This window comes from Prionailurus bengalensis, chromosome B2, assembly GCF_016509475.1.
Source record: "Prionailurus bengalensis isolate Pbe53 chromosome B2, Fcat_Pben_1.1_paternal_pri, whole genome shotgun sequence".
In the NCBI taxonomy this organism is placed as follows: Eukaryota; Metazoa; Chordata; class Mammalia; order Carnivora; family Felidae; genus Prionailurus; species Prionailurus bengalensis.
In genome coordinates this window covers 35,070,137-35,210,166 of record NC_057349.1, presented here as the reverse complement: position 1 = coordinate 35,210,166, position 140,030 = coordinate 35,070,137, and the positions used below count along the sequence as shown (strand labels likewise).

At 51.4% G+C, this 140,030-nt stretch overlaps 2 protein-coding genes and 2 long non-coding RNA genes across 9 annotated transcripts; 3 read left to right on the top strand and 1 right to left on the bottom strand.

The window, feature by feature from the left end:
• Positions 1-23,046: 23,046 nt before the first annotated feature.
• LOC122490608 lies at positions 23,047-24,795 on the top strand. Its single transcript, XR_006299166.1, has 2 exons — positions 23,047-23,354; positions 24,293-24,795. It is a non-coding gene; the product is annotated as an uncharacterized LOC122490608 (long non-coding RNA).
• A 9,233-nt stretch (positions 24,796-34,028) lies between these two features.
• On the top strand, positions 34,029-35,963 carry LOC122490607. The gene is made up of 2 exons (XR_006299165.1): positions 34,029-34,254; positions 35,638-35,963. It is a non-coding gene; the product is annotated as an uncharacterized LOC122490607 (long non-coding RNA).
• A 38,475-nt stretch (positions 35,964-74,438) lies between these two features.
• Positions 74,439-104,712, bottom strand: FGD2 (FYVE, RhoGEF and PH domain containing 2). Of its 3 annotated transcripts, XM_043591276.1 has the most exons (17): positions 104,477-104,712; positions 101,007-101,238; positions 99,167-99,247; positions 97,870-98,018; positions 96,005-96,161; positions 95,651-95,789; positions 94,819-94,877; positions 94,408-94,554; positions 93,616-93,708; positions 87,061-87,140; positions 86,946-86,976; positions 86,405-86,497; positions 85,659-85,790; positions 82,549-82,695; positions 81,255-81,401; positions 76,851-76,933; positions 74,439-74,687 (listed from the first exon to the last, which is right to left on the bottom strand). In XM_043591276.1, exons 1-17 carry the CDS (start codon positions 104,542-104,544, stop codon positions 74,597-74,599), a joined length of 1,929 nt encoding a protein of 642 aa, XP_043447211.1. In that variant the 5' UTR covers positions 104,545-104,712; the 3' UTR covers positions 74,439-74,596. The 3 variants fall into 3 exon arrangements, with proteins under 3 accessions (XP_043447211.1, XP_043447209.1, XP_043447210.1); XM_043591274.1 differs by lacking the exons at positions 74,439-74,687; positions 76,851-76,933 and adding an exon at positions 80,437-80,912; XM_043591275.1 differs by lacking the exons at positions 74,439-74,687; positions 76,851-76,933 and adding an exon at positions 80,437-80,870.
• Positions 104,713-120,862: 16,150 nt separating this feature from the next.
• MTCH1 (mitochondrial carrier 1) lies at positions 120,863-139,668 on the top strand. 4 transcript variants are annotated; one of them, XM_043591273.1, is made up of 12 exons: positions 120,863-121,235; positions 125,052-125,136; positions 129,250-129,356; positions 129,899-129,976; positions 130,357-130,414; positions 130,762-130,813; positions 132,369-132,428; positions 134,920-135,013; positions 137,094-137,141; positions 137,342-137,409; positions 137,689-137,764; positions 138,828-139,668. In XM_043591273.1, exons 1-12 carry the CDS (start codon positions 120,915-120,917, stop codon positions 138,897-138,899), a joined length of 1,119 nt encoding a protein of 372 aa, XP_043447208.1. In that variant the 5' UTR covers positions 120,863-120,914; the 3' UTR covers positions 138,900-139,668. The 4 variants fall into 4 exon arrangements, with proteins under 4 accessions (XP_043447208.1, XP_043447207.1, XP_043447206.1 ...); XM_043591272.1 differs by having other exon boundaries at positions 134,920-135,064; XM_043591271.1 differs by lacking the exon at positions 137,689-137,764 and having other exon boundaries at positions 120,893-121,235.
• Positions 139,669-140,030: the final 362 nt, after the last annotated feature.

Sequence of the window (140,030 nt, the reverse complement as noted above, 5' to 3'; positions counted from 1 at the left end):
ACAAAGCCTGAGTGAGCACAGCCTGATCAGGGAACTTGGAGTCCAGAACGTTCCACAGAGAGCAGTCTTTTTTTTTTTTTTTTAATGCAAAGAAGAACTTTGGCAGGTGTCAGTCTATATCATCATCATCATCATCACCATCAGACCTAACATTTATAGAACTGTGCCAGGCAGTCTAAGTGTTCTACTCATATCTCGTGTTTTAAGTACAACAACCCTAAGAGGTAGGTCTTAACACCTTTTATAGGTGAGAAAACTGAGGCCTAGGGAGCCGAGAAGATACTACCCCAGGTTAAAGAGCACCTATGCTGTTCTTTCCCCAATTGCTTCTTTCTCCTTTTCTTTGCAGATTTTTGTTTTGGAGGCATGAGCCTTTTTCTCACGTGTGTGTTTATACGTTCGTGTTCAGGCCCCCTCCTGTCTGACGGGGCACTCTGGGAGGTCACCCGTTTGGCCTTGGCCTTTACCTCCCCGCAGCGTTCCAGCAAGTGATCGTGTGTGTGAATTGAACCAAGCCTGAAGTTCCGTTTATTGTTTTTTTTTTTTTTTCCATGAGAAAATTAACCCCAAAGAAGAACTGAAACATACCGAGAAGACTTTATCGAACACACTGTTGCTGCCCAAAGCATTTGCCCTGAGATCATGCTCACAAAGATGGGAATATTACTGGAAAGTGGTCCTTTAACTATGTGTGTGGTGGGGGTGTCATGGGGGGAGTGTGTGTGTTACAAATTGAAAGTTAAGTAGGCCCCGATTTTGGAGAGCTTTAGATGCCGTCTGGAGCTTAAACTTGATTTTAGGTGATACTCAAGAAAAAGAGAAGGGAGAGTGTCTTCTGCCGGGACTCTAGGCTAGTGCATACCTTTTCACGTTGCGCCTTGGTGGGGCACAGATCCATGCAGTTGAAGAGGAGTCTGTTGGATGCAGGATTGGTCGGAAGGGAAAGGGCTTGAGAAGTTTCCGGTTTACAAGTCATGAACAAGTCTAGGGGTGCAGGGTGGGGAGTTAGGGCCTGAATTCCGGGGACGCTTGATGATCGTGGAAAGGGGATGTTGTATAAAGGACGCTAACACATGGTAAATATATTTTTATATATAAAACCCTGGCTCATCAGTTTTCCAAATTGGATTTGGGGGGATTCGGTTTTTGTTTTTGTTTTTGTTTTTTTTTTTTTTTTTTACAGCGGACCCCACTTGTATCCTTATGATACATTCTTTTTTGCAGATCTTTCCTTTGAGTCCAGGCTGTCACTTGTTGCCTGTACCTGAATGAAACGCAAACACGGGTGTATAAAGGCTTGAATCTGCCTCTAAACTTAGCCCCCGCTGACTTGGAAAGAATCTAAACTTGGCAAAATGCCTTCCTCTCTCTTCAAGTAGCAGGTCTAAAAAGTAGCTCTCTAACCCCCCCCACCCCCCTAACTAATGAACTATATCTAATAGCCTCTCTTTACAGAGTCCTTTGAGAAAGAGATGGCGTTTGTTTTTGACCTCATTATCCATTTCAGCCTGTCCTTGATGAAAATAATCGCCCCTTAGGCAGGTACATTCCTCACATTCCTTTCTCCGCTAGCTGCTAAGACGTTGTTAACCCCAGCGACCATGGGAAAAGGCTGCCGTCTGCTTCAGAGAGTCTAAAGGGAGTGGGCACAAGATAACAAGAGGTGAAGAGGGCAGAGTGGAAGTCTCTTTCATCTTTTCAGGCTGTTTCCAACCCAGACAAAGGATTCTGTCCAGGGGTGCAAGGCCCACGCGGCTTTATTTTATGGTCTGGCCCTGAAAGGGGGTTGGGAGGGCCGTGGCGTATCTGGATATTGTTTTGGAGGCGAAGGCCTGGCTCCCGGGAAGTCCTCGACTCCTGGGGGAATGCTAAGTGGAAGGAAGAGCAAGCCGCCCCTGCTTCGGCGGAAGAGACCACCCAGCTACTCAAAGGGGAGTGTGAAGGGCTTGAATGGAATGAGCTGTCCTGCAGGATTTATCATTCAGACAGTGAGATTAAGGGTGTGAGGCTGTTTAGCGGCTTCAAGTCGGAGTAGCTCCAGGATTTGCAGAAGAGAAGGGGGAGGGGAGAATTGAGGAGGGGGGAGTGGGGAGGGGCGGCATGGAGATGAATGGAGAGGTGAGGACAGTTTGGAAACGGGGTTTACGGGGAGGGGAATCCAAAGGCCCAGCTCGCCGTGAACCTGCCTTATGACTTTGAACAAGTCATTTCTCCCTTTTGTACAATGAAGCGATTGGAAGGATACAAGGTGCCTCAAGAGGCTGCCTGCTGCGCTCACCCGCCCCCCCCCCCCATATGCTTTTCTTCAACTCGCTTCATTGATTGTGTTTTATTAGAAAAGTAGCGTGGCCACATTATCAATAATTGAAAGTCAACAACCCTCCATTTTACCAAAATCCCAGTCCAGTCCCTAGTGCCTTCATACAAGAACGACTGCCTTTTGGGTAGACTTCCCTTCGAGCTCTTTTCATATGTATGTATAGTCTTTAAAATTTTTTTTATTTTTATTTATGTATTTTTAAAGACATTTATTTATTTATTTAAGTTTATTCATTTCTGAGAGACAGAGACAGTATGAGCAGGGGAGGGGCAGAGAGAGAGAGAGGTAGACACAGAATCCAAAGCAGGCTCCAGGCTCCAAGCTGTCAGCACAGAGCCCGACGCGGGGCTCGAACTCACAAACCACGAGATCATGACCTGAGCTGAAGTCGGACGCTCAACCGACTGAGCCACCCAGGCGTCCCAAGACTTACTTATTTTTGAGAGAGAGAGCTCAAGCAGAGAAAGGGCAGAGAGAGAGGGACAGAGGATCTGAAGCAGGCTCTGTGCTGAGGGCAGCCAGCCCCACGCGGGACTCGATCTCACAAATTGTGAGATCGTGACCTGAGCTGAAGCTGGATGCTCAACTGACTGAGCCACCCACGTGCCCCCTTAAACATTTTTTCAGTGTTTATTTATTTATTTTGAGAAAGGGAGGGAGGGAGAGCAAGTGGGGGAGGGGCAGAGAAAGAATCTCAAGCGCGGATTGGAGCTTGGAGCTCAACACGGGGCTCGGGGCTCGGCTCGATCTCACCACGCCTGAGATCATGACCTGAGCTGAAATCAAGAGTCAGGTGCTTAACCAACTAAGTCCCCCAGGCGACCCTCGTCCGCATAGACAGTTTTAACATCTCTGTACTGTACCTACAATTCAGCCTTGTGGATTGTTTTCCCTCCCCGGTAAATTCATGGTGCGGGGTATCTTCTGTTTGCTCCTACAGGTTTTCTCACCAACTGCCCTCACCCTGCTCTGCACTCCCGCAGGCTGCCGTGTGCTCCTTTGCCTCCTTGGCTTCCGGTTGGGTTTGAGAGAGATTTCTACCCCACCTCCCTCCCTTCCAGGTCACTGCAGACTAGCTGAGTCCCTCCATGAAAGGCCGCAGGTCCTGGCTGGTGACCCTCTAGGCCTTCCTCCATGTAGTTCTCTCTCCATGTTCCGATAGGGCCCCACTTAGCCCTTCAGGCCCAGCCTGCAAGTGGAAACAGCCCTCCTCTCCGTTGCTTTTCCAAATGCTGCTCACACCGTTGCAAACAGTTCCTTTATTAAACTCTCTTCAAAGTTCCCAATTTTGATTGTGCCATCTGTTTCCTGCTGGGACCCTGATGGTCCCAGAATGTATATCATTAGTATTTTCCAGATTACTACGCACAATCTAAGCGCACGGTGGTTGCAAAGCACAGTGTCGAATACACGCATACAGTGTATACAAATGCCGTCCTGCGCCTAGCCATTCCCTAATCCGTCCACATGTACTCTGCTTCCTGTTTTTTGGTGTGTGTTTGTTTTTTGGTTTTTGGTTTTGGGTTTTTTTGGGTTTTTTGGGTTTTTGTTTTCTTCCCCCAGTATCAAAACCTCCGTGAAGTCCTCCCCCCGCCCCCCCCCCCCCCCCAAACAAGACATTGTGGTTTCATCGCAGGCACTTCCTTTCCTTTCTGGGCTAAAGCTTAAGGCACCCATGCTACTGATCCTTTCAAGTTTGTTTTCAATTGCGGCCTTTGGCTGCCCTCAGGGAACTTACCAGTTGGTAGTGCAAAATTGAGAAACGTGATGCTAGAGGAATAGCTGAGCCAAATGATGTGACACAGGTAGACGTTCTGGGGTTGAGGAGGGATGGAGATGAGAGTTCTTGGTAAAGGCCTCCTGGCTGGCTGGGCTGTTTCAGGGCAGGGCTTTCTGATTATGACCCAGGTTCCTTTATCCGAATCCAGAAGTGGGCCCTCATCTGACTTTTTGACCCGTGTATCAAGTAAAAATGCCAGGTGTTTACTTTCAACTAGAAAAATGTCTGTCGGGTGGACGTGAATCTTTGCGTCAATATGCCTGGTGCGTCATGTGCTATAAGCAGAAGCCAAGTGGTAACTGGAGTAGCGTTTGGGGAGTACGGGTTTATTGCAAGGAGGGGTCAGATGACTTGAAAGCTTAAGGGCATTAGGCCGGGTACCCAGGCTCACCCACCTCCACAGTAGGGATGACCTTGCCCGTGGGACCTTAATATTCCCAGTCTGTTGGCCAAGACCCCTTCTCTCTGCCCAGATAGTGTTCCGATATGCATGGTCAGCTTGAGCCTTTGTAGCTCTTCCTTTTCCTTGCCTTTGACCCTCCCTTTCACAGATGCTTTACAATTGCATTCTGCACAGGAATCACCTGGGAATCTTGTTCAATACAGATTGGGATTCAGTAGGTTTGGGGTGGGGCCTGAGAACTTGCAGTTTTAATGTATGCCGAAATTCCTTCAATCTAGTACGGACCTCGTCTCCTGGAGCCACTGAGCCCTTTAAGAGAATGCCTTTCTTGGGGGTCCTGGCTGAGTCAGTTGGTGCAGCGTGTGACTCTTGATCTCGGAATGGTGAGTTCGAGCCCCACGTTGGGTGTACAGATTACTTAAAAATAATCTCTTAAAACCAAATGGATGTCTTTCTTATCTCTGCTCTAGTTGTGATAATAGTCATTTCTAATTTAATATTCGGATGGGCAGTCCCAGTACCTGGTAGGGGGGTGGAACAGTGGTGGTGGCTTCCTAAAGCAGCAAGGGGAGATCTCTGAGGAGGTGGGACCTTCCTCACCTGGGGGCTGAAGGACTGGCTCAGATATTCTTTCCTGCTATTCTCTGTTGCCTGGGAGCTGTAGACCAACCACTCACCCATCCTTTACTTTACCTAAAGCCGGAAAACCTCATCACCTGAGGTCTTTGCTTCTTCTGTTTGTGAAGTGACTTAGCTTGAACCTTCAAAGACAGTCTCCTCATAATTTTAAATGAAGAATTGAACAGAATAGGATGGGGAGTTAATCATAAGCATGTTACTCACACCGCTTTACCTTCTAAACACACTTGACAGTTTACAGATCATTTAGATATCCACAATCTTTGGATCCTTACAATGCTGGCAGGTGGGGCAGGCATTATCCCTATTTACTAGATAAAAGGAGTCTCACAGAGGGCAAATGACATATCCAGTCTCAACCAGCTACTGGATGGTGGAACTTGGGTTCAACTTGTAAAGGCCTTCTTAGCTCCGGGGCACCTGGGTGGGTGGCTCAGTTGACTTTGGCTCAGGTCATTATCTCACGGTTCTTGAGTTTGAGGCACGCGTCAGGCTCTGTGCTGTCAGCACGGAGCCTGCTTGGGATTCTCTGTCTCCCTCTTGCCCCTTCACTGCCCTTTAAAAAAAAAACACAACATTTTATTTATTTATTTTTATATTTCTTAATGTTTATTTATTTTTGAGAGAGAGAGAGAGAGAGCAGGGGAGGGGCAGAGAGAGAGGGAGACACAGAATCCAAAGCAGGCTCCGGGCTCTGAGCTGTCAGCACAGAGCCTGATGCGAGGCTCGAACTCACAAAGTGCGATATCACGACCTGAGCTGAAGTCAGGTGCTTAACCGACTGAGCCACCCAGACGTCCCCTAATAAACATTTTTTTTAATATTAAAAAAAAAACACCCTCTTAGCCTGGATTGCACGTCTTCTTGATTTTCTATGTAAAAAGAATTGCAGTGCGCCTGGGTGGCTCAGTTGGTTAAGCATCTGACTTCAGCTCCGGTTGTGATCTCATAGTTCGTGGGTTCGAGCCCCACGTCAGGTTCTGTGCTGACAGCTCGGAGCCTGGAGCCTGCTTCGGATTCTGTGTCTCCCTTTCTCTGCCTCTCTCCTGCTTGTGCTAGCTCTCTCTCTCTCTCTCTCTCTCTCTCATAAATAAAATATTAAAAAATAAAATACAAAGAATTGTAACAATTGCTGCCTCTCCCCCAGCTTTCTATGATTTGACCCTGCCCATTCTCACTGTCACGGTCCCTACCCAGGCTGCCATCATCACACACTGGAATTATCACCAGAGCAGTCAGTCTAGGTTATTAAGACTAGAACAAATGCTCATGGAGCCCTACTATGTGCCAGGCCCTGTGCCAAGCTCTGAGGGTAGTGATGACTTTGTCCTGACCTTCCAGGAGACACAGAGACCTGAAACAGGTCACCGCAACAGGACAAGGAAAGAGCAGTGATGCAAGATGTACAGGCACCTGCGACAGGGCTAGGTGATGGAAGGCTGTTCCTTCCCATCGGTCTTCTGGATGTCAGGTTTTCTTCATCACAGGCACCGAGTGCTGTGTGTTCCCTGGTCAAGATCCTCTAGTGATGTCACAGTGCCAAGACTCCCAACATGTGCCACGTCCTCCATTATCTGCCCCTGAATCTTAACTTTCCTTACTACAGCCCTCTAAACTGGTCACAACTTTATTCCTGATTGGTCCAGACACGTATTCTTATGATTCTGGTCAAAGAGTCATAGTGATAACCTTAATACTACTAATTGCTTGTCTGTGTCTCTCTACTAAGCACTTTTTTATGTTATTTCATGCAATGCTCCCATCTCAATGGGGGTAGGTATCATCTTCCTCATGAAAGAACCTTGGTTCAGAGAGGTTAAGTAACTTGCCCAAGTCACACAGCTAGAACATAGCTGAGTAGAACTAACCACCTAGGTCAAACCCAAAGTCATCCCACACTTGCCATCCCACTCTGCTGAAATGAGGGCAGAGAATGCTGTGAATTAGGGATAGTGATTTTTTTTTTAATGTTTAATGTTTATTTTTGAGAGAGAGAGAGACAGAGTGAGGGTAGGGGAAAGGCAGAAAGAGGGAGACACAGAATCCAAAGCAGGCTCCAGGCTCTGAGCTGTCAGCACAGAGCCCCACACAGGACTCAAACTCACCAACTGTGAGATCATGACCTGAGCCGAAGTCTGATGCCTAACTGAAGGAGCCACCCAGGCACCTTGGAATGAGTAATTTTGTCTCCTTACTCCTGCTGCTACCCAACCTGAAATACGCACTTTCTGCTTCAGGGATCTCAATGTTGCACTTCTCAAAACACCCCAGAGACTTTCCTCACCTTGAATTCCCTGCATTGTTGCTTGCTGTCTTTATATGTATGTATGTATGTATGTATGTATGTATGATCTTGGATTACTTAAGCTTCCAATGCCCTGGAATTGTTCTCTAGTGATTTTGTGGAGGTACATTTGAGCCTGACTACAAACTGCTATTCAGACTGGCTAGAGGGCCAACATCCATAATAATAACTAACAAGTAATGTTGCTGAAAATGGAGACAAAGTATTCCGAACTTGCAAGGTGTCAAGAAAGCCTTGCAAAAAAAACAAAACCAAAAACACAAAAGGTGAGCAGTATAATTAGCACGGTCATATCTCTGGGCTACAGGTTTCTCATCTGTAAAGTGCATGGACTTGAACTAGATGGTCTCTAGTCAACAAATATTTATCGTGTTCCCCCCAGGCACCAGGCACCGTTCTAGGTACTGGGGATGAAATAGACAAAAATTCTTGCTGTTATTCTAGTAAAAGGAGACAATAGACAAAGTAAATACGTAAATACATGAAGTATATATATTATGTCAGATAGTGATAAGGGTGAAGGAGAAATATAAAGCAGGGAGGGGGAAAGGAAATGCCCAGAAGGGACATTATCTGACTTGTATTTAAAAAGGCTCACTAGGGACGCCTGGGTGGCGCAGTCGGTTGGGCGCCGACTTCAGCTCGGGGCACGGTCTCGCGGTCCGTGAGTTCGAGCCCCGCGTCGGGCTCTGGGCTGATGGCTCAGAGCCTGGAGCCTGCTTCCGATTCTGTGTCTCCCTCTCTCTCTGCCCCTCCCCCGTTCATGCTCTGTCTCTCTCTGTCTCAAAAATAAATAAACGTTTAAAAAAATAATAATAAAAAGGCTCACTAGCTGGGGTGGAGAATAGACAGTAAGCAGATAAGTAAGTAATCAGGGAGACTGGTTAGCAGATAGTTGCTAGCAGTCCAGTCCATGGCTGGTGGTGTGGCTTGGACAAGGAGCAGAGGTTAGAAGTGGTCAGAGTTTGGGGGCGCCCGGGTAGCTCGGTCGGTTAAACATCTGACTTTGGCTCAGGTCACGATCTCACAGTTCATGAGCTGGAGCCCCGCATCAGACTCTGTGCTGACGGCTCAGAGCCTGGAGTCTGCTTTGGATTCTGTTGTCTCCCTCTCTCTCTCTCTCTGCCCCTCCCCTGCTCATGCTCTCTCTGTGTCTCTCTCTCTCTCTCTCTCTGTCAGAAATAAGTAAACATTTAAATAAATAAATAAATAAATAAATAAATGAGAAGTGGTCAGATTTTGAATATATTTTGAACGTAAAGCCAGCATAATTTACTGATGGATTGTATGTAGTGCTGACTCAAGCATGTCTCCAAGGTCTGCCTTGGAAGGAAGGAACATCTGTGAAGATAAGAGTTGCCATCAATGAAGATGGTGGAGACTATAACTGGAGCAGGTTTTGAGGAGACAATCAAGTGCAAGTATGGACTAAGCAGTGGAGACATGAGTCTGGAGTTTAAGGGGGAGGTCCAGGCTAGAGAGATAAAGGTGAGGGCCGTCTAGGTATAGATGATGTATCAGACACTTCCTTAAATTCTCTTGGCCTTATCTTCTTCTCCCAGCTTGATGTCGTGCAGTTGGTATTGGCCAGATTTGCAATGGGTACAAACTGACCGTGCCTCACCCCTGCCTCTCTGTGTATTTCTTGCTTCCGGTACAAAGTTGGCTGTAGGACAATCATGGAAACTCACTCAGCACCGCCATATTATGTATAACCCAGAGAGTTGAGTTGATGGGGGAGTTGACACTCATGGGGCCGCCCTCAACCAATGTTGAAGAGAAGCTGGTGGATAAATGTGGATCCCTTTTTATCCCTTAACAGCCAGTTCTGAATCTCCTCAGAAGGTTGTGTGGAGAAAAGCGTCAGTATCCCATAGTGGTTGTCACTCATTAGTGCTCAATAATGCACTTGAATTGGTTTATCCTTTCTTCTCTGTTTCTGTCACCCTGTCCCTCATTTCTGCTCTCTGGAATTTCATTCCCATATAAACTACCTGCATGCAAACCTTTTATGAAGGTTCTGCTTCTAGAGGAACCTAGGCTAAGCCCCATGGCATTTAACACGAGACTGAATGAGATCACCAAATGGATTGGTGAAGATTGGGTACAGATACAAGGATTGAGCCCCAGGACCCTCCAACATGTAGAGGTGAGAGAGATGGAAAGAACCCGCCCTAAAGAATATTCAAGAAAATGCAGTGTCTCGGAAGCCGAGAGAAACAAGCGTTAAAGGGAGAAGAAGTGGTCAGCTGATCCTCGGTGGGTCAAGTAAGATGAAGACTAACGATGACCTTTAGGATTAACCACAAGGGCGGGGGTGGGGAGGATTGCTGACCTTAACAAAGAGCAGTTTGGGTAGAGGTGTGCAGTGATCGAAATGAGTTTGAGAGGGGTGCCTGGGTGGCTCGGTCGGTTAGCTGCCCACTCTTGGTTTTGGCTCAGGTCATGATCTCACCGTTTGGGAGTTCGAGTGCGGAGCCTGCTTGGGATTCTCTCTCTCTCTCTCTCTCTCTCTCTCTCTCTCTCTCTCTGCCCTTCCCTGCTCATGCTCTCTGTCTGTCAAAATAAATAAACTTAAGAAAAAAGAAAAAAAAATGAGTTTGAGAGAGATAAGCTAGAGGGGAAGTAGAGTCAGAAGAAACTCTTTTTTTTTTTTTAATGTGTATTTATTTTGAGAGAGAGTGTGCGTGTAGGGGAGAGCAGAGGAGGGGCAGAAAGGAGAGCGAGAATTCCAAGCAGGCTCTGCACTGTCAACGTGATGGTGCAGGGGCTCGAACCCATGACCCACGGCGGGTTTCTCCTGTGCTGAAATCAAGAGCTGGATGCTCAACCAACTGAATCACCCAGGCGTCCCGGGAGAGACTCTTTTCCAGATGGGTGGAATTGTAGCATGTTTAAACACATTTATATGCTGTGGTGAATGATTTAGCAAACAGGGAAATACAGATGATGCAGGAGAGAGGAGAGAGCTTTGCTGGAGGGAGGGGATGGGATCTAGAGGCCAGTGAAGGTGTCTGCCTTAGATAGGAGCCAGACAGTTTATCCCCCAACTGCTGGAGAAGCAGAGTATGCGGGTAAATTCTCACATTCCACGACTCACGGAGCGCTTGAGGCGCAAGATGTCAATCACTTGGGCCTGTGCCATCCACCACACTCCTTCATTTAAAGTGAGACCAGGGGCGCCTGGGTGGCGCAGTCGGTTAAGCATCTGACTTCAGCCAGGTCACGATCTCGCGGTCCGTGAGTTCGAGCCCCGCGTCGGGCTCTGGGCGGATGGCTCAGAGCCTGGAGCCCGTTTCCGATTCTGTGTCTCCCTCTCTCTCTGCCCCTCCCCCGTTCATGCTCTGTCTCTCTCTGTCCCCAAAATAAATAAACGTTGGAAAAAAATAAATAAATAAAGTGAGACCAGAGAGAAGTGACCTGCCCAAGGACACACCATGATGAGAAGCAGATCTGCAGTTAGAATCCAGGCTTCCCCTGCCCTGCCCAGCACCCGAGGGCTCTCCCTTGGGGACAATCCTGACCTTACTCAGCTATCCACCCCTCCTGTGCTCCTAGTCTAGCGGACTCCAGAAAGGACAGCAGAACAGGGAAATGGAGACATGGGCAAGCTTCAGAATAGAACCACCAGATCACCAGGCGAGTTAACTCGAAGGTCTGCTGGTGAGTTTTGGTGAGTTTCCTAAATACCTAGGGGTACTTAGGAGTCAACGTAATCACCGTAAGGAAAGCTGTAAACGGGCAAACTGGGTTGAGCAAAATGCAGAAGGAGGATATTATAAACCCAAGTGCAGACCGAAGGGCACAAATCCTTCTGGAACCTAAATTCCTGGCTTCAAATACTGTCAGGCCTGGTTTTCCTGATTTGAGGTTTGGAAACATGGTCCCTCTAAGCTTAGAGTTGAAGTGGGTGGGCAGTGAGTGTCTGGGGTGGGGGGAGGGGGGTGTCACAGAGAGGCACAAACCGTGGGGAAGAGCCACACACACACACAGCTTTGCCTTGACCTCCAGGAAGCTTGCAAAAACCCCTGCATTCTCTCTCAAACATTCTCCGTGGTTTTCTGTGACGTCCTGTGTCAGGTATGCACGGCAGGGGAGTGGAGGGATATACAGAACAGGTAAACCGAAAGAGGTCCTGTCCTCAAATTTTTACGGTCTTTTTTTTTTTTTTGTAAATATTTACTTTTGAGAGAGCTCGCGAGTGAGCGGGGGAGGGGCAGAGAGAGAGGGAGACAGAGGATCCAAAGCAGGCTCCAGGCTCTGAGCTGTCAGCACGGAGCCCGATGCGGGGCTCAAACTCACGAACCACGGGATCATGACCTGCGCCCGAAGTCAGACGCTTAACCGACTGAGCCACCCAGGCGCCCCCAAAGTTTTACAGTCTTACAAGAAGAAGCTATTTGCTCATTTGACTAATTTTGGTCTCTTGTTTCTCAGTTATTTCAGGCCTGGACAGAAGGAAGCATGCAGTTTATGGGGAGACTGTGTCTCTAGTCACTATAAAGGTAGTTCCCTAACTATGGATTCAAAAATATAAATTAGAAACTGCTCTTGGGTACGAATTCCTCCCATGTGAGCTTGTTGGGTGCGATCCACTTATCTCCAGGGCCGATGGCCAGTTAAATCCTGCCCAAGTAGCAGAAAGCCTGTTTGTTTTACGACAAACAGGAAAAGGGGGCCCTCGCTGAAATTCGGGCCTCGGCTAGAACCTGAAGCCAGTGCTGTGCTGATTGTTTGGGGAATACTTAAGCTGGGACAGTTTGTGACGCCTCTCTTCCCCCTTTCCACCAGAACGGCATTTGACGAGGTGCGCAGGCCCAGGATCTGACCCCCAGTCGGGTGCTGAGGGTGGGCCGGGGATTTGAAGAGCTGGAATGTCACCGTGTGATAACCCAGGAATGCGTCTCTGACAAAATCATCCTGATGTCTTCATTTCTGTCGCCCTTTGCAGCTGTTTCAAAACACTCGCGGTATCAGTGATTTCATGGAATCCTCACCTCCTTCTCGTGAGGTAGGCGGAGCAGGGTTTATTATCACCGTGGTACAGCTGGAGACACTGAGGGTCCGAGGGGCCCATGTGACTCAGCCCAGGTCACGGGACTAAGAAGCAGCTGAGCTGGAACTCAGGCTGGGTCTCCTGACGGTGAGTTGGATGCCCAGGTGACCGGGAGCCTCCACAGCCACTCGGTGCTCAGGTGAGGGTGTGGCCTTCCAGCCTGTGACTCCCAGGACCGCCTGGCTTTGGGTCCTGGCTCTGCCCATACCAGCTGTCTGGCCTCGGACAGGTTGGTTAAGGGTCTCTGTGCCTCTTTCCTCATCTGTAAAATGAGCGAAATAATAGTACCCGAATCCCCAGAAGGTGTTTTGAGGAGTAAATGAGATATCACAGAGAAGGCAAAACATATCTGTCCTGGTGCAAGACATCTATACATGTCACATCCCCTCCCCGCCTCAGAAAGCCTTTTCCTTAAGGCACAACCCAAAAGACTTGTTTAAGAATTCTGCAGGGGCACCTGGGTGGCTTAGTTACGCATCTGACTCTTGGTTACGGCTCAGGTCATGATCTCACAGTCCGTGAGTTTGAGCCCCGTGTCGGGCTCTGAGCTGACATTGCGGAGCCTGCTTGGGATTCTCTACCCCTCTCCTCCTCGCTCTCTATCCCTTTCTCTCTCAAAATAAATAAATAAACATTAAAAAAAAAAAAAAAAGAATCCTGCAGAAGCTTTCCTGCTTTCCTACCTTTCCTCACCCACCCTGCCCTCTCTCTGTGATAATGCTACCCTGTGTTACTGCTTTTTACTTTTCATAGTGCTTTCCTAGCCACACCTCTTGAGATTTTCCTGACAACCCCGTAAGGTCATAGAACCCAAAAGTCTTCTTCACTCTCTTCTTACAAATGAGGGAAAACCAAGGCAAGAGAGGCGACTGCCCTAAGGCAATGCCTCTGATGGCTGCAGAGCTGGGACTCCGGCCCCCTTGGAGTTTCAACTCTTGGTTACTGGAAATCGTTAATTGTCTGGGTTTCCTTTTTAGCCTTTGGAAGTGGCAGCTAAGGGACCTCACTGAATCTCTGCGAGCTCAGGATTACCTTTCAGACTGAAAACAACCCAGAGCAGAGCAATTGGCTTGCAGCTAACAGACGCCCTCCAGCCCACGCAACCTCCCTGCACATCCTTGGGCCTGGGGGGGTTGGAGAGGCAAACCCGGGTAAGGGATGAATTCCAGCAGACTCCCTACAAGTGGGTGACAGTTGAAAAGGTCAAAAGGGTGCTGCTCCCTCCTGATATTCCGTCATTAGCTCTGCTGCTTGATATCTGAGAACACCTTGGACAAATCAAGGTTCACCTCAATTTCCTCACCTAAAACGGGATGACTGGATTAGATAATGTCTCCGCTGCCTTCCTGATAACCCAAAAGGGACTTGCTTAAGGACAACAGTAAAACATTACAGGCAACTAAAAAAAAAAACAAAAAACAAAAAAAAACCAAACCACCTCTTTTGGGGCGCCTAGATGGCTCAGTTGGTTAAACGACTGACTTCTGCTCAGGTCATGATCTCCCGGTTTATGAGTTCAAGCCCTGCGTCAGGCTCTGTGCTGACAGCTCAGATCCTGGAGCCTGCTTCAGATTCTTTGTTTCCCTCTTTTTCTGCCTATCCCCTGCTCGTGTGCTCTCTCTATCAAAAATAAATAGTAAAATAAAATAAAATAAAATAAACCTTTTTTTTAAAAGATAATTTATTTATTTTTATTTAATTTTTTTTTTTAATTTTTTTTTTCAACGTTTATTTATTTTTGGGACAGAGAGAGACAGAGCATGAACGGGGGAGGGGCAGAGAGAGAGGGAGACACAGAATCAGAAACAGGTTCCAGGCTCTGAGCCATCAGCCCAGAGCCTGACGTGGGGCTCGAACTCCCGGACCGCGAGATCGTGACCTGGCTGAAGTCGGACGCTCAACCGACTGCGCCACCCAGGCGCCCCAATTTATTTATTTTTAAAAGAAAGAGAGCACGGGGGAGGTCAGAGAGAGGGAGAGAGAGAGAATCCGAAGCAGGCTCTGCAATGCCAGCACAAAGCCCAATGTGGGGCTTGAACCCACCAACCACGAGATCATGACGTGAGCCGAAATCCTACACTCAACTGATTGAGCCACCCAGACAGCCCCCCAAAAAACTTTTTTATTATGAAAAATTTCAAACCAAATTTAATGTCAACACAACTCCCACTTATGCTTTACCTATCATTTACATTCTTTCTTGTTTCTTCTGTACCTCCAGCCCCTACCACTTGGTTATTTTGTATAGTTGCATGGCTAGTTTGTATAGCTCTTGTTGTGAAATTTACAAACATTGAAACACAGAAATATTTTAAAAAATTAAAAAAAATTTTTTTTTTTTTTTTTAAAGAGAAAGAGAGACAGGGTGTGAGCGGGGGAGGAGCAGAGACAGAGGGAAACCCAGAACTAGAAGCAGGCTCCAGGCTCCGCGCTGTCAACACAGAGCCTGATGAGGTGCTCAAACCTACGAACTGTGAGATCATGACCTGAGCCCGAAGTTGGACACTTAACTTAGCCACCCCCTCGTTTTTTGTTTTTTTTTTAAAGCTTATTTATTTTTGAGAGAGAGAGAGAGAAAGAGAGTGCAAGTAGGGGAAGGGCAGAGAGAGAATCCCAACCAGGCTCCACACTATCAGTGCGGAGCCGGATTTGGGGCTCGATCTCACCAATTGTGAGATCATGACCTGAGCTGAAATAAAGAATCAGACGTTTAAACTACTGAGCCCCAAACGCAGAAATCTTAACCGTGTAATACTGACAAATAGATTTGCCCATGTAAACGATATCTCTTTCACAATATAGAATATTTACACCTTTCTAGAAAGTTCTCTCCTGTCCATCACGGTCAAATGGATAACTGAACTTACCAAACAATTAAATTAAACGTCAGTGTGAGCTTAGCACACTGAGGGGTTAGCACACGCTCTCTTCACGCTGGCTAGGTCAGAGTCAGGTCTGCTGTCTTAAGCTATTTTTCTCCTTCCAGCTTCTGTCCACTCCTGCCATCCTGTGGGTCCCTAGAGGTGATGGTCTTCTGCATGTTCTCTGTGTACACTTATTCTATTACCCTGGCTGCAAATTCTTCGAAGCTTTCTTTGGGGACACCTGGCTGGCTCGGCCGGTAGAGCTTGCGACTCTTGATCTCGGGGTCATGAGTTCGAGACCCATGTTGGGTGCAGAGATTACTAAAGATATAAACTTAAAAAAAAAAAAAAAAAAGCAGTTCTCTTTTGTTTTTTCCTAAACACTTATTCTCCATGTTTTTTCTTTGGTTTTCCTCTTTTTCTTTTCTTTTCTTTTTTTAGTATGTATTTATTTGGGGGAGAACACAAGAGGGGGAGGGGCAGAGAGCGGATCTGAAGCAGGCTCCGCACTGACAGGCTGACAGCAGAGATCCCGATGTGGGGCTCGAATATATGAACCGCGAGATCATGAACTGAACCAAGGTCGGACCCTTAACTGAGCCATCTAAGTGCCCCCTTCTGTTTTTCTTTCCTACGACTGTTTCTCATAATGCTGTTTCTCTCCTTTAGAGCGCTCTCACTCTTCTGAGTTCAGCCCATCTTCTCTGAGTTCACTGCCCTTTGTTTTGGACTGTTTATATCCTGGACATTAGGCACTGAGCTGTAACCCAAGGCCCCCTCCCCCACACTAAGGCCAGGCACTTAGTCCACATGAGGAAGAGAGGGAACGGATGCAAAGGACAAGCTCTAGAAACACCTGCCGTCCACTAAGGAACCCCAACCTGTCAGCTTTGTCATTTCTGGACCACATCTTTCTCTCTGCATTGAGCAAGAAGCTATTTATCTGCCCCTCTGGAAGCCCCAGCATTTCAAGGGAAGGAGGCTGATTTACTGGCAAAACGCGACCCAGAGGACCATTCTCCCCACCCCCACCCCCACCCTCCATCATTTAAAAAAAAAAAAAAAAAACCAGAGCAAGCTGGGCTATCAGGGATACTTCCTGTTTTCCTCTCTTGAAAGCATCCTGGATAGATGAAACAGGGATCCAAGGGACTGTCTGCCTCTGGGGCTTCGGGACTGGCAGAATGGCTTTTAACCCTCTGCTGTCTCCAGCGCCTGAGTGCCGTAGGTAGTTCATGTGTTCTATTTCCTGGGTAGATTTCACTTCTTGAGGGCAGGGGCCTTGCATTCATGCTTTCGTCAAACATTACTGTACTCTACTAAATGCCAGCCTTTGTTTGAGGATCTGGGGATACAGGGATGAATATATGACACAGTCCCTGGCCTCATTCATCAAACAGCAATGACTACAAGTGCTGACAAGATTAAGCACTTTCTCTGTGTCATGCATTCGCTACATGCTTTTCATGCATTCAGTCCTCACAACGAGCTTATGGGGCATTATTATGCCCATTTTACAGATAAGGAAAGCAAGACTTATGAAAGTTAGATATGCTGTCACAGGCACATGAGTAGCAGATGCCAAGGCTGGGGTTAGAGTCCAGCGGTCCGACAGCTCAGTCCACCTTCTTCGCTGCTATGCTAGCCTGCCCTCTGCAGAAACTACCTCCGTGTCTTAAACGTGGTAATGACTCACTGCAAGTAATTTTTACAAACGCGGTTTATTGCTTGGGCTTGGTCAGGGTATCTTCCGATGACCAGGTTTGTTTGCAATGCACTTACTGCACTGTATCAGACTAGATTGGACGTGAGGTGGTTTGCAGCCCCTGACGACTGGAAAGCAAGGCTGAGAAACTAAGAGGTCATGTTTGGCCCCCGTTTGGAAGATAAAAGACTGTTTCAGGCTCTTTCATTCCCCTGCCATTTCTGGAACAGTTCTGATTCCCCCTACCTTTTTCTTTTCTTTATTATTATTAAAAAAAAAATTTTTTTTGTGGGGTGGGGGGAAGAATATTTTGGAAAAAAACTTGGTGGGAAGTTGATACATTATAACAGCAACGAAGTGAACTGTGTATACCGAGGAATTACTCTACGCCTTTGCTTATATCATCGCTTACATCCTCGCAACAATAGTTGGTTTTGTTTTTCCATTTCTGGGGAGGACCCGAGGCGCGGACTGGTACAGTTAGCATACCCCAGATCACACAGCTAGACAGAACCAGGTTTTTGATCCTAGGTTTGCCTAACTCCAAAACCTACATTTTAATCATGCTGTCTCCCTGATGCTGGAACTTGGCAGAGGGAGGAAGGAACTCCCTTCCTGCTGACCTTCCTGACACAGTTAAGTGGCGGGTGAGGATACCCAGTAACCTTGAGATCTGTTGGTTAGGGATACTGGCACAAAAGGATCTTAAGGTGCTTCTGAGCTGCAATTTTATCTCTTTAAGACCCAGGGCTCCCATGCCAAGGCTGTTCCGTGATCCTCGGAGATTTCAGGGGTGGGGAAACTGGATGGAACGCGCTGACATACAACAAGCAAAAAAAGACCTCAGCATTTTTGCCTCGCCTCGGTGGCTCCTGCCTTTTTTTTTTTTTTTTCTCTCCCTCTCTCATTTATTTATTACTATGCTATTCCCTGGCCCTGCTGCTGTGTCAATACTGATAAAAGCAAATCTCCCCACAAACAGGTGCAGCCAGAGCTGCCCCTTGGACAGCTGCCAGGGAATGTGATCGCTCAGCTGAGGTGACCTGCCCCTGCCCAACCCCCTTCTCGGGTTCCAGCCCAGGGCATGTGTCCTTGGGCGGTTAATGTCCGCGTGTTCAGAGCCTGGTATCTCAGCTGGCATCACGGACTCAAGATGGCAGAGGTAGTTGCGGAGGGGTGGGCGTGTGCAGGACAGAGGGGGGCCTCCGGGAGTTACTTATTTTCCCTTTCGGTTTCTTCGGAAATTACATGGACAATACTATGTCACCAAGTCCCTCCTGCAAGCATTTGAAAATATTTCCTAAGAATATCACCCCTGATTTTTCTAGATAAATATTTTTTCCAGGCCCACCCGTTTCCAACTTCACATATACACTTGCAATTTAATGACCCAAAAGACATTATCTGAGCACCTCCTAGGGCTCAGTGGAGGGTTCACCTACAGAAACATTTTGTGAGGCAACCCTGTTACCCAGGATGCATTTTGATGCTGCCAAGCCCTGTGACTTTGACTCCGGTGTGTAAAAGATTATATTCCATCCCCCCGCCCCCGCCCCCGTGTCTGTGTTTTGTCCCCAAGCATCATTTCCCCACTTCCCTAGGGCACCAGCCTTTCCGGAAATGCCCCAGCTCAGCAAGCGGCCTCCACCTCCCCGGGAAGTGAGAGGGGGCCGTGTGGCGGTGACAGCAGAGGGCGGGCCTGGGGCCGGGCCGGGCCGGGCCGGGCCGGGCCGGGCCGGGCCGGGCCGAGGGCAGGGGCCGGGGTCGGAGCCGGAGCCGGAGCCGGAGCGGGAGCCTCCCGCCCCGCTGAGCGGCCGCAGAGCAGCGCGCGGCTCCGGGAGGGGAGGACGTTGCTATGCAAATGCGCCGCGGCCTGCGGGCCCCCTTTACCCAGGGGCCCTCCGGTTGCCAAAACAGACCATTCCCCAGAACAGTCGCCTAGAAACGGGCGCTGTCATAGCAGCCTCTCAGCAGCGGCGAGCCAGCCGCGCTGCCAGGAGGAGCTGGGTCAGGGTGTTCAGACCTCCTGAGCACCCCCTCCCCACCCCGTCTCCACCTCAGGGAGGGGAGTGGTGGCTTGGGCCCCTCCTTGGAGCAAGGGAGGGCACTAATTGGATTGGAACACTCCAGAAACACATCAGCTGCTCCTCCCTGGGGGAAAGGAGTGTGAGGGGGAGGCTTCAGACTGTCTTTGTGATGGGTCTCAGCCTCACCCTCCCTGCAGCCTCGCCCTGATTTGGTCCTCACCAGCCTCTGCCCACCCGGAACCTCCCTCAGGGCACCACAGCAGGCTCGGGGTGGAGGGGAGGGGGCAGACACCAACCAGATAACCCCGCAAAGAAATTCAGCCATAAAGAGGGGTACGCGATGCGACAGCAATTGAAGATACAGGGTCTGACCTGCTTTGAGGGGGTTAGGGAAGAATGCAGGTTTGCTGTGACTCCCAAGCCGGTGCCCTGGCCACTACCTCCCCCAGCCCTTCCCTTTCTCAGCAGGCTCCTCTCACTCAGCCTGTGGGGCCTGGCCATCCCCCCAGGCCCTGGGAGCAGGGACGTTTTCCTACCTTATTTGGCAGCAAGAGAGTCTGTCATTTAAGTGCATGTATCTTGCCTCTTAACAATTACAGTATAAACTTCTAAAAGGCAGGACCCATATAATTCTGTGATGGCACACCTTGACCACGAAGAACACGACTGATTTGAACAGATCCGCTTGAAAGTGGTGCCAGTGATGTTTATCACCCTGGGAGGCCTCTAATGTTGCCTTTGCAGCAACTGTTTTAGAGTGGCCCTCAGAGACTACTTAAAACCTCATGAAACTCTGGGATTGGGGACGGGAGAAGATTCAGTGTCAGCCCGAGTGACATTAAGCCAACAGGTGGGCTACAGAGAAAGTGACTCCTCAGGATACAGCATTCCCTGGGGTCTAGATGCTGCACGCCATGGCCAGAGCACGGGCCTGACGGCTGGGGGCAGCTTTGTACTAACGTGCTGGGCGAGAGACCTTCCTTCATAATCCACGGACGGCCTTGGGAGTTGTACGGATTCTATAAACATGAAGTCTTCGTTCAATCTTGTTTAGTGAGGCAGCATGTAAACGTGTAATCTCTCCCTTCTCTTTCTCCTTTCCTTCCTCCTGCATTGAGTGCCTGCTGTGTGCCAGGCACTGGAGATTCAGAGAATAATTAAATTGATATTTGTAAGGAGAAAAATAATGCATAGTGCAGGCGACACTTGCCCTGCATTAAGGTCACCAGTATGTGTCTTTTGATTAACTTTCTTGTGTTTGTGGGTTTTCCCTAGATCATAAATCTCACTTCTCTGAAGGCCAGAAATTTACTTTCCCAGACTCCTTTGCAACTAAGGTGTAGGCATGTGACCTAGGTTCCACCAATCAGATGCATGCACATGAGGGTTTTGATTTGGAAGAGGGCAACAGGAAGCAGGTGTCCTGGGGAAGGGGGTTAGAGGAGGCTTCTGGGCCTTCAGAGCAACAGGAGGGATGGTCTGAGATCCAATTCCCACCATTGTTGAAGGGGGTGAGTTCAGGCAAGTTGCAGAATTTATGCTGATAGCTGCCTTGGTGGTTTGGCTAGAAAAGCACCCTGAGGTGGTTTGGGCATCATCCCTGCATTCTGAGCCTCTGTGCCTGTCTTCCCTTTTGGATTCTGTGAGCTACTGAATGTTTTTTAATAAGTTCCTTTTCTGTTAGGGGCACCTGGGTGGCTCAGTCCGCTAAGCGTCCGACTCTCGATCTCAGCTCAGGTCATAATCTCACAGTCCTTGAGATCAAGCCCCACTGTCAGACTCTGTGTTGACAGGGCAAAGCCTGCTTGGGATTCTCTCTCTGCGTCTGACTCTGCCTCTCCCTCAACCCCCACGCCACTTATGCTTTCTTTCTTAAAATAAACTGAAAAAGGGGCTCCTGGGTGGCTCAGTCGGTTAAGCGGCCAACTTCAGCTCAGGTCATGATCTCGTGGTCTGTGAGTTGGAGTCCCGCGTCGGGCTCTGTGCTGACAGCTCAGAGCCTGGAGCCTGGAGCCTGCTTCTGATTCTGTGTCTCTGTCTCTCTCTGCCCTTCCCCTGCTTGCTCTCTGTCTCTCTCTCTCTCTCAAAAATAATCAGCATTAAAAAAGAAAAAAAAAAAACCATAAAAGCAGCACCTGGGTGGCTCATTCGGTTAAATGTCCGACTTCAACCCAGGCCATGATCTCAAGGTTTGTGAGTTCGAGCCCCACATCAGGCTCCGTGCTGACAGCTCAGAGCCTGGAGCCTGTTTCAGATTCTGTGTCTCCCTCTCTCTCTGCCCCTCCCCCGCTCACACTCTGTCTCTCTCTCTCTCTCTCTCTCTCTCTCACTCAAAAATACACATTAGAAAAAACAATTAAAAAAATAAAAATGAATAAACTGAAAAACCAAATCATCATAAAAAAAGAGATAAGTTCCTTTTCAGTTAGAGTGGATTCTGTCGTTTGCAACTAAGAACTCTGACACAGATGGATGGATGAATGAATAGGTGGATGGATGGGTAGGTTGAAGGGTGGGTGGAAGAGAGGATAAAGGGTCGGTGGGCAGGCACCAAAATATGGAGTGATTTGGGGCGGTGGGACTTTAGGTTACTTTTTCTCTTTTCTCTGGATTTTCTTTTCCTTCTCCCTCCTCCTCCTCTTGCTCCTCCTTATCTCTTCTATGAAAGCATGTTACTTGCATAGTAATAAAAAAAGTTATCAGAAACCAGCATCTAGAAGAGATCACACAACACAGGGAAGATTAAAAAAATGGAGGTTCTAAGCCAGGAGGAGCTCTGGAAGGGCTCTGGCTCTGGGCTTCGATCCCACTGTCTCACCACGTGTGCCCTGACCCCCAGCAAGCCTTGAATTTCTCTTCCTCCTCCACACCCAAGGCTGTGCCCACCAATCAGAGGCATGCACTGGCTCATCCTGCTTGGTGACATTTTCCTGTTGTTACCCAACAGTCCTGGTTTACCTTGAGCAAGGATGACACACACACTTGTGACTCACCCCATATTGTTCTGCCCTCTCCCGGCTCTGGCCCTCCAGTGGCACTGACTATCCCTTGGCTGGCAAGTACAACAACCTCGTTCTATGGCTATGTTTCGCTTGGCATGTCCCATCACCCGCCACAGATTGTCAGTTCCATGGAGGCTGGGATTGCAACTTACGTGATGTTTGCAAACTCCCAAAGCTTGGTGGGAAGTAGGGTTTTAAGATACGCCTACAGAAGATGAGGATTGTATGGTTTCTTCTCACTTTGGTGACTGCCACAGTAAACTTATTTTATTAAGCAAACTCTCTGCCCAGCATGGGGCTTAAACTCACGACCCCGAGATCAAGAGTCCCATCCATGCTCTGCAGACTGAGCCAGCCTCGTTCCATAATGAAATTTTAAAGGTTTTGCAGTCAGGGCCCTTCTGTCTCCTTCCCTCTCACCCACCCTTCCTTCCTTCCTTCCTTCCTTCCTTCCTTCCTTCCTTCCCTCCCTCCCTCTCTCCTTCACTTTCTTCCTTCCTTCTCTCCCTCCCTTTCTTCCTTCCCTCCTTCCCTTCCTTCCTTCCTTCCTCTTTCCCTCCTTCCCTTCCTTCCTTCCCTTCCTTCCTTCCTTCCTTCCTTCCTTCCTTTCTTCCTAAATGTCTCTGATGTGCCAGGTGTTTACTGTTTAATATCAAGAAGCAAATATAAATAGGCAAATAAGTGGGGGAAAAAAGTGGCAGAAGAACTTGGATGGCCAAGTGTGCAGGGGAGAGGAGTGATTAGTTGGGAATAGAAACCGCTTTTTTTAAGTGTTTTTTTTTTAATGTTTATTTATTTTGAGAGAGAGACAGAGAGCATGAGCAGGGGAGGGGCAGAGGGAGAGGGAGAGAGAATCCCAAGCAGGCTCCACACTGTCATTGCTAAGCCTGACACAGGGCTCAATCCCACGAACCGTGAGATCATGACCTGAGCCCAAATCAAGAGTCAGACACTCAACAAACTGAGCCACCCAGGGGCTCCGGAAAAGGCTTCTTCATAGGAATAATAGCAAGCGTTTATTCTAGGACGCCCTGTTCTCGGTATTTAACATATGCTCATGCGCCTCACCCTCGAAATAGCAACAGGGCAAGTACTATTGTTACTTCCGTCTTACGGGTGAGGAAACGGAAGCCTTGAGAAGTTTAATGTCGTCCGGGATTGCTGCAGAGCTGGGACTTGCACCCGGGCCTCTGGGTGCTTACGTCAATGAGCTTCACTGTGGCGTTATACTGCATGGAGAAGATCCTGGAAAGGTAAGGGATCATCAAGCATGGAGGCCGTCTACATAGTCGAGGGCACGGAGGGCCGCCTGTCTGTTCAGCTCGGATGTAGGTGCACAGGGGAGCGGGATGGTGCACGGCGGGGGCACACTCAGTAGCAAGTGAGAACCCACTACGACAGCCTTGGATGTTCTCTTTATTTCTCGAAAGGTAATTTCATTGCAAGTTCAAACCTCTTGCATGATCTCTCTTCTAGGCCATCCTCTCCATTTCTAGTCTGTTTCTTTAAAAAAAAAAATTTTTTTTTTAATGTTTATTTATTCTTGAGAGAGAGGCAGAGAGACAGAGCATGAGCAGGGGAGGGGCAGAGAGAGAGAGGGAGACACAGAATCGGAAGCAGGCTCCAGGCTCCAACCTGTCAGCATAGAGCCTGACGCGGGACTCGAACCCATCAATTTTTTTTTTTTTTTTTTTTTTTTAATGTTTCGTTTGCTTCTTTACCCCATCTGCTGTAGTGGCTCTTGGGCATCCAGAATCAACCTTTTCCTCCAAAAGAAATACACAAACACCCACGTGCCCTGTTGGCCTCTCCACTGACCTGTGGCCCTTATCACACCCCTTTGCTCCCAGCGCTCCCCCCCGACACCACTTTCCACCAATCCCATTGAATTTTGGTGCTTCCCCCGGCCCACCCCCGCCTCGCTCTGATCCAGAAAATGGACTTGGGAGACGTGTCCTCCTCTGAACTGCTCTGGCAGTGGGGTCTCAGCCAGTGGCTGCCTGCTCGTGGGCTGCAGGGTTATTGCAAGAAGTCTCTGTGTCTATTTGTACTCCAAATACTGTCTGCCGACTGTATAAGTAATGTCTGGGTAACTAACTGTGCTGCTGCTCTTTGGCGGTGCTGGTCGTTTTTCCACTGTGAATTTCCCTGGTTGACTAAAACCCTAAATAACAGCTCCATTCATCTGCAGGCTTGCAACAATTTCCAAAGCGGGGAAGGAATCCTCCTGTTAGAGCAGGTTGGAAACCACTGAGCCGGCCTGTGGAGGCAGCATGTTATACCCCCTCAGCAGAGACGGAGTCATGAGACCTGAGGTCAGGTTCCAGCCCCTCCCCTGGCTGGTTGGATGATCTTGGGGGCCATCCCATGTGACTTGGAGAGCTTTGGTTTCCTCACCCTGGAGCAGAGATCACGAAAATTATTTGGCCGGATTGTCAAGAAGATTAAATGAGATAGATAAAGGGCTTTGGAAGCCGTGAGGCTTTGCAGAAGTGGAAGGATTGTTGTGGTCATCTTCTTACTTGCATTATCAGCTTCTTAAGGGCAGGGACAGTTCCCTCAGTGACGCCCCTCACCCCCATCACCTCTTGCACTCACACGGGACTATGAGATGACCTCGTAAAAACACCACCAAGTGACTAGCACAGCGGCTCAGCACACAGCAGGTGCTTAATAAATGGTAGCTGCTACGGATGCATGGGCATCTGGTTGAAATCTTCTCTCTGCCACTGCTGAGTTAGGGAGCGGGGCCGTGGGCAAGGTTAGCACTGACATGCCCTAGTGTCCTCGTCTACCACATGGCTGAGAAGAGCAGCTCGTTCATGAAGTGGCTGTGACACAGGAGGAGTTGTGTGTATAACAGAGCCAGGCACAAATCAACCACTCTGTAGGCAGCAGCTGTTGTTATTATTCTTTTTCTGAATTTTTTAAACATTTATTAATTTTTGAGAGAGACGGAGCGTGAGTGGGGGGAGGGGGAGGGGCAGAGAGAGAGGGAGACACAGAATCTAAAGCAGGCTCCAGGCTCTGAGCTGTCCGCACAGAGCCCAATGCAGGGCTTGAACGCACGAGCTGTGAGATCACGACTTGAGCCGAAGCCGATTGCCTAACCAACTGAGCCACCCAGGCACCCCAGAGCGATTCTTTAAGAGGTGATGTGCAAAGGTCGCCAGACTGGAAAGGAGGCAGTGTAGCTCCTGGTCTTTGTTCAGAGTCATCAAGGCCTTCAAAGACAGCTAGATGCTCAGGCCAGCCTCTAAGGGTCAGCACAGATGACAGAGCCGTGAATATGCTCGTGTGCCATTTCTAGGTGTGGCCTAGATCCCCACAGCAGACATTGTTAGGTAAAGGGGTACACCTTTAACATGTGGGTTAATACCACGATTGTCCAACATGCACATATTCCTGTTTGCATTCTTTCCTATCCGAGCAAAAGGGTCTGTCTCCCCACACCCCCACCCACCCACATTTTCAAGTTTTAATTTTATTCATTTTTTTTGACTAGGTAATATTTGCAGTCGGCACATAATTTTAAAAGGTGCAAAGGGACGGGTTGCCTGGCTGGTTCAGTCAGTGGAGCGTGCATGCGACTCTTGATCTCGGGGTTGTGAGTTCAAGCCCCACGTTGTGGGTAGAGATTACTTAAAAAAAAAAAAAAAAAAAGGTACAAAGAGGCATGCAGTGAGAAGTCTCCTCACCCCATCCCAGCCAGCCGAGTTTCCTCCTCAGAAATACAAACTTTGATCTCAGCCTACCTGGCAAGTAGAAAATGCTATCTGACTAAATGAATCTCACCATTCCTTTACTTATTTTTAAAATGTTTATTTATCTTTGAGAGAGAGAGAGAGTGAATAGGGGAGGGGTAGGGAGAGGGAGACTAAGGATCTGAAGGGGACTCTGCCCTCAGAGCCCAAGGAAGGGCCTAAACTCAGGAATCATGACAGTATGATATGAGCGAAGTTGGTTGCTTAACTGACTGAGCCACCTAGGGCCCTTTAAATCTCAGTATTTATTTATTTGTTTGTTTGTTTGTTTGTCTTTAATGTTTATTTTTTTATTTTATTTTTTTATTAAAAAAAATTTTTTTTTTAATGTTTATTTATTTTTGAGACAGAGAGAGACAGAGCGTGAATGGGGGAGGGACAGAGAGAGGGAGACACAGAATCGGAAACAGGCTCCAGGCTCTGAGCCATCAGCCCAGAGCCCGACGCGGGGCTCGAACTCACGGACCGCGAGATCGTGACCTGGCTGAAGTCGGACGCTCAACCGACTGCGCCACCCAGGCGCCCGTTTAATGTTTATTTTTGAGAGAGAGAGAGAAAGAGGCAGAGACAGAATCAGAAGCAGGCTCCAGGCTCTAAGCTGTCAGGACAGAGCCCAATGCAGGGCTCGAACCCACGAACCATGAGACTATGACCTGAGCCAAAGTCGGACGCCCAACTGACTGAGCCACCTAGGCGTCCCTGAATCTCACCATTTAAAGAATATTTCGGGGCGCCCGGGTGGTTCAGTCGGTTAAAGCATCCGACTGTCATGCTTTCACAGTTGGTGGGTTCCAGTCCCACATCAGGCTCTGTGCTGACAATGCAGAGTCTGCTTCGGATCCTCTGTCCCCCTCTGTCTCTGCCCCTCCCCCGCTCATTCTTTTTCCTTCTCTCAAAAATAAATAAAACGTTAAAAAATAAGAAAGAATATTTTTGCGTTTAAAAATCTTTCTAATTTATTTTATAAGTGGAAGTTTGTACCTTTTAATCCCCTTCCCCTCTAACCTCTCCTCTGGCAACCACCGGTTTATTCTCTCTATTATTTTTATGTGAAAACAAACCAGAATATACTTTAGAGTAGAATGTTGCATCTGAATGAACTCTGAGATAAAACCAGAAACTTCAAAGAAGTTTTATGTTCAAGGGTGGGGTGGGGTGGAGACGTGCTTCTGGTTCCGCCTCCTACCCTCTCGTGGGGGGAAAAGGTTGACACAGCTCTGAATTAGTGTATAAAGCACAACCTTGACGATGCCTCTGCCCCTCTCGGTGATCCTGGGGTTTTTCCTCTTCCCCTGCCACCTGCATACAATCCTTCCCTTACGCCCCTTCCCTGCCATGGCTTGGCCACCACCTTGTTGCTTGACCTTCAGTGGGTCACCTCCACTCTGGGCTTTGGTTTCCCTCACTTGTAACAAGAGGGATTGGACCAGGCGCATTCCAGGTGAAACATTCCAGGACTAATCAACTAATTCACATTAAGGTGTAGATGACTGATAACAGCTGAATGTATTACCTGTCTGGTGGGTGGGAGTATTTTAAAAGATGCAGTTTCTCATCCTAAAAGCATGAACGTGCATGGTGCAACTTCAGGCAGGGTCACGGGTGGGTGGGGATGATATGGGGAGAGGGGGTGCCTCCCCTGACATTTCTCCAGTGATCACCGGGGTGAGGGGGGCACTGCTCCAGTCAGGGGTGGGGTCTGCCCCGCGGGAATGTGCCTGTTGGTTTCCCACCAGAACTTACACCATCCTCCTCCCTCTCTGGCAATGGCCAAGAGCAGGGTTGTGTCATACCGAAAACTGCCTCATCAGGGAAACCCACGTGTGTGGCCTAGGAAGCTACCCTGTCCCCTGGGGCAAGGGGTGCGGTGGGGGCGTTCAGCAGCCTGGCTTCCAGGTTCACGGGTCAGTTCTCATCCTGGGCAAGTGAAGAGGCCTCTGTTGGAGGGCGATCCGCTTTCTGCCAGAGCAGGTGGTCCCGCCACACCTGAATCCAAGACATCTGCGTTTCACCCAGGGAGAAAGCCTGTGCTGAATGCTGTCTGGTTTCATTTTCTGTAGGAGGTTTGATTTGGCTTCTGAATTTTCAGGGAGGGCATGAGAGAGGGTGTGGCCTGCAGCCACCATTAGTCCATCAGAAATAGGAATGTGACTCTTGATCTTGGGGTTTGTGAGTTCGAGCCCCATGTTGGAGGTAGAGTTTATGAAAGAAGGAAGGAAGGAAGGAAGGAAGGAAGGAAGGAAGGAAGGAGAGAAGGAGAAAGGCATTTATTTTTCTGGTTGGTGCATCTCTTATAGCTCCCTCTGAGGCACCTGCTATCTGGGCCTCCCTTCAATGGAGGCAGTATGGGAGTGCGTCTGTGTTCCAGGCAAGAGAGTGGTAGGTAGGAATGGAGACCCGGGGTGATGGTCAGTGGTCCCTACTCTGGCAGCAATGCTAACTAAGGGGCTCAGACCAGCCCGAGGATCGACATGCCTCTCTCTTCATGAGAATCGCCACCATCATATCCCTTCCTCTTCTCTAGAGCAGGACAGCTTCTCAAGACCTCTCAGTGCTTTGGCCATGAGCCTCAGCATGGAACACACAGAGCTCTAGACCCTCCCTGCTCAGAGTGTAGTCTGAGACCAGCAACATTAGCTCCACCCGGGAGCTGGTTAGAAATGCAGACTCTCGGAGGCGCCTGGGTGGCTCAGTCAGTTGGGCGTCCAACTTCAGCTTGGGTCATCAACTGACGGTCTGTGAGTTCAAGCCCCGCATCGGGCTCCGTGCTGACAGCTCAGAGCCTGGATGGAGCCTGCTTCAGATTCCGTGTCCCCCTCTCTCTCTGCCCCTCCCCCACTTATGCTCTGTCTCTCAAAAATAAAATAAAACATCTAAAAAAAAGAAAAAGAAAAAAAAGAAATGCAGACCTCAGTGCCCATCGTAGGCTACTGAATCAGAGTCTGAATTTTTACAAGATACCAAGCTGATTACATTAACAGACATTAATGTTTAAGAAAAATCGGTCTTGATGATGCATTCCTTGGGGAGAGAGGCAGAAAGAAATATAAGCTCCCCACGGCGGCCTCCTCGGAGAGGAAGACTTGCCCACAAGCCTCAATGGAGGGAAGTGAACGCAGAGGAAAAGGCTGAGGAAGGCACTCCAGGAAAACATGCTGAAATAGGCAGGTGCCTTTAACGTTTTTAGTTTAATTTTAATTTTATTTTTAATAGGCAATTCACTTACACCGTTAAGATTCTAAAGATGCAGAAAGGTATGTCAGACAGTTTCTTTCCCACACCTGTCTCCCAGCCACTTCCTGTCTCAAAAGCAACCTATGTTACTAGGCGAGAGGTATAAGATATTATGCAAATGAACCCTGTGTGTGTGTTCTTAACTCACCAAACCCCCTTTAAAAAATTCAGCTGCTAGTTTGCCATACACGGTGTCTAGACCTTGCTTTTTCCACTCAATAGCTCTTGGAGAGCATTCCCGTATCATATGGAAAGAATGCTCCAGATTGCATTTCAGCTGAATGTTATTCCAAAACGGGGTTCGAGATCATGACCCGAGCCGAAGTCAGATGCTTAACCGACTGAGCCACCCAGGCGGCCCCCTACTTAGGTATTCTCTCGGAGCCTCCGACAGGACTTCGGAGACCCAGGGTCACCCCCTCTGGGAGTTCCACCTCCTTCTCCCTCCTATCACACTTGCCCATAGCTTTGGCAGAACCCTAATCATATGATAGTATTTAGGCAAAGGCATGAGAACATCTGCTCTTGTGTCCTCTCGCCACGTCCCATCACAGTGCATAGTAGGTACTCAGCCGACGTGAACAGTATTGAATTGACCATCCCTGAGAGAGGAATTCTCAAAATACTGCTGCCTGATCCTTTTTTTTTTTTAATTTTTTTTTTCAACGTTTATTTATTTTTGGGACAGAGAGAGACAGAGCATGAACGGGGGAGGGGCAGAGAGAGAGGGAGACACAGAATCGGAAACAGGCTCCAGGCTCTGAGCCATCAGCCGAGAGCCTGACGTGGGGCTCGAACTCACGGACCGCGAGATCGTGACCTGGCTGAAGTCGGATGCTTAACCGACTGTGCCACCCAGGCGCCCCTCTGATCCTTCTAAGGGCAGAGACCCCACTTCCCCAAACGCTCATTCTGCCTTTGAGAGCCTGTATCAAAAGGTTCTCAGCTGAAGCAAGGTCTGTTTGCCGGTGACTTTTCCCTCGGGTTCTAGTGCATCTTCTAAAACAACATAGAAATTTAGTCCCTTTTACAGGTACTTAAGATACTCATCTGTCTCCAAACCAAATACTCCCAGCTCCCTGTGGGTCCTGGGTCCAGATCCTTCCCCTCCAACTTTTTCTTCCATATATTTTTTGGTTTGTAATATCGCCCCCCGCCCCTCTTTTTTTAAGTAAGCTCCACACCCACCTTGGGGCTCGAACTCACCACCCCAGGATCAAGTCTCATGCTCCACCGACGGAGCCAGCCAGGCGTCCCTGTAATATTACACTTTTAAAAAGTGATGTCTGGGGGCGCCTGGGTGGCTTGGTCCGTTAAGTGTCCGACTTCGGCTCAGGTCATGATCTCGAAGTTCACGAGTTCAAGCCCTGCATCGGGTGCTGTGCTGACAGCTCAGAGCCTGGAGCCTGCTTTGGAGTCTGTGTCTCCCTCTCTCTCTCTGCCCCTGCCCCACTCGAGCTCTGTCTGTCTGTCTCTCTCTCGAAAAATGAATAAACATAAAAAAAAAAATTAAAACAGAAAACCAAAAAACAAAGTGCACAAGGAAGCTCTGTGGGATGATGCTTGTACAGGTTTATACATATGTCAAGACTTATCAAGTTGTATACTTTATTTATTATTTTTATTTTTTAATTTTTTAAATTTATTTTGAGAGAGAGAGATGGGAGAGGGGCAGAGAGAGAGACAGGGAGAGAGGATCCCAAGCAGGCCCTGTGCTGTCAGCGCAGAGCCCGACATGGGGCTTGAACCCACGACCCGTGGGATCGTGACCCGAGCCGGCATCAAGAGTTGGTCGCTTAACCGACTGCGCCACCCAGGCGCCCCTATATTTATTTATCATTTAATTTTTTTTTTAATTTTTTTTTTCAACGTTTATTTATTTTTGGGACAGAGAGAGACAGAGCATGAACGGGGGAGGGGCAGAGAGAGAGGGAGACACAGAATCGGAAACAGGCTCCAGGCTCTGAGCCATCAGCCCAGAGCCCAACGCGGGGCTCGAACTCACGGACCGTGAGATCGTGACCTGGCTGAAATCGGACACTTAACCGACTGCGCCACCCAGGCGCCCCTTATTTATCATTTTAAAAGTAGGCTCCACACCCAATGTGGGGCTGGAACTCATGACCCTGAGATCAAGAGTCACACGCTCTACCAACCGAGCCAGCCAGGCGCCCCTCAAATTGTATACTTTAAACACACACGGTTTATTGTATGTCAACGATACCTCAAGAAAGCTGTTTAAAAAGCCTGCTATTTGGAACTGGTCCCACCTTCTCGATGTCACTGACTGGGGGGGTGCACAGAAGGGTAGCTGGCTCCCTCAATGTGGTCACTGTGCTTTGTGGTAGAGCCCGAGGTCATGTGAGCTTTTTCAGGAGTTATATTGCCGCTGTCTAAGTTCAGCAGCAATGCCAAGATTTTGACGTCATGAACATTAGAACCAGGTCTCCTCTAGCTTTACCATGCGTCGCATCAAGGTCACTTACCCCTTTCGTGTTCATTTTGTTGGCGTAACCGAGTAGGAGACGGCAGAGCGTGGTGGAAAGGGTATGAACTCCGGGGTCAGGTTCTTTTGAATGGAAGCTCAGAGTGGGTAAGTGACTTAGCCCCTCTGAGTCTCACGTTCCTCATCTGTAAACGGGGTCACGATTTCTGATCTCACGGAGGGGCGACAATTAAATGATGCAGAAAGGCACTTAGCACCGTGTGTGGTCTGTTGAGGTGTCCGATGAAGAGAAGCTAATTTTGTAGCTGTGTCACTCCTGCCTGTCACAATAGTTTAAATCATGGTTATGTGTATGCCAGACTTCTCAGAACATAACACGCTCTCTGTATTTGATTAGCAGACCCGCACATCTTTATTGGAGCGTCTAATACGAACACCGAGATGAGCCGGTCAAAACCAACCCCATGGTGCACCACCGCTAAGTTTCCTCCAGCTTGATCTGCATTCCTTGGATTGAAAGTAATGAGTTTGGCCCTGCATTTAAAAAAATTATTTATTTATTTATGTTTTAATGTTTGTTTATTTTTGAGAGAGGCAGAGACAGAGCGTGAATGAGGGAGGGGCAGAGAGAGAGAGGGAGACACAGAATCCCAAGCAGGCTCCGGGCTCCGAGCTGACAGCACAGAGCCCGACATGGGGCTCGAACTCATGAACCGTGAGATCGTGACCTGAGCCGAAGTCGGACGCTTAACCGACTGAGCCTCCCAGGCGCCCCTGGTGACGTTTCTTTAAATAAAAAAAGGTGGGGGTGCCCGGCTGGTGCAGTCAGTAAAAACATGTACTTCTTGATCTCCAGGTAGTGAGTGCAAGCCCCACCTTGGGCTTGGAGCTAAGGATAAAAAAGAGAGAGAGAGAGAAAGGAAAAAAAGAAGAGGGCGCCTGGGTGGCTCAGTCAGTTAAGTGTCCGACTCTTGGTTTCGGCTCAGGTCGTGATCTCACTGTTCATGAGAGAGACTGAGCTCCAAGTCAGGCTCTGTGCTGACAATGTGGAGCCTGCTTAGGATTCTCTCTCTCCCTCTCTCTCTCTGACCCTTCCCTGCTCTCAAATAAATAAATAAACTTTAAAAAATAAAAATAAAAAATAAAATACAACTGAATGCAACATCAGAAATATATTATATATATATGTATATATGTGTATATATATATACATATATATATGTGTATATATATATATTTCAGATATATATATATATATATACATATATATTTCAGTTCCTAAGTTGTACTTAGCCATAACCGGGGTGCTGTTTCAATAGCCACAGGTAGCTAGTGGCTATCGAATTGGAGAACGCAGATATAGAATGTTTCCATCAGCACAGGCTCTTGATTTGGACAGCGTGCTCTAGAAAGATTAGGGAAAAGCCCAAGTGGGTCAGTTTGTTTGTTTATATCCTGACTTGTTCCTGAAAGGATCAGAGGCTGCCGAGGACAGCCCGAGGCCATCAGAACGGTGCCCTCTGGCCGGAGATGGGAAGGTTGACATGTGGGCTGAGTCATGAGTGGAGTAGCAGAGAGAAGCCAGGCCCCAGTGGAGCACTGACCTCCCCCCAGTGGAGCACAGAAAGGAAGTGGGCGGGAAAGCGGAGGTGGGCATGTCATGGGAGTGAGGGTCAAAGGACAAGGCCATGAGCTGTCCGATGTTGAGCAACGAGCAAGCTTCGGGAAAGAAGCTTGCTCCTCTCAACAATATATGCTTATCTGACCTGTTTAATCAAGGAGTCCCCCGTGCCCTTCAGTTCTCAGATACAAATTCCAAATTCCAGCTAATCAGATGCAATTAAGGGATATTGTTGGTCGGGCGCAAGTTCTGACTTGCAGCACTGTGGGTAGGATGCCAGGCCTGGGTCCGCGCTCACCACCCGCTGGCTGTTTCAGCAGCCGTTGCTGGAGGCAGCAGGGCCGGGAAACATCCTCCCGGTGGCTGATGAGAGCGGAGAGGCTCTCACGCAAGGGAGCCAGGCCCCGAGTGGTTTCCTGCGGCACTTTTAAAGCGCAGATACACTCTGGGGATGGGTTCTTTTGGAGGGCAAATCAGAGTTTTTTTACCTGTTCACTAAATTTGACTTTTTTTTTTTTAATTTTTTTTTCAACGTTTATTTATTTGTGGGACAGAGAGAGACAGAGCATGAACGGGGGAGGGGCAGAGAGAGAGGGAGACACAGAATCCGAAACAGGCTCCAGGCTCCGAGCCATCAGCCCAGAGCCCGACGCGGGGCTCGAACTCACGGACCACGAGATCGTGACCTGGCTGAAGTCGGACGCTTAACCGACTGCGCCACCCAGGCGCCCCTAAATTTGACTTTTGCATTAAACTTGTTTCTTGGGATTAAAGATGAGCCAAACATATGTGACAATGACTTTAAGTTTTGTTGGGAAGTTCAAAAGCGTCATAGGGTGGGATGGGGTGCCATGGGGAGCCGTTTATTGCTTAATTTGAGATAACAGATTCCCATAATCTTTATTTTTACTTTTGTTTTGTGGTGTAACCGACTTAGAGCAAAGTGCAGTACAGTTTAATGTACAGCTTGGTGAATTTTTACATACGTAGGTACCTGTGTAATCTCCACCCGGAGCAGGATACAGGACATTTCCAGCACCCTGCAAGGTTCCCTCGTGCTCCCTCCTGGTCTATTCTCCTCCCCAGAGGTCGTTGATATTCTGATTTCTACCACTGTCCGTTTGCTCTGCCTGTTCGTGAACTTCATAGAAACAGGATCGTATCCTATCTGTGTCTGTGTCTGGCTCCGTTTACTTGTAAGCCCACGACACTTTTTTAGGGAAAATTTTGTAAATACAGACCTATAATCCTTTACCTAAAACCATTGGGGCCAGATGGTTCAGAATTCAGAATTTTTCATGGTTTAGAAAGGTGTCATGAGGGGCACCTGGGTGGCTCAATCGATTAAGCATCCGACTCTTGGTTTCAGCTCAGGTTGTGATCTCACGGCTTCATGGGTTCGAGCCCCACATCAGGCCCTGTGCTGGTCGTGCGGAGCCTGTTTGGGAATCTCTCTGCACCACTCACCCCCCCCGCCCCGCCCCCACCCCGGCCCTGCGCCGTCTCTGTCTCTCTCAAAATAAACAAATACACTTTAAAAAAAAAAAAAAAGAAAGAAAGAAAGTGCCATGATGGATTCCCTTAACACTGTATGTTACAAAATACCCCCAGCAGGCTGTGGGGCAGTACCTGGTAAACATATAAACAGTTCTGAGCAAAGTCCGCCAACATTCACACACTAAGTGGTGGAAAGAGAAGCCGTAAGTGGCCTCACATCAGTGGAGGCTCGTTTTGCTGCCAAATGAGTTCACGTCAGGTCAGGCTTTGTAGTAAAACTTACGATAAAAATGGCTTTATCATACAGATTTCAGCAGTTTGGGGATTTTGAAACTGCGAGTAAGGGAGAGCGGACCTGTTAGTTCCCAGCAAGCCATCGGCCCTGTGGGAGGCAGACTTCCTGGGTAGCGGGAGGATCCGGTGCTGATAGAAGTTTGCAGAAAGCAGCCGCCCCCACTGGACTGTGTTCACGCTGGGTCTGCCGGGACCATTTCTCTCGGTCAGGACGATCAGGCAGTCCACGCATCAACTGCTGACACAGAAGGCACACCTTTGCCAGGTGCCTGTGTCTTTGGGCATTCTTCTGGGATCCCGATCTTGGCTTAGATTTTCTTTTTCTTTCTTTCTTTTTTTTTTTTTTTTTTGAGAAAGGGAGAGAGAGAGGGAGGGAGAGAATGAGTGGGGGAGGGGCAGAGAGAGAGAATTCTGAGCAGGCTCAGCGCTGTGTCAGGCTCCCCCGCTGACGTAGCGCAGAGCCCAGCGTGGGGCTCAAACCCACGAACTGTGAGATCATGACCCGAGCCGAAAGCAAGAGTTGACGCTCGACCGACTGGCCCCAAACATGGTCTTTCATGTGGCCAACAGTCCTACTGCTTGGAATGTTTCTGTGTAACAAAGGAGGAGGTCATCGCAGAATTATTTGGAATAGCGATAAATTGAAGGGATATTGAGATAAACTGTTGTGTTCTCCGCAGCCCTATAAAGAATGTTGCAGAACAGCATTTCCTGTATGATGTTCCACGGACCCAAGCCTCAAGAAGATTCCTCAAGGGATTTCATAGTGAAATATGTTTAGGAAATGCCAGGCTCCTCTTGATGATTCACAATGTACATTAGTAAATTAAAGACTCTGAGAAATTCTCCAGGAAAGAAGCCCATTTCAGTTGGCATAAGTCAGTACATCCCAAACAGGTGGGGAAGGACTCTGCTCTCCATAGCAAAATGGCTCTGGGGTTCTGTGGGACCAGTTTGGGAAACACTGTGATAGCCGACTCACGAATAAAGAGCTGAGTGAAAAGCACAGGTTCTGAGAATCTCCGCAGCATGATTGAAACTAACCAACCAACCTATGTACATATTTGTATTTGGGAAAAAAAAAAAAAAAAAAAAAAGTCTAGCAGGACACATTCCAGAACTTTAACGGTGGCTGGGGTGCTGGAATTATTAGGTGATTTTTATTTTTACCTTTTGTTTTCATCTTTTAGCTTATTTGGGTTTCTTTCTTTTTTTAATTAATTAATTAACTAATTAATTTAATTTGTTTTTTTAATGTTTGTTTTTGAGAGAAAGAGAGACAGTGTAAGAGGGGGAGGGTCAGAGAGAGGGGGAGACACAGAATCCGAAGCGGGCTCCGAGCTCTGAGCTGTCCGCACAGAGCCCGACGCGGGACTCGAACTCATGAACCGTCAGATCATGACCTGAGCCGAAGTCGGATGCTCAACTGACTGAGCCACCCAGGCGCCCCTAGCTTATTTGGGTTTCTTAACTGCTTTTAATTACTGTGTATAACTTTTAAAGTTAGCCAAAAAGAAGAAGAAGAAGAAAGAAAAGAGAAGAGAGGAGAGAGGAGAGAGGAGAGGAGAGGAGAGGTGAGGAGAGGAGAGGAAAGGAAAGGAAAGGAAGAAGAGGGAAAAAATTGCCAAAGATCCTGGGATAGCCGGGGAGGCGCGTCCACGACGCGGTTGCACCTAGACTTGCTGGGGCCTCCAGCTCCAGGAGAGGCCAGGCCCTTATTTAGGCAGAGACATCCCAAGCTCGCATTCCAGTGGGAATCCTTCCCAGCGCATTCCTCCTCTGCACGGCCGCGTCCAGCTGCAGCCTGGCTCCTCCCTCCCAGGGCCTCCCTCTCCTTTGGTCGCCGCCACTGGCCCAGGCCAGGCCGCACATCTGGACCTTGTTAGGGGCCGCCGGCACCAAAGCCGGCACATCTGGCCGCCTCTAAGCGACGCTCGCGGCGGGGCAGCAGAGGGGAAGGGGCACGTCAGGACAGGGCCGCCCGGCGCGCTCCGAGGCATCTGGAAGTGGGAAGTCGGTGGGCGGCTGGCCGCAGACAGTGCCCTGCCAGGCAGGCCGGCCCTGGCCTCCAAGAGCCAGCAGGGTAGCGCCCTCACTGGCCGGGCAGACAGAGGCCCGCTGAGGCCTTCCCAGGCTGACGAGGGCAGGCCCAAGGAGAGGCAGGGCCTCTCATGCATGGTGCTCTTGCCCTCAGGGAGGCCTGGGCTGGGTCCTGGGGGGCTGCTGGGACGGAGAGCAGAGGGTAGTTTCAGGACACTGCAGAGAAGGAATGCACAGGGACAGGGACTGCCTCTGTTCCTGGTGGCCAAGACGTGGGGCAGCCGGTTGGAAAGCAGGGTCTTGTACATTAGGATGGAGAATCCGCTCGTTTGAAAGGAGAAAGGAAGAAGGTGCAATGTGCCGTGTTGGAAGCAGAGCGTCCCCACTTCCTTTTTCTTACACTGGGACATGACCAGGCCCGTGGCTGTCCCCGTGTGGTGCCATTATTTGTCCCCTTTGGGCCTGTTAATCTCAGGCTTTACCAGCCCTGCCGATTCTTTCCTTGAGACAGCAGCAGCCGCTCCTGAGATCCTTTGCAAAGTAAGGCAGAGATAAAACAGCCGGTCGATGAAACGGAAAGCCCATCAGCTCAGCCCTTGTCCCTCCCTTTTGTCCTGTGGCCTTGGACCTTGCGTGGCTCCCACCTGGATGGTCCCTGTGATCACAGGAGCCCCAGTTTCCCCTGCCTCTTCTCTCCATCTCCCCACCTCCTCTCTACCCGCCGGCCCTGCCCATCACAGTGAGTGGCTCACTCATGGGCCCACCCACACTAGGGTCCTTGGAAAAACTCTCAGGAAGATGTAATGGGATGGGTGCCAGTTGTGAACCTAGAAGCCAAGGGCTTCTAACCAAACACATAGGCTCCCAAATCCCACCACTTATCCCTCTGAGCACCAGTTTCCTCTTCTCTGAGAACAAGATCTCTTAGAGGACTGTTTTTTTTTTAATGTAAACAATTTTTTTATTATTTATTTATTTATTTTAATTTTAATTTTTTAAATGTTTATTTATTCTTGAGAGACAGAGAGACAGAGAGACAGAGAGACAGAGACAGCATGAGCAGGGGAGTGGCAGAGAGAGAGGGACACAGAATCCGAAGCAGGCTCCAGGCTCTGAGCTGTCAGCACAGAGCCCAGTGAGGGGCTCAAACTCACGAGCCACGAGATGATGACCTGAGCCAAAGTCGGACGCTTAACCGAGTCACCCAGGCGCCCCAATTTTTTAAAAATTTTAAATGTTTATTTATTTTTGAGAGAGACGGAGAGAGCTCCAGCAGGGGAGGGGCAGAGAGAGGTAGACACAGAATCTGAAGCAGGTTCCAGCCTCTGCGATGTCACCACAGAGCCCAATGCAGGGCTCGAATCCAAGAACTGTGACCTGAGCCGAAGTCGGACACTTAACCGACTGAGCCACCCAGGCGCCCCTCTTAGAGAACTGTTTTAAGCTCTGCATCAGGCTCTGTGGTGACAGCTCAGAGCCTGGGGCCTGCTTCAGATTCTGTGTCTCCCTCTCTCTCTGTGCCACTCCCTCCCACCACCACCCCTCCCCTGCTCATGCTCTGTCTCTCTCAAAAATAAAAACGCTGGGGCGCCTGGGTGGCTCAGTCGGTTAAGCGGCCGACTTCAGCTCAGGTCACGATCTCGCGGTCTGTGAGTTCGAGCCCCGCGTTGGGCTCTGGGCTGATGGCTCAGAGCCTGGAGCCTGCTTCCGATTCTGTGTCTCCCTCTCTCTCTGCCCCTCCCCCGTTCATGCTCTGTCTCTCTCTGTCTCAAAAATAAAATAAAATAAACGTTAAAAAAAAATAAAAAATAAAAATAAAAACGCTAAAAAAAAAAAGATTAAAAAAGAAGTATTTGATCTGTAGTTAGATTTCCACAAAATTTACAGTTGAAAAAGTAGATTCACGTACCCAGATTGTTCCAAACATTCTTAAAAGTTTTCTGAAAACTGAATTATCAATTTTTTTATTTAAAATCATATTAAGTTAAATTAAAAATGTAGCTCCTGGGTTGCCCTAGCCACTTTTTGTTTTTAATTTTTTTGGTGTTTATTTATTTTTGCGAGAGAGAGAATGTACATGCCCCAGCGGGGTAGGGGCAGAGAGAGAGGGAGACAGAGGATCCGAAGCGGGCTCCATGCTGACAGCACAGAGCCTGATGTGGGGTTCGAACTCAGGGAACTGTGAGATCATGACCTGAGCCGAAGTTGGACGCTCAACCAACCCAGCCACCCAGGTGCCCCCTTTAATCATTTTATCAAGACTTTTGTGCCCATCGACTGCCAGGTGTAATAAAAGGAAGCAGGGAAAGACATTGGTCTGGAAGGAAAAAATTAGGAGGAGGGACCAGATAAGGGGACCCTAGGTCCTTTAGCCCCTCCATGTGCTAGGCTGCCACAACACGGGCCCCTTCGCCCTCTCTTGCATTCAGTGCCCTGACAGACTTCAGAGCAGGAACTGGTACCTTTGTTCACAAGTGAGGCAGCCAAGACCCTGAGACTTGAAGCAAGGGGGAGGCAGGAACCCTGGGTTACCAGTCAGCCACTGTTCGCCATATTCTGAGATCTAGGTGCTTCCCCCCGACCCCCAGCCTCAATTTCCCCAAATGGGTTACGTAAATGAGAAGGGGGTTGGTTTGGGTTACTGGGCCCATCAGAACATTTTAGAATTATTCAAATGGACATTTGGCCGGCCCTCACTTCTCGAAATTTCCACAATGCTGCTCTGTAAATGAACAGATAGGAGAGAGAAAGAGAACTTATCTTTCAGTTCACATGTAGTTTGTAATATTTGTGTCCACAGGTTAGGACACCCTCTCCCAGTCTCAGGGTGCCTAGGAAACCTAATTAATTATGGAATTATGGAGCGCTGCTTGTGCTAATATAGAATCAGGGCCGAGGGAGTTAGGTGTCTCAGGGGATATTTATAACGAGCTGTGGCAGTCTGGTGAGTCACTGCTCTGCTCTCCAAGAGGACGCACCTGCCTCCCAGGAGGGGAGGCTGTCGCTCACTGGTCAGGCCCCCTTTCCTGGCCGGGCTGGGGACACATGCCATATTTGGGGAATCCCCCCCACTTCCCCAGGCTCCCCTGGGACACTGATCAATACAACCCACTCCCCTTCCGCCTTTTAGCAGGATTTCCCAACAGCCTCCCACTTCCCAGACTGAGGCGGTGCTGTCCGTCACCGTCATCGATGATGCTACGGCCTGGCTGCAACCTGGGAACAGCTCACAGCAGAGGGACTCCTTCTGGGAAGGGTTTCTACGGTCAGGCCCAGCTGTGCAGCCAGGCTCTTGAGCTGCTTCCATCCAGGGCTCATTCTTCCGAGATGCAGAGAAGCAAAGGCTGGAGAGCAGAGGGGAACTTCGAGCCTCTTCTCTGTGCCAAGCCCTGGCTGGCGCACTTGGCATCGCTTAGCTCACTGAAGTTTCACAATAAGCTGTGTGACATTTTACACACTGGACAGCCAGAGAAACTGAGACGTGGGGAAAAGCAGCTAGGAAAGAGCACACAGCTAGAAAGTGCTAGAGCCGGGAGATGGAACCAATAGAAAGGAGAGTAGATTTAATCCCAAATATATTTATAATTACATTAAATGTAAATGGACTAAATGCTCCCAACCAAAGGTACAAATTGTCAGAATGGAGACAGGACAAACTCTCTGGGGTTTACAAGAGATACATCCAAAACATAAAAGATTCAGAAAGTTCGAGGGACCCGGAGGCTGAAGCAGGGGTCTCTGAGGCTGCAGGAGATGATCCTTTTCCCAAACCCGAGCCCTCCAATTTGTCCCTTTCTTTGTCTTGGCTGCAGTGGTCCCATGAGCGTGTGGTTTAACGGGAGACATTCAGGCACTAGCATTAAATGAACAAACCATGTGACCCCGGACTTTCTTAGGTGATCTGAGATTCAGCGTCCTCTCCTGTAAAATGGAACAATAATCCATACCTAATAAGGCTGCTGTAAGAGCTAGAGAGAACTTGTTCATGGCACCTGGCACCAGAACTCTTACTGTGCTTATTTTTTGTTTATGTTTTGATAATTTAAATGTACCTATGTAATTGAAAAGACTCTACGGACGGTCCCTGACAGTCTGATAAAATATTAAAATCTTGGGGCGCCTGGGTGGCGCAGTCGGTTAAGCGTCCGACTTCAGCCAGGTCACGATCTTGCGGTCCGTGAGTTCGAGCCCCGCGTCGGGCTCTGGGCCGATGGCTCAGAGCCTGGAGCCTGTTTCCGATTCTGTGTCTCCCTCTCTCTCTGTCCCTCCCCCGTTCATGCTCTGTCTCTCTGTCCCCAAAATAAATAAACGTTGAAAAAAAAAATTAAAAAAAAAATTAAAATCTTTTCCCTGTGCGTTTTTGCTGGGGCTGGAGCATGGAGGGCTCTTCCTTCGAGGCTGGGAAATTTAAGGGGAGCCAAGAGGTAACTCCAGGATGCCTTCTTCCTGTTTGTTTGCAAGTCTGACTAATCTGTTGCTCTGTCTCTGATTAGGTCACACTCTTGCTCAGACCCTAACCTTGACAGTTTCCTACAGTCTGTGTGTCAGGGTCCCTCCTGTCTCCAAAGCATCTAATCGCTTGCTTTCTGCCCTCTCCTCCTGACTATGGACTCACCCCTGCAGGCAGGCAACTGCTCAGTCCTTCCCTGCACCCTCCTTCAAGACTGGCAATGTGTCCCCACGGTCCCTACCACGGCTGCCTCTCCCCCTTTGTCGTCGCTCTCCCTTTTCTGCAATTCTGAATTCTGAAAGCTCTAAAAACCAGACTTTAAAAAATAAGCCTGATATAAACTGATTTGGCCGCAAATCTGGTCTGCCTGCCGTGAGGTTATTTAAAGGCTTTATTCTGTCTCTTACTGCTTGTACATTTCACCACAGAAACTTCGCTGTGTTTAATTGAGGGTGCTGCCCCAGACCCTGCCGGGATGTTATGTAGTGTCAGCATGTGCATCACGTGACCCTTCTGAAATCTGGAAAGCTCTGAGAACCCACACGTGTTCTGACCCCAGGCTGCAGTAATGACAGCCTGAGGGCCCACCCTCTGCTTTATGTACTCACCACTCATCCTGGTTACAACCTGGAAGCGGGCATGAGCCCCTCCCTTTCACAGATGAGGATACGTAGAGTTGAATAAGACTCAGTCCCTGCTCTCCTCACGCTCACGCGCGAGAGCTCTATCTATACCTGACTGGGACATCAGGTGGGTGGGTACCATTATTATCCTCATTGGACTGTTAAGGAAATGAGCACAGAGAGGTTAAGTAACTTGCCCGAGGTTACACAGCTTAGAAGTGGCAGAGCCTGGATTCGAACCCTGTGAATCTGGCTCCAGAGTTCATGCTGTTAACTAGCACACAGCACACACCTTGGAGAGACGGACCCTCTCGGTGCAACGCAATGAGACCATCATTGCCGGCAGGACGGGCAATACCAGAGCACTGAGGGGAGGACTGGGTACCTTTTTAGCCCATGGTGAATCTTCAGGGTAGCTGGAACTGTTCCCTTTAAAAAAATATATTTTTTTAAGGTTTTATTTTTAAGTCATCTCTGTACCCAACGTGAGGCTCGAACTTACAACCTCAAGATCAAGAGTCTTATGCTCCACCAGCTGAGCCAGTTAGGCACCCCTGGAACGCTTCCCTTTAAACACCCAAACTGGGGCGCCTGGGTGGCTCAGTCGGTTAAGCATCCTACTCTTGGTTTCGTCTCAGGTCGTGATCCCACAGTTCATGGCATCGAGCCCCACGTCGGCTCTGCACTGACAACACGGAGCCTGCTTGGGATTCTCTCTCTCCCTCTCTCTCTGCCCCTCCTCCACTTGTGTATGCACACATGGCCGCCCAGCCTCTCTCTCTCTCTTTCTCAAAATAAATAAAAAACATTTTTAAAAAATCTTAAAACCCCACCCAAACCATTATCTTCGTTAGGAGCTCTTTCTGCACAGCTTAGAAGTGGCACAGCAACGAATTGTATCTTACTGCTACATAATTTAACCTTGTCTTGATAACTCAAGGCCATGATTATGATTACTGATGTTTGTTACTATTCTGAGACCTCAGTTCTCAAACTATCAGCCAGTTTCTCATAGCTGTTCTTATGCTTGCTTCCAAGAAACGGTGGGCTGGGAATTCAAGTGACCAGCCTTGTTAGAATTATGTATAAAGCAAGGGTACATAGGTGTGCAGTGAGGCGAAAGCTTTTTTTTTTTAATTTTTTTTTTAAGACAAGCGTGCTTTAGCTTTTGTGCATGGAATTTATGAGATTCAGTTTGGTTACTTATTCACATATCTTTCCTTATTTCCTGGTTCCTAGATGTGTTTTTGAGAGCTGAGGGGCCTGGATAAGCCTCCCGGATATCTGATTTCAAACTGGAATGTGATCAGATTCCCAGGGAAATTTTTTCAAAGCTGCCTAGAGGCCCATTCTGGACCCTGAAGTGGGACGTGGGCTCTACGTTTTGAAAAACTGAATTGGGAGCCACGTGTACTTATTGAGCACCTCCTGTATCCTCCACGCACTGGGCACTATGGGCAAGGAAACCCGTGAGCCCAGTCCTCATGCATTACAACATCCAGTTGAGTAGACAGATTGAAACACATGATGTCAACTAAGGCTAGCTCACTTTCAGCGGGGACTGGTGACAGTGGTACGGCGGTATACGAGGACATCGCCACTTGGTGTGGGGCGAACAGTTGGGATGTGGAGTCGGCAAACTTGGCCCTGAGTATCTGCCCCCTGACCTGTCAGCAGACTCGTATCCTCTGTGAATGTCAGTTTCCTCGTCTGTAAAGTGGGGATAAGCCACTCTCCCTCCCAGGGTTGTCATGACAAGGGACTGCCTGGGAAAGCACCATGCAAACTGTCAAGTGCGGTCCAGGCATGCTCAGTGAGACTCCGGCAGGCCGCAGGGAACACTGACCCACTCTGGTTACTCCCCGGCATGAGGCTTCATTGTGAAGCTGTGCAGGGAAGGTAGGAAGCCCGGGAGGCGGTCCCAGCAGACAGAGAACAGCTCTCTGGAACAGCTGGGTCCTCGTTCTGAGGTCCTTGGATGCTGACACCGAACCTAATGACGGACTCTCTCCGCTAATGTCTTCTGCTGCCTCCTGGCTTCCGCCACTTGGCTCCAGTCCACTGCCTTCTCCTCGAGTAGCCCTCCCCTTCTGCCCACTCGATGGTTCTCTAGTGTTTAAGCATCCCTGCGAGAGGGAGCTGGCTGGGTAAGCCACTGTCCGATACAGAAGGGCCCCACTGGGCAGGGTGTGAGTGCTGGGCTGCCCCTCCCCCAGGCCCCTCCTGCGTATCCAGCCTGTAAATGGCTGCTTTGTGTCAGGCCAAACCTTGGCTGGGACAGTTGTGGCCAGGGTGTGGGCTCCTATGGCCCGGCAGCGTGAGGTTGTGCCTGTGGGGGCTGTGGCTGCAGCTTGCCCTCAGAGGGAACCGTGCAGACTGTCCATCGGACAATGTGAGCTATTTTTATAGAAGGAGGACAGCACTGAGGCATTTAAGCTGGCCAGCAGACAGCACCTGCCTGTCATGTCTCACGTGCCACGCAGTGAAGGCCAGCCACAGCCCACGGTGTGCGATCTGGGGAGGCTGCGGTGCCCTCTGTCTCCGTGTTCTTCAGGCTTCCCTGGTGGATGACCCTCTCTTCTCGGTGGCCCCTGCCCCCACACACTGGCCGGTGTGGCTGCGCGTGTTCCCCGATCCTGTGAGTGGAACCTGCTTGTGGTACTTCTCCACGAAGTTGTTCACCGCAACACTAGATGTGGCAGAGAAAAGTTAGAACCAGATCATATGTTCAGCGGAAAGGGGACTAGTTACCTGTACTGTATTGGGGTATATTTATATGAGAGTGTGCATGTATGCATTAAGAGTTATGTGATCAAAGAATATTTAATGATGTGGTAAAATGTTTTTTAAAAATGACAATTTCAGGGGCGCCTGGGTGGCTCAGTCGGTTAAGCGGCCGACTTCAGCTCAGGTCATGATCTCGCGGTCTGTGAGGGCTGTGAGTTCAAGCCCCACGTTGGGCTCTGTGCTGACAGCTCAGAGCCTGGAGCCTGTTTCAGATTCTGTGTCTCCCTCTCTCTGACCCTCCCCTGTTCATGCTCTGTCTCTCTCTGTCTCAAAAATAAATAAATGTTAAAAAAAAATTAAAAAAAAAATAAAAATGACAATTTCAGGAGTGCCTGGGTGGCTTGGTCAGTTAAGCATCTGACATTGGCTCAGGTCAGCAATCTCATGGTCTGTGAGTTCGAGCCCTGCGTCCAGCTCTGTGCTGACAGCTCAGAGCCTGGAGCCTCTCTTTCTCTGCCCCTCCCTTGCTAGGTAGCTCGCTCGTGCTCTCTCTCTCTCTGTCTCTGTCTCAAAAATAAATAAACCTTAAAAAAATTTTTAAAGAATGACAATTTCGGGGCAGCTGGGTGGCTCAGTTGAGCATCTGACTTCACCTCAGGTCATGATTTCATGGTTCGTGGGTTCAAGACCCACATTGGGTTCTGCACTGACACTGTGGAACCTGCTTCAGATTCTCTGTCTCCATCTCTCTCTGCCCCTCCCCCACTCGTGCTCTCTTTCTCTCAAAAATAAACATTAAAAAAGTTGTTTTTATGCCAATTTGGCATTCTTTATATGTGTGTATGCAAATGTGTTTGTGTGCATTTATCTAGACATATATAATTTACATAGAAGTAGATTTTTATTTTATTTTTTTTTTCATGTTTATTTATTTTGAGAGAGAGAGAGAGAGCATGTGAACAGGGGAGGGGCAGAGAGAGAGAGAGGGAGAGAGAGAATCCCAAGCAGGCTCCACGTTCAGTGCAGAGACCAACGTGGGGCTCGATCCCACGAAGGTGAGATCATGACCTGAGCCAAAACCAAGAGTCAGACATTCAACTGACTGAGCCACTCATGTGCCCCCAGAAGAATTTTATATAAAAAATGTTGGTAGGGATAGGAGCAAATTTTATTTTGTTTTCTTATTTATGCTCTTTTTCTACATTTTTTTTTTCAAAAAAAATTTTTTTTACATTTTATTTATTTTTGAGAGACAGAGACAGAGCACAAGTGGGGGAGGGGCAGAGAGAGAGGGAGACACAGAATCGGAAACAGGCTCCAGGCTCTGAGCCATCAGCCCAGAGCCCGACGCAGGGCTCGAACTCACGGACCGCGAGATCGTGACCTGAGCCGAAGTCAGTTGCTTAACTGACTGACCAGGTGCCCCTCTGTTTCTACATTTTCTACAACAGATGTGTTATTTTATAATCAGGAAAAAAAACCCTAATTATCATTAAACAAAAACAACATGCAAAGGCATTTAGTGGCTCAGTCAGTTGAGTGTCTGACTCTTGTTCTCACTCTGTCGGCTCAGGTCCTGATCCCAAGGGTCGTGGTGGGATGGAACCCCGCGTGGGTCTCTGGGATGAGTGTGGGTCCTGCTTAAGATCTCTCTCTCTCTCTCTGTCTCTCTCTCTCTCTCTCTCTTTCTGCCCCTACCCACCCCCCATCCCACTCACATGCAGGCACAGGCTTCCTCTCTCTCTCTCTCTCAAAAAACAAAACAACAACCCGCCCCCCCCCAACTCCATCCTCAGGAAAAAAGCTTACAACACATTGTCTATTCCACACTTTTAAAAGATCCATAGTTCCCATGAGGGAGTTGTATTTTCAGGGAAAATGAAGTTTTCCGTTAACATGATGACCCTCAAACGGTGGGATTTCCGGTGTCAGTGCTCTAAGAGGTGTTTGGAGGACAGCAAAGCCTCCTGGTTGCCTTGAAGTCAAAGCCCAGAGGGCCCCTCCTCTGGTTTCCTGCACGGGGACGTTGTGAGGGTGGCTGGAGGTAGGGGAGGCGGACGTGATCCGAGTGGACAGAGCCAGGACGCTTCCTAGACAGAGCGCGTGTTCCCAACATTAGAGTGAAATGAACATTTATGTTGTCATTGAAAACGGTGACTGGGTTCTTGCTTCCCTTCCTGGGAAAATCCATCCCTCCCAGGGGAAGAGGAGAGGAGGGAAGGAGCCTTAACAAGCACTGCGAAGCCACTGATGACCTCGGGTGTGTGGGGGAGGGGAGAGTTAAGGGAGGGAAGCAGAGGGCATTTGCTTTTTAACTTTTGTCCTTTATAACAGTTCAAAAAGAGAGCATTACAGGTGATTTTTATTGTGCGCGTATGTGGTTTTTTGGGTAGTCTTCAATACATTTTTTTTATTTTTTAAAGATTTTTTAAAACGTTTATGTATTAGGGGCGCCTGGGTGGCTCAGTCGGTTGAGCATCCGGCTTCGGCTCAGATCATGATCTCACGGTCTGTGAGTTCGAGCCCCACGTCGCTCTGTGCTGACAGCTCGGAGCCTGGAGCCTGCTTCAGATTCTGTGTCTCCCCCTCTCTCTGATCCTCCCCCGTTCATGCTCTGTCTCTCTCTGTCTCAAAAATAAATAAACATTAAAAAAAAAAGTTTATGTATTTATGAGAGAGAGACAGAGCATGAACAGGGGAGGGGCAGAGAGGGGGGAGACACAGAACCTGAAGCAGGCTCCAGGCTCCGAGCTGTCAGCACAGAGCCCGACGCGGGGCTCGAACTCATGAACCATGCGATCGTGACCTGTGCTGAAGTCAGACGCTTAACTGACTGAGCCACCCAGGTGCCCCCCAATATATTTTTTAAAATGTTCATGTATTTTTGAGAGAGAGCGTGTGCACATGTGGGGGAGGGGCAGAGAGAGGGGGACAGAGGATCCTAAGTGAGCCCTGCACTGACAGCACAGAGCCCGATGTGGGACTCGAACTCAAGAACCACAACATCATGACGCGAGCTTAACCAACCGAGCCACCCAGGCACCCCTGCTCCTCAATGTTTTTTATCGTGAACACAAGATACTTTTGTCAGGGGAAAGAATGTCATAACAAAAGGACCAGACAGATTGGGTGGCCATCCTGCTACCCCACCCCCCCCCCCACAGGCTACCGACTGCCCTCAACGGAGGGTCAGAATCCTTGGGCTCGCAGCTTCGCACACTTGGCAAGGGGGTGGGAAATAGGGCAGAGAACAGGCAGCGTTGGTCTTCTGCTCTGCCCACTCCAGCCCCTCTGGACACATCTCTGACCCCTGGGTGGCAGACCCAGTTGGCTCTTATCGGTGCGATGGCCTTAGCTAGCTCCCCAAGCTTGACCTCTTTTGTGCCTCCCTGCCCTGAGCCAACTGCCCGGCCTCCGTGCTTAGCTGGACTCCGGCCCGACCCCTGTCTGACCAGCGCTTTCCTGGGGCTGGGAATGCCCAGCCTTTCACTCACTGGCACAGGGCTGAGCGTTGATGTTACAACTACAATCTCAAGAAAGGCGCATCCAGCCTTCACACGGACTACCCAGAGTTTATTTGGCCTCGAAGGTCAAGGCCCAGTCTTTCAGTCAACAGGTGAGCATAGCACGAGATCAACAGACACCCCTGAGTGAGATAGTGTGCCTGGCCCTAACTTTACGAGGCCGCCTGCAAAAGCATCACAGACTTCGAGGTCCTAAGACACCTGTCGAGCCTCCAGAAATGGCAGTCCCAGCTGTGGGACCTTGAACATGCCCCTCTGAACCGTGCGTCCCTCCTCTGTAAAATGGAGACCATAAGGATCTCTTTTACCCCGGAATTCCATCAGGAGCAAAGAGGTTAATGTATGTGAAAATGCTTCGTGAGCCGAAAGTGCTTATGTGGTATTTTCCGTAAAAACCCATTTTGGTGCTGTGAGAAGTTTTAAAAAATCAACTAGTTCTCAAATGTTTGTAACCTACTAACTACGTGCCCCCAGGACTTGACTTAATTCCCCTAACAGGTCAAGAAATAGAAGACACTTGTAACTTGTCACCAAGGAACTTCTGCTCAATTTGGGGAAATGGAACAGTCATATTAAAAGTCTGTCTTCTTTCTGGGGCGCCTGGGTGGCTCAGTCAGTTGAGCGTCCTACTCTTGATTTGGGCTCGGGTCATGATCCCAGGGTTGTGGGACTGAGCCCCGCATGGGGCTCAGTGCTCAGCGTGGAGCCTGCTTGGAATTCTCACCATCCACCCCTCTCTCTCTCCCTGTGTCTCAGGGCACCTGGGTGGCTCAGTGGGTTAAGCATCCGACTTCAGCTCAGGTCACGATCTTGGGGTTCTTGAGTTTGAGCCCCGAACTGGGCTCTCTGATGTCAGTGCAAAGCCCACTTAGGACCCTCTGTCCTCCTCTCTGTGCCCTTCCCCCGATCATGCCTTCTCCCTCTTTCCCTTAAACATAAATTAAAAAATATAATAACAGGGGCACCTGGGTGACTCAGTCGGTTAAGCGTCCGACTTTGGCTCAGGTCATGGTCTCGCGGTTCGTGAGTTCAAGCCCCACGTCGGGCTCTGTGCTGCCAGTTCAGAGCCTGGAGCCTGCTTTGGATTCTGTGTCTCCCTCTCTCTCTCTCCCCCTCCCCTGTTCACATTCTGTCTCTGTCCCTCAAAAATAAATAAACATACGAAAAATTAAAAATATATAGTAATAAAAGTAAAAAGAAACTGTTAAAAAAATATATTCCCCCCCCACACTCAGCGTCTTGAAAGAAAGAAAGAAAGAAAGTCTGTCTTCTTTCTGCCAATGACTGCAGCTTGAATCTGGAGACACTCCTCTGGCAGTGAATGGGAGGTGGCAAGAACCCCAGTTCGGAGGTAGACAAAGCTGAGTACAAATCGGGCTCTTCCCCACAGTCAATTCCAAGAGACTGTGTACAAGTCCACTTCTTTGTCTGAGCTGCAGTTTCCCAGGCCGTGAAAAAGAAATAGTGATGCCTGCTACCTTACGTCGTGGTGAGGATTGAAACCATGCAGATAAAGTGCCTAGCTCAGTCGATATTAGAAATCTCCAAAGCGAAGAAAGGGACGAGTTTCCCCGGCTTTTAATTTATTTTTAATTATGGTAAAAAAAAAAAAAACACACACACACACACAAAATTTACTATCTTAACCATTTGTAAGTATACAGGTCAGTGGTGTTCAGTATATTCACATTATTATTGCGCAACGAATCTCTAGAACTTTTTTATCTTGCAAAACTGAAACTCTATACCCATTAAACACCAATTCCCCATTTCCCCTCCCTCCCCCACCAAGCCCCTGCTAACCACCATTCTACTTTCTGTTTCTGTGAACTTGACCACTTTAGATACCTTCTACAAGCGGAATCATTCAGTATTTGTCTCTCAGGTCTGGTTTATTTCTCTTACCCTAATGTCCTCCGATGTGGGGCTCGAACCCACAAATCTCAAGATCGTGACCTGAGCCAAAACCAAGAGTCAGGCGCTTAACCAACTGAGCCACCCAGGTGCCCCTATCCATTCATCTTTGGTGGACCTTTAGATGACCTCAAACTCTGGGTGGAATTGTGGATAACACAGCAAAGAACATGGGTATGCAAATATCTCTTTGAGACCCTGCTTTCGATTCCTTTAAATATATATCCCAGAAGTAGGATTGCTGGATCATATGGTAGTTCTGTTTCTTATTGTTTGAGGACCTTCCAGACTGTTGTCCCTAGGGGGTGCACCATTTCACAATCCCACCAACAGTGGACATGGTTCCAGTTTCTCCGTGTCCTTGCCAATGCTTGTTACCTTCTTTTTTTTTTTTTTTTTTTTAAGAGTAGCCATCCTAATGGATGTGAGCAAACAGGATGTCTTTTTGTAAAACTATTATAATCTCTTCTCACTGCTCCCACAATGCTTCTATGGAGTCTGATTACGCGACTGACCCGGTATTTGGTCAAAGGAGGGTGTTTTCTCTGCGATCCTTGGAGACCCAGGCAAAGTTGGGCAGGGACCCCAGTGCTTTTGCCCTGCCGAGAGCTGTCCCCGGTGGCCTGTGGCTGGAGAGGTGCACACATGAGCTGCAAAGGCAGGCCAGATCTGCCACTATTTTTGCTTTGGCCCGAAAGAAGCCACCCAGGAATAAAGGTACTCTCGGGCGGGGGGGGGGGCACATCCCCTCATATGGCCCCTGTCACCCTTCTTTTTTTTTTTTTTTTTTCGTTTTTTTTTTAACATTTATTTATTTTTGAGACAGAGAGAGACAGAGCATGAACGGGGGAGGGTCAGAGAGAGAGGGAGACACAGAATCTGAAACAGGCTCCAGGCTCTGAGCGGTCAGCACAGAGCCCGACACGGGGCTCGAACTCACGGACTGTGAGATCGTGACCTGAGCCGAAGTCGGCCGCTTAACCGACTGAGCCACCCAGGCGCCCCTCCTTAATGGCCACTCCCTGCTGTTATCTTCCTCCTGACATCTCTCCCAAGGTTACCCTGGGGGAAGAAATTGTTGACGAGTTCAAGGCCAGGGCTGTTTGGTTCTGTTGAACGAGCTTTGTGGGGTCTGGAGGCATGATTGAGGCCCAGACAAAGAGGCGGCCGGCACCGGGGTGCAGCACAGCTTGAGGAGGACCCCACGCTCGGGAAGCTGGATGGAAAGCTCCGGCTCTGGCCGGAAGAGAGAAACAAGAGAAAATTCCAGATGTGGGGCTTGCAGAAAGAACATAAGCCGACTGTTCGGTTGAGTGGGGCCAGTGGCATTTCCAAAAGGGAGGCGATGTGTGCAGTGGTCAGCGCTTGACTTGTAAAGTGAGGTAAGGTTTGGGTTCAAACCCGACCGGCTCCACCGCTTACTAAATGTGTGGTCTTGGGCAAGTTGTGGAACTTCTTTGAGTCTCAGTTTCCTTATCCTTAAAATAGGATTCCTTAAACAAAGGGGGGCGGGGCGGGGGGCACCTGGCTGGCTCCATCAGTAGAGTATGCGGGTCTTGATCTCGGGGTTGGGAGTTTGAGCCCATGTTGGGTGTACAGATTACTTAAAAAGATAAAATAAAATGGGAAGGAAAATGCTACCTCAGTGAGCTGTTGTGAGATCAATGTTGTTTATCAAATAGCACCCTCTGTATGCCGGGGGCTTCGTCAAACACCCTCTGGCACACAACATATAATACAGGGCTCAAGAATGAAGGCTCTGGGGGTTGCCGTTGGTTAAAAGCCCAAATCTACTACCCGTTAACTGTGGGAAGGCATTTTACCTCCCTGGGCCTCAGTCTCCTCATCTTTAAAATGGGGATGAGGGGCGCCTGGGTGGCTCAGTCGGTTAAGCGTCCGACTTCGGCTCAGGTCATGATCTCGCAGTTCGTGGGTTCGAGCCCCGCATCGGGCTCTGTGCTGACAGCTCAGAGCCTGGAGCCTGTTTCAGATTCTGTGTCTCCCTCTGTCTCTCTGACCCACCCTGTTCATGCTCTGTCTCTCTCTGTCTCAAAAATCAATAAATGTTAAAAAAAAAAAATTAAAAAAAAAATGGGGATGATAGGAGCGCCTGGGTGGTTCCGTCAGTTGAGCATCCGACTTTTGATTTTGGCTCAGGTCGTGATCTCACCGTTCGTGAATTCAAGGCCCACGTCAAGCCCCTCGTGGGGCTCTGTGCCGACAGGGTGGAGCCTGCTTGGGATTCTCTTCCTGTCTCTGCGCCCCTCCCCTGCTCTCTCTCGCTCTCTCTCTCAAAATAAATAAATAAACATTTTTTTAAAAATGGGGATGATCAGGGGAAATGAGCATGCCTGTCTCCCCAGGTTGACATAGGCGTGGGGGAGTCCTGGCCGCTGAGGACAAGTGCTTTCATTTAACGTGCTCACAACATGCCTACTGTGTGCCGGCGCTGTGCTGGGGACAGGCGATCAAGGATGAACTAGACACAACCCTGCCTTCCGGAACTCGGAAACTTTAAAGGACGAGACAGACAAGGAAACAGCTCATTTGAGTACAGACCTGGGGTGGGGAGTGTTGGCAGCCATGTTCTCCACAGAGGCAGAGTCTCGAAGCTGAACTTGCACAGCGCCCTTACGTAAAATCAAGAATTTCTGATCAAAGCGCAGTAGAGCTGATGGAGAGGGGGCATTGCTTCCAGCCCCCTTCTGATGCCACCAGTTTCTCTGGACTCCTGTCGGCGACTTGGGCGTGGGAGGAGGCCTGCGTTTCTCTTTGTCTTTTCCGTCTTCCCCATATAAATCGGAGGGCTGTGATGGAGCATCTCAAGGCTCTGAAACCATCCTGGTGTCTCTCCCATCCCCGGAGAAGAGGTTCAATAGAACCCACGAATGGACAGATGTGTGGAGGATTGACATTCTGGAATGAAGACGCCATCAGACCATTGGACGGGTGTCTGGGGATCAGGAGACACGGCAGTTGTCTGTCCTGTCCAAAGGACCTCCCAAGAGACCCACCACTGATTGCGTGGTCCCTCGTTTTCCCTGGAGTACTGTCCTGCCTCCCAACTGGCGGAGAGTGGGCAGGAGCAGGCATGTCGTCTGGGGACTACAGAGCGCCTTTCACCCACCCCCTTGGGGTCCAGCACGTGCCCGTTCCCTGCGGGTCACCGGGTCCCTGTGTTTTCAGGGTGACAGGCTCCTGACCACAGGAACAAACCAGAGAACTTTGTGTAAGCCCAACGCAGTGTCGGTGGCCAAGAGGGACTCTTGTTAACGCAGACAGAGAAGAGAATAAGAACCGGCACGGGGGTCCTGGCTGAGCCTTAAGGGACGGGAACTGGCCTGGGAGTGTCACTAACCCCAGTGGCTGAGCCAACCCTTCCCCCCCTCATTGAGAGGGAGGCTCCAGGACTCAGCCGCCTGGTTTCTCCTCCTCCACCAGGCCTGTCACCGTTTCCACACACAGCAGTGTCTGTGGGGGTGGAGGCTTTTTCCAGACATGTATTTAAGTGAGGAGAGAAAACAAGGCGAGTCGCCCAGGATTTGCCAAGTCAGTAGGCAGGAACACAACCCGGGAAGCCAAAAATAAGACACCGGTGAGGGTCACCCTGCTCTCCGGTGCTGCAGAAGGTTTACGGCCCGTGAGGAACACTCTATAATCACACTTTTGTTTAAGGATAGCCCTTGATCCCAGGGCATCGGTCTCCTGGCTGGAAGGTAGCAGAGCCCTGATTGTGGGCAGTGAGTAATGGTGACTCAGGAAAATTCACAAGGACACAGGGAACACCCCCGAAGTCATCTGGGGACATGCCCTGGTTCCCCCTGCCGGTCAGGGAGCCAGGAGTTCTGGTCCCCATTGTAAAGGAGGAATTTCTAAAGTTTTCTCTGGAACTTTGGCAGAATTCTATGGGATCTTTCAGAGGAAGTATTAGACTTTGGGTGTTTTTCTGGGGGAAATTACTAAAAAATTTTCACCTTTACATCTGTGCCTGAATTCTCTTTATTCGGATGGAGCATTTACTTCTGCGATGAACAGAACTCCGGAAAGCAAATTATGACAGTAGTAACGATCACCAACATTTATGTAGCTCTTAGGACGTGCCAGGTACTGGTCTCTCCGTGTATTTTTGTGTTTCATCATATCTAAGGCTCCATCGGTCTTCAGATGTACAATTATTTAATGTACCACTAAGGAATGCTGACAATTAGGGCGCCTGGTTGGCTCAGCCTGTGGAGCGTGCGACTCTTGATCTTGGGGTTGTGCGTCTGAGTGCTGAGGTTACTTAAAAATAAAATCTTGGGGCGCCTGGGTGGCGCAGTCGGTTGAGCGTCCGACTTCGGCCAGGTCACGATCTCGCGGTCCGTGAGTTCGAGCCCCGCGTCGGGCTCTGGGCTGATGGCTCGGAGCCTGGAGCCTGTTTCCGATTCTGTGTCTCCCTCTCTCGCTCTGCCCCTCCCCCGTTCATGCTCTGTCTCTCTCTGTCCCAAAAATAAATAAACGTTGAAAAAAAAAAATTAAAAAAAAAAAATAAAATCTTAAAAAAAAAAAAAAGAAGAAGAATGCTGCCAATTAACCCATGGCATGTCATCGATTTTAAGACTCACGCTGATTCCGGAAATATTAAAAGAGGAATCTTAGAATCAACAAAATGTAGTAATTAATGCTCAGTTGTCATCCTTGCTTTATAGATGGGTAAACTGAGGAAGAGAGAGGTTGAGCAAGCCAATGTCAACTAGGAAGAATGTGGTGGAAATAGGATTTGAACCGAGTCAGGCTCATGACCGCTGTGCTATATTGTATCTGAGAAAGTAATATCTGTCTGTGGGCCGGATACAGGGAAGGACACACAAAGTTGGACCCCGCCCTCTGCTCCCTCTCCCACATCACCCCTCAGGGCCAGTGTTGATGTCCGTCTTAAAAACTTCTCCTAGATCTTGCTCCTCCTCTCACACCCAGCGGCTGACATCCTGGTTCTGTCCTTCCTCACCTCCCTCTTGCCCCTCCTTGGACTATTGCAGTAGCCTGTAAGCTGTCACCCTCCTCCAGTTCCCCCCACCCCCAGCACACACTGAGTCAGAGTCATCTTCCTAAACTGTGAATCAGATCTCGTCACTCTGTTCCCAAACCTCTGAGGGATCCAAATCCTGGTGAGCGTTTGTTCATTCACTCCTCTGTTTCAGCACCTACTCTGTTGGGCTGACCTTTAGGGAGCAAAGCCCAGTGTGGTCTGTGGCCATGATCTCACGGAGAAGCATCAGTGGGCAGATACGGCCCACTGTGAAAAATGCTTCATCGGGGATGTGCTGGGCCCTTAGTGGGGAGGCGGGGGGGGGGGGGGCATCTGCTCTGGGGACTCAGGGGCCACTTCATAGAGGATGAGTGGGCATTCACCAGGCAAAGGATGTCAAGGATTCCCAGGGAGACAGAACAGCATGTGCAAAGAAGTCAGAGAGAAGCTGTCGCAGAGTATCAGATGAGGTATGTTCCCGATGAGCCTAGAAAGACAGGCTTTCGGGGGGGGGGGGCAGGCAGCTGGGCAACTTTGGCCCCCCTTTCTTTTTTGGCCTCTACTCCCTTCTCTTCATTTCCCTACAACATCCCTCTGTAGTAGGTATCTGTTTCCCAAACAGACATCTTCCTCTTCACACATCCTCCACAGGTAGCAACCCTCCTCTCAGCAAACTCATCCTTCCGGCCCCTCCCCAGTGGAAACACCCCTGACCCTTCACCTAGCTCCCTGGGTTCTGAGCCGGGCAGGAGAAGCCTGACGAGCTGGTCTTGGGTTCAACTGGCAGGGGAGTGGGGGGTGGGGCTGGAGAGTTGGAGCATTTATACAGAATTCGGTTGAGTACAAGCCTGTAAAGGCCTATAAAACCCTGCAGAGGCTGAACTAGCCCCTACCTCTTTGACCCTCTCTTCCACTGCTCTCCCCTTGGCCGACCGCTTCAGCTACCCTGGTCTCCCGCCGTTCCTTCAATGTGCCCCCCACCCCCACATTCCTATCCCAGGCTCCTTGCCCTGGTATACCTTTTGGCCTTCCTTATCTTCATTTCCATCAGATTTTGCTCGACTGCCATCTTCTCAGAGAGGTCCTCCAGAATACCCCGTTTAGAACTGCGACCTCGGGCCGCCTGGGCGGCTCAGTCGGTAGAATATGCAACTCTTGATCTCGGGGCTGTAAGTTTGAGCCCCATATTGAGTGTGGAGGTTACTTTAAAATCAAATCTCGGAGCACCTGGGTGGCTCAGTCGGCCAAAGCGTCCGTCCAACTTCGGCTCCGGTCATGTTCTCACGGTTCATGAGTTCGAGTCCTGACTCGGGCTCTGTGCTCTCAGCGCACAGCCCGCTTTGGGTCCTTTGCGCCCCTCTCCCTCTGCCCCTCCCCTGCTTGCTCTCTCTCTCTCAAGAATAAATACACATTTTAGGGGCGCCTCGGTGGCGCAGTCGGTTAAGCGTCTGACTTCAGCCAGGTCACGATCTCGCGGTCCGTGAGTTCGAGCCCCGCGTCAGCCTCTGGGCTGATGGCTCGGAGCCTGGAGCCTGTTTCCGATTCTGTGTCTCCCTCTCTCTCTGCCCCTCCCCCGTTCATGCTCTGTCTCTCTCTGTCCCCCAAAAAATAAATAAACGTTGAAAAAAAATTAAAAAAAAAAAAGAATAAATACACATTTTAAAAAAATTGTTAAAAAAAATTTTTTATATTGGGGCACCTGGGCGGCTCAGTCAGTTAAGCGTCCAGCTTCAGCTCGGGTCGTGATCTCACGGCTTGTGGGTTCGAGCCCCGCGTCGGGCTCTGTGTTGGCAGCTCAGAGCCTGGAGCCTGCTTTGGATTCTGTATCTCCCTCTCTCTCTGCCCCTCCCCCACTCACACTCTGTCTCTCTCTCTCTCTCAAAAATAAACATTAAAAAAAAATTTTTTTTCATCTTAAAAAAATAAATAAATAAAAACTGCAAAACTGCAACCTCATCTCACAGGCTTCCCTGCCTTTCTCTGGAGCACTCACCATCTTCAAGAGCTTGGATGACTCACTTATTTATTTGTTTACCGTCTGTCTCTCCTCACAAGACTGTGGGTTCCAGGAGGGCAGAGATTTGGGTCTGCCTGGTTCACTCCAGATCCCCAGCACCTAGCACTGCATCTGGCATGCAGTAGGCACTTAATCAATATCCGTTGGTAGAATGAATGAATTCTGAGCTCTGGGTGTGTGCCAGGCAGCCTCTGCCTCGGGTGCCAGGGAGGACAGAGGGCTGAAGGAACAAGGTCTCTGCCCCTCCGAGGGTGCCGGCCAGGCTGGTTCTGGCGGGCAGTGGGACAGGTCCCTGACAGCCAGGTGAGTCCTGGGTGATTCACCACTAATGAGATGGTGCGGGCCACGCCAAGCTGCTTCCCACACGGGCATCCGACAGGTCACTGCCTGTCGCCAGGAAACTCCCCAATAAGGATTGAACCAGGACCCTGGGCTGGGGCTGCAGGAAGTGCCCGCCTCCCCTTCAGACCCCACCCATTCCTGAGGACTGAGTCGGCTCACCTGGGCTCCTTCACCCCTAGGCCTTGGCCAGATGCTAGTTTCTCAACCTTGCCTCCAAGATTTCGTTCCTAAAAGGAGTTTCGCTCCTTGCGTCCCACACCCCTCCTGGGCAGGGCCTGTGTGTCACTAGCCGTGTCTGGGTCACTGAGCCCGCAGAGGGAAAGCAGCTGGGCCTGGCTGGATGCCCCCCCACCCCCACCCCCAGGCAGCTAGGAAGAGTCAATCAATCAACTGACCAGAGTTTATGGAGTGTGTGGACAGGACAATGGGGGCTTTTAAGCTCTGACTGGACAGTGTGAAGTGGTCTTCATGACCACACCCCACCTGTCCCATTGGAGCCTTGGGCCCGCCGGAGCGCCTGCCCGAGCCCAGGAAGGATGACCCGTCCCAGGGCAGGGCATCGATTTTCGTGAACCTCCATTTCCTCATCTGCAAAGTGGGGCACGGCCTCCTGCCCTGTGGGCGGCTGCAGGGCCAGGATGAGATCATGGGCAGACAGAGCGAGGAATGCAGGTGGGTAGCCAGGCCTCCGCCCCGTAGCCCAGAAGATGCGGCTGGTGTGGCAGATGTCTGGGGCGAAAGCTGGCCAGGCACCGTCCCAGAGAGAAGGCGGCCGGCCTGTCTTCTTCCCTTCCTCTCAGGTCAAGGCCCTTGAGGCCCCAGCAGGCCCTCCTGCCCCAAACCCCAAAGAGCCCCTGGCTGGGTTGCCTCCCCCCCAGTCAGTCCTCTGTGAGGTCCGAAATCCCTACCCTTATTCATTCATATCCCAGTAATGCACCTAGAGCTTTCAACAAATGTGTCCGTTGGTCAGTTATCAGATGTCCAAGGGGCACTGCTCGGCTGCCGGGCACGGTGCCTGGCGGATGGGTGCAAAGATGGGGAGGCCTGGCCCCCGTCTTGAGGGCACACAGGCTGGGGGACTAGCAGTCTGGTAAATGCACCGCGCGGGCAAACACCCGCAGGGCTCCCACGCACGCACGTATCTATGCCGGGGGCCGCGAGCGCTCAGAGAAGGGAGTGGCCGGTGGGGTGAGGGTAGGCATGGGGCAGAGCCTCACAGAGGAGGGGTGGCCTGAGCCGGGCTGCCTTTGGACTTTGCTGACCCACAGTTGTCAGTTAACCCTCACAGCAGCCGTGTGATGCCTGCAGCACAGGCATCATCCCGCCCGTCTTATGGATGACAAAACCGAAGTCCAAAGAGGTGAAGCGACTTGCCCAAGGCCTCAGTGATTTTGAGTGGCAAGGGCTCATCTGGAACTCCAGGTCCCCGGCCCCGGTGCAGGGGTCTCTCATGCCCTGCCTGGAGTTTCTTCCTCTCCTCCTGCATTCGCTTGCACGGCCAACACGACACGGGTATTACTTTGTGCTGGGAGCCGCCCGCAAGCTGGCGATTGAGAGGCAGCAAGAAGCAGCCTAGAGGAGAAAACACACACGTACACGGATGGTGAAACCTTCCGTTCAATTTCCCATTCGACCTGTTCACCGAGTACCTGTTGTGCACCAGGCAGTCCAGCAGGTGCTGGGGATATAGCAGTGAACAAAATAGGCCGAGAGTGCTGCCCTCATGGGGGTTTTCTTCTAGGAGGCCAGCAGATGATAATCAAGGAAGTGAGAGGTACTCCTGAAGGAACGTGACACAGGGTAAGGGAACGGAGTGGCCAGGGCGCTATTTTAGACAGCGTGGTCAGGGAAGGCCTTTCCAAAATAGGTCATATTTGCTGATGGCTGTTTTTTGAGATGACATGTGGGCAAGGGAGGCCTGTGGATAGCTGAGGAAATATACCAGGCAGAGAGCACAGCAAGTGCAAAGGCCCTGAGGCAGGAGTGTGCGTGGGGCGTTCAGAGGAACATTAGGGAGCTGAGTAGGGAAGGGAGGGAGCGATATGAGGCAAGGTCAGGGAGGTCATGGGAGTGGGGGAGGCACAGATCCTTAAAGGCCTTATAGGTCATTTAAGGTCTTTGCTCTTACCCCCAGTGAGATAGGAGCCACTGGAGGGTTTTGAGCTGAGGATTGACCTGGTTTGGGCCAGGTTTTAAAAAGATCTCTCCGGCTGCTGGGGAGAGGAGACTGTAATGAGGCAAGAAGTGGGGGGTGGGCAGGGAGACCATGCCAGGCTATTGAGATCACCCAGGCAGAGTTGGGTCATGTTGTAGGGGCAGAGTGGGGAGAAGTGGGCACATTGAGGACGTTCTGAAAGTAGCCCCAACAGCCTTTGCAGGCCGGCTGGACATTAGGTATGAAAGCAAGGGTTTAAGAGGGATCCTGGCTCCAAGAGCAGGAGGGCAGTCTTGCCCAGGCTGTGTCTGGACAGAGGTGCCACATCCTTCGTCCGGAGCATGGCACGGAGCATGGCGCCGCCTGGGCTGGTGTCAGCGTTGGACAGTGCCGGGCCCTTCTTCCCTCCCTGCCGTGATTCATTTCAGAGGTTGTGAATGGGGTCCAGCAGCTTCCATGACCTTCCCATCTTAGGTGGGACCGACAACCTGCACGATGGGGTTAGGAAGCACTTTATCCATAGGTATCAAGGGTCTTAAAACTTCTCGTGCTCAAAAAGGATATACAAATCAATAAGATAAATAAACAAGAAATAAAACTCTTCATGCTCTTTGACCCAGCGAGTTCCTTTCTAGAAAGTTCCCTCGGGGATGTCACTTGAAATGTTGGCAGCATTTGATCAAGACCTCCACTTAGATTGTTGTGCTGTCCTTAAAATCACGTGCCCTAAGACTTTCAATGGCAAAGGACAACACATCGGCTGCGATGTTAAGTGGATACAATACTGTGCATGAGGCACATACACAAGGAAAGAAATAGACTGACAGTGATGATCTCTGAGCCACTGGATCTTGGACTGATGATTTAAAAAAAATTTTTTTTTTCAATGTTTATTTATTTTGGGACAGAGAGAGACAGAGCATGAACGGGGGAGGGGCAGAGAGAGAGGGAGACACAGAATCGGAAACAGGCTCCAGGCTCTGAGCCGTCAGCCCAGAGCCCGACGCGGGGCTCGAACTCACAGACCGCGAGATCGTGACCTGGCTGAAGTCGGACGCTTAACCAACTGCGCCACCCAGGCGCCCCTAAAATTTTTTTAATGTTCATTTATTCTAGAGAGAGAGAGTAGGAGAGGAGCAGAGAGAGAGGGAGACACAGAATCAGAAACAGGCTCCAGGTTCTGAGCTGTCAGCACAGAGCCCGACGCGGGGCTCGAACCCACGAACCATGAGATCACGACCTGAGCTGAAGTCAGACACTTAACCGACTGAGCCACCCAGGCGCCCCTGGACTGCTCTTTTCATTTTCTTCTTTATAATTTTTTCATATCGTATTAATGTTCTAAGATGGACATGCGTTGCCTTTATGATAATTCGATTAAAAAGCAGTATTTTAAAAAAGACGGAGAAAGGAAATGTGGGTTCCCAGAAGCTGAGGAAGCACAGCAGAGGCCAAGCTGGGAAAAGAGAACTGATCGACCCATCCCTTCGAGGGACAGCCAGGCGGTCCTGCTGTCCGGCAGCTGGCCCCTGGGCTCACCGCCTCCATTGTGACTGCTCGGGGCTGGAGGAGAGAACACAGCCAGGTCCAGAGACCCCCCACCCCTTTACTGCCCAGTCACCCCTGCCCCCTGCCACACACACACACACACACACACTCCTCCCTTGGGCCCCTGCAGGCCTCAGAATTTGCTCCTCCTTCTCCTCTGTTTCTATTACATCTCACCAGAGGCCGGATGCTTTTGTCCTGTGTGTGTCTCCCCTGACTGCCTATGAGCATCATAGGATCGGGTCATGATCCAGGGGTTCTCAGAGTGTGGTCTCCAGATGGCAAGAACCCATTAGAAAGGCAAATTCACGTGTCCCACCTCAGACCTACTGAATCTGAACCTCTGGAAGGGGTGCCCAGCAATCTGTTTTAACAAGCCTTCCGAGGTTACAGTTTGAGAGCCACTGCCTTATGGTACAGCCCCACGGTGGCCCATGTTTTACACTGATTATTTCATTGTACAGATTGCCGTGATTCCCACTTACCAGAGAAACGCGTTAAGAGAGGGTAGGGGACCCGTCCAAGGTCATACAGACAGCCAGAGCCAGAGCTGGGAGTGTGAGCCCATGCTTTTCTTTAAACCTTTATGCTTTTCCGTTGCCTGGATGTCAGGCTCTCCTGTGAGGTCCAGCTTGGCATTGGGCATACAGAGTGCCATGGACACGGGGGTTGAACCGTGGTATCAGAGCCCTGGCTGCTCAGTTGGAAGACCAGACTGATTCGGCAAGAGACCCAGGCAGTCCTGGTCCCCCTGTGGGATAAGGGAGGCTGCTGTGCCTGCTGAGGGCCCCTCTGGTGATGACAGCCAGAGCCGGTCAGGGCGGATGAACACTGCAGAGGAAGGGCGCAGCGCCACCTGCTGGCCAGAAGGACACAATCCATGATGCTGGTGCATAGAGGCAGGGACCCACAGACACACATCTCAGGGACACCATAACAGGCATGCACGTGTCTCCTCCCACTGCACGTGGGCGTCCACATCCACACGTGGATGTCTGGGCCTGTGGGCACGTGGGGGCTCTCAGCCACACAGCCTGGCAGATAGCATTAAATTCACTCATTTACTCCCTCACCAAATGTTCATTGAGATCCGCCAAGCCCACCGTCGCTGCCCCTCAGGATCCTATGGGCTGGGCGATGGTCAAGAGACTAGAAACCACAAGGTGATGTAGATAAAGTCTGGGAGTGGTGCACCCAGTGGGGTCACGGAGGCAGCCCCTAACCCGTCTGGCCTGGGGCTGGGAGCAGGGAGGGCCTCTCTAGGCCATCCGTGGCCCCCTGGGACTTGCGTGAGCAGGAGACAGCTGGGTGAAGGAGGCTGTAGCTCATCAGGTCCAAGCTCAGAGAAGCGGGAGAGGAGAGCCAGGGCCCTCAGCACAGGGTCGTATACACCGGCCACAGAGCCTGGGCTCTGTCCTCCAGGTAGCGGGAAAGCATGCAAAGTTGTCGGCAAGGGCGCTATGGCCAGATTCTGGGGCTGTATCATACTGATGTGTTTGTACTAAAGCTTAGGACCTGAGGGTGTCTCGGCTTCTCCTGGGGCCGGGCCTAGGATGTGACCTGTGCCTATGTACTATTTCTTCTTACTGCAGCACTGCCCCTAGACATGTCCGGGGCGGGGCGGGGCGGGGGGAAGAGACACCCCCGTTCCCCAGAGAGAGAAGCCTGTGTCCAGTCTAGAAACGAGTGAGGCAAACAGCAGCCACTGTTAGGTCAGGCATCCGTGCGTGCCTGGTAGATGTCCTTCCTTCACTCCCTAGGCTCTCTGACACAGCACAGAGGGTATGGCCTCTTCCAGAATGTCGCTCCCTATGCCCACTGGGTACCCCCAATGCCTCTACCAGAGAGGGCCTCTCTGAGGGGTAGAACTGGAGGGACGAGTTTTGACAGGTGGCGCGTATAGTGGGGAATCTAGAACCCAGAGGCAGGGTGTTTTGGTGAAAAGGCCTGTGGCATGGGGGAGGGGGTGGCTTCCGTGGGGAGAGAGCCTGGGCAGCTGAGCGAAAGGGGAGCAGCGTGAGGACACCAAGGAGAAGTTGGCAGGTGGTGCCCAAGAGAAAATGTTCCAGCTCCCCAGGAGCCTATCTGATGGCTGTGACTTTGTCAATGGCTGGTTCTCCACCAGCCTGGCCCTTGGCCTGGCCCCCTGCTTCCCCCCCCCCCCCCCCGCCCCCACCGGCCTGCGGTTTTCCTCAGTAGAGAAGCAGTGGCAGCTTCCGAGAAACCCCACCAAGACTTTCCTGTCAGGGCAACTCCAAGTTCCTCTTACTGAGGAAGGGGAAGTGGTGGAGTTTCTCCTAAGGGGTTTCAGTTTCTTTCTAAGAAGCCGGAGTGTCCCAACTCCAGGGCGCTCGGCGGAGGCAGATGTTAAAGGGACAGAGCTTTGGCTCCGGGGGCTTTCCCACCTGGGTTCCAACCAAAGTGCATTTGTTGGGGCCTGGTATCGGAAGTTCCAGAAGAGGAAACCGAGGACGTGTGTTTCGCAGGCCCTTTCCCACGGCCCCGCCTTTCTTCCTCTCCAGGGACACAACCCCAAGCCCCCTCGCCGCTCCCACCGTCAGGCACAAACTGTGGCCTGCCTTCCCTCAGGGACACCAGGGTAGGAAACTTATTTCTTCAACCCTCGAAGCCAACTTCTTCTGAGCCCTGCCTCCTCGGGGTCCGGCCGGGCAACTGAAAATCCGGCCCAGATGAAGAACTGACTCCAGCTGAAGGCTGATGCCTGTCCAGGGGATGTGCCCATTTTGGAGCCCCCCCTGTTTCATAAGGACAAACTGCGGGAGCCCAGAGAACTGACAGCAGCCTTCCTACGAAGACGCCCTGGCTTGGGGGTGAAGTAAAAGCCCTTCGCATTATTCGAACAATAGCCACCATTGATAGGGAGCGCTTACTGTGTGCCAAGCGTTTTGCATGAATTTCCTCCTGTATTACCCACAATGACCCCCTGACGAAGACACAATCATGATCCCTGAAGTCGAGCCACCTGCCCAGCTCACAGCCCAGGAGCCCATTCTTCCCAGTAGACCTCTTCTCAGAAGGGGGTGGTGTGGGGAGGAAGAGTAACAGACCCCCAGAGGAGCTGGCTGGGAAGGTCTGACCTCTGGTATCGCAAAGCTTCTCACCACAGCCTGAGCCTCTCTGAGAGGTCGAGAGCAAGCCGCCCAGTTAAAACTGCCTTCCCAGAGCCAACATGGCCGGGGCTGTCCCCAGGGTGGGAGGAACTCCCGTGGCCTCTTTTATTTTCCTCTCACGGGCATCGCTCTTTGCCAATACATACGTTACGGGGACAGTGGGGGGATTCCCCCGAACCGTGATGCTCTTCCGTTCAAAAACATTTGCCTGGAGGGCCGCTGCGGCGTGACAAGGAAACACACAGCTGCTGGTGGCGGAAGGGCCTGACTCAAACGAAAGAGGACCCTCAGCGGGTGGCCAGGTTTCATCAATAAAGATACAGGAGGCCCACTTAAATTTGAATTTCAGATAAACAACAACATTCGGGATATCCTGACACTAAAAAAAAAAAAAAAAAAATTGTTGTTTCTCTGAAATTCAAATTTAACTGGGCATCCTGTTTTGTGTCTAGCAACCCCAGACCCTCAGCACCTGGGGCAAAGCCTTCCCCAAGGTCCCAGCGGGGTGCTGTTGAGAGAGAGAGAGACACACAGCACACCTGGGAGAAAAACACTGACCCGGGCGGAAAGCAAACCTGGGATTGTCAATGGTCAGAGAAGGGTGAAAACACGCTGCTTAAAGTGTGAGCAATCTCAAAATCTCCCTCTCAACCTAGGGCCGAGTGCTGCGTTCGAGATCCACAAAAATGCACGGGTGCTCCGGGAGAAGACTCTCTTTCCTCTGGGCCCCGGTTTTCTCATCTCTGTAATGGGGGGAGGTTTGGATGCCATTGATGGCTAAGGATTTCCTAGCCCTTGGCTTTTCCAGCCCAGGGGAAATCTGCTGGAAGCACGGGGAGGTGCCAGCTCGCCAAGGAATAAGTTTATTAACGTTTTATTTATTTTGGGGACAGAGAGAGAGACAGAGCATGAACGGGGGAGGGTCAGAGAGAGAGGGAGACACAGAATTGGAAACAGGCTCCAGGCTCTGAGCCATCAGCCCAGAGCCCGACGCGGGGCTCGAACTCACGGACCGCGAGATCGTGACCTGGCTGAAGTCGTACGCTTAACCGACTGCGCCACCCAGGCGCCCCATCGCCAAGGAATAAGTTTAAAGAGGAGGAAGATGCTTGGAAAAGGGCGAGCCCTCTTACCCTACAGCCCCGGAAGGAGATTAGGGCATTGTGACTGGACATTGGGTGCCTGGGGGCTCCTCCTGGGTCGGGCACACCCAGTACCCACTGGACCTCCTTAGAAGGGGTCCTAGGGACCCCCCCCACAGCTGCATCAATCGCTACGGTGCCCAGGACCAGCCAGCTTTTCAAACATCCACGGAGACACTTGAGCCACAGTGGGGCCGGTTACTAGCTCCCAAGCAAGAAGAGCATATTATAAAGACGAAACGATTAAATGTCTACAAAAGGTTAACTAGACAATTGCGACTCAGCTTCAATAGTTTATGCAGATGATACGTGACGTGGCCAGTGGGTGGATCTGAGTACTTCTGAGGGACGTGGCCTTGGAGAGGAAGAATGCCCAGAGGCCTTTAAAGCCCCACAAAGGGCAGTCTCTGGGATGTGGTGACCACGCATGCCCTCCAGACCAGCAACCGTATTCCAGGATCTGATGGCAGCATGGGGTGAACTTCAGCAGCCAGAATCTCTGGGCATACAGGTGGTGGGCAGGTCTGGGAAGGGCCCCTCCGAAAGGACTGTCGGGGTCCCAAGTGGTCCCTGGAGAGGGGACTGGTGAGACTGTGCTGTGGCCTCAGGGCCAGGCTGCCGCTCCACGCAGGGCTGCAGCCTTGACGGGGAACTGGAGGCCATCTCTCCAGCCAGGTCCCGGGTGCACCTCGGGCCGGCAGGGCACTGGGATTACTTCTGGGCCTGCTGGAAAGGGGGGGTGCTACCGTGCGGCCAACAGCGGTGGACCTGAGCGGCTGCAGGTGCCCCAGTAATCCCCGTCAGCTCCACACCTCATAGCTATCACCAGGAGATAAGGGTCTTCACTGAGGACGACGGACATGTTCTCCGTCTTCCGTAAACGTGTATCTCTGGGGAACTTGGTGTGTTGGTTTGTTAGGGCTGCCGTAATAGAGTACCACCGCCAGGTGGTTTAAACACCAGAAATGAATTTTCTTGCCGTCCTGCGGCTAGAATTTTCTTAGCATCCACCCCTTAGAATGAGGTGTTAGCGGGGTTGGTTGGCTTCCCTCCATGCCCATCCGTGTCCTCATCGCATCATTTTCTAAGGACACCAGTCGGATTGGATTGGGGCCCACCCATCTGACCTCATTTACCTTAATTGCCTCTTTATTTATTTATTTTAAACTTTATTTTTTTTTATTTTGAGAGAGAGAGAGAGAGAAAGAGAAAAAGAGAAGGAGAGACAGAATCCCAAGCAGGCTCCGCGCTGTCAGCACGGAGCCCCGACGTGAGGCTCGAACCCGCAAACCGTGAGATCATGACCTGCGCGGAAACTAAGGGTCGGATGCTTCACCGACTGAGACACCCGGGCGCCCCAACACTTGGCGATTTTTAACCTACGATGGACGTGAAAACAGTGTGCTCAATGTGCTGACTCCGGAAATGGAGTTTGGAGACTCGTCCCAAGATCACAGCTCAGTGATGACCACCTTCCTCTAGACATCCTGGGACCTCCTCTGCCTACCGGTTTTGATCAGGAGTAGTTTGAGGACAGCTTCCGGACGCGGCCCCCACTGGCCAGCGGGCTGGGAAGGGGTCAACGTCGTGACCAGATTCGAGGACTTCTTAGCAGGGTGGGCTGCTTTCTCTACCCGATGAAGGTCCGGCGATCTTTGCCCTTGAAGAACTGTCCTCTTTAAAAAACAAAGTTGCAAATTCTCTACCCAGAGCTGCTATTTATAGGATCATCCATGAATCTTTACAAAAAAAACAATAGAGAGACAAACTTTTAGCCTTTGTATTTTTCCGAAAGTAGCACATGTTTGTTTTTGAAAACACAGATGAAAAAGGAGAAAACAAAATTAACGAGTCAGACCTCCCAGAGAATACCACTGTTAACATTTCTCAATCTGTATCTATCCATGTGTCTTGATCTACACCTCCCTCTATGTTTGTATGGTTACATTTACTTTAAAGATAAGATTAAGTATACCATTTCATAACTTCTTGTCAATTTCTATATCATGATCGCTTCACCGGGCACAGAATTGTTCTCTCCGGCACCCTTTTCTTTTCTTTTCTTTTCTTTTCTCTTCTTTTCTTTTTTTTTTTTTTTTTTTTCTTTTCTTCTCTTTTCTTTTTCTTTTTCTTTTTCCTTTTCTTTTCTCTTTTTTCTTTTTTTTCTTTCCTTTCCTTTCCTTTCCTTTCCTTGTCTTTTCAGAGAGAGCGTGCAAGCAGCAGAGGGGGCAGAGGGAAAGAGAGAGAGAAAGAGAGAGAGGATCCCAAGCAGGCTCTGAGCTAAGCAGGGAGGCTCCCACGACCCTGGGACTATGACCAACTGGAAATCAAGAGTTGGACACTCAACCGACTGAGCTACCCAGGTGCCCCTCCACCACCATTTGTGATGGTGGCACAGTATGAGAGTGGCATAAGCTATTCAACAAACTTCTTATTGCTGAATACTTGGGTTGTTTACCATTTGCATGTATTAAAGTTTATTTTTTCAAGCAATCTCTACACCCGACATGGGGCTTGAACTCACGACCCCAAGACCAAGAATCACATGCTCCTCCAACTGAACCAGCCAGGAGCCCCACCATTTTCACGATAGTAAATGAAGTGACAGCACCCTCCCAGCTAAATCTTTGCCATGATTATTTACTAAGGATAAATTCCTAGAAGTGAAACTTCTGTGTTGAAGAGAAAGCACTATTTGAACATTTTGAACTTTTTTGGGGGGATATATTCATAAGGTTGAAATTTCAAAGGCATTTCCCCACCTCTGTTCTCAAGATATTTTGTGTGTATATAAATTATACATATGTATATAGTATATGTGTATGTATATATACACACACAAGTATAAAATACAGGTGTATTCTCTATACACCTATAGAGAATACATAGGTATTCTCTATGCACAGAGAATTTTTCACAAATTGTACCATCCTCTATATACTATTTTGCACTTTGCATTTTTCACCTGACATATTATCTTGGAGGACTTCCCATGTCAGTACCTAAAGAGCTTCTTCAGGGTGTCTGGGTGGCTCAGTCAGGTAAGGGTCTGACTTGGGCTTAGGTCATCATCTAGCGGTCCGTGAGTTCAAGCCACGCTTCTGGCTCTGTGCTGATAGCTCAGAGCAGCCTGGGGCCTGCTTTGGATTCTGTGCGTCCCTCTATCTCTGCCCCTCCCCCCACTCACGCTCTGTCTCTCTCTCCCTCTCAAAAATAAATAAACATTAAAAAATTAAAAAAAAAAGGGGGGGGCGCCTGGGTGGCGCAGTCGGTTAAGCGTCCGACTTCAGCCAGGTCACGATCTCGCGGTCCGTGAGTTTGAGCCCCGCGTCAGGCTCTGGGCTGATGGCTCAGAGCCTGGAGCCTGTTTCCGATTCTGTGTCTCCCTCTCTCTCTGCCCCTCCCCCGTTCATGCTCTGTCTCTCTCTGTCCCAAAAATAAATAAACGTTGAAAAAAAAATTTTAAAAAAAAGGGGGGGCTTCTTCATTTTTTTTTAACAACCGAGTAGTATTTCACTGTAGGCATGTGCTATAATCAACTTAAATAGTCCCCTCTTGATGGACGTATAGGTTGTTGTATTAATTATATATGGCTGTATAACAAATCACCCCAAAACATAGCGACAAGAGACAACAATAAAAATTTATTTTCTCTTAGGTTTTCTGTCGATCAGAACTTTGAGAAGGACTGAGCTGGATGGTTCTCACTTGGGGTCTTTCAGGAGGCCACGGTCAGATGTTGGCTGGGGCTGCAGTCCTCTGAAGGAAGGTCCATTTCTTTTTTTAAAAATTTTTTTTTCAACGTTTATTCATTTTTGGGACAGAGAGAGACAGAGCATGAACGGGGGAGGGGGAGAGAGAGAGGGAGACACAGAATCGGAAACAGGCTCCAGGCTCCGAGCCATCAGCCCAGAGCCTGACGCGGGGCTCGAACTCCCGGACCGCGAGATCGTGACCTGGCTGAAGTCGGACGCTTAACCGACTGCGCCACCCAGGCGCCCCGGAAGGTCCATTTCTGAAGTTACTCATGTAACCGGCAAAGTAGTTCCAGCTGAGGGCTGGCTGCCTCAGTTCCTCTAAGGATGGGCCTTTCTAAGGAGCTGCTTAGCGCATCCTGGTGACATGGCAGCTGACTTGCGCAACGTGAGTCTGGCCGAGGGGCCAAGGTGGAAGCTGCGATGCCTTTTACAACCTAGCCTTGTGAAGTCACACCCTTTCACTGTATTCTATTGTATTCTATTGGTTATGGCAACTACATAGGTTTGTCCGGGTTCCAGAGGAAATGGGATCAGTGCTTCCATCTTCAGAAAATATAATCTGCCATACACCATTTCCAATATTTTGCTATTACAAAAAAAGTGTTGGTGAATACATTTTAAAGACCTTTGATATGGATTACCGTATTCCCTCTAGAAAGTTGTACCAATTTGGCCTCCCACCAGTGGCGTTTGGGAAAGCCCATTTCTTCACATCCTTATGACTGCATAGCTTATCTTTTAAACATCTTTGCCAATTTGATATGTAAGAAATGGCACCTCATTGTTGTAAAATATTCTTATTAAGAAAGTGAAAGACCTAATTTTGAGTATCGCTATCTGTTGGGGCTGCCATAACAACCTACCATGAACTGGGTTGCTCAAACAACCTAAGTTTATTTTCTCATAGTTCTGGAGCCTGTGAGTCTGTGATTAAGGTGTCAGCAGGGCTTGGTTTCTCTTGAGGCCCCCCTCCTTGACTTGCAGTCAACTTCTATGTCCTCCCTTGACTTATTCCCTGTGTATATCATCCCTGATGTCTCTTCCTCTTTTTATAAGTTCTATTGGATTGGGGCTCACTTTTTTAATTTTTTATTTAATTTTTAGAGACAGAGAGAGAGAGTGCATGCACGAGTGGGAGAGAGGGGCAGACGGACAGAGGGAGGGAGGGAGAGAGGAGAGAGAGAAAGAGAGAGAGAGAGAGAGAGAGAGAGAGAGAATCTCAAGCGGGCTCCACACTTAGTGTGGAGCCCGGTGTGGGGCTTGATCCCACAACCCTGGGATCATGACCTGAGCCATAATCAGGAGTTGGATGCTCAACAGACTGAACCACCCAGGTGCCCTCAGGGCTCACTCTTATGACCTCATTTAATTTTAATTAGCTCTTTAAAAGCCCTGTTTCCAAATATAGTCACACGGGGGGATTAGGGTTTCGACAGATGAATTTGGCAGTGGGGGGGACACAATTCAGTCCATAATAGTATCCCTACTGACTTGCTGAGTAATCCTGGGACAGTAATATATCTTTCTGTGCCTCAGTCTCCTCACACGTTTAATGAAGATATGGCACATTCATTCTTCCTCTTCCTCACTGGATTGTCATGACATTAAATTAAATAGTACATGGGAAGATGAACATAATTATTAACACATAAGATACTTGTAATTCTGGGTCTCACAATTCTGAGTTTGCCTAACAGGAGAGACCCTTTGTAGACTCACATAGTAAATTCATAGGGTAAAGAGATGTATAAGCTATCTGATGCTGTGTAACAAACCATCCCAAAACTGAATGACTTTCTTGCAGTTCTGTGAGTTGGCTGGGTGGTTCTTCTTCTGGTCTTATTCGTGTAGCTGCAGTCTGCTTACTGCTCAGCTCACTTGGGTGGTCTAGACCTGCTGGGCTGGGATGCCTAAACCTTTCTCTCCCTGGGGTCTTTCATGCTAGGCTTCTTCACATGATTCTAGAAACATTCCAAAAGACAGGGGTGGGGCTAATTCTGTTGGGGGCCGTTATTGTAACAATTCTCCACAAAGTCCATACGGTGGGTCAGCATGTCCCACACATGCACCTAGAGACCAATGAGCTATGGCCTCACTCTTGGCAACAATCTGGTGCCTGCCAACTTGTTTCTAACTCCGTGCTCAGCCAGTCCAGCTCCAAAGCTCTGCCCATTGGCTGTGTCTTTGGTTTGGGGCCCTGTGTATGCTCTTTGGCCTTGCTGCTGCATCTGAAGACTTTGATTTGGATTATCTTTTAAACTTTTTTTTAGTGTTTATTTATTTATTTTTGAGAGAGTGTGTGAGCAGGAGAGGGGCAGAGAAAGAGGGAGACAGAGAACCTCAAGCAGGCTCCGTGCTGTCAGCCCAGGGCCCAATGAAGGGCTTGAACCTCTGAACAGTGAGTTCATAACCTGAGCCAAAAACAAGAGTCAGATGGTTAACTGACTGGGCGACCTAGGCACCCCTGGATTATCTCCTAGCCTTCCTGCTCCTGACCGCACCCTACTCTGCTTCCTGGAACTCCCAGCCCAGCCCAGCACCCTCAGCTGCACCTTTAGCTGACCTGCTGTCTCCCCTGGGGAAGTTTATATACCACCAGAGGATTCTCTTGACCAATTCCAGAAAAACTGCTTAATGCATCTGAAAGTACAAAATATTTCTTTTCCCTTTTATTCACCCCAAACTAATAAGCTCCAATAATGCAGGCCTTTGAGAAATTCCACAATTCGTGTTCCACATTTTAGTCACTTTGTGTGTGTGTGTGTGTGTGTGTTTGTTTTTGTTTTGTTTGGTTTTGGTTTTTTGGTCTCTCACACATGTCCTTTAGAACTCATGAATTATTAACTCTTTTGCACTGTTGGTGGGAATGCAAACTGGTGCAGCTGCTCTGGAAAACAGTATCGAGGTTCCTCAAAAAACTAAAAATAGAATTACCCTATGACCCAGCAATAGCACTACTAGGAATTTATCCAAAGGATACAGGAGTGCTGATTCATAAGGGCACATGTACCCCAATGTTTATTAACAGCACTATCAACAATAACCAAATTACGGAAAGAGCCCAAATGTCCATCCACTGATGAATGGATAAAGAAGATGTGGTTTATATACACAATGGAATACTACTTGGCAATGAGAAAGAATGAAATCCTGCCATTTGCAACAGCGTGGGTGGAACTGGAGGGTATTATGCTGAGTGAAATAAATCAGTCAGAGAAAGACAGATACATGTTTTCACGCACATGTGGAATTTGAGAAACTTAACAGAAGACCGTGGGGGAAGGGAAGGGGAAAAAATAGTTTCAAACAGAGAGGGAGGCAAACCATAAGAGACTCTTAAATACAGAGAACAAACTGCAGGTTGATGTGGGGGGAGGGGAAATTGGGTGATGGGCATTGAGGAGGGCACTTGTTGGGATGGGCACTGGGTGTTGTATGTAAGTGATGAATCATAGGGATCTACTCCCAAAGCCAAGAGCACACTGTGCATACTGTAAGCTAACTTGACAATAAATTATATTAAAAAAAAAAAAAGGAATCTCAATCAAGTAAGAAGACACTGACTCCTATAACTAAACAGCAGTCCAGAGTCTAAGGGGAAAAAAAGTCAATAGAAAATCTTGTGCAGCCAATGGATTCTAAGAGATATATTCAGTTCTATGTTTCTGTTGTTCTTAAAAATCCCTTCATTGCATTCTATTTTGTGCTCTTTAACTTCTCAATAAAGTACAACTAGACTAAAAAAAAAAAAGAACTCATGAATTATTGAGAATATAAACGTATGATATTGTCATTGATAAGGGCTACAAAAGGAAAAGATAATACCAATAAGACCAATATACAAACCCAGGATGGTTTGGGTCGGCTGTGAAAAGTTACATGAATCATATTTGCCTAATTGAATCATTTTTTTTAAAGAAATATCTTTTCAACTTTTTAAACATCAGTTTATTATTGAGGGACAGAGAGAGACAGAGAATGAGCAGGGGAGGGGCCAAGAGATGGGGAGACACAGAATCCGAAGCAGGCTCCGGGCTCCGAGCTGTCAGCACAGAGCCTGACGCGGGGCTCGAACTCACAAACCACAAGATCATGACCTGGGCTGAAGTTGGACACTCAACCGACGGAGCCACCCAGGAGCGCCCCAAATCGTATTTTTTGATGTAGTAGCAGGACTAGCTGCCTAAGAACCCTCAGAGAGCTGTAAGGCAGAGCATAGAATTATTTGATAATAGGGGCACCTGGGCGGCTCAGTCGGTTGAGCGTCCGACTTCGGCTCAGGTCATGATCTTGCGGTTTAGGGAGTTCGAACCCCACCTCGGGTTCTGTGCTGACAGCCTGGAGCCTGCTTCTGATTCGGTCTCCCTCTCTCTCTGTCTCTCCCCCACTTGCACTCCGTCTCTCTCTCTCTCTCTCTCTCTCTCTCAAAAATAAACATTAAAAAAAAATTTTAAGAATTATTTGGTAATAAAATTTGGATTTTATGTAAACCAAGTGTTTGTAAGGGGCAGCGTTTTGGTAAAGATACGGCCGATTGTTAAAATGATTCCAGTGCTTTAAGATGTATTAAGTTAAAAAACATAAAGAACAGGACAATTGCATAGTCAAGTGCTTTTTTTGTATAAAGGAGAGAGACAGAATATATATACTGTAACGTAACGTAACACAATATAACGTAAGTGTGTGTGTTTCTGCGTGGGTACACCTGTCTCCTTTCTTTGGAGATATCTGTAAGAAGCCAGTAATAGCGACCCTTAGGGTAAAAAATGGGTATCTGACTGCAGGATAGAAGGGAGATTTTTCAACTTATCCTTTGCCCCTTTTGAATTTTGTACCAAAAATGAATCAATACTGTGGGAGCAGGCATTGCCTGGGGGCGGGACATGAGGGAGCCCTCCTGGGTGCTAGAAGTGGGTCCTGGGCCTTGGTCTGAGTGGTGATTATGTGCGTGAACACATGTGGAAAGTCATCAGTCCATATACTTAAGATCCGTGCGCTTTATTGTAAGTTGTATTTCCAAGAAAGTGATGCGTTTTCATGAAAAAAAAAATGAAATCTATTAAAAATGATTTTTAAAAGACAAATAAATGATTTTTTTTTCCAAGACCAGGATTTATTGCGTTTCACAAAAGTAGATGTGTTTCTGGAAAGTTTCTTTATGCCAGTTTCTATAAAACAAATTATAATTTCCAACTGGTTTCTACCATAATGTCTAAGATGTGCTCGTGGACTTCATGCCAGGGCTGGTCTTGATGTGAGGTTAAGTGCCTGCTGGAGTGAACCCTCCGCCCTCCAAGACTGTGCTCGATGGTCGTGGGAGAGAGGACAGGTGATGAGTCTCCCTGAAAAGCCTGGGAAATAGGGGCCCAGCAGAGAATAAAGGAGGAGAAGTCACTCCCCGAGCACCTCTGCCTCCGAGAAGGAGCTTACTGGGCGCCACACGCACTGGGCCCACTGAGGCACAGAACCCTTCCGAGAAGCCAGAGAGAACATGAAAATGGGAAAAGAGAACCATATGCTAATTGTCCACTCATGTCCTCAGCCCTTTACAGCCTTTGAAGCCCTTTTACACCCATGATTATCTTTTGACCCTGAAACAAGCCTATTAATGCGCAGTGCACGTGTTGGTCATCCTGTTTTATGAATGAGGAAGGAAGCTGGGGCCTGCAGAGTGAAGTCACAAGGGGGTGACAGAACCAGGACTCAACATCATGTTTTTAAAATTCGAAATCTGGGGGCGCCTGGGTGGCGCAGTCGGTTAAGCGTCCGACTTCAGCCAGGTCACGATCTCACGGTCTGGGAGTTCGAGCCCCGCGTCGGGCTCTGGGCTGATGGCTCAGAGCCTGGAGCCTGTTTCCGATCCTGTGTCTCCCTCTCTCTGCCCCTCCCCCGTTCATGCTCTGTCTCTCTCTGTCCCAAAAATAAATAAATGTTGAAAAAAAAATTAAAAAAAAAAATCGAAATCTGATGTGCTTCTTGCTGCTTCCCAGAGAGATCACAGAGCCTCTACGACCAGTTCTGCTTCCCCACCGTGTGATGTGGGGCAAGTGGCCAAATCTCTCTGCGCCTCCTTATTCTCGTCTGTACAATGGACTCGTGTAAGGATTAAATGAGCTGATACGTGGAAAGCACACAGTAAGTGCTCTTTAAACGTTAGCTCTTGGGAGGGCGCCTGGGTGGCTCATTCGGTTAAGCGTCCAACTTCAGCTCGGGTCATGATCTCACGGTCCAGGAGTTCGAGCCCCGCGTCGGGCTCTGGGCTGACAGCTCGGAGCCTGGAGCCTGCTTCGGATTCTGTGTCTCCCTCTCTCTCCGCCCCTCCCCCAGTCACACTCTGTCTCTGTGTCTCAAAAAATGAATAATGATCGGGCATCTGGGCCACCCTTGAGGGCTGTAAGCTCAAGACACCGGCAGGTGGGCTCAGGGTGCCAGGCTGGGTGTCCCATGGCGAAAATGAACAGCCAGCTCTTTCTTCAGGGGGCGGAGGGGTGAGAGGGGCCGATTTGCCGGTTTCCATGGTGAGTTCTCCCACTGTGACCAGTTTCAGAGAGGAGCGGGGTCCTGGGGTCCAGCCATGGGAGACAGGCAGGCAGCAGTAAGGAAAAGGCCAAGGGATGAGGCCACAGTCAGAGTTAGGAGCATCTCGTCCTGGGCCCTGAGAGAGTCCACAGGAGTGCCACGTGGCCTTGCACATGTCATTTCACGTCTTTGACCTCCAGGCGCCTCAGTGGAAGAAAAAGAGCACGTGGCCTGACAGAGCTAGTGTGAATCCAGGCCAGAGGATAGATTTTGAGCACTCGCTCAAAACATAAGAGAGTCCTAGAACTCTTTTATGAGAGTCTATAGAGCTCTCTCTGCCAAGTTCTGGGGTGCAGGGATGAATAAAAGAGGGTCAGTGCTGGGGAAGGGCAGGCGTGAAGGTTCTAGAACTGCATCAGTGTGGCCACAGCAACGATTAGTAAGTACGGTGACCGCCTTGCCGTATCTGAGCCACACAATTCATCCCAACGGTCCGAGGACAGACTGTGGGCCAGAGGCTGGGAAACATGGTGAACAAGAGACAAAGTCCCTGCCCTCCAGGAACTTACATTTCCAGTGGTGGAGATAGATACCAGTCTTAATGCAAACTGGATAGAGCAGTATAGCTTTGGTGTGATTGAAGGAGCGAAGCAGTGTCGAGAGATGACCGGCTCAGGAACCGGTCCTGCCCTTTCGGAGTGAGCTGTCTATCAGAATCACCATCAAGCTTTAAAAGTCTGATGCCACAGCCCCAGCCAAACTCAGGGCTTCTTATTTGAGCTTGGGGTGCAGCCTGGGCATTGGGAGTGTTTCAAAAGATTCCCAAGTGATTTTTTTTTTTTTTTTTTGATTCCCAAGTGATTTTAATGACCTAGACACTGAGCTCCCTTAGAGCCAGGACTTTGATTTTTTTCAACTTTTTATCCCCGGATCCTCCAGAAATACGGGCATCACAGCATAAGGAGGCAGACAGAGCAGGAGGAAAGAGCTGATACCTGTGAATGCCTGTAATAATCACGGGTGGCCCGTCACTGTTCTGAATGCCGGACACGTATCCATTCAGTTGACACGTCAGTCCCTAAAGAGGTAGGACCATGGTTATCCCTCCTTTGACAGGTGAGGAAACCCCCACACGGAGTGGCGAAGCCTCGCCCAAGACAACGCAGCCCGTGAGGGGCAGAGCTGTGTGGTGGCCCGGACCCATTAATCCCTGGGAGATACTGCCCCCTAGTGCTAGCCGGGGTCAGACTTTGGAATCCGGTGGGCCTGGGTCTGAACTTGAATACATTCGTTACTCCCCGGCTGGGTGACCACGGACAGGTTATTCAGTCTTGCTCATCCATAAAACGTGGTCGCTTGAAACAATGCCAAAAGGCCGTTACGGACTGAAGTGAGATGATGCGGGCCGAGTGCTCACCACATCATAAAATAATAATGCCAGCAATGACGAGCACAGGCAGAAATGAATAAGTGAATGAATGAATGCCATTCCTGGAGCCCCAGCGTGCTGGCAGCAACGCCACCTCCTTGCGCCTGCGGAAGGGAGATTTCCCAGAAGGGGAGGCCTTCCAGGTGACTCGGGGTCCACCAGGCCCTCCAGAGATGCCCTCGCCCTGACACCCGCCAGCCTTCTCTCTTCCCTCTGAGTTCTCCCGCCAGGGTGGGGGTGCATGGGCACCAGAGCTCCCAGACTGCTGGGGAACCTCCAGCTTTTTAGAGGTAGGGACCTTTCGCAGAAGAAATTCAAAGCCCTCGGAGCCTCTGCCGCCCGACAGCCAGAGCCTGGGATGCCACAGTGTCAGCGAGTGAGGAATCCAGGGTGAGGAGATGCCGGGAGAGGTCAAAGGCTGCCCGGGTCACAGGGGGCCATTTGGGCTCCCAGGGGACAACCCTCTCAGTGTCCATGGCTCTCCGGTGGGACCCCCGAGTTCTGCCAAGTCCAGGCCCTCCCCTCCCCTCTGGTCCTTCCACATTTCCATGACCCTAACAAGTGGCCTAACAAGTGATCCCCTTCTCACTGGGTGCTCCCAGGTAGTGCTTCCCTGAGGCCACTCAGCCCCTGGGCTCTGGCACTGATGTCTTAGCAACCCTGCGTAGCAGGTTGGGCCCCTGGAGAAGAACAGGTGAGTCTTCCTTTGTTCCTTCCTTTATGTTCCTCTTGACATGGGAAACCACTTTTGTCCTTGGGGTGGTAGAAGTGATATGCGATAGTGAAAAAAATCCAAATCCACAGAAGCACCTAAAGAAGAAAGCAAATCATCTACTCCTGCAGTATATTGGGTAGCCCTTAAAAGATGGTGCAGATACAAAACGTCTCCATCCAAGCAGGACTGGAATGTTCCACCGCACAATGGTTGGGAATGCTGCCTCCGCTACCCCATGTTATGTGCCCACAAACAAATTATTCAACCAACGAAGCCATGGTTTTCTCATCTGTAGAATGAGTACCCAAATTAGCACCCACTTCTAATATTATTCAGAATCAGGGGCGCCTGGGTGGCTCAGTCAGTTGAGCATCCGATTTCAGCTCAGGTCGTGATCTCAAGGTTGGTGGATTCGAGCCCCACACGGGTCTTTGGGCTGATGGGTGCGGAGCCTGCTTGGGATTCTCTGTCTCCCTCTCTCTCTCTGCCTCTCCCCCGCTCACACGCTCTCTGTCTTTCTCAAAAACAAATACACATTAAAAAAAAAAAAAAAAGGAGAAAACAGAAGAATCGAATGAAATAATCGCCTCCAAGTTCTTAGCACAGTGCTTGGCACACAGTGAGCGTTTAAAAGTGTTCGTTCCTTCTGTGGTTGTTCCTTGCTTAACGCATCCGGGCGGTCTTCCCAAGGCAGCACATTAACATTTCAGCCTTCCCTTCCAACAGCCGCATGGTTCGCTGCATGGATACAGCAGTTTGTCTGAGTCCCTCCGGATGGGCATACGTTTATGGGCAAAGGTCTCCCCATTTGGGTGGGTTATTTCTGTAGTCCTCAGTTTGGGAGAACTATTGTAAATCATGTCCACGAGTCTTGTCACACTGGCCTGTCTCCTTGCGGTAAATTCTCAGAATTGTAAACGCAGGTCAAAAGGTTAAAATGTTGGGATGTGCAGGGCTCAGGACTTGGACCTCTTCCTTCTGTTTCACGCATGCTTTGATAGTCTTTTTTTTTTTTAAGTTTATTTACTTATTTTGAGACAGAGAGAGACAGGATGTGTGCACAAGGCGGGGGGGGGGGGGTGCAGAGAGTAAGAGAGAGAATCCCAAGCACGTTCCACGATGTCAGCGCAGATCCCAACTTGGGGCTCGAACTCACCAACTGTGAGATCATGACCTGAGCTGAAATCAAGAGTCGGACGCTCAACCGTCCGAGCCACTCAGGCGCCCCCGTTTGATGTACACTTTGACCCCCATCTCTGGGTTGACAGCTCCCACGTTTACATCCCCAGTCCAGACCTGGTACCCGGGCTCAGGCACGCCCCCACTGGACGTGGCCAGGAGTGGGTGCCTCAGCTATGACTTGTCCACGTCGGAGATCTGATGTGCTGCTTCTCCCTGACCCGCCGCTTCCACGGCTTTCTTATCTCAGTCAACAGGAGCTCCGTCCTCCATGCTGTCAGGTCAGAGGTCTCACTCAGCGTCACCTTTGGCTCCTTCTGCCTCTCTTACCACGTTCACCCTGTGAGGGAATCTCTGCTCTACCTTCAGAATAAATCCAGAATCCAGTCCCTCCTCATTGCCTCTCTCACGGCGGGGGGGGGGGGGGGGGTTGGTGTGTCACAGCCTCTAAACTGCTTCCACCCTCGCCACATTCAGTCTGTCACAACAAGCAGCAGGGGGGAGTCTGTTAAATCAGATGCCCCGCCCCCTAACGACTCTCCATCTCACTCAGCCCTTGGAGGGCCCCCACATCTGCCTCCCCTGACCTCACCTTTAGTTTAGGGATGATCTGACTATGATCTGATGTCTTCTCTTATTCCTTCCTGCCCACTCTGCTCCAGACATCCTGAGCTCCTCACTGTTCTTCACATGTGCCAGGCAGGCTCCCACCTCAGGACCTTGGCACTTGCTGTTCCTTCCACCCGGAATGCTCTTCCCTCTGATATCTGTGTGGCTCCCTTCCTTATTTCTTTCCTTAAGGATTTTTTTTTTAATGTATTCTTAATGTTTATTTATTTTTGAGACACAGAGAGAGAGAGAGAACACGATCAGGGGAGGGGAAGAGAGAGAGGGAGACACAGAATCTGAAGCAGCCTCCAGGCCTGAGCCGTCAGCACAGAGCCTGATGTGGGACTCAGACTCACAAACCACGAGATCATGACCTGAGCCGAAGTCAGACGCTTAACCGACTGAACCATCCAGGCATCCCTTCTTTGGTATTTTTTGAAGGTCCCCAAGTGATGCTAATGTACAGCCCAGGCTGAGAACCATACTGGTGACCAACAGTCCTGGGTTATCTGGGACTTTCCAGGTCTTAGCGCTGTTCAGTCCTATGTCCCCAGCACCACCTCAGCCCTTGAGCAAACAGGGATGCTCAGTTACCCCCTCCCCAAAGGAACAAATCCACGTTTTCTGAATTCCAAGTCAAGACACACGGTCTGGGCACTGACGACTGGAAATCAGTCGTTTGTTTGTTTTTTAAAGTTTATTTATATTTTTAAGTAATCCCCGCACCCAACATGGGGCTCAAATTTACGGCCCCGAGATCGAGGGTCGCATGCTCTACAGACTGAGCCAGCCAGGCGCCCCTGGAAATCAGCTATTTGAAAGATCAGCTTGGAACCGTGGATGACAGAGGTCGCAGGGTCAGCCCGTGCCGGGAGCCGGACTCTGAAGGGGAGAGCGGCCAGCTGTGGGTCAGTCAGACAGGTCCCCATCATCGGGCCTCCCGGGGCTCCAGCCGCTGGCCGCCCGCTCCACGGCCTTCACCCAGCGGTCCCTCAGCTCCTCGGTTTCAGCCTTGAAAGTGTAGAGCTGGCCTGACTGTTGCAGCTGGAAGAGCCGGGGGTCTGCCTGGGTCCCAGCAGTCACCTGGTAGCCCAGCAGCGGGATGGAGGTGTGAGCCCGCATGTCCTGGGAGGGGAGGAGAGAGCCATGGGCCGCCGTCTTTCTGTTCAGCCCCAATGCCTCAGACAGCCGATTTGAGGGTGATAGCCACGTCCCCACCGCTCACTTCCCAAACACCCACGAAGCAGGTGGACTGCCGGGAGGGCATCCGGGAAGAAGAGGACTGGCTGCCCGCTGGACAGAGTCTGGGCCCAGCTCCGAAAGCCACTAACCCTGACGGGAGGGAAGCACGTCCTCACTGGGGCTCAGGTTCCTCCTCGGGCACATGGGGCCAACAATACCCGCCCCCCCCCATACACACATGAACTGTGAGAAGGCCAAGGTCTGGGAGGCGGGCAGTGGCATTACCTGAGGGGCAGCGTAGATGTAGAGGACGAGGGGGTCATCCTGGGGGATCACGCACCAACCCCGGGGGCCGCTCTTGCCCCACTTGTCCCCGACCAGCTGCAGGAAGCTGCACATTAGGCTCTGCTCCGACCCTGCCGCAGACCCTTTCTACAACCAGAGACGGAGGCTGTCAGGGAACGGAGCGCCCACTCTGTGACAGACGCTGGTTTGGGGGCTTTGACAATCACTATTTCGCAGCCTTGGGGCAACGCTGTAAGGAGGGGTTGCTCGTCCCTGAGCCTCAGAGAGGTCCCGTCGCGGGCCTGTGGTCACACAGCTGGCCGGTGGCAGGGCTGCGGTCCAAACCCGGCCAGCCGGAGCTTGGGGCAGGTGCCAGGAGGGGCTTCTCACCTGCGAGTTGCCCCAGGGAACAGAACGGGGGCCTGAGAAGCGAGTGGGCCTGTGGCCTAGCGGGCAGGGAAGGCACGAGCAGGGAGTGGGGAAAAACTGGAAAGCGGGCAGAGGTCCACGGAAGGGAACCACCTTGAAACCTGGGAGCTGTGTTCAGCTGGAATGGGGGGAAGGGGTCTTCTCCCACCTCCCTGGGACGGTGGGATGTCAACCTGGCCTTTAACCAGGCAGAGGGGCAGTGGTGGCCAGTGTCTGAGCTGGGGAACATTGTGGCAGGAAGTGAACGAGGCTCGTGCCCCACAGGTGTCGACTGGCAGGGAGGGAGCAGCTGGGGGAGCACCTGTGCGTGTGGAGAGTGGCTCCACCAGCCCCAAGGCAGCAGAGAGAACATACGTGGCAGAGGCCAGACAGCTGGCTCCTAACTTGCTAGGTGACCTCGGATAAGCTGCCTCTCTGGGCCTGGGTCTCCATGGGACAGGTCCCTGAAGTCCCTTCCACTTAGAATGGAGTTTCCACTCTGCCTCTTTCCAGAAGTGGGACCCTGACCTGCAGCCTCAGTCTTCCCATCTGTGAAATGGGATCAGAGACACCGGCTCTCTTCACCTCCGGAGACTTCCGGGGCAGGGCATGGGCATACAGACAGGAAATGTGCGGAGAGGTCGTTGTGATTATTGGATGGGGCCAGAGGACAGGTGGAGAGTCCGGATGACAGCCTAGAGCCAAAGGTTGCTTCTGTTTGGTGACAGGCCCAGCTCTGTTTGCGGGGGAAGGGGCGGGGTGCCCAGGGGCAGAGAGGAGGATGGGAAATGTGAACGCAGCTGGCTTGTTCCTTTGCACCGAGGACGGTGCCAGCACGTGGCGGGCGCCTGCACACGGCTGCTGGGTGGAGATCCTTGGCCCTCACCTCCAGGATGCCCCGCCTCCTGTCCTCCTTGTCCTCGGGGAGCACGCTGCCGGTGAGGAAGGTGTAGCAGTGGAAGCAGACTCTGTTGGGCCTGTTGTCATCGTATTTGAGCTCAGCCCGGTAGTCGGAGCACTTGGCACACACCACCTGGGGGGTGAGGCAGGGGAGGACCGCGTCTGTACCCCGGCCTGGGGGGCGGGGGCATGAGAGCAACCAGGGACAGGAGGAAGACAGAGCAAGCTCCGGAAGAGGGATGGAGGCAGAGACAGGTGGTCCCCTGTGCTGGCAGAAGCCCCGGGGCCTGGAGGCCACGGCACGGGGGAGGGGAGAGCTCAGGCTCTGGGCTCCCCCAGCCAGGGGCTCGAAGGCAGGTCCCCACTGCAGGTGCCTCTTGATTCCCCCTTCGTAAGGGTGGCTGTGAATCCCAGGGGCTTCCCTGCACACACGGCTGCACCTAATCGCTTCTCCAAGCTCTCTCTCCCCTCAGCATCTCACCTGGTTCTCCCACCGCCCCACCAGGTGGAAGCGCTGGGGCTGTCATCCCCTCCCGACAGCAAGGGACTTGCCGAGGGCCACTTGGCTGGCCCTCCACATACGGGACAGGTATTTAAAGCCCCATGGTTTAGCTTTAGGATTCGTGCACATTTTGCATTCCACTCAATCCTAGAGTGGAGCATGTTCTCATAGAAAAATAACAGGCTGAGGGGCACCTGTGTGGCTCAGTTAAGCATCCGACGTCAGCTCAGGTCACATGATCTCACGGTTTGTGGGTTCGAGCCCCGCGTCGGGCTCTGTGCTGACAGCTCAGAGCCTGGAGCCTGCCTTGGATTCTGTGTCTCCCTCTCTCTCTGCCCCCCCACCCCGCCTGCTCACGCTCCGTCTCTCTCTCTCAAAAATAAATGAACGTTAAAAAACTTAAAAAAAAAAAAAAAAAAGATGAGCTGGTCGTTCTTGCCAGGAAGACCCAGCGTGTGTACTCTGTGGAGCGGGGCCCGCCCCGAGCCCAGCCCAGAGAAAGCCCCCAGACAGGCCAATGTGGGTCATGCTGGGGAGGCCAGGAGAAAGAGGCATGACAAGACTCAGGGAGAAACGTGGGTGCCGCGGGATGTAACTTCCAGGAAGACTGGGGTGTCACGCTGAGCCCGGGATGTGGGATTGGAAGCGGGGGCCAAAACACAGAGACGCGGGGGCTCGTCTGGGTGCCCAGCACAGCACGTGGCCCGGGAGGGACCCACAGAAAGCCTGGTCCGCCCCACCCTCACCAGGATTCCCGTCTGGCAGGTGGGGAGACAGAAACTGGGCGCCCAAACCACTGAAAGAATGACTCACAGAATCCAAAGGTAGGTGCGGGCAAGGGAAACGCTGAAATTGGGCCAAGGGGCTCTCACGTAGCCCCACACGGGGGGGGGGCTTCAACGACCTTGGGAGTATTTTAATTTATTGAGATTTAAAGTGTTTACACGGTTAGTGTGTATTTATTGTCTCCTCCACCGGCTTTTTATTTTGAAAAACTTCAAACCTACAGACAAATTGAAAGAATAGCATAGGATACTGCCCCCATCACACTCACCAATTGCTAACATTTTTGCCACATTTGCTTCATCTCTCCCTCTCTATCCATGTATTTTTTTCCCTGAATCGTCTGAGTGCAAATTACAGTCCTCATGACACCGCACCCTCAAATATGTAGCTGGCATCTCCTAAAAACAAGGGCATTTTCCTGCCTATTCATAACGTCATGATCATACTTGGGAAATTTAGCATCGATACAATATTACTATCTATAGATGGCTCGTGATCAAATTTCCCCGACGTTCCCCAGAACGACCTCTGTGGCTAGTTTTGTTTTTCCCATCCACAATCCAATTAAGGATCATACATTTCATTTTTTTTTTTTTTTTTTTTTGGGTCAGAATGTCGTCTTTCTTCCATGTGCCTTGAAGGCGGGTACATAGGTATTGTTATTCTTTGTGCCTCTTTGCATTTCTTAACTATTTTTAATAACTTTTGAGGAAGTACTTACAAAGTCGCAAGCGTGAATTGACCCGACCCTTCTTTACAGACGCGAGTCACCAAGAATAGTAGCTAATCCCCAGATCCTGTCCATTAGGTTCCGATACAACTTGTCACTTACATCTGAACACAGGTGTGTTCCCAGTCCTAGAGATGTCCTTTTAAATGCCCAATTGCCATTTAAATACATTTTGGGGACACCTCCCTGACTGGCCCCAACCTGCCAGGCTGGTCTCCTGTCCCCTGGAGGTCATTAAAGACTGAGGTTGTAAAGGGCTTCTCTGTTTGCAGAGTAAATGGAGGGGGTTGTGATGTCAACAGAGAACAGCTCAAGTACAGCAGGTGCTTAAAAAGCAAAGCAAAATTTGTCTCTGATAACCCTGCCGGAGCTGGTAAGAGAGTGGACAGGCTCCTCCCTCAATCAGCTGGTGGTTGCTCCTCTGAGTGAGCCCCTCCTGAACTGCTGAGGAAGGAAAGGAGGAGAAGGAGAGGGAAGGCACTGAACCTTCTTTGTTGAGTCCTCACTACCACCCTGGAGGTAGGTGTTACAATCCCCACGGTACGAGTGAGGAAACTGAGGCACGGTGAGGAACAGAACTGACCAGGGGCTGGAGCCCCGAGGGCTTGCCAGGAGAGGAGGGGACAGTTAGCCAGGATCGGTTAAGAAGACAGGAAAGACAGGCATGGGGCTGATGAGGTGGTGGGCGTAAGGCCCGCGAGGGGCTCAGGGGTGTGGACGCCCCGCCTGGAACGGGAACCCATTTCCCGGTGCTGGGTCTGGGCCCTCGGGAAATGGTGGTACAAACAGGAGCTGGCAGGGCCAGCTTTGGGGCGTGTCTTGAGCACATCGTCTGGCCTCTCTGAGCCTCGTTTCCCCATCTGCGGAAACGCAGGAACCAGGACAAGCCCCTGGTTCACGGGTGGGCACCGGGAGGTCCAAACACTCACATCCCTGGCTCAGAGTCGGCACCTGATGCTTCTGGGCTGCGTGGGTGGGAGCCCGCAGAGTTGGCGGGGAGGGGAGAGGGGCCCCGGGCCAGGGAGGGGAAGGCAGAGGAGGGACGGGTGGAGGCAGGGGTGATGGCGGGACGACTCACGTAGCCGCAGGCTCGGCAGTGGTGGCGGCGGCGCGTCAGGGCGTTGAAGGGCTCCTTGCAGCGCATGCACATGGTCACCATCTTGTCCCGGACCCACTGTGGCGCCCGGAGGCCCAGCTCCTCAGACTGCAGCTGTTGGGCAGTAGGGTGGGCACTCCGTGACCCCCTTCTGGCCTCGCCCTGGGGCCCTCTGGCCACCTGCTCGTGGCAGGGGTCGCGTGTGCCGTGCTTCCCCGCAGCTTCCACATGAAGCTGACCGAACTGACAGACTACATGCTAGGTCAGTCACTATTACTCCCCTTTGACAGGTGAGGAAACTGAGGCCCAGAGAGGTCAAGGGACTCAGCAAAGACACCCAGGAAGCCAGAGTTCAGAACTCAGATTAGAAATCAAGTCACAGACACTCTCCCTCTCCCCCCGACCCCCCACCTTCCCTTGGTCTTACATTCCTCAGGCACGTTCAACCCAGACCTGTACCACCCGACAGCCTGAGCTGCGTAGATGTGAAATCCTTCCTAGGGATAGTGGCATATAGAAGCTCCCAAAGGAATTTTTTGCTAATGGGAGAAGCTTTGGCACTGAGTCTCTGATGTTTGGGGTGGGTGGGCTTTCCCTGGTCCCTTTGAATCACTCCTGGTGGGTGACACTCCCCTGCCCTCCGAGCCGGGCTGGGCAGAGCAAAGTGAGGGAATAAGCGTGTGTGAGGCTGGTGGCTCCAGTGAGGGACATGCAAAGGCTTCACTTACCTCCTGCTCCTGGGTGTCTCCCTCCGGGCCCTGGACCGCAGCCTTGAAGGTTTCGTTCCGCTTCTCAATTTGGTCAATGGCTGCTTGGCAGGCCTGAGGGGGCACGGGAGGTGGTTGGGTGGGGGGACAGGGAGGGCTTGCTCATCTGTCCATCCATCCACACCGCCAACAGACATTGCTGAAAGCCTACTGGGTGCCAGGCACTGGATTCTCAGCACACACTGGCTGACTCAAGGGAAGAGAGACTGTTAGCCCCAGGTGACAGATGTGAAAACTGAGGACATTAAGTGACTTGCCCAAGGCCACCCAGGTAGGCAGGGAAAGGCAGCAAGATTTGAACCCAGATCTGATTTCAAACTACCACAGACCGACTCCTGAAGAAGCACAGGGAGCAGCTGGGCATGCGCGCACACACACACACACACACACACACACACCTGCCCCCCCACCATGAACATGTACACGCACACCCCACCCTCCCCCTCAGCCTGGGTGGGTAGTGTGGGGTCAGAATCCTAGGGGCCCCGGATCGTTCTGATACCTGCATCCAGGAAATCATTTCCTCCTGGGACCTGCTCGGAAAGCGAACACGGTGTTGAGAGGAGCCCCTCCCAGTTTTCCCGCCGGGCCCATCCCCCCACCCCCTCCCCGCCTACCTCGCTTGTAGCTCCAAGGTGCGCTGCTTCCCGGACACCAGGAAGGAGTGGGGGAACTCCGCATCGGTCAGCTCCCGCACCTGCTCGGCATTGGGAGAGAGAGGATTCGCTCAGGTTTGTCAGCCCCTGCCCCCCAGACACCGCGGCGTGGATGGAGGCGGATTGTGCCCAAGGGACGATTCAAAATCGAGGGTCGGGCATCGCAACCTTGTCCAAGGCCTCCCTACACCCGCGGAACCAAGCAAAGGCACCCGCAGCCAGGCTGCACTCTGAGAACACGGGGTGTCAGGGCTCCTGGAATTTTAGCAGCGGCTAAGTTGGCCCAGTGTGAGGTAGGAGTGACAGTTCCTCACAAAGGACTCGCCAGAAACGCAAATTGGGTCATAAATTGGGTTTGGGGACACAGCTTGTTCAAGAGCAAACCTAAAGCCTAGAACAAGACCCTCTACCCCACACAGTGAAGGAAGACATTGGTTGCCCAATGCATAGAACCCAACAGACCCCCCACTTCTACTGCCTTTCCCTGTCCCCTTGTCCCAGAACCCCACAGGTCCAAGGTCATTGTGAAGGCTGCCAGTCAGACAGCGCTGACTATGTCCCGGCCACTGAGCTCAGGGCTTCTCCACACCTGTTCCCTTTTTATTCGCACAACTGCTGAACCCACTGATCCACCCTAGCACTTAGCCTCTACACGCCTCTCGAGGACAGCGACAGGCAGCGAGAGTCTTGCACAGCTGAATCTGGTCAGGCCTCTAGGCTCTCTGCCAGTTTACAGGAAATATGGGGGACCGCGGGACACGTTGATGACACCACAGGGGTGCAGTCGGCAAAATCCAGACTGCGCAAAACGCTCCCAGGGAAGGAGCTGGTTTCTTCAATTAACAAAGGAGAAAAAAGAGGAAAGGGATGTGTAATGGATTAGAAGGGATGTAAGAAACATATCACAAACGATTCAAACAGATCGGCTGTGAGAAGACATTTATGAGACAGTCAAGGGAAACCAAAGGATCTTAATATTATTAAATAATTATTCATTTGCCAGATGTGATAACAGTACCGTTGTCACCTTTTATGGCAAAAAAAAAAAAGACAGTCCTTTCTCTTTCAGACACGTACTGTGCTTATAGGTGAAATGATTATGCATCTGAGATTTGCTCTTAAATAATCCAGTGGAAAGCGGATTAGGAAGGAGACTCCTGAGGAAACAAGGCTGGTTTGGGGTTGACAACTGTGGAAACCGGGTGATGAGCGTACAGGGGTTCATTGTACTACTTTCTTGGCTCAAAAATGCCTGTAATAGGAACTCCCAGAGTCTTACAAGCCACTCCCAGAGTCTTACAAGCACAGACCTCTTCCAGGCAGTGTGGAGAGAGAGAGTCACAAAGGGAAACTAAGACATAGACAGGAGCCCTAGTGTGGCAGAACTTTGTTGTTCCACTGACACTCGAGACTCTCTGCTGGCTCCCTGCCATGTGGTGACCAGGCTTTTGCCCACTTTCAGGGTGGCCCGCCGCATCCCGGAGAACAGTGACCCTGGGTACATCCTGCCCCACGTTAGGTCTCCTTCACCTTCAGGCCCACAGAATCAGTCTGTTCCCTCTAGGAGGGGCCTGATGTGGTTTGGACTCAAACTCTTGGCAATGGGGAGGCTCCGAGGGTTTATACCTGGAGCAGCGGTTGGAGAGGTGTCGGAGAAAGCCCCTCCCGCAGCTGTGTGCAAGGGGACGAGGGGCCTGCCTGCACCTGGGAAGAGAGAACGTTTCTCCCTGGGGGACAATATCGGGAAATCGGGCAAGACTCCATGACTAATGGAGAGAGAGGGGAGAGGGGGAAAAAAAGAGAAATCTAAGGTTTGGGATCCAGAGCTAAAAAGAAATATGATGCTTTTAGTAGAAAAAGGGGAACCGAGGGGAGCTCCTGGCCTGAGACTCCAGGATCCCCTCTGCAGAGGGGCAGGATGGAAGCTTCTGGAAGCCAGTTCCCAGGCTCTGCTGTGTCCAGTGTCAACCACTCCCCAGGTCTGGGCCGGTTCAGGCCCCTGCTAACCCCTACGGTGCCTTTGTGCTAATTAGAAAAAGACACCCCTTCTTCAAAACGCTTTACTGACATCTGTTGGCAAACTGGCATAATGTTGAGGTTTTGTTGGAACAAGTCGCTTGACTGCCATCTGCCGGACAATAAGAATTGTAACTAAAGGGGCACCTGAGTGGCTCGGGTCAGTTGAGCCCCAGACTCTCGATTTCGGCTCAGGTTATGATCTTGAGGTTTGTGAGATCGAGCTCTGCGCTGGCAGCGTTTGGCCTGCTTAGGATTTTCTCTCTCTCTCCCTCTATCTCTGTCACCCCCTCCCCCATCTCTCTCTCAAAAATAAATAAATAAAAACTTAGAAGGAAGAACTGTAAATAGACAATCCAGATGAGATTTGCTCATCTTAGGGGAGGCATGCTGGTGCAGTGCCCAACCTGCACAGTTGTACATGGAGACTCTGGGTATGTGTGTGTCTTTATCCCTTCCTTCTCCCCAGGCTGGCCTCGTGCAGGACAGCACAACATTAGGACCAACTCAGACCTTGGGGAGAATCAGCTGGTGAGAACTAGGCCTCCCCAGTATCCAGAAGGGAGGAGGCGAGGGGGGTCATAGACCGGTGGGAACCATCATGGTGATCAAAGGCCAGAACTGCCTTTAGACTTCAGACTCAGAAAATGGTTCCTGCACAGAAGTGGACAGGCGGATAGCTCTGTGCCCGCCCTGCCTGAACCATTCAAGAGAAGGTGCTGTGTGGCCAATGGAACATCAGACACGCTGTGCAGGGAACGTACTCGGAGGGACTGGTAGGCACCAGGAACCCGGCACATACTGACCCCTCAACACATTCTCTAAGGGTCTGATGCTGTCAGTCCTCTCTCCGTGTATATTCTCTTTATGACTCTGTTTTGGCCTCTCTATTTCTTGGCTTTTCTCTCTGTCAATCTCTGCCTCTCTTTTTCTATGCCTGGGTCTCTGCCAGCCCTGAGACAAGGCCGCCTGTCTCCACTTCTGTCTTGTCTGTTATTCTCCTTAAACATGCCTTTCTCAGTCTCCCTCACCAAGGCTCCCAGACATACAAGCCTGCACACACACCCCGGCCTCTGGGACATTCTGAAGACTGAGGAAGGGAAGCTGGATGTCCCAGGGTGAGGGGCTGCATTCATAAAAGACCTCAGTCAACTCAGGCACAGGGAGTGCGCTGGAATGCCCACAGGCTGCCCAGGTCCCTCTACTGGCTTTCATTACCCTCTTAGGCTGTACTCATTTCCAGGCCCCTTGACTGGGCCCCAAATGCCAGGCAAGCCTAGTCGGGAGCAAGGGCAAGGCCCTCCTGCTGAGGGCTCTCTGAGGCCCAGGGGTTCTCCAGAGGACGGAGGGTCCTGGCTCAACTCCTACCTGAACCTCCCTCCTAGGACAGGTCCTGGGAGAGGACAGGGAGGTGGTGATAGGGCTAAGAGATGGAGAAATGGAAGGGTACCAGGACAGGCCGGACCTGACCTCTGCTTCTCCCAGCCCCAGCCTTCAGGGCACTCCGGGACTCAGGAGTGATCAGAGAGGAGTTGTCAAGAAGGTTCCCCCACCACTTACTCCACTATGCCTGCGATTCAGCATAAGTTTGCCCCTCTGAGTTGAAGCCTTAACAAGAGACAGTCCAGTACGGTGATTAGGTATAAGGGCTCTGGCCGCAGCTATACCTGGTTTGATCGCTCAGACCAGGATTTGCTGTGTGACCCCCAAGCAAAATATAACCTTTCTGGGCCTTGGTTTTCTTTTCAAAGGCTTTTAATTTTTTTTTTAGAGCAGTGGTAGGTTCACAGCAAAATTGAGAGAAAGATACAGAGATTTCCCATATACCCCCTGTGCCCCCAAACACAGAGCCCCTCCATTATCAACACCCCCACCAGAGCGGCACATGTGTTAGAACTGATGAACCTACGTTGACACAGCACTGTCACCCAAAGCCCATAGTTTCATTAGGATTTACTCTTGGTGTAGTCCCTTCTGTGGGTTTGGACAAATATGTAGTGGCATGTATCATATTGTATCATACAAAGTAGTTTTTCACTGCCCTTAAAATCCTCTGTGCTCCACCTACTTATCCTTTCCTTTCCACCCCTGGAAACCACTGATCTTTTGTCTTTTCCAGAATGTCACGTAGCCTTTTTTTTTTTTTAATTTTTTTTTTTAATTTTTTTTTCAACGTTTTTATTTTATTTTTGGGACAGAGAGAGACAGAGCATGAACGGGCGAGGGGCAGAGAGAGAGGGAGACACAGAGTCGGAAGCAGGCTCCAGGCTCCGAGCCATCAGCCCAGAGCCCGACGCAGGGCTCGAACTCACTGACCGCGAGATCGTGACCTGGCTGAAGTCGGACGTTTAACCGACTGCGCCACCCAGGCGCCCCTCACGTAGCCTTTTCAAACTGGCTTCTTTCACTTGGCAAAATGCATTTCAGCTTCTTGCACGTCTTTTCATGGCCTGAGAGCTTATTTCTTTTTATCACTGAATAATATTCCATTGTCTAGATGGACATGGTTTATTCCTTAATTTTTTTTAAATGGGATTAACTACAGATATACTCACACGCAGTCTCGTACGTAGTTAATTCATTGGTAGGGATTCACCGAAAACGATCTAAAGGTCCCTCAGCGGTGGGTTGGCTGAACCAACAAATTCCGGTACTTTCCACACACTGGGATACTCTGTGGCTACACGGAGGGTAGGAAGCTGGTATCTTACTCACGTGCAGCAATCACCAGAGTTAGCAGTTAGTTAAAAAAGCAAAGTACAGGGGATGCCTGGGTGGCTCAGTCGGTTGAGCGTCCGACTTCGGCTCAGGTCAAGATCTCTCGGTCAGTGAGTTCGAGCCCCGCGTCGGGCTCTGTGCCGACAGCTCAGAGCCCGGAGTCTGCTTTGTATTCTGTTTCCCTCTCTCTCTGCCCCTGCCCCTCCCCTGCTCATGCTCCGTTCTCTCTGTCTCTTAAAAATGAACAAATGTTAAAAAAAAAAAAAAGCGAAGTGCAGGACGGTGTCTATGAAAAACAGTTTCACTGGTTATGCAAAACAAAAGTGAAAAAGCAGTAATAAACATGTTATTAGTTTGTGTAGGTAACAACTGCCTCTGGGAGGCCTCATAAGAAGCAAAGGCTATCTAGGGGCGCCTGGGCGGCTCAGTTGGTTAAGCGTCCGACTCTTGATTTCGGCTCGGGTCATGATCTCACGGTTCCAGAGATAGAGCCCTGTGTCAGGCTGTGTGCTGACAGCATACAGCCTGCTTAGGATTCTCTCTCCCTCTGTCTCCCCCTCCCCTACTCGTGCCCACACACACTCTCCCTCTCCCAATAAATAAACATTAAAACATTTTTATATAAAATTTTTAGATAAAAAAAAAGAAGGAAAGACTGTCTCTAGGAAGGGGGACTAGAGGATGGAGTGGGGAGGAGACTTTTCACTGTATATATTTTTTATATTTGATTTTGGAATATGTATTATCTTTTTAAAAAAAATTTTTTTAATGTTTATTTTATTGTTGAGAGAAAGAGACAGCATGAGTAGGGGAGGGGCAGAGAGAGGGAGGCACAGAATCTGAAGCAGGCTCCAGGCTCCGATCTGTCAGCACAGAGCCCGACACGGGGCTCGAACTCACGAGCTGTGAGATCACGACCTGAGCTGAAATCGGACACTCAACTGAGTGAGCCACCCAGATACCCCTGTATTATCTTTAAAAAAAAAAATTTTTTTTTAACGATCTTTTTTTTTTTTTTTTTTTGAGATGGGGGGAGGAGCAGAGGGAAAGGGAGAGCAAAAAGCTCAAGCAGGCTCCATGCCCAGCGCTGAGCTCGACACGGAGTCCGGCACTTAACCCACTGAGCCACCCGGGGACCCCTGGAATGTGTGTTATCTATATTTTTAAGTAACAAAAGTGTGATTTTTAAAAGGAAAAATCAAAATTGCAAGGGAAAATAACAGTCCCTACACTGCAGGGATCCCCGGAGAATCTGATGGGATGATGCAGCGCCCAATCCATGGGGCAATGTTATGGGCTGCCCTCCTCGCTCATTTGTGGCCACCTCTGGATGGGGACATGACACGATCCAGCAGCTGAGCTGACAGTGTAGACCCTTACAACTCCAAATCTGGCCTGCGGACGTGCAGCAGAAGCATCACCCGGGGGTGATGCCAAATCTTGGGCTCCGCCCCGGACCTACTAAATCCGGACCTGCATTTTAACAACACTCCCAGGGGACTCATGCATGTATTAAAGTTTTCAAAGCACTGTTGTAGAGGGTAGGGAAAGCAGAGCGAGGCCAGGACGGGGTGGGGGGCACTGCCCCAAAGAGTGGGCCAGGCCTACGGTAGCCCACAGGGGAGACCTCCAACCCCAAACTTTCCCACCTCCACGGTGGCCCAGGACCTACCAGATTAGGGTTCCTGGGTTGAGAACGCAGCGTGGTCCCTCCTGCTACTCCCCATACTCAATCCACCTCTAGGATGAAGCCTGACGGTGGTTGGGGTGCCTCTCACTCACCTTCATCCCGGCCACGTCGATGCGGGTCCTCACCTGGAAGTGGGCGCCCACCTGGATGACCTTGGGCACACAGTACAGCAGCATGTTGTTGAACTGCAGGAGAAACAAACGGTGAGCGCGTGCGCAGTGGCGGGGCAGGAAGGGTGGTAGGGCGGGGCTTCCCTGGCGGTGGGCGGGGCTTCCCTGGCGGTGGGCGGGGCACCACTGTGTCTCCCTCTCCTCTCGCCACACTCTGGGCTACTCACGGGAGTCACAGGTGTGATGATGAAGGGGTGGTCTGGCCCCTAATCCACCTAGGACTGTCACTGAAGGGCCGCCATATCTGTGGGCATCAAACTCACAAGGACTTTCTAATGGGGGCTCAGGGTGGTGAGGGCTCCCTCTTCCAGACCTCCGGGCAGGACCAGTTTCCAGATTTCCAGGAGACCCCCTGGCTTCTTCAGTGCAAATCTGGGCAGTTCTTAACAGTAACCTAATTCCTTCCTGCTATGCATTCCCTAGAGCACAGATTAACACCTCAGAGTTGGGAGCCAAACAGTCTGGGTTCAAAATCTGACTCTGTTGCTTCCCAGGGCCTGTCTGGGAAACCCCTCAGTCGGAAATCCCTGAGGCCTAGAGGCAGCAAGGGACCTGTCCCAAATCACCTGGATGCCAAATCAGGGAAGGACAGAGAGGCGGGCTCTTCCCTGTTTCTCCTGAGGTGCCAGGTAGACACCAGGCAGGCAGGACCTGGGGCAGTGTGGCCCTCGGACTTCCCTCCCCATGCGGGATGGGCCCCCCAGCTTCCCCTACCAAGAAAAGGTAGCGCTCCATGGGGTCGCTGCGGCGAAAGGAGATCTTGAGGACAGGGCCTTCACGGAGCAACGTGTTGGAGGGGTCTACTATGTCGTCCTCGAGGCCCAGGCGCTGGTACACTTCCCACAGGTCCTGTAGCCGCTCCTGGGACAGGGGGTGCACCCTCAGCCAAAGCCGGGCAGGGCCCACCTGCTTCTGGGAGGTTTGCCTTGTGTGGACAGGGACGGGATGTGAAGGGGAGGACAGCAGCGGGCCAGGTGTCATGGGGTAGGATCAGGGGATGAGCAGATAGAGACCTGTGTGGTCTGGGGGAGGCTGAGAGCTGCAGGGAGGAGGTACAGGGCCCCCGCGGAGGCCTGCGGTACAGGGCCCCCCGCCCACCCCCGCCCACGAGGGCCGGCAGCTCACCATCTCAGTGATGGCTGAGTTGGAGTGCTGAGCGGCTGAGAAGATCATGTCGAGCGCTTCTGAAAGGGGACGCAGGGCCAGCGTTATCTCCTGAAAATTTGGGGCTGGGGGCTGAGGCAGGAAGTCCTTGAGGCTTAACAAAGTGGCCTAGGGGGGCTGCCATGAGTAACCATAGGAGCAGCCTTGACTGTGTAGCCTGGCACATGAGATGTTTGGATCATGGGGGCCATTTCCCACCCAGAGTGGAGAGACTGGACGCCACTGAAGACAGGGCTTAGGCGTCTGTGACTCTCATTGCTGGCCAAACCAAGCCAGACCCAGAGGGTGCTTTGGAAAGACCATGGGTTTTGGCATAATACAGGCATAGCTTCAGATGCCACCCCTGGGGGCGCCTGGGTGACTCAGTCGGTTGAGCGTCCAACTTTGGCTCAGGTCATGATCTCACGGTTTGTGGGTTTGGGCCCCGCGTTGGGCTCTGTGCTGATGGCTTGGAGCCTGGAGCCTGCTTTGGATTCTGTGTCTTGCTCTCTCTCTCTGCCCCACCCCTGCTTGTGCTCTTTCTCTCTCTGTCTCAAAAATAAATAAAAAACATTAAAAAATTTAAAAAAAAATGCCACCCCTGCCCCTTTCTGGCTGTGTGACCTTGGGCAAGTCACTGGATCTCTCTTGGCCTGATGTCTACCAAAAAAAGGTTAGTGGTAGAGATAGTGTCTAAGAAGTGCCTGATAGCTGATAGTCATTCCAAGCATGTTAGCAGGTGTTCAATAAATAAATGGGAGTCGCTCAGGCCTCCCCAGCTCCCTGGATTTCTGGGGGGGAGGGGTGTCCTCACTCTGAGCATCTGCCCGGTCTGGGGCTTGGGCTGGCAGCTTCTGGATGTATTCCTTGAGCAGCAGCTCGTAGCGTGGGATTCTCTGCACAGGTTCCAGCATGTGGTGCTGCAGAGTGAGGCTGCCGGAGGCCTCGCTGCTCTTGGGGAAGAGATGGGGAGAGGAAGAGTGGAGGCGAGAACGGGGGGTGGGGGGGCAGGCTGCCCCAAGGGCCACGGGCGTGGGCAGGGCAGGCTGATGCCGGAGCATGTGCAAACAGCTGAGCCTGGAGGTGGCCAGAGTCACTCAGGGAGACTGAGCCCGTGCACACTGGGGGTGGCAATGCAGGCTCTGTCCCGCCCCTCACCCAACCTCACCTGGATGCGGGTGATCACCTCCTGGAAGGGTGCAGACTTGTCAGTCCAGGTGGCCAGAAGCTCGGCGGCTCGCTCAAAGTTCTTGACATACTCACTGTACATCTTCAGGAACGGGGCCAGTTTCTGGATCACGTCGCCGATGCGGGGGGTGGCTGTCCTGCAAGAGGGCCACCTAGGTACTGCCTTCAGCCTGAGGACCTCCTCTCTTGACTTCAGGCAGGGTCAGGTTAGGCCAGGCTCTCTGAACTCCCCATAACAGTCTTTCCCCTGCACCTCTGGGTGTAGGCATTCGCCCAAATGTGTACGGTCCAACCTCCCTTAGACCTTGAGCCCTGGAGGGCAGATGCTATTCTCTTCCACCCCAAAGACCCAGCGTAGTGTTGGGCCCACAACACGTATCCAGTAACCACTCAAGGCCCCCAGCGTGACAGCAGCGAGGGCCACGTGCTAAGCACTGCTCAAAACATGCCACATGTCTCATCTCATTTAACTCTGCAAGAGATGGTCACTGGTCCATCTTAGAGATGAGGAAATTGAGGCTCAGGAGGTAAGAACGGATCCAGGGTCATCCTGTGGTAAGGCCCGAAGGTCAGCCCAGGGACCGTTACAGCAGAGCAGTGAGGGGCCGCGATCTGGAGCTGGCCTCCCTGAGTTTGATTCCTAACCGTTCCATTTACTCTAGCTGTGTGTTCTTGGACAGGCCACCTACCCTCACTGTGCCTTCCTTTTCCCACTGGAAAAAAATGGGAATGATGCTAGGCATAGGGTTGTCTTTAAAAACAAAAAAACCCCACAGGGGCTCCTGGGTGGCTCAGTAGGTTAAGCGTCTGACTTCGGCTCAGGTCATAATCTCGCGGTTTGTGGATTTGGGCCCCGCATCAGGCCCTGTGCTGACAGCTCAGAGCCTGGAGCCTGCTTCGGATTCTGGGTCTCTCTCTCTCTCTCTCTCTCTCTCAAAAATAAAATAAACATTAAAAAAAAAAATAAAAAAAAACCACACACAAACCAACATTTTATTGTGAAAAAAAAAAAAAAAAGTCAAGCAACCATAAACTAAAAAGAACATAATAATGAACCCCTATGTATCCATCACTGGATTTAACAGTTATGGACATTCCTCTCTGTTGAAGAATTTTATTTAAAAAAAAAATTTTTTTTAAACGTTTTATTTATTTTTGAGACAGAGAGAGACAGAGCATGAACGGGGCAGGGGCAGAGAGAGAGGGAGACACAGAATCGGAAACAGGCTCCAGGCTCTGAGCCGTCAGCCCAGAGCCCGACGCGGGGCTCGAACTCCCGGACCGCGAGATCGTGACCTGGCTGAAGTCGGATGCTTAACCGACTGCGCCACCCAGGCGCCCCCTGCTGAAGAATTTTAAAAGACATGCCGGACATCATGGCATTGCTTCGGCAAAATGTATACAGCGAGTAATTTCATCACCAAACGCTACAGTGGTCACCTCTGAAAACGAAGAGTTTCTTGCGTAACCATGATCACGTAGCGGGCTGATTTGCAAATTAGAGGAGTGATAGTAACATTAATAGGTGTGAAGCCCAGGGCCGGGCATGTAGGAAGCCCTCAGTCAGCGAGGGCTATTTCCACTGGCTCCTAAGTCACTCAGCCTAGCAAGGACCTGATCTATCCCCTTCCCCAGAACACACACACACACACACACACACATACACACACACACACACACAGCCCCTCAGCACTCATCTGTCCAAGCCCCTTACTCTGAGGACAGACACAGACCGAGCCCAGAGGAGGAGACTGCCATGGCCACGCAGCAAGGCCTCGCAGCAATGCACCCTGACCTGGCTGGGGCAGCGATCAGGGGGCCTCAGGGCTCCGTGGGGGACCTCACCAGTCGTCCAGCCGCCACTGTAGCTCCGGGAGGAAGAACTGCGCGTGGAACTGGTAGATGGAGGAGATGTTGGAGAAGATGAGCCTCACCACGTCCTCGGGGAAGGCCTTGCTGCTGCGGGCCTCCCTCAGCAGCTCCTGGAAGAACACCTGGAACGGCCACTGCGGTCACTGGGCCTGTGGCAGAGAAGAGCCACCCACACAGCAGCCCAGGGGGAGACAAGCACAGCCCAGGGGCTTTAGCACCCCCCCCCCCCCCCCCCGCCTAGGTTACTGAATGCTTTCACCTCTTCAGTCTCCCATCATCCTCGAAACAACCTCAGGAAGAGATAGGGAGGGTTGTATTCTGGCCATTTTACAGATGGGCAAATGAAGGCCTCCAGACTCAGACACACTTGGTCAGAGAGGCTGGCAGCTGGTGAGTGTCAGAGATGGGTCCATCTTGCATCTGTCAAGGTCTTGAACTTCGCCACGCTAAAGATCCTGCTCCTGGGGCGCCTGGGTGGCTCAGTCAGTCAGTCGAGCGTCTGACTCTTGACTTCAGCTGAGGTCACGGTCTCACGGTTCGTGAGCTTGAGCCCCACATCCGGCTCTGCGCTGATAGCACGGAGCCTGCCTGGGATCCTTTCTCCTCCCCCCTCTTTCTACCCCTCCCCCCCTTGCCCTCTATCTCTCTCAAAATGAGTTAAAAAAAAAAAAAAAGATCCTCCTCCTGATTTCCAAATATTTAACCCTCTTAAGAAAGGGTGAAGGGGGGCGCCTGGGTGGCTCAGTCGGTTAAGCGTCCGACTTCGGCTCAGGTCACGATCTCACAGTTCGTGAGTTCGAGCCCCGCGTCGGGCTCTGTGCTGACAGCTCAGAGCCTGGAGCCTGCTTCACATTCCGTCTCCCTCTCTCTCTCTGCCCCTTCCCTGCTCATGCTGTGTCTCTCTTCGTCTCAAAAATAAATAAACGTTAAAAAAAATTAAAAAAAAAAAAAAAAGAAAGGATGAAGGGATAATAACGGTGAGGGTGTCGAGCATTGGGGTGACAGATGAGGCATGGGGACTGGAAGGATGTGTGCACTCTGCTACACGTGAGGCCAGCCCCAGCGCTGGGGGTGAAATGGCAAGTGGCATTAAGGCTACTTCCTGACTTCTGCCCTAACTTCGGCCAACGGGGACTGAACGCCCTAGAATCAAATCCCAGGCCCTACCTCTCAGCTCTGGTGAGGTGCGCAGAAGGCAGAGCAGGGGCGGGGTGAGGAGACCTGGGTGCTGGAGCTCAGGGCAGGATGAGGTGGTATTCTGGCCACTGACCTGGTCTAGCAGATGGAGGCGTGCCACATAGGCCTTCTCTGTCTCCAGTAGTTCCTGGACGATTCTCTTTTCCTCTGGCATCTGTGGGGGAGGGGAGGCCGGGGGGAGGAGGTTTGAACAGGAGGAGAAGGAGAGACACAGTTCTTGGTTTCCTCTGTTGGGGACCCCAACGTAGTCTCCAAAGATGCCCCAGTGAGCACCCACCTCCCGACACTCATGGCCTCCCACAATGCATCTAGGCCGGCGCTGGGGTTGCTTTAACAAAGGATGGGGCAGGAGTGAGGTTGTGCCAATTCTGGGTCTAAGGCTTAAGAGGCCTGGAAGCTTCTTGGGAGCCATGAACCACCACTTCTGGAGGTCTGGCTGATAGAGAGGCCACGTTGAGGCCCAGAGACTACATAGAGAGAGCCAAAGGCCCAGCAATGCCAGCACCGCAGCTGAATCCAGCTTCCACTGTCCCTGCCCAGGCACCAGGCTTGAGAGTTGAGCTACCTTGGGCATTCCAGCCCCGGCCACCATCAGACTGCAGCCACGTGAGAGACCCTCTTATGGACTGAATTGTGCTCCCCTCCCTAAATCCATATGTTGAAGCCATAACTGCTAATATGACTGTATTTGGAGATAAGGCCTTTGAGGAGATAATCATGGTTAAATAAAGTCATAAGGGTGAGGTCCTAATCCAATTGGATTAGGTGTCCTTATAAGAGGAGGGACAGACACTAGGAGACTATGTGCATGAGGACACAGTGAGAAGATGGCCGTCTATAAGCCAAGGCGAGAGGCTTTGCCAGAAACCAACCCTGCCAGCACCTTGGTTTGGGACTTCCGGTCTCCAGAATCACAAGGAAATATATTTCTGTTAAGTCACCCAGTCTGTGGTATTTTGTCGGCCCAACCTGACTAAGACAAACCCCAAGTGAGACCAATAGAAAAACCATCCATACGTTCTGGTCAATCCACAAAACTGTGAGAAATAATAAATCGTATTCGGCCACCACATTTTGGGGTGCTTGTTACGCAGCAACTGGTAACCGCAACATACTACTGTGATCGCCATTCCTATTTTATAAAGGAGGAAACAGGCACAAAGAAGCTACAGTGCTTTGCCCAAGGTCACACAGGAAGCAGAAGAGCTGGGGTGTGATCACTGGCAGTCTGGCTCCCGGGGGACACAGTACCACGCAGCCTAGCCCTTGAACTCCACAGACAAGGAAGCTGAAATGCAGAAAAGGGAGGTGACCTGTCCAGGATCAGTCTAAGGGTAGGATCAGCACTAATCTCTATCTCTAGTTTGGGATTATTGCCTCTTGTGGTGGGTAAACTGAGGCCACTCCAGGGAAGGATGCCAGGTTCACAGAAGCTGTGTGGCCTTGGACAAGTCTTTAAGCTGTCTGAGTTTTATGGGGTTATTTGTTTTTTTCTTTTAGAGACAGAGTTGGGGGGGGGTAGAGAGAGAGAGAATCTTAAGCAGGTTCTACTATGCTCAGCTTGGAGCCCGATGCAGGGCTCGATCCCACGACGCTGGGACATGACCTGAGCCAAAGTCAAGAATTGGATGCTCATCTGACTGAGCCACCCAGGCACCCCTAAGCCACCTGAGTTTCAATGTCTTTGCCTAAAAAACTCCTGCGGTGAAGGGAATGTGAAACAATGGAACAATGGGGTGAACTGTAGGCATGTAATCAAAGGCTGTTAAGGGAGTAGAATCTAGCTTTCAACTGATTTCTGGTGACATAAGACGCCTGCTTGGAGAAGTGCTGGTTTGGGCTGGGAGAGAATTTGCAGGGAGGTCCGTGGAGGGGTCCCCCAGCTCCCCACATCCGCTCCAGCCCTCAGGCACCTGCGTCCCTGGCCCAGGGTGGATCTCGGGCTGGCAAGATTTCCTCCAGGCTCCACTGGACAGCTTGTTCTTCAGGGAGTTCAGGTACCTCCTGCTGACTGTCCTGGGCTCAGACCCCAGGCTCTCCCCAACGTGGGACTCCTTCCATGTTTCTGCAGACGGGGTAAGGCTGTACCCGGGGAGGTGACATTCAGCCTCCAGTTTGGAGACTTTGATTGCTGCTCCTGGAGTCCTGAAATGAACAGAACAGATCTGAGAGTTTCCTGTCTGCAAAGTAGGAAGAAGACTAGCACTTCCCTGGTCAGGGATTTAGGAGTGATCAATGCACATCACAGGTGTGAAGAGGCCCCTGAGTGCCTGGCACTCAGGAGGAGTTTGCTAAGTAAAACATCCACTTCCTTTCCACCGTCTTCTTGGAGGGAACTCCAGTTTACAAAATGAGTCAGCGTAGACTCGTTTTGTTTTCTGGGAAACTACATACTTCCCTGTTTAAAATGCCAGGAGGAACCCCTCTTTCTGCATATAGTGTTTTTTAGGTGGCCACAGGTCACCCTCACTTGTACACCTCGTGTCTGTTTTAATGTTAAGTCTCTGCAGCAGGAAAGGCCCTAAAATCTTAGGAGAGAAGGAGGGAGCCATGGAACACTCTAAAGGGAGGGCAGGACTGCTAAAGCTGGGACTTTGCAATGGGAGCCGTGCCTTCCACACCTCTAGTGGGTGGGTGGAGGGTGGGGGGAAGCCAGTCTGGCAGCATTTCCCTGTTCCTCCCGGGATGGGCCTTTGAAGGGTATCTTTGAGTGCAGGGTCTACAGGCCAGCTAAAGTATTTAGTAACCTTCACTGAGTTATAGCCCACGGTTTGGGTTGTGCTCATTCTTTTTAGTATGGAAAGGCTTACGATGAGACAGCTAGTCTGGGCAATGGAGGACCGGACAGGTACAAAATCTCCAAAACTCTGAGACAGGTTTTCATTACTCCAGCTTTGCAGCTAAGGAAACTGAGGTACAGAGAGTAACTTGCAGCATAAGTAACTTGCAGCGAGGGGGTGGCAAAGGTGGAGTTCAGATCAGGCATCTGATCCCTAAACTGCCCCTCCCCATCTGGGTCGAGAAGAAACAGGTCCAGCGGGTCAACATGTCTGCCCCAAGTCACTCAGCTAGCTGGTGGCAGAGAGGATTGGAACCCGGTCCCCAGTGGCTCCTCATGGGCTCCTCCACCCTTCTCTGGCACCTCAGGGCCTGGTTCCTCAACCCGCGGAAACAGCTGGGCCTCAGGCTTTCTGTTCTACATTTGGTTTCAGCTTTTTCATTTCCCTTGCATTTCAGCACTTGCATTTCCCTCCAAGTGCGCCAGGCCAGCTTCTGTTTCCTCTTCCCCCCTCAGTTTCAGATCAGCTAAGGGGCTGGAAGACCTCACAAGAAAGCCAAAGCCAAGGCTGCTGGCACAGGGCCTCTCACATGATAAGAGGTGACTCTCACCCTGCAGACAAGGCCTCCTCTGACCCCATTCTGGTCTGAGAGCTGCCTCCTCTTGCCTGGTGTGGCCTGGGCACAACACACCTGCTGAGGGTCTCCACTGAGCGTGCCCGGCATGTTGAGTGAGGTGGTGCTCTCTCCCCACACAGAAGGGAGCAGGGGGTGGGGGTGGGGGTCCAGGAAGGTGGTGCCTGGAGCTGTCCTTGGTGCTGAACAGAACTGCTTGGCAAAGGACTCTGGGAGAGTCAGGGTAAGGTCCCTGGCTCAGGAAGCTGAATTGCCCTTCTAGGTCCACATCTATGCCACATCCACCTTGAAGGCCACAGAAGTCTTCGTCTGCTCTGAGTGCCCTCAGCACTCAGAATCTAGGCTTCACTCAGGATATCTATTGTCTATGACTTGGCATCATAGTAATTTCATGAGCTTGGCATCCAAAGACGAAAATCATCCCAGCAGGGATCAGTCTTTCGGCTCCCGTGTCTGCTACAGTTCCTGTGTGATGCTGTGTTGTACCAACCACACCCCCTTCAGGGCTGAGGAGCTCTTCTCCCCAGTTGTTGGTGGTATGGTGGCCGACTGGGAATTGCCCTCCCTAGAAGACAACTGCCTCATCTCAGGTCAAGTCCACATCCAATGACTAGCCCATGTGGAGGTATAAAGACCCATCCCTTTGCCTCAGTTGAAACGACTTGAGGGACATCTCAGCTTCAGAGCAACTTGGAACAGCCTGAGGCCTCTATTTCAAGTGCACACAGTTCAACTTCTCCCTATGCTGTATCCCTCGCCCCAACAGGTGTTGTTCCCAAAACTATCCCCAGAAGCAAATTTCTATCTTAGAGTCTATTTTCAGAGGGACCTACAACAATCCCTCGCACAGTCCTGGGCTTAAGGAATGCCGGCAGAGTAGACTAATGTCACACACAGACACACTCACAGACACACACACCATCACCACCACCGCTGCCAGGGCCTCCAATGACCTCCACACATCTGGCCCAGTTTTTTTTTTTTTCCTTCAAATGGAAGCCCCTACCCATGAACTTAAAGCTTTTTAAGCCCGCTCGCCTCTCTGTGCACCCATTGTCTCATCTATAAGATGGGAATAGAAACAGAACTACTCTCAGGAGGCTGTTAGATAATTAAATGAATTAAGTAACAAAAATCACATAGAAAAATGCCCCAAAGGTAGGCTGATGATACATCCTGGTTTGCCTGATACAGGCTCAGCTTTTCCTATTGCCCTCTCCCTTCTGCCAAAAAAATTGAATGGCATCCACTTTCAGTTTTAATTGTACCCTGAGTTGAATGATAAATTATATGGTTGTCCTACTTATAAGGAGTAAGTGCTTGATAAGTATTAGCTAGTATTTCCAATGGGTGGAGTCCTGCAGCCCAAACACTGTTTGGTCCGCCCACGCTCGCTCATAACTACACACATCTGGACTCTCCCCAACGTATCAATATACGCACTCTTGGGGCGCCTGGGTGGCTCAGTTGGATAAACACTCGACTCTTGGTTTCGGCTCAGATCATGATCTCACAGTTCGTGAGATCAAGCCCCGGGTCAGTCTTGGTGCTCACAGCACAGAGCCTGCTTGGGATTCTCTCTGTCTCTCTATTTCTGCCCCTACCCCATTTGCATGCACGTGTGCTCTCCCTCTCTCTCTCTGTCTCAAAATAAGTAAATAAACATTAAAAAATATACACACACACTCTCACTGCTGCCCAGTTCCTAGTGCCCAATGACACTGCCTGATGCTGTGACGAACCCAGGCACTGCCCAGACAGGAGGAGGTGTCCAGGAAGGGCCCAGAGAGAGAACTGCTTGCTGTGAGGCCCCACGGCAGTCCTGGCCCTGATCCTCAGCCTGAAGACTGGCAGAACATGTGCTCCAGGGCCTGGTAGTGGGCAGAGGGGGGCCCAGGGTGGGCAGAGGAGCTAAAGGGAGGCCACCAGTCCACCCTGGCGACCCTTCCCACCCCCCTCCACCCCATACCTGCTGTTCTCAAACACAGTCACCAGACTGGACACAGATGCCAGCTTCTCCTTACTCTCTTGCTCCATTCTGCAGACCTCCAGGGTGGTCCTCAACTACCCCTGAAGCAGAGACGGTGGCCTCCAACGGCACCCTCAGCCACCCCCACCCGGGGTCACAGATGGGCTAAGGCATCCTGGAATGTGCTCCAGAGGGCTCAGGAGGCCTGCTCCCAGCTTCAGAGTAAGAAGGAGGAAGTGGTCCCAGAGCCACAGCCCCAAAGGGGAAAGGCCCTTGCTTCCTCTAGAGGGAGGAGCCCACTCAGGCCCCGCCCACCCACCCAGGGTCTGACCTTTCACTCCTGTAGACCCCATTCCAGAGGCCACCCCAGGGGGCAGTGGGGTCCAGAGGTAGTTTCTGGAGCCAGCCCTTGGCTGAGCTTGGCCAACCACACTTTCTCATAAGGCCCAATGGATTTTACTTGGGGCTTTCTCAGCAGCTTCTTTTCTGCATCTGACCTGCTCACTGCTGTGAGGAAACAGCTTTTTTTTTTTTTTTTTTTTTTAAATTAAAAATAGATCACAAACCTGTTAAGGGCTAGCAGGGAGGGGTACAGTGCTGTTCTCACCTCTCTACTGGGTCTCAGTCTTTTAATGACCGCTGTCTCCACCTCCTTGCCCCAGGGGAGCGTGGCTTCCTCCCTGAAACTCAGATAATAACAGCTAACTCAGGCACTCTTTTTAGTGCTGTACAAGTATTTTCTCATTTAATCCCACAATAGCCTTGTGAGGTAGGTCCTATTACTATCCCTATTGTACAGAAAACAAAGACAAAAACAAAAAACAAACCCTGAGGATCAGAGAGATTAAGTAACTTGCCCAAAGTCACCAGTAAGAACGCAAAAGAAGTCAGATTTCCAGAGCAAAGATGAGTGGCCTACAATTCCAGCAAAGATTTGGTTGAGAACCCGGATGATCGCGTTCTTGCCGTGTCCTCCTCAGACTTCCCTGTCTTAGCATGCTGGGTCGTTTCTGCCTGATGCCTCGTCTACCATCTGGGCTCCCAGCCCTTCCACAACAAATGCCCATCGCCTGCATTCCCCTTCTTCAAGCCTTACTGGCCCTCCAAGCCTCTCCCACCGGGTTCTAGTCTCGCTGGTCCCGAACCAGGGCTCTCCATCTAGACTTGTCTTTGTCTTGGAGTGTGGGGACAGAGCCTCACTCATCTTGATATCTGAAGTGACTGGACACCTTCACGCTCCAGCACCTGTAAACCCCTGGGGCCTCACACATCCAACTGCTTCACTAGCTCAGAGCAATTTCTTCTAGCAATTTCTTTGGCTCCTTCCTAACTTCGATAACTCTCTTCGCTTTTTGTGTTTACTTTTTATTATGGAGAATTTAGAACACATACAAAAGTAGACAAATATAATGCATTCCCAAAACCCATAACCCAGACCCAACAACCATCATCAACTCATGGCTAATACTGCTTCATCTATGGCCACATTCACTACCCCTTATCATTTTGAAACAAATCCCAGAGGTCAGATGATTGCACCCATAAATATTTTGGTGTGCATCTAAAAGATAAGGAGATTTTATATACGTATATGTGTGTATGTGTGTGTGTGTGTGTATATATTTTATATATATAAATATATATAAAACATTTATATATATAAATTATATACTCACATATGGCAATATTATTCTACATATGCATACATACATATATATGTTATATACATGTACATGTATATATATATATATATAATATTACTTTTATCATACCCCGAGAGATATTTACTAATAATTCTCCAATATAACCAAATACCTAGTCAACATTCAAAGTGCCAATTCTTCATAAATGTCATCTGCTACAGACTGAATTGTGTCCCCCCCTTAAATTCATCTATTAAGCCTTAGCCCAGCATGTGTCTGTATAGGGGATATAGGGCTTTTAGGAAGTAATTAAGCTTAAATGAGGTCAGAAAAGTAAGGTCCTTATAAGGATTGGTCGCCTGGGGCGCCAGGATGGCTCAGTCAGTTGAGCCTGAAGCTCTTGATCTCAGCTCAGGTCATGATCCCAGGATTGTGGGATTGAGTCCAGAGTTGGGTTCCATGCTGAGAATGGAGCCTGCTTGGGATTCTCTCTCTCTCTCTCTCTCTCTCTCTCTCTCCCTCTGCCCCTCTCCCCAGCTCACTTTCTCTTTCTAAAATAAAATTAAAAAAATTAAAAAAAATAAGGGGTGCCTGGGTGGCTCAGTTGGTTAAGCGTCCGACTTCAGCTCAGGTCATGATCTCACGGTCCGTGAGTTCGAGCCCCGCATCGGACTCTGTGCTGACAGCTTGGAGCCTGGAGCCTGCTTCAGATTCTGTGTCTCCCTCTCTCTCTGTCCCTCCCCCATTCTTGCTCTGTCTCTCTGTCAAAAATAAACATTAAAAGGGGTGCCTGGGTGGCTCAGTTGGTTGGGTGTCCGACTTTAGCTCAGGTCATGATCTCGCGGTCTGTGAGTTCGAGCCCCACGTGGGGCTCTGTGCTGACACCTCAGAGCCTGGAGCCTGCTTGGGATTCTGTGTCTCTTTCTCTCTCTGCCCCTTCCCTGATCGCGTGCGCTCTTTCTCTCTTGCTCTCAAAAATAAATAAACATTAAAAAAAAGATAAAAAAAATAAACATTAAAAAAAAAACTTGACTGTTTAAAAAAAAAAAAAAGGATGGGTGGCCTTAGAAGAAGAATAGGAACAATCTCTTCATACCCACCTCTCCCCCCACCCCACATTCCCTCTGAGGGGAGGCCACGTGGAGATAAGTGGCCAGCTGCAAACCAGGAAAAGAGACCTCACCGGAAAAGGAAACCTGCCAGTGCCTTGATCTGGGATTTCCAACCTCCAGAACTGTGAGAAATAAATTTGTATTGTTTTTAAGCCTCTCTGGCTGGCGTATCTTGTTACGGCAGCCTGCGTAGACTGATCCATCAGCATTTTTTTAAAATTAGAATCCAGGGAGCGCCTGGGTGGCTCAGTCGGTTAAGCGTCCGACTTCGGCTCAGGTCACGATCTTGCGGTCCGTGAGTTCGAGCCCCGCGTCGCACTCTGTGCTGACAGCTCAGAGCCTGGAGCCTGCTTCGGATTCTGTGTCTCCCTCTCTCTCTGACCCTCCCTCATTCATGCTCTGTCTCTCTCTGTCTCAAAAATAAGTAAACGTTAAAAAAAAATTTTTTTTAATTAGAATCCAGGGGCACCTGGCTGGCTCAGTCGGTAGAGCATGTGACTTTTGATCTCAGGGGGCATGAGTTTGAGCCCCGTGTTGGGGGTAGAGATTACTTAAAAAAATAAAAAGAAAAATCAGGATCCAAATAACGTCCACATGTTACAATTATTAACTCTCCACCCACAGGTTTGTTCTGTTCTTTTTGTGTTCCCACACAATACAGTTAAGAGGACACTGAGTTGCTGGCCCAACAGGTCCCGTGGTCAGGACTTTGCCAATTGCAGGGCTGATTTCCTGGATTTCCTGTCCATGGTTGTTAGAGCTGGGGACTTGATCAGATTCATCCTTGAATGCCACTTTTCCTGGATGTCCTCCCAGGTCTGGGGAGGCTTCTCTCCTTGATGCTCCTCTCCCCTCAACTGCCCGGTGCCCAGCTTCCTCCCCTGCCTCCCACCAGACTATACACTGGCTCCCTGCAGGCAGGGCCCGGGGGGCACACACTGCCTGTCTGGTCTCCAGCCCAGCCGGGTGTCTAGAACATAGTGGGGCCTCAGAAGCCATATGGAATGGACAAATGTTACACCCTGAGCCCAGAAGCTTATCTCAGCCCTCAGCTGCCAGTGCCTTGGGCTTCTAGAGCAGAGTCTAGACCCAAACAGCAAGACGTGCCCCTCACACGGCCAGGAGAGGGCACAGGGACACCTGCAGGAGGCCACCTAGTAGCTCAACTCTGAACATGGCACAGGTACCCTCAGAGCTGCATCAGCCCAGGAAGGAGAGCCAAGACGCCCACGCCCAAAATAATCTTCCGGGGCCCTGCCTCCTCGGTCCCCCCCACTTCAGCCCCTCACTGTGCCGCCAGCCTTTCTGCCTGACTTGCTTCTCGCCTGCAGGCATCCCCCCTGAGGCTCAGCACACACCTCCTCCACCAGTTCAGTGGGCTCGCCACAGACCACCAGCTGGTCTAGCTCCTGGGGCAGGTGTGTGGTTGGCTCCAGGACAAAGGGGGCCTGCTGCTTCTGCAGGTCACCTGTGTCATGGAGGTTGGTGGCTTGGAGGTGGCTGCCTGTTCATCCTGCTGAGCCCCAGCCCTTCTTTGCGGATTCAGTCCCTTTTTGTTCCCCCCATATTACACCCATCTTCCCTTCCCCACTGCCTGCTTTGATGATCTTGGACTCAGAAGCATCGATATTTTAAGTAGCTTCCGCGTCATAAAAGGTCAAACCCCACATCCTCCGCCACTCCTGGGGGCTCTGCTTCTTCTTCTTCTTTTTTTTTTTAATGTTTTTATGTTTTTGAGAGAGACAGAGCACAAGTGGGGGAGGGGCAGAGAGAGAAGAAGACACAGAATCCGAAGCAGGTTCCAGGCTCCGAGCCATCAGCACAGAGCCATCAGCACAGAGCCCGATGCGGGGCTCGAACTCGTGAACTGCGAGATCATGACCTGAGCCGAGGTTGGACGCTCAACCCACTGAGCCACCCAGGTGCCCCTCTACTTTTCATCAAATCCAACCTATCTGCTTTGGGCCAGTAACTGAGCTTCACTCTCCTCGTGTGAAATGGGGATCGTTAGAGCGCCACCCTCCCGTGGTGGTTGGAAAGATAAAATGGGACCGTGCCATGTGTAAGGGCTCAGAGTGAGACCTGGGAGAGAGTAGACACTCAGGGAACTTTGGGTACACACATTCTTGATCCTGATGGAAGACCTTTGCTATGGTTACCCCATTGCCTTAACCAATCAGTTCCTTTTGCCTGGAATGTCTCCACAGTTCACTTCCTCCAGGAAGCCTTCCTTGATATCGACCACTGGAATTGCTTTCTCTCCTCAGAGACCTGGTGTTCCTCTCTGCTTACTTTGATCTCTTCTGCCCCATTATTAATTTTTTTTTTCAACGTTTATTTATTTTTGGGACAGAGAGAGACAGAGCATGAACGGGGGAGGGGCAGAGAGAGAAAGAGACACAGAATCGGAAACAGGCTCCAGGCTCTGAGCCATCAGCCCAGAGCCTGACGCGGGGCTCGAACTCACGGACCGCGAGATCGTGACCTGGCTGAAGTCGGACGCTTAACCGACTGCGCCACCCAGGCGCCTGCCCCATTATTAAGTCATGCATGCAGTTAACAAGTATTTCTTAAGCACTTACTATGTGTCAGCATTAGGATAGAAGCTATAGATTAAACACAGTCCCTTACCCCTTAGCTCGTAGTTTAATGAGGAAGATGGGCCTGTTAACCACTAAACTATGATGTGGGAAATGCTTTGAACAAGGGATCGAGAGAAGGGGCATCAAAGTCTGCAGGGAATAGTAGGTGCTATTAAGGAAGCCTTCCTAGCAGAGGCAACCTGAAGGGTGAAGGATGAGTTAACTCTCCAGGTGGACAAGGTGGAAAAGGCATTCAAAACAGAAGGAACAGCATGTGCAGAGGGGCATTAGGCTTGAGACACCAAGGGTTGACTGGGGAGAAGAGCAGACAGTCCAGCACATCTGGGTGTCCAGGGGCTGGGGAATGATGGGACATAGGCTGAGAAGACTCCAAGGGTCTGGCCCTGGCAGGCTCTGTCTGCCGAGTGGATGTGCTTGTGAGCTAAGGGGAGTGGGTACAGAGTTTTAAGCAGAGGAGCCCCTGATCTGATGGGCATGAACACATCTCCTTCTACGTGGGGAGATCCCTATTTCAGGGCTCTTGGGGTCCTTGGCATGAATAAGTCTCGTGCTTTCTCCCTTCTGCTTTCAAAGCCATAAAGGAAGCTGGAAGAACTCAGTTCCCTGCAGCCCAGAGAGGTGGAAAGAGGGAGGGACAGAGGCTGGGAGGGATGCCTCACCAGGAACCGCAGGGCTGGGTCATGTGGCTGGCTGTCAAGAGAACTCTGCCCTGGGATGCAAAGAGGGCTTTGTGTGCAGACTAGGGGCATCCAAAGGGCCTCTCACTGATGGGCCTGGGGCAGCAGGGGGCATCTGGGGGCCAGCAGGGAAGAAGTGTCAGAATTTAGGACCTGGATGCTATGGGTGTGTGTGTGTGTGTGTGTGTGTGCGCACACAGGAAATCTCCAGGGGCTTGTGAGGGCATAGCTTTGTCGAGGGGGAATGAAGATTCCCAAGAGGAGCATTTATCTCTAGTGAGCCAAGGCCCGGGAGGAAACAGGCTGGTGTGTTCTCAGGGCTCCCCCTTGTCCCCAACCCCGCCCCCAGCGTCAGTCAAGCACAGCACCTGCTGAGAGCTTAATGGCCTGTGACAGACATCAAGTGGGATGACGCAGCTCCAGGGAAGGTGCAGGCAGCCAGCTGAAACCTGTTCCTGCCCGCCAGCCCATGCCTGCCACATCGCAGCCCCCTTCCCCCTCCGAGGCCTGAATCCTCTACCCCACTACTGGTCTTTGGGAGGCCCTGGCTGGGAGTTCTGGGTGGTCATGTGAGGGCAGAGGCCACACCACCAGTGCCGACGGGAGGGGTGGGCCCTATGGCCAGTCCCTGACTCGGGGGAGGAAGATGAGCGAGCTAACAACATCCCTCGTAGATTGGGCTCCCCCGTCCTTCTCCAAACAGCCAGACTTTTTCCACTCGTCCCTCTGCCGGAAATCCCACCAAAGCTGTCTTCTAGAAGGACTTGGTCTGGCTCCTGCCCCCTCAGCAGGGGTGGGTGCCAGGCCTCAGGCGCCCGTCTGCCTTCCTGCCGGTCACCTGTCCAGAAAGCCTCCCATATTCGGCTGCTGTACCCCTGCCCCTTTGTGGCCCCGGGGGTCCGAAATTTTTTCCATCTGAGTGGCGTCATTATTCAGAGCCCTTTAGCTCTGGGAGGAACACGGGGAGGCCACACCACACTCCCTCAGTACGTGCCAGCCAAGGGCCGGCTGCCCAGGCGGAGGGTCGGTTCTCAGGGTGCAAAGAGGGCTGAAGTGGACAAGACAGCAAATGTGTGTCAGTCCTGACGTGGGTGGCCGGGAGGACGTCAGTGAAGAACAGAAACAGCTCTTTCTTCTTCAGCGTGCGAACGATCAAGTTTCAAAGTTGGCATTCTCAGGGATTGGGCAACGTTTGTGCCTGCCAGGCCCTGGCACCCACCCTACTATTCAGGAAGGACTCAAGGTCACCAGAGGCAGGCATCAGGTGGGGCCGAGGGAGGTGTCCTGGGAAACCGGGAATGAAGAGGGAAGGGTGGTGTGTGTGAAATCGTAGCCGGGGCTGGGCTGACAGCGACTGTGCAGGAGGCATGAGATATGCCCCTGGGAGGCTGGGAGGGGGCAGAGGGAGGGATTGTGTTTCTGGGGGAGGCGAGGGGGCCCCCACAGAGCTAGGCCCCGGGCCTGGGCAGGGAGGCGCCAGGAGGGAGCCAGCCAGGCAAGGCCACAGCCCAGGAACGGTGCCAGGCCGTGCCTGAGAAGACGCCCAGAGTGCGAGCACACGGCCAGCGTGTGGGGCCTCACGCTCCGGGTCACTCTTTTATATCCAAACAGCTGTGGGCCTTTCTCAGGGACTGCTGGGTCCTCCACAGCAGCCCCGTGCAGAAACATAAGCACCTTGGAGAGAACCGACAGGTTTCCAAGCGGAAAAAGAGAACAAACGGTCCCTGCACAGCCAGCTGCCCTGCCCACTGGCGACCTTTCTTCCACGACCCACTTCCCAGCCTGAGCTACCTCTTCCCATCTTCCCGCACAACAGCGGGGCCTCTTCTCTGCCTGCGAGCCCACACTGACGCACCTGCTCTGTGACTCAGCTCCCCTCTTTCCATGCTTCTGGGAGTGCTGCTCTGTTACCAACCACGCAAAGCCCACTCAGATCCGTCTCTCCCACCAAAGAGCCGCACAACTGCCTCCTCTCTTCCCACCAGCTTTCTCCCTTCCTTCTTTCCTTTCAACAGAGAGCCCCTGTCCCAGGACCTTGGGGAACTATGACAAATGACCCTCTCAAATCTTGCCTGAGGCTTTCCTCCTTACAAAACCCTGAGAGAGAGAGAGAGAGAGAGAGAGAGAGCAGGACCCTGGCTTATTTCTCTCTGTGTCCCCAGAAGTGAGCATGGGGCCTGCCATGGAGTAGGCCCTCCCCAAATTTTTCCTGGGAACAGGACATTCTGAGCATGTAGGAAGGGGTCATGGGAGAGTGCAGGGTTCTCCCTCCTCAATCTTCTGCCCTCTCTTGAGTTTGGCTTTTGGTCCCACACCGCCCGCCACACCCCTCCCCCCACCCCCCAGCCTCATTGTCTACCTTGACCAGGTTCCTCAAGCCCTAACCCTGTCCTCCCTCCTCCCCCCGGCCTTGTGTACATTTCTCAGTTTTCCACCCAGCTCAGGGCTCAGTGCTCCAGTGTGAGCGAGCTAGCCCCCTCCCCAGTGTCCCCAGAGAAAATGTGAAAGAAACTGCCAGAATGTCCACTACTCTAGCCTCAGTTTTCCAGTCTTTTCAAAGGCTACCTTCCACCGGGCTATATTAGGGATATACCTAGCTTATGCCTCACTGCGTGTCATAGTCAAGTCCATAGCCAATGGCCTACAAGGCATGGCTCACCCTCTCACCTCCTTCAAATCTTGCTTTAGGGGCACCTGGGGAGCTCAGTCGGTGAAGCGTCTGACTCTTGATTTGGGCTCAGGTCATGACCTTGTCTGTGGTTTGTGAGATCGAGTTCCGTGTCGGGCTCCGTTGATGACAGTGCAGAGGCAGCCTGGGATTCTCCCCCTCTCGGCCCTTTCTCCACTTGTGCTTTCCTTCTCCCTCCCTCAAATTAAATCAACTTCAAAGAAAGATCTTTGCTTTAACATCACCTTCTCACCAGGGCCTTGCCTCTTTCCCACAAACTCCCCAAATTGCACCACCACTGCACATGCCCAGTCCTCCTTCCCTGCTTTATGTTTCTCACTTCTCACTTGCTGATACACTAACTTGGGGGGGTTATGTTTAGTGTCTATCTCCATCACTGGAATGTCAGTGCAGGAAGGCAGGTGTTTATGTCTATTTTGCTTACTGCTATATCCCCGGCATCTACAACAGTAGATAGTAGGTGCTCAATAAATATTGGTCGAAGGCATCAAGGGGGATTTTTACTTTCTGTCCCTCCTAAGCTCTCGCAGGGCAGAAACTCCAGGGTACGCAGCTGCACTCACTGTGAGCCAAAGCTCATTCTGCCTCTGGTGCCTGATGGCACCCCAGCACTCCCGCCCCCTAACTGCCCCCCCCCCCCAGTCTTCTGGACAAAATGCAGCTTGCACCCGTCTCCAGCAGGGGGCGGGGTGAGTAAACCTCACCTCCTTCACTGCCCCACCCCTTTATTACAAGCTGGAATGGGAATTACAACCTGAGGAGGGAAGAGATCGCTGGCCTCTGCATGTGATCTTTCCCTTAGTGCAAGGAAAAGGCACCCTAAATAGCACTTCCTGAAAAAAAAAAGGAAAGGTGCACAGAGGAATCGCCCGTACTGCTTTTTCAAAACAGTTTCTTTTTTTTTTTTTTAATTTTTTTTAACGTTTATTTATTTTTGAGACAGAGAGAGACAGAGCATGAACAGGGGAGGGTCAGAGAGAGGGAGACACAGAATCTGAAACAGGTTCCAGGCTTTGAGCTGTCAGCACAGAGCCCGACGCGGGGCTCGAACTCACGGACCACGAGATCATGACCTGAGCCAAAGTCGGCCGCTTAACCGACTGAGCCACCCAGGCGCCCCCAAAACAGTTTCATTTCCAGACTCCATCCCCGGAGATTCTTAGTCATTTGTTTGGGCTGAGAACTGGTTTTTTTTTTTTTTTTCCTCCCCAACTCTTCTAGTGATTCTAATGTTGAACCAGGGTAGGGAATCAGGGCAATTGCCTGGGAAGCCAGGCAATACCCTGGCTGGGTTCTGGTATCCCCTGATGTCCCAAGTCTTGCCGAGCACCCAGAGTGAGCACAGGTGCCCAAGATGCCAAATCTTGGCAATTCACTGGGGGAATGGTGGGTGTGAATGGATATTCCTCAGCTCATCTCACAGGTAGCTGTTCGTGAGCGCACACACGCGCGCACACACACACACACACACACACACACACACGCTGTGCTACCAAAGACCAAACTAATTCTCAGTCAGGGCACAGCCTCAACTAGGATTTACAAACTCCAATGCCCACTAGAACCACGCAGGGAACACAACTGGCTGTGGCAAGTGTGTGGTTGAGATTTGGAGAGCCACGGACTTCTCGTGAGGGCAGCTTTTTTTTACTCTGTTATGGCCTGTTGTCAGGAGTGGATGCAGGCCTCGTGGTGCCAGATTTTGTTCTTTGTCTTCCTCAAGAGAAATTAAAATTCAGGAATTAAAAAAAAATTTTTTTCTTAGTGTTTTTATTTATTTTTGAGAGGGAGAGAGAGAGCCAGAGTGCGAGCAGGGGAGGGGCAGAGAGAGACAGAGACACAGAATCTGCAGCAGGCTCCAGGCTCTGAGCTGTCGGCACGAACCCCATGTGGGACTCGAGCTCGTGAACCAAGAGATTATGAGCTTTAACTGACTGACCCTTAACTGACTGAGCCACCCAGGCACCCCTAAAATTCAGGAATTTAAAATGAAATAGCCCATACTATCATGTAAAAATCCCGAGGCTGCCAAATGCGTTGCTGACCCCAGTTATGAGGTTGTTGGAAGTCCATTATTTTGCAAGGCTGACCCCTCTTACAACGGGCTTGGGATTTCACGTGATTGCTTTGGGGCAGGGTCCACCCTCCTTCACATTCAAGCTGGCAGGAGATGGCTGCTGGCTCCCGAACCACAAGACACACGACACATGACGACGCTTAACGGCTGCTCCCTCAGCTCTGCCAGGACTCCCCTGGAGTTTTATAATAAAGGCTTGTAGCGGCAGTGTGCTGAGGTCAGTTCCCACCGGCTCGCCAAAGTCAATTGTGCCCATCTCTCTCTTTTTTTTTTAATGTTTATTTATTTTTGACAGAGAGAGAGAGGCAGAGAATGAGCAGGGGAGGGGAGGAGAGAGAGAGAGGGAGACACAGAATCTGAAGCGGGCTCCAGGCTCTGAGCTGTCAGCACAGAGCCCGACATGGGGCTCGAACTCACAGACCGCGAGATCATGACCTGAGCCCAAGTCGGACGCTCAACCGACTGAGCCACCCAGGCGCCCCCAATTGTGCCCATCTCTTCCCAACTCCATGCCCAGTGACATGTCACATTAGCAGCTTAAAATCAGTCACAGTGAGAGTATTTCCACCTCATGCATTCGGCAAGTGCTACAAAACAGAATGTTTTTCTTCCTAGAGGACCAGTTATTAAACTTACCAGCACAGGATTACACACGAGGATTCAGATTCTGCCAAGGGCTGGTAGGGAACAGTGGAGAAGGGAGTCGTTTTGTTTTCTACTTACACAAGAATTCGTGTGAGTATGTGCAGTAGACATTTTGACGTCACCTTCCCCTGGATACCTACTACGAGGAAACAACAATCTGAGTCCTGAATATGTTTTCCTCAATTAAGAAATAATGGCCACACAATAAAATGCCCGGGTTTTAAGAGTACAGCTTGTGAGATTTTCCTAGCGTAGCCACGTGTGTGATCGCCATCCCAACAAAGATAATGCATTCCTACGCCCCCAGAAAATTCTTCATGCCTCTGTCCAGCCATTCCTCCCCCAAAGGTAATCACTGTTCTGATTTTTATCTCCAGAGATTGATTTTGCCTGCTTAAGGACTTTATATAAATGGAACCATACAGCAGGTGCTCCTTTTTTTTTTAATGTTTATTATTATTATTTTTTTTGAGAGAGACAGAGAGTAAGCAGGGAAGGGGCAGAGAGAGAGGGAGATACAGAATCGGAAGCAGGCTCCAGGCTCCGAGCTGTCAGCACAGAGCCCGATGTGGGGCTTAAAGTCATGAACCATGAGATCATGACCTAAGCCAAAGTCAGACACCCAACCGACTGAGCCACCCGGGTGCCCCAATGCTTATTTATTTTTGAGAGAGAGAGAAAGTGCGCATGTGAGTGATGGGGGGAGGGGCACAGGGAGAGGGAGACAGAATCAGAGGCAGGCTCCATGCTGTCAGCACAAAGCCCGAAGTGGGGCTGGCCTGACATGGGGCTTGAACCCATAAACCGTGTGATCATGACCTGAGCGGAAGTCAGATGCTTAACCGACTGAGCCACCCAGGCGCCCCTCCTTACTGCCAGTTCTTATTGCGGACCTGGGGAAGCCGAGGTTCAGAGAGGCCATCAGGGCCACACAGCTGTGAGCGACAATGACAGGATTCAGAGCCAGACATTTGACTCCAGACTGCATGCTTCCTATACCAGGTAGGCTCTTTCTAGAGAAGTCAGCAACTGCGGAGCTCCAAGGCTGGAGATGGCCCGCAGAGAGGGCAATCCCAGGGGTAGAGTGATGACCCTTTAAGGAGGGGCTGTCTCTACACCAGGCATGAATAAATAAAGGAGGAGGACGGGAGTGAGGCTGGCACCAGCCTGTGAACCCCTCTGGTTCACATGGGCATGGTGACTACCTCGGTGTCGTTAGGAGCTGTGAGCTGCCAGCGTGTGTGTGGCGAGTGCTGAAAGCTTGCTCTCTCCTCGGACCATGGATCCGGAAGGCCTTCACGCCAGCAACACCCTTGAAGTGACCGGCCTGCCGGGGGCAGCCTCTGGAGGCCCAGGGTCATCACTCTGGACACCTGTCCATTTTCTGCGTTTGACCTCTGTTTAAGAGCGTGTGGTAGCAGACTTAGGCAGATTCCGATCTGAATCCTGGCCCTGCTTCTTATTAGCTGTGTGACCCTGGGCAAGTTAACCTCTGCGTCTGTTTCCTCATCTGTGGAAATAATCATCTGAGGGTAATTATCATAGCCCTGGCCTCATATCGTAAAAACAAATGGAGTTGATACTTGGAAGCCAGGAGCAACAGTGTCTGGTGGGACCTTTGGAGGTACGGCTCACTTCCCTTTGCAGAGGAGTCCCTGAAAAGGACAGTTGCTTGAATTTAGCTCTTGAAACTGCTCAGTAGAATCCTACGTGTTTTGGGGCAGGGTGGGTTGGGGTGCCAGAACTTAAATTGGGCTCCTTTTGTAGCTTGGAGCTTGGCCTCTGGGTGGGGTTGATGTCTGGGTACGGATCCCCAGGGATCCATGACAGAAAAGAGGCCGGGGCTCCCCACTCCCACCCAGAGTGAAGAGAGTGAACAGAGACAGTGGCCAGAATGTTCTCACCCAGAACTAGTAAACCAGCCTGCATCCAGAGCAAGCCCATCTTCTTTACAGGCTGCATAAATTCTCCAATATCTGGTGTGCCTTGCCCCTTGGATGTGAGCCCTGAACTCCCATGCTGACCTTGGCATGATCGCCTCCAGTTCCCTCCTAGCCTGTTTACTGTGATGTCAACCTAGTTACAACTAATGGCTACTTACTATTTCGTATTCTCTTTTCATTGTAACATTAGTTCCCCACAGGACTCCAGGGATTGGTGGTTTATATACTTGGCAATTCTCAAGGTCTACAAGTCTTCTTTCTTATTCATTTTCTGCTGTTTGATCCTTCTTTGGGGCATATGGGTCTTCCTAAAGTTTTCATTCTGTACGCGGCGCTACTGTAAATAACCACAATTTTTTTAAAGTACTTTTGCTTATTCATTCATTTTCTAGAAAATATTTAGTCGGTGTCTACCATGTGCCAGGCACTATGCCAACATGAACAGAACGGTCCTGCCCTCAAGGAATTTACAATCTGAGTGGCTCAGTCGGTTGAGCATTGGACTCTCGATTTCATCTCAGGTCATGATCCCAGAGTTGTGGGATTGAGCCCCGTGCCAGGCTCCACACTGGTCATGCAGCCTGCTTGGGATTTTCTCTCTTTCTCTGCTCCTCTCCCTGGCTCACTCTCTCTCTAAAATAAAACAAACCAAAAACAGAATTTACAATCTAACAAGGGAGACTGACCAGAAAGCAGGCAGCCACAGTACAATGTGGTAAGTGCAGATGGTAATGAGACCACAGGGGGGCCACTAACCCAGCCCAGAGTTAACTGAAGTACTATTAAGTAGAAGTACTTAAGTATAGTTCTAAGTACTACTGCTAGGTTGCTCAGTAGAGGGAATGCTGAGCAAGATTTTCTGTCATTCAATCATTTCAACGAGTATACTTCTCATTTCTAAACGATTTGTTTGATTTCTGTTCAAATATACCTGTATTTTTCACACTGTCCTTTTTTCCAGTACTTTCCATTCTTTATTTTGGCCACCACGTGAAAACTACATTTCCCCCCTTAAAGTTTCTTTCAGATTGCCTTATTACATCAAGTTCTCAGGAGTATTAACCCTCCTCTTTTGCCCATTCACTTTCACGATGGAATGTGGTTTTGAGTGGTTCATGATTTTTTCTGTGTGATTTTCCCCCCTCTGGGTGTCCCTATGAGCCATGGGTTGTGGAAATATGGCTTTGGTGCAGTTTACATTTGTGGCTCCTCGTTGTCCTAGAGTTATAATCGCTTTAGTTGATCTATTTTTACTTTAACTTCCTCGCTTAGGGAAATTGTTCAGTCACTTATAACCAATTTACTGAACACTTACTGTACGCACATCCCCGTATTTGGTGCAAGATAACAATGTAGCTGCCTTATGGAACCACAGACTCAAAGGACCAAATACACACAAAAAGTTAGGTGATCATGTAAATGAGACAGAGTAAAAGGCCTAGTGGTGAACACCCAGTCAAGTTCAGCAGGGAAACCAGGTGGAGAAAGATGATGAGGAAAAACCCAGAAAAGGAGAAGGTTTGTGCGAAGAAGTTTCAGAAGTAAAGTGAAGTAAACTGCCCCCAGCCCCCACCCTGTCCCCCAGAGCCCTGACTTCTGGGTGGAGAGTTAATGTACTGCAGTTATCAGACGCTGTGGGTGAACTTGACTTTAAAGCTTCCCTTAAGAAAGCGAAATCAGAATCCAGGCAAAAGGAGGTCCTTTAAAGTGCTCCTGGGGGCTAGAGGTAGGCTTGATGAAGGTTATGTTTCAACGGGGGAAGCACATAACTTGAAAGGGCTAGAAAGCATTGTATTGACTGAGACCACAACAAGCCTGGGTTAGCCAGCCCAAGGAAGGAAGAGAGGAAGGGAGGGAAGCAGACAGGCAGGATTTCAACGTGGGCAGCGTATGGAGTACTTATCGTCAGGAGTGGCAAGGGGAGAGTTGACTATTTAGGGGGCAAGGCAGGAAGGGAGTCAGGAAGGGCAGACTGCAGGAAACCTGGTCTAAGTGGTCAGAAGGCATGTGTCTATTCTAAAGAACTTTCTCACAGTGAACACAGAAGTACAGGCAAAGGGATAGGTGCCCCACTGCTGTGTCCCTGCAGACCCCGGGATACTCCATTCTTTTCCATATAAACAGAAACGTTTATTGAGCACCTCCACAGCCAGCAGGGCACTGTTCTAGGTGTTGCTGGGGGTGACGGTGGGCACGTTTACAAACAGGGACAAGGCAATTGCTGTAGTAAGTACCTTCCTCGCAGGGTTGTCATGAGGATTGTTCTTAACACGTCGTCGCAAAGCACTTGACCATGTCTGGCACATAGTAAGTGTGACTGAAGGGCCAGTTATCACTACCCATTTAACTATAAGACTTTCGGAGCCTAGCCCAGGACCTGCGTATGCTCCCAAGGAAAGACAGATTAAAACCCTCTCCATCTAGTGAGGGAGATACGCAAATACTTTAGGGCCACTTTCCTAACCGTGGGCTCTAAGGGACGTTCGCGAAGGCTCAGTTGCAAAGGAGGATGGCCACAGCCGTTAAGGGGCGCCTGGATTTGGTCTAGTGAGGAGGGCAAAGGGATAAGACACGACTGGAGACCGCGGAGGGGCTCAAGCTGGGGGAGGAGGTCTCGCAGGCCACAGTGTCTGTGCTCTGGGCCGCAAGGAGGCGGGCCCAGGACTGCGGAGAAAACTCCCGAAGCCGGGGAGGGGGCTTGGAAGCGTCTAAGACCATATTGGGGGCGTCTGGCTGGCAGAGCCGCCGAGCCCCGCCCCCGCCGCCTTCCAGGGGGCTTCGGGGGGAGCGCCCCGGCTGGCGGCAACCTTCACACTCCCCGAACCCACGGCTCGGGCCGCTCGCGACCACTGACCCCCGGCCTGCAACCCAGCGACGGTCCAGTCCCCAATCCCGCCCCAGGCCCACAACCGGCGCGTACCACCTGCGGCGCCACACAGTCGCGCTCCCCCCCAGCCGCGAGTGGTGTGGCCCGGCCCCGCCCCCTTACGCCACTAGGGGGCGGAGCGTCCCCGTCACGTGACGGGGAGTGACCTCGCCGCCCGGCGCCATGGGGGCTTCGGACCCGGAAGTGGCGCCCTGGGCTCGCGGCGGTGCCGCGGGGATGGCGGGAGCCGGAGCAGGAGCGGGAGCTCGCGGCGGAGCGGCGGCGGGGGTCGAGGCTCGGGCTCGCGATCCGCCGCCCGCGCACCGTGCACACCCGCGCCACCCTCGACCCGCGGCGCAGCCTTCCGCCCGCAGGATGGACGGCGCGTCCGGGGGCCTGGGCTCCGGGGACAACGCCCCGACCACCGAGGCTCTTTTCGTGGCGCTGGGCGCTGGTGTGACGGCGCTCAGCCACCCGCTACTCTATGTGAAGCTGCTCATCCAGGTGGGGGCCAGGGCGCCGTCGGGAGATGGGGGCTGCTGTGAAGGTGACAGGCCGGGATCTGGAGGAGGATGGGGGCAGGGAGCCTATGGTGACGGATTTGGGAAGAGGGGCGGAAGACGGCAGGTTTGGTGAGCTGAAGGAATGGGACAGAAAGGAAGCGTTGATGGGTCTGGGGGTGAAGGGATAGAAGCGACAGATTTGGGAAAGGATGAAAGGAACAAGGCATTTGGCGGGTGCAGGGGAGGGGTCGAAGGGATGAAGGAGAGGATTTGGAGGTTGAAGGAAGGGAGGTGATGAACTTGGAATTGGAGGAAAGGAGCAGCATTTGGGGGCGAGTAGAGAAGCAACAGAATGGGGGAGAGGCGGGAAGTTTTGGCGAATGGGCGGGGAGGAGGACTGGGGGGCCGAAGCAAAGTATTTAGATGAAGAGCACATATTTAGAGTAGAAGGGAGCAAGAGCTCTGGATTTGACAGACATGGATTTAAAGCTGTTTGAGGGGACAAAGGACTGGAGGCCAAGGCCAAAAATTTAGGAGAGAAGAAAGAGCATCAGCCTCGGGGGAGGGAGGTGGAGAGGAGAAGGTGGCATTGGATTTAATGGTGAGGGAATTTGGTGGGACAGGGCGAAGGCAGAGGATTTAGCAAGGGAACGCTATGAGTTTGATGGCGACGACAGATTTGGTGGGAGGAGGGGACAGGGTGACGCGTTTTGAGGGAGGGGAACAGATAGGGCGACGCAGTGGGGGAGGGGTGTGATGGCGATTCTTATGGAGAGGGGAGCCAGAAGCAGGCTTTTAGGGAGAAAGGGATGACGCACTTGGAAGAGAAAATGAAAGTCACAGTTGGGGTCGGGAGGTGGGACTCAACAGTCCTTGTATGGGGGGGATGGGTTATGGAAGTATTGGAATTAGGCAGGAGGGGCGGTTGGGACTTAAGGTGGCAAGATTGGTAGAGGCTGGCAGAAACTGAGGCCAAGGTGGGGATGACTCTGGAATGGAGCCATGCAGGGGCACTTGGCATACGGTGGTGGCCAGCAAGACCTTGCCGATGAAGTGGACTGCTTGAGAAAGAGAGAGATTGAGCTGGAAGGAGGTGGGGTGGAGGGGGTGCACTTGGCAGAATTAGGTGGGTGGCTAAGATAGGCACTGTTTAGATGGGGGTGATTCCGGCCTGGACTGGAACTGAAGATTTAGCCTAGAATTTTCCAGTTAGGGGAACGGCGGCAGGGCGGGGGTTTGAAAATTGAGACGGAGACCAACCAAGATTTGAGGTTTGAGTTGAGGCGAATGGGTGTTAGATTTACTATCTCTTTAACTGGGCTGAGAGATTGGTGGGGGGGAGGGGGGGACGTTCGGTTGGAATGGGAGCAGTTGGAATCTGGGATCTGAGAAATGGGGCAAGGGGTTTTTAGGTGTGACCGGGAGTATGACAAGGAATGAGGAGATTCGGTCGGGGACATCAGGGTGCCTGACTAGCGTCTAATTGTGACTGAGATTTGGAAATGGCTGGTGGGGGAGATTGGGACTGGCCTTTGGTTGTGTTTTGGGAGTGAGGGCTGCTTGATTTGGGGGATTAGGATTGTATTTTCAGCAATAGAGATTACAGGTTTGGGAGAGAGAGTGGGGCTTTGGAACTGATTGTTACCCGAGATGAGAAGTAAGGGTCCCAAGAGCTGAGTTTTTCCTCTGACGGAGTGAGATTGGGTGAGGGTTGTGTTTTTAGGGTGGGAGATAGGAGAGTCTGTGGAGTGGAGGGGGCTGAAATGCATAAGGAATGGGGGCGGGGAGGGTTCATCGTTTGGACCTTGGTAGATGTGGTTTACCGGTTTGAGGAGAAAATTGAAATACAAGCGATTCGAAGAGGGAATTGGGAATGAGGAACACCAAAGCACTGGGTGGGGGAGGATGGGTGAGCCCACTTGGGTGGTCTATCTGATTTGAACCCAGCTGGTGCTGAGTGTAACGTGTTTCAGGGTGAAACCTTAGTAGGTAGAGCTCGGGAGTCAGCAGCAGTTTGCAGAAAAGGCAGAACCTGTTTGAGGGGGCAGGTGGCAAGATTGGAGTGGCAGGTCTGGGGGTTGACTAGATCAGGTGACTAAGAACGCAGGGCCTCATATCAGGGTTCGTCTGTGTTAAGTTTCGGGAGTTGGGGACTTGAGGGTGATGAACTGGCCCCACCAGTGCCTGATACAGAGTTACAGCTTTGGCTGTGGTTAGGACTGGGGAAACAGATTTGGGGATAAAATAGGGTGAATGGGACTTGGGCACAAATAATGAAAACTTGAGAATGAGGGGACTAGGGCTGCGATGTGTGCCTTTCATCATCTCAGGTACAAGTGCAAGAAATAGACTCAACCAACTGGGGGACTATGGGGTGAGGGGACACAGCAGACTTAAAGGTGCGCTTGGAATTACTCGGACTCCCAAGTTGTGACTAGACGGAGACAGCAACAGAACAGTAGCTCACACTTGGAGTTGAAGGTGTGAAGGGAATACCGCCTATCGAAGAGAACAAAATCAAAACTTAAGTCAGAACCTTCGAACGTTTATCCAAGAAGGAGAAAGGTCTAGCAGGCGAGGGCTCACTGCACGGGTCAGCCGGCTCATGTCTTTCCTTCAACTCCCCTGGGCTGGAATTTGTTTTTTAAAGAAGGTCACCGTCGTGGAGGGTTTTTCATCTATAGTCCGTGATCTCTCCGGTAGCTCAAAATCACATCGACAGGGGACAGCCAGAACTTTCAAAAACACTTGACTAAGGTGAAGAAGGGAGGAAATTAGCCTAGGAAAACCCTGGAAGCATACCTAGTCCAGTTTTTAAGACAGAACATCCCAACTCTGCCATTCTTGCTCCCTTCCTCATCCTAAGGGAGCTGCTGTGGTGCAGGGGCTTGGCTGGCCTCCTTTGAGGGTCTGGGCTTGTGTCCTGGAAGGGACCTTCTCCTATTCCACTCAGGTGCTGGTCTCCCAGACACCTTGCTTTCTCCCTGCCAGCAGAGTCTCTCTCCTCATCAGTTGGCAGCATAATAAATGGCCTCACCCTTCAGGAGAGACCCCACCTCCTCAAAGGTGTGTGGGTGGCTATGTCCTTCCCTCCCCCCGGCACCCCCCATCGTGCCATGAGTTTAATGGCTACTGTCATCATAACCTGCATCTCTACAGCAAGAATTATGATAGCCCTACAGAAATGAGGGGGGGGGGGGTCATTCTGTCACAGGGACATGAAGTGATCAAGATTAGAATACAGATGAGGAATTGTTTGAGGAACAGCCGAGTTTGGAGGTAACAGTTTGCTCGGCCTGGGAGCGAGAGCAACTGATTTGTCAGCGTCTGCGTTGGGTGCAGAAAGGAACCTGAGTGTGGGCCGCACTCTGGGGTGGAGCTGAGCGGTCCTGAAGTTCAGGGCCGAGGTGGGGGTGGGATGTGTTTCGGAGCTGGCACACTGGGGATTGAGGTTGGACTGAAGTTTTAGCCCAGAGATGGGACTTAACTGAGATTTATTCTGAGGTGAGTGCAGGGTTTGAAGTACACAGAAACACTGGAAATGTCTGGCATTTGAAGGTGAGAATGTTGGGGGATGGGGTGACTTGGATTATGGTAGGGGGTAGGGATCTGGGACTGTACACTTCCCTTCATTGGGAGCTTACGTGATGCTGACGGTTCTAGATTCTGATGACGTTTCTGGTATGTTTTGCGGGGGGAACCAGCAAGAGCAGCATTGGAATTTGTAGGAGAAGAGGCAGAGGCCTGGGGTATGAGAAGCGCTGAGCCAGACCAGCCATAGAATCTGACCTTGCTTTTGTATTTGTTGATTCTGAAGGTGGGTCATGAGCCGATGCCCCCCACCATCGGGACCAATGTGCTGGGGAGGAAGGTCCTCTATCTGCCCAGCTTCTTCACCTATGGTGAGTGTGCTTTCCAGGCAGGAGGGCCCGCGCCGACAAAAAAAGCACGTCACACGTCACAGGGGGAGCAGGCCCAGCTGGCCCCCGGGAACACACAGGACAGCGCGGCACCCAGGCTCAGAACTGGCAGGGAGGAGGGGATCAAAGAGTGACCAGAGGCAGCAGGGTTGCTGGGGCGGGAGCAGGTGAACAATGCAGCTTTGGGCCAGTTCCTCTGCCAGCAGCTGCCCGCCGTCAGCCCAGGCAGCAGGAGGGGCCGGGCCAGGACACTGGTCCTTGTCATCCCTGCCGCCCCACGTTGTGCCTGGAAGTGGCCGGGGCGGGGGTGGGGGGGGTCCGGGGGGGGGTCCGGGGAGGTTTCCTTTTGATTTCTGAGCAGTCTGGGCTGTTACCAGTTTTCCTGCTTTCCTTTTAGTCCAGCAGGAGGCCTGTCGGGGGCTTCCTGGGTTCTTTTCCTTCTTCCTCCTCTTTCCCCTGCGTCCCCCAGGCAGTGGACCCCACTCAGGCACCTCCACACGGGGCACAGGGCGGCCAGCACACGCTGCGTTGTGCTTCACGTCTGGCATGCCCCGACCCGCTGCACGAGCTCGGGCAGATCGCTTCACTGCTCTGGCCTTGCGCTTCTAGTCTGCAAAGCTGTGTCTGCTTCTTCATCCGGGCCCCTCAGGCAAGCAGCCCCCAGCCCCCTCCGCGGCTCTGCTGCCTGGGAGGTCTGTCCACCAGCGGCCCGCCACACTGGAGCTTGTCCAATGCCACCTGAGCCCACCTGGCTGCCTCCACTGCTCGTCCCCAGACCCCCAGGCGCCAGCTGGCCAAAAGCCCTTCAAACCCATTATCGCTGCCTCTCTTCCAGTCCCTACCCTCCTTGGACTTCTTTAAATGTGCCCTTGCTTCTCCATGTTCCCAGTCGGCTGATACCCTCAGGCTCCCTCCACTTCGGCTCTTCTTTCTTGTTTGGTTAGTCTAGAATGTTCTCTGAAAATCTTTTTCTAATTAATTAATTAATTATATATTTTTAAGCATGTATTTATTTTTGAGAGACAGACACAGCGCGTGAGCAGGGGAGGGGCAGAGAGAGAGGGAGACATAGAATCCGAAGCAGGCTTCAGGCTCTGAGCTGTCAGCACAGAGCCCGACGCGGGGCTTGAACTCACAGATGGCGAGATCATGACCTGAGCTGAAGTCAGACGCTTAACCGACTGAGCCACCCAGGCACCCCACCTTTTTTGTGTGTGTTTTGAGAGAGAGAGACAGCTTGAGTGTGCATGCGTGTGTGAACGGGAAGGGGCAGAGAAAGAGGGGAACAGAGGATCCGAAGCAGGGCCTGCGCTGACAGCAGAGAGCCAGATGTGGGGCTCGAACTCAATGTGAGAGTACGACCTGAGCCGAAGTCAGATGCTCAACCTACTGAGCCACCCAGGTGCCCCTGAAAATCTTGCTGCTGAATAACCTGTGGTTTTGCCTCCTGTCACCTTTTTTAAATTTCACACACTCTTGGCAGAATCTGATGTCCTGTTTCTCTTCCATTTTTGCCACCATGACATTGAGTAGTCTAGGGCCAGGCAGAACATATCATTTTGTGGGGAGGTGTGTCCGTATTTGTTTTTATTTAAAAACCGTCAGTGAAGGGGGGAGGGAGAAGGCCCAGAAGTAGGCACAGGAAAGCCAGTGTACAAAGCTAACACTGGGTTTGTGGGAAGCCGGCGTGGCCGGCTGCCAGCCCCTCCATTGTGGCCTCTACGCACGCTCTAGCCGAATGAGGGACCCCAGGTCAGAGCCCAGGCTGTCTCTACTTGTGTCACACAGTCATTCCCGGAAGGTCTCACGGTAGAGGGGTCTTGACCCACATTTTGCCTCTTGCAGACATGAGCGGAGCTCTGAGGTGCCCCTGCTCACGCCGTGTGTGTAAATGTTGTTTCAGTCCAGATGTTGTAAACAGATGCCCGTTAGGCCGCTTTAGACACCCTGCCTGCTCTCCCGTCAGGGAGGAGGCTCAGCTGTCTGCATGTCTAGATACTGTCTGGACAACATCTACTCCTCCCCATGTCATGTTGAAAAGTGCCCTAGTGGGGCGCCTGGGTGGCGCAGTCGGTTAAGCGTCCGACTTCAGCCAGGTCACGATCTCGCGGTCCGGGAGTTCGAGCCCCGCGTCGGGCTCTGGGCTGATGGCTCAGAGCCTGGAGCCTGTTTCCGATTCTGTGTCTCCCTCTCTCTCTGCCCCTCCCCCGTTCATGCTCTGTCTCTCTCTGTCCCAAAAATAAATAAACGTTGAAAAAAAAATTAAAAAAAAAAAAAAAAAAAAAAAAAGAAAAGTGCCCTAGCTGTCGTGACATTCTTTGGTGTAACAATGAAATTCCTGGAGAGAAACCCTGGCCAGCTGTGGGACCTTCTGGGCCCACGAAGGCCCCTGGAGGAATTTTTGCCTGCCTTCCTCTGCTCTGAGAAACAGGAGTTCCTGCTCCTTTTTTACTGGTGGGCAGATCAGCTAGAAAGAGGTTAAGTGACTCACTCATGATCCCTCTAAGACTTTTTCCTACCTGGCTCTCTCTTGCTGGCTGGAGCTCCCCTCCCCCAGAATAAACCTTTCTTCCCCTGGTTCACTCTGTGAAGCAGGGCACCCTGCCGTGTCACCCAGTGTCCTGTCCCCTCCTACTCTTCTCTTTCCAGTCCCACCCCCATCTCAGGAAGCTAAATATGCAGGGAACAGGTGCTCCCGGCCCCAGCATGAGCCCCAGCACGAGCCCGTTCTAGCAGCGACATTGAAATGCTGGGTTGGCAGACATGTTGCGGAGAGAAAGGCGCATTTGCCGGTTCCTGCCACCGCGTGGTGCTAAGGAGCTGAAGTCAGGTCTGGAAGGGGAGCACAGTGTCTGAGAGAAAGTTCTGCTAGCTTCTAGGTATGCAGGTTTAAAAAAAAAAAAATGATCATAGTTTAAAAGTTGATACTAAAATAATGACACATTGGAGCCCCTGGCTGGCTCAGTCGGTAGAGCATGCGACTCTTGATCTTGAGGTTGTAAGTTCGAGTCCCACGTTGGGTATAGAGATTACTTAAAAACATAAAATCCCGGGGCACCTGGGTGGCTCAGTAGGTTAAGCCTCTAGCTCTTGGTTTCAGCTCAGGTCATGATCTCACAGTTTGTGAGTTCAAGCCCCGTGGCCAGCTTCATGCTGACAGTGCGGAACCTGCTTGGATTCTCTCTTTCCCTCTCTCTGCCCCTCCCCTGTTCGTGCTCGCTCGCTCTCTTTCAAAGTAAATAAATAAACTTAAAAAAAATAATGAAACATTAAGAGAGGTATCCTTTTAGAGATCCTAATGAAAAAACACTGATTCATACAGGTAGGGTCTACCTTCCCTGACTGCTTAAGTTTTTTCTCTAGAATAGTTCATTGGTGCCTGTTACTTCTCCACTAGCTATGTTGTTTCCCCCACCTCATCCCCTGCTGTGAGTCATAAATGCTAACAGGTACTAGGTGGGGCCTGGGTACAGCACAGGGTAAGGGTGGTCCTCTTCCTGGTATGCTCAGGGGACATTCTTGAGCCTTTCTTCTGGGAGTTTTTCCTTTTTCCTCCCTTAGATTGCAAACTTCATCATTGCCTGCGGGCACTCTGCCTTTTTCCTTTTTTTCTCTCCCCCAAGAAAAACTGTTTTTTAATGAACAATTTAGTCCTCCCTACACCCCATGTGGGGCTCGAACTCACAACCCCTAGATCAGAAGTCACGTGTGCCTCCAACCGAGCCAGCCAGGCGCCCCAAGAGAAACAGTTTCTGTCATAAGCAACAGAATTGGTTTGTGGGTTGTAGCAGTTAAGTTGCTGAGTTGAAACACTAGCTGAGTTTGCCAAGTCGATTTTGCAAACTTAAAAAAAATTTTGTGACTTTGGCAAAAATACATTTTGAAGGTTTTACAAAAAGAAATGGGCTAGAGAAGACTCTGGGGTTGGGGCCTGATTGCTTGTGGGCTTTGGACAGCTGCCCCCTTCCGTGACCGAAGTCAGCATGTGCTGAGGGACAGGCTGCATCTGGTCTGGGTGTGACTGTGACCGGGGGTGGGTCTGTCAGGGCGGGGGGCGGGGGGGAGGGTGACACTGCCACCTCTGCTTTCTTGTAGCCAAGTACATCGTGCAGGTGGATGGGAAGATAGGGCTGTTCCGAGGCCTGAGCCCCCGACTGATGTCCAATGCCCTCTCCACTGTGACCCGGGGCAGTATGAAGAAGGTGAGCCTGGGGGGGCGAAGCCAGGATCGGTTGCCTGAGGTTCTCCCCAAGCTCCCTGGTGGCCCCAGAGGCAGCCATGTGCACTGGTCCGGTTTCTCCTTTCCCAGGGGACACCCAGGCGCCATAGCCAGGCTCCAGACCCTGGTGCGTCAACACCTCCTTGATTGGGAAGTTTCCCGTCCCTCGTCCTCCCGCTTTCCCCCAGCTGTGACAAGCTGTGACCGCGGGTGGGGGGAGAGGGGTCCCCTCCCCCACCCCCCGCCAAGCTCCAGCCCTGGGGTTACCAGAGGTGAACCTAGCTGCAGGGAAAATAGTAGGAGCTGATTCCTGCCATTCCTGTCCCTTAAGAGTTACATTGAGGAGGCACAGCTGAACTTTGCTTTTGGCAAAGTTTTTTGGGTTTTGGGGGTTTTGTTCTTGTTTTTAATTAAGTAAGCTTTATGCCCAACCGTGGACTAGAACCCACGACCCTGAGATCAAGAGTCACATGCTCCACCGACTGCGTCAGCCGGGCGCCCCACTCCTTTGTTTTTGTACCTCAGGTTTTCCCTCCGGATGAGATCGAGCAGGTCTCCAACAAGGACGACATGAAGACTTCCCTGAAGAAAGTGGTGAAGGAGGTGGGCATCTGGGGTCGGAGAGGGACAGGCCCCGGAGGGGAGTCTGATTGTTTCTCACTGCCGAGTTGGACAGGTCACTGAAGAGACGGGGTTGGCTCTTCACTCCACATGGGTAGGGTGGGACGTGGAAGGAGCCCCGGCATGGCCACTGCAAGGAATCCCAGAAAGCCTGTCAGCCATCATGGGGCCTGGCCTGAGACCCAGCCGCACCCCTGGGCGGAGGAAATGGGGGGTGGGTGACAGGTGGGGCTGTCCGAGGTAGACTGGCCCCATCGGGGGCTGTGGGATCCCAGTTTGTCCATTGTAAGAGCTTGTGTTCCCCTTGAGGGCCCATTCGAGAGAGAGGCCAGACCAAGTCCCTGCCCTCTGCTCTCTTCCAGACCTCCTACGAGATGATGATGCAGTGCGTGTCCCGCATGCTGGCCCACCCCCTGCACGGTGAGCCACCCCTTTGGAGACTGCCTCTCACCTGTGGGATGAGCCCTTGTGGGCTGAAGCTGGCGGCGGTAGAGCCCTGGGAAGTGTAGTGGGGTGGGGTGTTCCCCCGGAACCGCACTGAGGAGAGATTGGCAGGGAGTCCTGGCCAGAGGGAGCAGGGGCCCTTCCCGGGCAAGAAGAAGTGGGATGCTGTGCTCACGGGGTACGACGGGGAAATCCCAGAGGCCCTCCTCCCCTGCTGCGCTCTGGCACAGGCCTTGGGCAGCGGCCGCTGCACCGGGCGCCCCGCAGCTGGGTGCCCTGGGGTTTGGCCACGACATCACCTGCGTGTGTTTCTTTTTCCTCAGTCATCTCAATGCGCTGCATGGTCCAGTTTGTGGGACGGGAGGCCAAGTACAGGTGGGTAATTCTTCCAGGACTGGCAGGAGTGGGCCTGTCACCCTTCAGAGTCTGCCAGGACAGGCCGTGCTGGGGTCAGTTGCTGTCCCTTCTCGACTCTCGTTCTAACGTGCTAGCTTCAGAGGAACGTGGCAGTGGGCGGCCATCAACAGTGTCCAGGGGCGTTTTCTCCCCTCCATCCCATGTCCGGGGCTGCCCTGCAGAGGGGTGAGTGGGAGTGGAGTTGACTTGGACCGTGCCACCTGGGACCGCACTAGGGTTCCGTCCTGGACCCCCTAGTTCTGCCCTAACCATTTCTCCAGCTCTCACAGAGCTGACTTGTAGGTCGTTTCATCTTCTGCTAAGAGGCGGTTCCACCCCGTGGGCGGGGGCCCACTCCACTGCTTGCTTACCGAATACCTCCCGGCATCTGCCGGGCCGGCAGTGAGCTCAGTGCCGTGGGGGCAGAGCTGTGTGGACAGAGCTCTTCCCCGGGACGGTTATGCCCTCCTGTCCTCCTTGCCCCACGAAACCCTGTGGAGGACAGGAGGCAGATCCTAGAGGCACGTGGCAGGAGGACACATCTCCGTTACCCTTCCCAAGACTCTTATCTCCTGGCTTCAGTTGTTTTCGGCAGCTGTCCTGTGGGGCCGCTGCCCCAGGCAACTCGGCTGCCGTGGCCTCATTTGAGGTTCACTGATGGGAGGTTGGCCCATTCTCCCGAAATGAAACCGCGAGGTTGGTAGACACGACCAGGAGGGGATGGTCTGGCTCAGAGCCCCAGTGGCCAAGAAGAAGGGCTGGGGGGCCTGGCAGGGCTGGGTGCCTTGGGAGCAACCTCGGCTCCCATCGTCTCTCTGTTAAACTTCCCCTGCCGCCTAGGCTTTGTAGGGCCTCTGCTCAGGATAGGCCACTTGGCATTGCGAGCCACAAGTCGTAGAGATTGCTCTGAAGCCTGCTTTGCGTTTCATACCTGACGGCAGCCTGTCCTTTGATCTCCAAGCGCCTGCAGGGGAGGGCCAGGTGGCTTTTCCCAGGCTGCACCGGGGCCTTCTGGTTCTAGGGCCTTCTGCTACAGGACCTTCTGCCTCAGGTTCCTTTTCTGCCCTCTGGGCAGGTGGTTCCCCGCTCGCCACCCCTCCTGCTCTCACGCTGTCGGGCATGCAGTCTTCTCTGCTGGAAGGCTGCTGAGCCAGGGATAGGCACTAGGGCCAGGGAGGAGAAGGTCCCGTTACCTTTGCAGCAGCCCAGACTGGAGGCCAATTCCCAAATTCCAGATCCACAGCAGGCAGTAGTAGAGAACCGTTAGGCTCCTATCCTGGGGTGAGTGGGTTTCCCATCCCCGTGAACTGTGTCAGTGCCCCTCACTCCTAGACGAGAGCTCTCTCTAATCTTCTCCACTTGGTTTCTGCCTGGTATCACAGAATCTCCTCTCTGCATCCCAGCCCGGACTGGATGGCTTTGAGCAGGGATGGTGGGCTCTCCTCTCCTCTCCCCACCCCCCCCCCACCCCCCAGGGGTGGTCTTCTCCACAGTGACTGGGTGACCTCGTACCCCTGTCTTGCCTTCTTCACAGCGGCGTGCTGAGCTCCATCGGGAAGATTTTCAAAGAGGAGGGGCTGCTGGGATTCTTTGTGTACGTGAGTTTCTGTACCCCATAGCTGGCCACGTGGCGTGGCTCTACTAACAGACACGTTCTCAACCTCCCAGGCTGTAGCTGCCAGGCTCAGACTAACCACTGGGCTCCGTCCTGCCTGCATAGCTGCATTCTGGCTCCGTGCAGCCCTGGGGCTCGCGTGAGCCAAGGATTGTCAGGACCGATGCCGTCCCGCCCTTTGCAGATCACGGCTCACAAAGAAATGGTACTGCGTGTCCCACACACTGGGGAGACGGACTGACGGGCCCCTTCCCCAGACCCCGTCCATTTGCCCTGAGGCCGATCTTCAGGAGCCAGGGCACTCTATCTAGGGCATTCCACATGACAATCCATACTTCTGGCTTCTCCTGAAAAGTCGGGAAACCTGGCTCTGCTGAGCCTGTGTTTGTGTGGAGCGGCCAGAGGCAGGGCACGTGATCTCCCGAGGACCGCGGATCCCTGCCCTCCTCGCTGTCTTGCATCCGCCTTAGTTCACATGTAAAAGAGAAAGACCAAAAAGACTGTGTCCAGACAGAATAAACCACAAGCAGACCCAAGAGCCAAGCCTGACATACGGCTCTTGTTTGGCCTTGTTAAGACCTTGGCAGTGACATACGTGCTATTACATACGTAATATTCTAAGCACGGAGTCCTCTGTTCATTGTGGCTTTATAGTTGGTCAGGAGTTTTTATTCAGGATCTCTCATGTAACCAAGAGACGACCATGTAGGTGCGTGTGTGTGTGTGTGTGTGTGTGTGTGTGCATATGTAATATATAATAAATCGTTCTCACCAGGGGGTGATTTTTGCCTCCAGGGGACATTGGTCATGTCTGGAGACATCTTTTGCTTGTCACAGTTGGCATCTAGTGGGTAGAGGCCAGGGATGCTGCTAAAATAAACATCCTGCAATGCAGAGGTTGGCCCCCCAAAACAAAGGATTATTTGTCCCTAAGTGTCAATACTGCCAGGATTGAAAAACCTTGATCTATACACACACTCACACACTCCTATATTCAGGGGTGTGTGTGTGTGTGTGTGTGTGTGTGTGTGTAAGTAAAATGAATATTTGATTGTGTGACTGGTACATCAGACCATAAAACTACATGGCGTCACCTCTGGCTGTTTCCATACTCACTCTGTGGTCCTCTTCTGGTGTGTGAATAGATTCTGACGCAACACATGCTTGCTCATTGGGTTCTTCTGTTTATCACGTATTTGCAGACCAGGTGATACATATGTGTTACAGGACTGAGGAGGCACCAAAGCTTATGTGAGTGGTTAGTCTGAGCACAGGTCGGGGCAGCAAGATTGCAGATGGCATTCTTGAAGTTCATTTTAGTCACGTCCCTTTATAACATAGATGTGTCATATACATTTTTTTGAGCTTTGCAAATATTTTTTGAAACATTAAAAGCATTTTTTTAGTGTTTATTTTTGAGAGAGAGACAGACAGACCGTGAGCAGAGGTGGGGCAGAGAGAGAGGAGGACACAAAATCCAAAGCAGGCTCCAGGCTCCCAGCTGTCAGCACTGAGCCTGATATGGGGCTCGAACCCACGGACCGTGAGATCATGACCTGAGCCAAAACCGAGTCAGATGCTTAACTGACTGAGCCACCTAGGTGTCCCTGTTTGTTTTTTTTTTTTAACTTGTGTGTTTTTTTTTTTTTTAACATGTTTGCATGTTTAGATATGCGTGTTTAGATATTAAGGACATTATTTCAAAATATTTGAAAAGCTTGGATTCGAGCCCCACGTCAGGCTCTGCGCTGATATCACGGAGCCTGCTTGGGATTCTCTCTCTTTCCTTTTCTCTCTGCTTCTCTCCTCACATTCGCATGTGCATGCACTCTCTCTCTCAAAGTAAATAAATAAACATTAAAAAAAAAAAAACCACGAATAACACACAGGACCTATTGATCTCAATCTGGCTTTTTGCCCTCTGCACCGTATTTTAGGGACCTTCCATCACATTTTGTAGAGCTGTTTAATTCTAAAGGCCATCATTTTAACTGTCAGTCCTCTTCGCAAAAGCTTGTGTGGAATGGCTTCAATGGAACATTCTAGGGGTGAAGACAACAGATGCATGGAGCAGAGTGTTTTGTGAGAGTTGATTAGGTAAAGAGGCCAGGAGAAAACTGTCAATGTGTAGACCCTGTTTCATAATCTGCACTTGAAAATCCCAGATTTAGCAACATTCACATCTTGAGGCCGGGCCTCTGTAGTTTGAAAACCACTTGTGAGACCGCAGACTTACTGGCATCAGATGTGGTTGGTGTGTGACCCCCCCACGGAGAAAAGCACACTGCCTTCCTGGCGTGGGTATAGCCACTGGCCCACATGGCCCCTGCAGGCTGTTGTCCTGAGGCGGTACTTTTGGATATGCTGAAGTTTTCAGCTTGGAACATCCCTGCCTCCGTCCTGGGCGTGGAGCCCCCAAGAAATGTTCCCCTCCCCTCCCCTGCTCATCTTTGCTCACCTTGTTTTTTAGCGGCTTAATCCCTCACCTCCTTGGAGATGTGGTTTTCTTGTGGGGCTGTAACCTGCTGGCCCACTTCATCAATGCCTACCTGGTGGATGACAGCGTGAGTGACACCCCAGGGGGGCTGGGAAACGACCAGAATCCAGGTTCCCAGGTTGGTTGGAACAAGGACTTGTCAATCTTTCCGTGTACCGCCGATGCCCAGGGTCAGGGGCAGACTCGAGGACTCTGGGATCTGAGCACCAAGGTCCTGAGGGCTAGGGAGTCTCTGGGGAGTGGCCTAAGAGGGCCTCTCATTGTCCTGGGGGCAGCTTTGCTTCTGGGGAGAGTGGGCTCCAGAGAGGAGATTCAAGATCCGCAACCAGACCTGGAGGAGTTCGTGGAATGCATGTCCTTGGGCAGTTTTCGAAATAAAACGGATCCCAGCTTATCCGAGGAAATGATCCAAGTAGGAATCAGGAAATCGGGACGCAGACCAGCTAATAACCCTCTAACTTTTGCTTCATGTTTCATGCTTAACGTTCACTCTTTTGTGAACATTATGGTATTTGATGCCAACAGCACCCCATTTGTGAAAGGAACAGGGCAGGTGTAATGTCCCATTTTACTGGTAGAGAAGTTGAGACCCAAAGATTGAGAGGCTCTCCAGAGGCACTCGGCTAGGACTCAGCAGGGCTGGGACTGGGTCTTTCCCTGTGCTGGGCTGAGGGTGCTTCCTCCCGCCTCGAGGTTTTTTTACTTCGGCTAGGAAGTATACCTTATAGGCACACCCCACTCTTTTGTTAGCAGTGGTCCATACAGCCTGGTCTGCACAGACTCCAGCAGGCTAGGTCAGGCATGAGGAGGCTTTGATCCTTGTAAAAGGTGCTTGTTTCAGAAAGGTGTCTGGGGACCTGGTGGGTTGACAGGTTCTGCCTGAACCAGGTTGAGCTGGGGAGCAGTGATGGGCAGGTAGCCAGACACGCTAAGAGCAGGGATTGCCAGCCCCAGGAGGATAGGCGGGCTGGGGGCCTCTCTGTCAGAACCACCTCGTGGTGGGGGTGGGGGTTCATAGTGTGCATATGTCTGTGTCTGGGCATGTGTCGTGTGGTGAAGAATGTCCCGCCCCAGCTGAGAGCCTCTGCTCAGGGAAACCAGGGCTGGCCTTGGGTAGGGAGTCTCGCTGGCCTTTCAGCGTAAGCAGGTTCCTAAAGCTCCCTGGAGGCCAGCTCCCACTTGCAGTCCGAGTGGCACACACCCAGGGCCCTGCCCTTTCTCAGGGCCTTGGGGAGGGGGCGGGCGGCGTGTTGCTGCTGTCACGTGCAGGGCAAGGCGGGGACAGCCGGGGCATCTTAGTGGGGGGAGGGGTGGCCCACAGCTGGAGGGTTTCCCCCGAGTCCAGGCGGGCGGGTGTTTGACCAGGGGCTGCCGCACTTACCACCAGCACCGGCAGTCACCAGCGTCACAGAAAGGGCTTTGCGAGCGCTCTTCTGCGTGTGGCTTAAAGGCCAAGGCGAGGTTGCCTGTGAGGCAGCCGCGCAAGCCTCCGTCTGGGGTTACTGGGCATCTGCCTGGCAGGATGGCCACGCCCCAGGAAGCCGAGGGACAGGTAGTCATCCTTCCTAGCGAGGGGCCGTCCCCTGGGCAAAGAATTCAGATGTTGGGGTTCGGAAGGGGGTGAGACTTTGCTAAGGTGGGAGGGTAGCAGTAGGCTTCAGGTTCCCCCTCGCCTTTTGCTGCAGGACCAGGATTCTGTGTCTGGGGAGTTCGGGGGGGTGTCTGTCTTTTCATCCACCTGCTGACCACCGACTGTGTGCCAAGCCCTGGACACTGATCGAGGCAGACCCAGGCCACGCCCTTGGAACTCACTGGCCAGTGGCCAGTGATCCCGTTTACGTGGCCTGCACCTGTGCTCCTCACCATCCCTGGTGGGCTCTCCAAAGCCTTGTCAGTCCACTTACCCCACTTCCGTCTCTCAGAGCTGCCCTTGGCTCTGACTACAAGGCCACAGAAGCCACCGGTGGGCCTAAAAGGGAACTCTGTGCAGCAGTGTGCAAGGAACCGAGCCCAGAGGGTGTGTGAGGCCGGTGTGCGGGGTGAGGTGGGGGGGCCGCAGACCAGGTAGCATGGGGCGAGGGTGCTTGTCTGAAGTCTGCATCCCGAGGTGCCTGTAGCAAACCGGTCTCCCTTTCTTGTCCCTCCAGTTCAGCCAGGCCCTGGCCATCCGGAGCTATACCAAATTTGTGATGGGGGTAAGTCGAGCCAGCTGCTCAGCCCGCTGCCCTTTCCGCTGCCCTGTGGGCCTGGGTTGGGCTTAGGAAGCCAGCTCTAATGGTGGCTGGAGGCAGGCCTAGGTGTAGGGTGTGGGGACAGCGTGTCCTCGCTCCCTGGGCTGGGTACGGGCTGGTGGTGGTGGTGGGGCCGCTGCCATTCATGTCTCCCCGGATCTCAGATTGCGGTGAGCATGCTGACCTACCCCTTCCTGCTGGTCGGTGACCTCATGGCTGTGAACAACTGCGGGTAGGTGTGCACCCCTCCCCCAGGCACCCTGCCAGGGCCGTGGGGGGTGGCGGTCCAGCTGAGGCTGTCCGGTGCTCTGCTTTCTCCCGACTGCTCTGTGTGTAGGCTGGGCCCCCGGTATCCTGGCGTCCTCTGGGATTCACTGCCCCCCTTGGGGATGAATCTGGGATTCAGGAGGTGGGTGGTGGCAGCTCCGGGCCACCCCTTGAGATCTCCTGTCCCTTGGCTGATCCGTCTCCCGTTGTTCACTGGGGCTGACGTGCTCTCCTTCCTGGGCAGGCTGCAGGCCGGGCTCCCCCCGTATTCCCCCGTGTTCAAATCTTGGATCCACTGCTGGAAATACCTGAGTGTGCAGGTAGGCAAAGCTCCTAACAGAGGAGGTTCCCCCCACTCTTCCCCCACGTCAATCAGGTGAGATGGTTTTGTGGACTCGATGCTGCGTGGGAAGACAAGGGATCGTCCTGGGGTCCAGTGTTGTCAGTAGGGAGGATAAAGAACGGAGACCTTTGGTGTAAGGCATCTTCGTTAAATTTTCACTTTATTTTAGAAAAGATGTGAGGTCATTAGATCTGAATTTGCTTATAGATCTTACATTAGACACCGTCTCCTTTTCTTCCTCAACTTTTAAAGACTCATACTGTGAGGGAGCCCATGGGGTAGGTGGTGAACCTGAAGCCCAGGACCTTAGACCTCGAGTAACACGGCTGACAACGCAGCGGCCCGGAGCACTTCTGACGAGCAGCCGCTGTGTCCGAGGCTGACCCCTCCCTTCTGTGGGTCATCCCTGGTGTCCAGGAGAACCTGAGGCTTGAACTGGGCCATGTGGCGAGGGTGCCCGTCTTGGGGTTTCGTGTTCTCTGCCCAGGCACCCTCTTGCTGGGCTGCAGCCCTTGGGCCCAGAGGTCAAGGATCCAGGTGTCTGGCTCAGGGCAGATCCTTGCCTTTTCCTAGCCTTTGTTTGCCTCAAAGCAAAGTGGGGCAGCGGTCTGGGGAGGAGCCGGCACGCTGACAGGCCTCAGGGTCGAGAAGAGGACAGGTGGGAGGAAGCAAGGGAGCAGGAGACACAGTTCTTCCCAGCGGCTCCCGTCAGGTCTACATCACATCCCATGGGCATTAGGGAGTCCCCGAAGTGTCTGAATCCAGAAAGGCAGCGAGTCTCCTCTTTGGGGGTTTCCTGCTGAGTAGCCCCAGCGACATTGGACACCCTGTGACGTGAGGCAGTCCGCTCCCTTGTGCCTCAGCACGTGGCATATTCTGACACTGCCCTCTAGGATTGCAAGCCTGCGCCCTCCACCCCTGCCTGACCCTGGGGTCTCTGAGCTGCTGGACCCTCTCTTGTCCCCTGCTGGCCTTGCTCAGGGGCAGGATGAGAAGCTTGGTGGCCCCTTTCACTGACCTGACTGTTGCTTCCAATCCAGGGCCAGCTTTTCCGTGGCTCCAGCTTGCTTTTCCGCCGGGTGTCCTCAGGATCGTGCTTTGCCCTGGAGTAACCTGAATCGCCTGAAAAAACATGCTGCGTCAGCCTGGCCACCGGGGGTGGGGCCTGACCGTGTCGGGCACCTGTCAGATGAGTCCAACCCAACGACACCTAGATGTGCTCCAGCCAGCTGGGCTTCGGTTTCCGTATTTACCGTGCGTCTGTCCAGAAGTGGGGGTTGGGTGGGGGTGAGGCTGCACCCAGTGGATTGGTTACCTGTTAGGTCCGGGGAGGGTGGGGCAGGCCTAGGGCATTCGGGCACAGTCCCCTTCCTTCGCTCACGTGCCAAGTCTGCCTTGTGAAGGGGGCCAGAGAATGGCTAGTGGAGGCCCAGGTAGGATGGGAAAAGGCTCACGGGGTCAGCTCCCACCCCCCCCTCATACCCACGTCCGCCCCAGCCTCATCCTGCGCCTCAGCTGGGAGCGTTGCCCCCCCTGCTTTGTAAATACGGCGGGATCTGCTTTCATGAGGCCGCCATCATGTCTAGGCCTGTGCGAGAAAGCCCTTGCCACATTCTGCCTTCGTTCTTCTCAACACTACTTTTCTGATGCCAAGGCGGGCACCTTCTGAATGGGAAATCGTGTGACTGCTCAGAATGTGTCTCCCTCATCAAATGCTCGTCAGTTTAATGGTGATGCCTCACATGCAGGATCTGGTTACCTGTGCAGTTGTGAACACCCAGAAGTTAGGCAGGTCAGTGTCTCTCGTACTATTCGGTTTAAAAGTTCCCGATAAGATTTGACCTTTTCTCCCTCAAATAAATGTATCGGTGGTGATTTGGAGTTTTGTGGAGAGTCCGTTCTTTTTAATTTTTTTAATTTTTATTTATTTTTGAGAGAGAGAGTGTGAGCAGGGGAGGGGCAGAGAGAGAGCGGGACACAGAATCCGAAGCAGGCTCCAGGCTCTGAGCTGTCAGCACAGAGCCTGACGTGGGACCCTAACTCACGAACCGTGAGATCCTGACCTGAGCCGAAGTTGGACATTTAACCGCCTGGAGAGGCCCTCCCAGCTTCAGAAAATGTTCCACCCAAACCCCTGTTGCCTCAGCATGGTTTGCGGATGACATTCTTGGGTTTTGTCAAGAGTCATTTGGTGTGGTTACAGCAGAAGGGGTAGACATGGGCCCAGCTAAAGCGCCGAGCTC

Excerpts from the sequence above, each read along its gene's own strand:
- MTCH1 (XM_043591270.1), top strand. The coding sequence starts at position 120,915 with ATGGGGGCTTCGGACCCGGAAGTGGCGCCCTGGGCTCGCGGCGGTGCC. Across the intron at positions 129,357-129,898 it reads CCCGGGGCAGTATGAAGAAG|GTTTTCCCTCCGGATGAGAT; the intron begins GTGAGCCTGGGG and ends TTTGTACCTCAG. Across the intron at positions 137,410-138,827 it reads ATGGCTGTGAACAACTGCGG|GGCCAGCTTTTCCGTGGCTC; the intron begins GTAGGTGTGCAC and ends CTTCCAATCCAG.
- FGD2 (XM_043591274.1), bottom strand. The coding sequence starts at position 104,544 with ATGGAGCAAGAGAGTAAGGAGAAGCTGGCATCTGTGTCCAGTCTGGTG. Across the intron at positions 94,878-95,650 it reads AGACCGGGCAGATGCTCAGA|AAGCGCTCGACATGATCTTC; the intron begins GTGAGGACACCC and ends GTCCCCTTTCAG. Across the intron at positions 87,141-93,615 it reads TCGACGTGGCCGGGATGAAG|GTGCGGGAGCTGACCGATGC; the intron begins GTGAGTGAGAGG and ends AATGCCGAGCAG.